Source organism: Saccopteryx leptura, chromosome 11 (genome assembly GCF_036850995.1).
Source record: "Saccopteryx leptura isolate mSacLep1 chromosome 11, mSacLep1_pri_phased_curated, whole genome shotgun sequence".
Lineage (NCBI taxonomy): Eukaryota > Metazoa > Chordata > Mammalia > Chiroptera > Emballonuridae > Saccopteryx > Saccopteryx leptura.
The window spans coordinates 60900251-61044429 of NC_089513.1; the positions used below are offsets into that span (position 1 = coordinate 60900251).

At 43.1% G+C, this 144179-nt stretch overlaps 3 protein-coding genes across 8 annotated transcripts in view; all 3 read right to left on the minus strand.

Annotated features, from left to right (window-relative positions):
- Positions 1-3824: 3824 nt before the first annotated feature.
- On the minus strand, positions 3825-70657 carry RAB43 (RAB43, member RAS oncogene family). Its single transcript, XM_066352517.1, has 3 exons — positions 70306-70657; positions 15688-15871; positions 3825-12703 (listed from the first exon to the last, which is right to left on the minus strand). Exons 1-3 carry the CDS (start codon positions 70501-70503, stop codon positions 12453-12455), a joined length of 633 nt encoding a protein of 210 aa, XP_066208614.1. The 5' UTR covers positions 70504-70657; the 3' UTR covers positions 3825-12452.
- A 7102-nt stretch (positions 70658-77759) lies between these two features.
- Positions 77760-120357, minus strand: ISY1 (ISY1 splicing factor homolog). The gene is made up of 11 exons (XM_066352507.1): positions 120096-120357; positions 116402-116424; positions 114718-114769; positions 111831-111896; positions 111611-111653; positions 100240-100352; positions 96479-96596; positions 84869-84991; positions 83794-83915; positions 79300-79386; positions 77760-78903 (listed from the first exon to the last, which is right to left on the minus strand). Exons 1-11 carry the CDS (start codon positions 120096-120098, stop codon positions 78796-78798), a joined length of 858 nt encoding a protein of 285 aa, XP_066208604.1. The 5' UTR covers positions 120099-120357; the 3' UTR covers positions 77760-78795.
- A 19044-nt stretch (positions 120358-139401) lies between these two features.
- The window catches only part of CNBP (CCHC-type zinc finger nucleic acid binding protein), a 17922-nt gene continuing 13144 nt past the window's right edge, over positions 139402-144179 (minus strand). Inside the window, exons 2-5 of one of the 6 annotated variants that reach the window (XM_066352514.1) lie at positions 141616-141732; positions 141404-141496; positions 141034-141232; positions 139402-140487 (exon numbers count right to left, since the gene is read on the minus strand). In XM_066352514.1, coding sequence (XP_066208611.1) covers positions 140370-140487; positions 141034-141232; positions 141404-141496; positions 141616-141718 — 513 coding nt within the window. In that variant the 5' untranslated portion in view covers positions 141719-141732 and the 3' untranslated portion in view covers positions 139402-140369. Of the gene's footprint in view, positions 140488-141033; positions 141236-141403; positions 141497-141594; positions 141733-144179 lie in introns of all 6 variants that reach the window. The other 5 variants (XM_066352512.1, XM_066352516.1, XM_066352515.1 and 2 more) reach the window with 5 other exon arrangements.

Sequence of the window (144179 nt, forward strand, 5' to 3'; positions counted from 1 at the left end):
TTTGTTAAAATCAGGAACAAGACAAGTCTGCCCACTCTCTCTACTCTTACTCAACATAGAGCTAGAAGTTCTAGCCAGAGCAATCAGACAAGAGAAAGAAATAAAAGGCATTCATATAAGGAAAGAAGAAGTAAAGGTTTCACTTTTTGCACATGATATGATCCTATACATTGAAAACCCCAAAGACTCCACAGAAAGACTATGAGAAACAATAAAACAATACAGTAAGGTCGCAGGATACAAAATTAATATACAGAAGCCTATTGCCTTCCTATATGCCAACAATGAAACATCAGAAAATAAACTCAAAAAAATAATCCCTTTTATGGTTGCAACAAAAAATAAAATAAAATACCTAGGAATAAACATAACAAAGAATGTAAAGAACCTATATAATGAAAACTACAAAGCATTGTTAGGGGAAATCTAAAAAGATACAATGAAATGGAAAAATATTCCTTGTTCTTGGATAGGAACTATAAATACAGTCTAAATGACTATATTACCCAAAGCAATATACAAATTTAGTGCATTTCCTATCAAAATTCCAATGTCATTTTTTAAAGAAATGGAACAAAAAATCATCAGGTTTATATGGAACTATAAAAAACCTCGAATAGCCAAAGTAATCCTAAGGAAAAAGACCGAAGCTGGGGGCATTACAATACCTGACTTCAAATTATATTATAGAGCCACAATAATCAAAACAACATGGTATTGGCAGAGAAATAGACACTCAGACCAATGGAACAGAATAGAGAGCCCAGAAGTAAAACCACATATATATGGTCAAATCATCTTTGATAAAGGAGCCAAAAACACACAATGGAGAAAAGAAAGCCTCTTCAATAAATGGTGCTGGGAAAACTAGAAAGCCACGCACAAAAGAATGAAACTTGATTACAGTTTGTTCCCCTTGTACCAAAATTAATTCAAAATAGATCAAAGATCTAAATATAAGAGCTGAAATAATAAATTACATAGAAGAAAACATAGGTACTAAACTCATGGACGTTGGCCATAAAGAACATTTTATGAATTTGACTCCAAAGGCAAGGGAAGTGAAGGCAAAGATAAATGAATGGGACTACATCAGACTAAGAAGCTTCTGCACAGCAAGAGAAACTGACAAAAAAAGAAATAGACAGCCAACTAAATGGGAGATGATATTTTCAAACAACAGCTCAGATAAGTGCCTAATATCCAAAATATACAAAGAACTCACAAAACTCAACAACAAACAAGCAAACAATCCAATAAAAAAATGGGAAGAGGACATGAACAGACACTTCTCCCAGGAAGAAATACAAATGGCCAATAGATATGTATCAAAAGATGCTCATTTTCACTAGCTATTAGAGAAATGCAAATCAAAACTACAATGAGATACCACCTCACACCTGTTAGATTAGCTATTATCAGCAAGACAGGTAACAACTAGTGTTGGAGAGGCTGTGGAGAAAAAAGAGCCCTCATTCACTGTTGGTGGGAAGGTAAAATAGTACAACCATTATAGAAGAAAGTATGGTGGTTCCTCAAAAAATTAAGAATAAAACTACAATATGACCCAACAATTCCTCTACTGGGTATGTACCCCCAAAACTCAAAAACATTGGTACATAAAGACACATGCAGCCCCATGTTCATTGCAGCATTGCTCATAATGGCCAAGACATGGAAACAATCGAATAGCCCTTCAATAGATGATTGGATAAAGAAGATGTGGTACATATACACTATGGAGTACTAGTCAGCCATAAGAAATGATGACATAGGATCATTTACAACATAGATGGACCTTGATAACATTATACTGAGTGAAATAAGTAAATTAGTAAAAACTAAGAAATGTATGATTCCATACATAAGTGGGACACAAAATTGAGACTCATGGACATGGACAAGAGTGTGACGTTTACCAGGGGGAAGGAAAGGGAGGAGAGGAAGGAGTGAGGGAGGGGAAGGAATTAAGAAAACCAAATTGAAGGTGACAGAGAACGTTTTGACTTTGGGTAATGGGTATACACCATAATCAAATGTCAAAATGATCTGGAGATGTTTTCTCTGAATCTATGTACTCTGATTGATAAATGTCACCCCATTAAAATTAATTCTCTAAATAAAATTTTTTAAAAATTAAACAACAAACAAGCAAACAATCTGATTTTAAAAATAAGGAAACCTGAACAGATCCTTCTCTCAAGAAAACATACAAATGACCAACAGATATATGAATAGATGCTCATCCTCGCTAGCTATTAGACAAATGCAAATCAAAACTACAATGAGGCCTGACTGGTGGTGGCACAGTAGATAAGCGTTGACCTAGAACACTGAGGTCACCGGTTTGAAACCCTGGGTTTGCCAGGTCAAGGCATATATGGGAGTTGATGTTTCTTGCTCCTCCTGTCTTTTCTCTCTCTCTCCTCTCTTCTTTCTCTCTAAATACAAATAAATAAAATCTAAAAATAAAAATTATTTTAAAAAACTACAATGAGATACCACCTCACACCTGTTAGACTGGCTATTATCAACAAGACAGGTAATAACAAGTGTTAGAGAGCTTGTGGAGAAAAAAAAAAACCCTCATTCACTGCTTGTGGGGATGTAAATTGGTACACCATTATGGAAGAAAGTATGGTGGTTCCTCAAAAAATTAAGAATAGAACTACCATATGACTCAGAGATCCCTCTACTGGGTATGTACCAAAATAAATTCAAAAACATGGATATTCAAAGACACATGCACTCCCATGTTCACTGCAGCATTGTTCACAGTGGCCAAGACATGGAAACAAGCAAACTGTCCTTCAATAGAGGACTGGATAAAGAGGATGTGTTACATATAACAATGGAATACTACTCAGCCATAAGGAATGATGACATAGTGACATTTACAGCATGGATGGACCTTGAGAACGTTATACTGAGTGAACTAAGTAAATCAGAAAAAGGTAAGAACTAGATGATTTCACACATAGGTGGGATATAAAACTGAGACTCGTGGACATAGATAAAAGTGAAGTGGTTACCAGGGGGAGGGGAATGTGAAAGATGGGGTGGGGGGAAAGGGAGTAAAGAGGGACAAATATAAGGTGACAAAAAATGATTTGATTTTGAGTGATGGGTATACAACATAATCAACTGTTCAAATGCTTTGGGAAAGTTTACCTGAAACCTATGTACTCTTATTGGTCAATGTCACCCCATTGAATTTAATTCCTTTTTTTCTTTAGGTGAGAGGAGAGGAGATAATGAAGTAGACACCCGCATGTATCCCAACTAGGATCCACCTGGCAACCCTATCTGGGGTCAATGCTCGAGTACCGAGCTATTTTAACCCTCTGAAGCTGACACGGTTGGGAGCTATCCTCAGCACCCGGGGCCACACTCAAACCAATTGAGCCACTAGCTGCAAGAGGGGAAGAGGGAGAGAAGAAGGAGAGGGAGGGGGGAAAGAAGCAGACGGGTGCTTCTCCTGTGTGCCCGGACCAGAATCAAACCCAGTCCATATGCCAGGCCAATGCTCTATCCCCTGAGCCACAGGTCAGGGCCTTAATTTTCTAAATAAAATTTAAAAAATAAATTAAAAAGAAAGAAGAGCTGAAATAAAGTCAGAGCCTACTATCTTAAAACAGACAGGTCCAGAATTTCAAGAAAAACTCCCCCAAGTTTACCTTATGCAAAGCAGAGAACCTGGGGAGCACAATGGGTCCCGGCTAGTACCCAGCACAGGGTCCACAAGGTGATCCTGGGTAGACTTCATTGGATGGATCCCTGCTCATTGTGCCAAGTAGATAATGATGCAAAAAAAAATCCAAATCTGTAGAGAATTTTTATGTTTATTTGAGACAAATGGATGACAATTGCTGGACAGCAAAATCTCAACATGTTGAGAAAATGTGTTTGAAGAATGGCAGTTTTGTAGATTATTTTATAATCACAATAAAAGGAGACATATGAAGGTTACATGAAACCCACTGGTAGTAAAGTAGGAGGGTGAGAGAAAGCAAAGTGGGGAAATCTCTGGGATTGGAACCAAAGTAGAGAGAGCCACTTCTTTTCCAGGATAGTTAATATACATTGACAGCACAGAGATGGGGTGTGGGAACAAGATACCAGTGAGGCTTTCTGTGTTCTCCAGCTCTGGGGCCACAGCTGTTCCCTGAGGGGACTGGAAAGGGAGAGATAGTCTGATATTTCAAAGGTATGTTTTATTTATATATATATATGGTCTACCGGAAAGTTCTGTCCGTTTCTATCACAAGTTTCAACACGTAAGCACATGTTTATTTGGCGCATGTGTGCTTCTCTATTTTTATTACTTAATGTATACATACTGATGTAGCAAATTAACTAAAAAAAAGTTGATTCACGTTAGTCTTATGTGTGAAGCCATAGTGTACCCACGGCTACTGATAAAGTTCATTTACGCCACTGTAATTTTTATGAATTTCAACAAGGAAGAAATGCTACAGAAGCATGTTTGTCGCAGCCACCATATTTCCTGGACTTAGCCCCCCCGACTATCACTTGTTTTTGTCCTTACAAAATTTTTTGAAGGGCAAAAAATTCAAAAATGAAGATATCAAACAAGCACTGGTTCAATTTTTCGCATCAAAAGATAAAACATTTTTCAAAAATGGGATATACAAATTGCCCTCACACTGGCAAGAAATCATTAATAATAATGGCAATTATATTATTTAATAAAGTTTATTGACGGTAAGAAAAATTTGTATTTTGTTTTATTCCAAAAAGGGACAGAACTTTCCGGTAGACTCCATATATATATATATATATATATATATATATATATATTTTTTTTTTTTTTAAAGGTATGTTATCTTAGATGCAAAAAGACGATAGGCTCAGTTAAGGTAAAGATTAACCTTTGTCAAGGAAGATACTGGCCTAGAATGTGACTATCTGCCACAACTCACTTTCCATTAGGAAGTTTTCTATTCAGACCATCCTATGTGGCTATTTTAGTCTCTGAGTTTGTAGGACCCACCGTGAAGGCCTCCCCTGATCTTGTCAGGTTCAGTATGAGGCCACTTTTTCTGTCCACATAAGGGTCGCCACGGATATTCCTGTGCATAGAGGTTTTATTGTTTTTACGATTTGTTCCTTGGATAGATTCCCCCAAAAGGAGTGCTATTTTAAGAAAGGTCCACTTAGAATCACGTCCATCTTTGTCAAATCTAAACCTGAGTACATGGTAGTGTTGTAGCTGCAGTCTCACCACAAAACCCAAGGTTCCCTCTCAGAATTTCAAGGAGTTAAGGCATGACCCTGGAGCCCAATGTCCGGGGCTTAGATCTTATCTCTGCCACTGGCATTTGTAAAGTAGTATAGAACCTTCTCAATAAACAGCAGACTCCATCATCTTAGATGTCTGTTACCACCATTCTGATAGAAGTCTGAAGATCCTAGACATGGACACTGGGCAACCTTCATTTTCCTGTCGACTAACCCCGATGAGGTGCCATATTTGGGTCTATATATGAATCTATATGTTTTCTTTAAAAAGAAAACAGGGGGTACACAACTTAAAGTGGTCAGGGATCCAGAAAACACCAAAACCCTATCAGGGATGACAGTTCAAATGTTGCCAGATAGGGTTAGAGTTTTAATAGAAGATTAATTAAGTGTTAGGTTGAGCAGGGAATTCCACTGACCCCCTCCAAGGGCCCTGTCTCTATCTTGGTCGGAGTCAGGGCCTGAGCCTTGTCAAGGAGCCAACCACCACCCCTTTGTCCTTGATGTCCACACATGAAGTCCATATGTATACAAAGAAAGGGAAGGAAACACACTTAACCCAGAGGTAAATAAGCAAGTGCCTTTTTTCTTTTTTAGGAAGAACCTAAAAACTTCTGAGATGTCAGGCTACCCTAGTGGGGTGGGCAGGCTGTGTTGACCAGTGTCCCTCAAACTGTAACATGCACAGAAATCCCTGGAGATTTTATTAAAACTTAGATTCTGACTCAGGAGCTCTGAGGTGCTGAGATTATCTATTTCTAACAAGCTCCTGGATGGCGCCAGCTGCTGGCCTGTGAATAGAAGGTTGGAGCACGCTAACCCCACTCACCCAACTCCCAGTAGCTAATTCATGGACTTTTTCTACCAGATCCCTGCTTCCTATGGCCACCCATCTCCTGAGTCACCTGAGCCCAGCACATAGAACCTCCAGATCACTGGTAGATAGATACTATTGTCACTGGGATGATGAGTAGCTTTGAATTGGACATAAAAAGGAAACCTCCATGTCTACAGCTTGTTGTTCCCTGGGCTCCCTGCACTGAGGTGATGGTTGCACTGGAATGTGAGGTTCAGAATCACTGCAGAGGAGAGTCCCAAAACATGCAGCCCAGGTGTGGAATGGCTGGGACCCACTCCAGGTTCTGTCTAGATGAGGTCCGTGGGCAGAACCATCCCTACTGTAGGTGGCATGTGTGACAGTACACTGTCGATGCCCAGGAAGCACCAGTTGGATCTAAACCTGCCATCCAAGCTGGGTCTTTTCTTTGCAGTGGGAAGACCCAACAGCAAGGGCTGCAGCCTCTAAGGCAGTGGCAGGGGACCTCCCCATGCTCAGAGGGGTCCTCGGAGTGTCTGGGAGTCAGTGTCAGGACCAGGAGGTTGTCCTTTGGATCAGGGCCCCAGCTCAGGCTGTTTGTGAACAGGAAGTCCTGCCTGGAGAAGCCCGTTACAGAGCAGGGGGCTTGCTTCTTCAGGTGGGTTGGGGACGGTCAGCCTGCCTGGGAGCAGCACGTTCTGGAAATGGCAGTCATGTGTGGCCAGAGGTGGGCAAGTGTCTGAGAGTGGGTGGTCCCGGCGGCCCTCTTGAAAGAGACAGGCAGCAGGGAGCCGTGCAGAGGTCTGAGGAAGGGGGTGACCCGGTGAGTGTGGGACCTGTAGTCAGGTGGAGGCAGGAGCCAGGTCAGAGGTTGGGAAGAAGCTGGGTGGGACGGGGAGTGGCTCTGTGGGTAAGGTGAAGGACAAGGGACTTCACAGCTATGAGGGGGAGAAGGGACAGAACTGGGGCAGGGGCACCCTGGGTCCTGGCTTCTCTGAAGGAAGTGCTGGTGACCCCCCCCCCAGCTGAGCCCCTGGGGATATGTGTGCAGGGTGCAGGTAGGGGTTGAGGTCAGAGTGCTGGGAGTGGAGGTCTTGCGGGCAGAGCAGGGTCAGACTGAACTCTGGGACCCAGCACCTAGCCCAGCCCCGGCCTGAGCTAGGGGCCTCAGGAGCAAATTCAGTGGGGACACTGAGCAAGTCCCTCTGGGTCCCTGGCCTCAGTTTCCCTGCTCTAAAGTCCAGGACAGGACCTGTGAGATTGCCCTGGGGTCAGGGCAAAGAAAAGAAAGAACCCTTGGAATAGCCTGGCCCACATCGGAGCCTCTAGGATGAGAGTGGGGTGCCCAGCTCAAATAGACTCAGTTATGGGTTTTTATTTCAAGGGGCACATGGGGGCTTGGGGCTGCCTTGCATTCAATGAGAGCAGAAAATTCAGATGAGAGGAGTTTCTTCTCCCTGGTAAAAGTGGTTGTTGAGAGCCCGGAGTGTGGCCCACCTGGAATTTTCAGGGTTCCAGGCCTGTTCCATTCAATGGAATTCAGCAGCTTTCTAAACCACCTGCGACAAGAGACAGAAACAGGAGCCTCCTGCTCCAGCCCTTTAGTTTACAAAAACCCTCCCCACCCAGGATCTCACTGTGGCTTCCCTGGGTGCAGACAGGACAGGAAATAGTGTCCCACATCTGAAGAAACTGAGACCCTGAGTGCAGAAAGGACCTAACCAAGGTCATACAACTAGTCAGGGCAGGCTTGGCATTTGAATGGAGATTGATCTGAGCCCCATGATGTCAGTTTGTCTCAGAACCATGCTTGGCAGGGAGGATGCAGTACCACCTGGCTGCCATGAGCAGCCACGCCATGTTCTCTTCATCCCACCATTTCAGCAGAGGCTCCTTTTGTGAGTGACCAGAGTCCTTCTGATTATCTTGGTGCTCTATGGATTCATAGGCTTCTGGGTGCCAGGAGCTGATTCCGGCACTCACTGGTCCTTTGAGTACCTATGAGCTTAGAACCCTTCTCTGTGCCAGGAATACAGCAGTGAAGAACAGTCTGGCCCTCATGGGAATTCTTAGATTTTGACTTTGAATAAGAGTTTACTTCCTTGTGGCTGCAAGGCTTAGGCAAGGAACTTCCAATCCGAGTACACTGGCTCATCTAAAAAAACAGATGCCTCCTTCACAAGGTGGTGTAGAAGTGTGAGGGATGCCTGGTGCTCCTGGCAATCACCAAAAAGTACTCCCCAACCTACCTCCCCACACAAACACAACTGAAGGTACCTGGACCCAAAAAGATACAGACTTGTCCAAGGTCACATGAGTATCCCTGGCACAGATGGGACCCAACCTAAGCTCTTTTCTGTCCCTCAGGCAGTTGACTGTTTCTCTGCCCAGGAATCCCACAATGGTCTGGGGCAGAGTTCTTGAGAGGGTTCCAGGTAACAGAGGCAGTAGGCAATGTGTGCTCATCTATCATCCCAGGTCTGAGGATGAACTGAGAAGCTAAACAGGTGGGACCACCTTTGGGGACGTGGCCACCTGGGCTGGCTTTGTGCCGAAAGGTAAAAGAACCAGTCTTGGGTACCACCGGTTCTTTAGACAAAACTTTAATGGTTTAGGAATGTGTACTCTGGCTCTGCTAAATTTCCATAGAGGCAACTTTCCATGTTTTAAAAAATAGATTTGATATAAAGATTTGTATATTCATAAATAGATAATGTGAAAATTCTCAAATGCAAATGGCATCCTTGGGCTGGCTAAGCCCCTCCCTGCCCCAAAGGGTCCCTAAGGCCGCACCCCTGGCTGCCCTCCTGGGGAAGAGCAATTGAATTCAATATGAATTAGGAACTCCCTCCAGCTCTAAGTCTGCTAGGGCCTATGCCTTTGGGGTCAAAAGCCCCTTTCTGGGAGGACATGGAACCACCTCTCTGGCATAGAAGTCAGGATCTGTGTCCCTTGTCCACCCCACTCCTACTCCTATGACTATAAAACACCAACTCCTATTGTTTCCCCTAGGGCCCAGCCTATATCACAGCCTGACCCACACCACAGACTGCCCTTCTCCAGGCCTGAGCTGACAGGACCCTTCCTGGTCCCCTTCCCCTGCCCACTCTCCCATACCCCGACCCTTCCCCACCTACTCGTGTTCTTAGGTAGTTTGTAAACAAAGAAAGAGATTAGATCATTCTCTTGCACCAGAGGCTGCTGGGAGAGGAAACAGAAGCAAGCTGTTTCCTGGCTCACATACTTCTCCCATTTGACACAGGACTCCGGCCCAGAGAAGTACAGAGGCCTTGGCCTGACTGGGCACAGCAGAGCAGGGACCCCACTGGCATGCAGACAATGCCACACCCTGGGCCAGGTCCTGAGCACTAACACCTGTCTGAGGTTGGGGGCAGGGAAACATCTCTTGGAGCCAGTAGGATATGGCCTCAATGCAGGAAGTGGGGGGAGGAAACTCACAGGCCAAAGGGTAGAGAAAGAACTCATTCTACCGAGAGGGTACTAAGAACAAGAGATTAGCTTGGGTGGGGTAGGGCCACTTCTCAGGGGCGTCCAGCTGGGTCATTTGGGGGGTGGGGGGTTATAAATCACATGAATAAAAAGGCAGGGGCAGTAGGTGGGGGGAGAACAGAAAAGGGTGGCCTGAACAGAGGTGCTCCTCAGGTACAAGCAGGTGCTAGGAAGAAGCCAGGATGGAGCTGTGAAGGCCTTGAACGGCTGGGTCAAGTTTGGCCAGCATCCAAGTGCCCTAGGGCAGCCTGGAAGGTGTTGGGGTAGGGTAAGTGGAAGGGCCGGGAGTGACCTTCCACAACTGACATCTGTCAGCAGCAGGAGGGTGGGTTGGGGCAGTGGTGGCCATTAGCCCAGGAGCCACGGTCAGTAAGATGTCCAGTGAGAGGATGGGCCTGTCTGGCAAAGGGCAGGGTACTGTGGAGATTGGCTCCCAGCACTGTGGGGGGGGGAGAAGGTGAAGACCCCAAGGTGACCCCCAATTTCTAGGCTAAACCTCTGGAGTGAGGCTGCTCCATGCATGGAAGACAGGACAGCAGTAGATCTACTAAGCCCAGTGTTTGACATCTTGGAATTGTGAAAAGGGGGGAAGCAAAGTGTTGTTTCCTTGGTTTCTCGGTAAACCAAGAGGTTACCAGTGAGAAGAAACCTCCCTGGTCCCAGGACAGGCCCACTGTTCCTTTCCCCTTCTAAGCTAAGCCTTTACAGGGTCTCAGGCCTCCTTCCTCAGGGGCAGGGAGGGATGGCTCACATTCGAGTGACAAATGAGCCTATCATCAACCACTTGTTCCTGTGCTTACCCTGGATTCTCATCCACATGAAGAAGGGGTAGAGGGGCCTCTTTCCCTAAGCCCTGTGAGGCTGGAGGTTAGGGGAATCCAGCAGGTACCTGTGCTTTCAGCTGGAAGTGGGGCTCAAGTCAATCAGGGGTGCAGGCCCACGCCTCTGTTCCAAGACCCTTTGCATGTGCCACCCCCTCAAGCAGCAGGCAGGGCTTAGCGAGACACATCTTCCAGCTGGGGTCTAAGTTCAGTGCCCGGCTCTATCCAAATATTAGACCCTAGCAGAAAGGTCATGGGCTGGAGGACCTTTGCTCTTGGCTTCAATGTAACACTCTTTAAAGACTGCTCAGTGACAGGCATTTTCTATTCTGCAGGTGGAGCCAGGCACTGCAGCGGAGGGGCAAGGCAGACACCAGCTCGTTCTGCCAACAACTGGGCCCCATCCATCAGCAAGGCCACTAAGGATAAAAGCCAGGCAGCGTTCTTGCCCCCAACTCCCACACCACCCCAACAATAGACCTATTCACCTCAGTGCAGACACCTGTTCAGATGGTCTTGGTCCAACCAGGCCAACTAACTTCCCTTCTAGAACCAGGTTCAGCCATTCCATGGCTGCCTCCCTGCTTGAAAGGAAGCCATGAGGCCCTGCATGTATCAGCCTCAGCTCAGCTGTTCATGCCCAACCTGTCTCACCAGGCTGCTGCAAAATATCTGGCTTCTTGCTCTGCATCCAGGCCTGCCGGAGAGAGGGAGCCATGCAAACCAAAGTGCTTTTAGTATAAGGCAAGGCTGTGATAGGCTCTGGGCTGCCTCTCCCTTATGTGGCCTAGCCTACGGCTCTGAGAGTAGTTTATTCCTGAGGCCCCACACTGAGGGGCCAGAGGGGCTGGACTAGGCTGACATGGACAAACTGGAATTGGCTTAGGAAGATCACCAAAGTCCAATACCTGTCTGTGATCCTCTGAGCCACACTGCAGTTTGGTGCTGCTTTGAAGACACCCCCCCTCCCGAGTGATCTCAGCCCCACCTACTTTCTAACTTCAGCACCCTGGGAATGTTGAGGCTGTTGAGGGCAGGTGGACCCAGGGGGGGTGAAATGCCCAGACCTAGAACTACCAGGGCCTCACCTCCTTTGTTTGGGAAACACTACAAGTTAGACTGGGAGCGATGGGGAGCTGATGCTCTAAACATGGCAGGAAAGATTTCTGCACATGGGGTAAGACTGGGTTCCGACAGTCACTCTCAGACCTGAGCCTCAAGTATTCAACATTTTACTTTTCCCTTAAATGTCCTCATTCCTATATCATTCCCCCTACCCCCAAGCTTCTGAGACCCCAGTGCTGAAGAATCAGCTTGTTCTGCACCCTGCATGACAAATTTTGGGGCCCCAAGCCAGCAGATAGTCCCTGCTCGGCTGTGTGACATGACCCTACACTTCTGTATTGTAGATGAAACCAAGAGCTACATGAAAAACCAGAAAACTTGAGTAGTCTTGCTAAGGCAGTAAGCTGAGCCTCACGGTGTCTGTGAGCTTGGAGCTGGCACTGAAGAAGGTCCTTCACCTGGAAGGAGTTAGGGCTTCCCTGGGGTTATGCTCACAAACCAGCCTGTTAGGCGGGTTGCTCTTGCTCTCTGCAGCTACATATGGAGGCCCTGGAATGACCTGGGCACCAGCCATATCCCTGGAAAGCGACAACCTGCTGCCACAGCTGCAGCAGACACTACGTGTGGGTCAAAGCTAGTATGTAGAGAGCAGGGAGGCACACTTCCGGCCCCTCTCCAGCTGTGGTCCACACTGGCGGGCTCAGAGCAGTCCTGGAATGTGAACAGCATGGAGGAAACAGCCGCTGACTGGAAGGATGGGCAAGCTTGTGCCAATAGGCCTCCTGCAGGAGGAATCCTGCTTCTTCCTTCCTCAGGGCAGCTTTCCCATCAAGCGTCCAGGCCATGGGATGAGTAATTCCAGGACTTGATCCAGCTGCTCTAGAATCGCTGGTGCCGAGGGCCAGCTCTAGAGGGCTGGGCTTGGCAGACCAGAGGGAGGTGACGGAGCGGCCCCTGCCTGCCTGCCGGCACCCTAGTCAGCAACCGCAGCCCCAGCTTTCTCCAATGTCCTTGCTATCCAGCTGGATATGGTCGGTGCTCTTCTCACTGAGCAGAGGACCCCCATGCCTCATGACCAGCTCGGTGGCCACCCTCAGGAAGGCCTCCTCCACGTTGCTTGAGTCCTTGGCAGACGTCTCAATGGCACACAGGATGTCGTAGTGCTCTGCCAGGCTTTGTGCCTCAGCCAGAGGGACCTCTCGGAGCTCGCCAAGATCCGACTTGTTCCCTGTAGGGAAAGGCCAGGAGCAGCTTGGTAAGGCCAACTGGTGCCAGGGAAGCCCTGCCCTACTTAGCAGAGCCAAACTGAGAAACCCAAAGCCATCCACTGCCCTCTGTCAACTCTGATGGTAATCTAAAGCTTTAAAAAATAATAAAAACCATTTTATTTTAAAGCTATTATTCTATCCTTTAGTGCCTCATTTTTAAAAATCTTTGCCAGAGGCTTGTATATTTTACTGCTTCTTTCTAAGAAATAGAAGCAGTAAAGTTTAGGGAAAAGAATATGGTACCTTAGAGCTAGAAGAAAACCTGGAAAGAAACTCCAGCTTCCTAGCACTTGTAAGTCACTTCATCTCTGAGTCTCAATTTCCCCATCTATAATGCCACCTTCAGCAGAGTAGAGGTTAAATTTTTTAAGACTTTATTTATTTTAGAAAGGACACAGAAAAAGCGAGAGAGAGAGAAAAGGGGGTAGGAGCAGGAATCATCAACTTCCATATGTGCCTTGATCGAGCAAGCCCAGGGTTTCAAACCGGCGACCTCAGTGTTCCAGGCCGACATTTTATCCACTGTGCCACCACAGGTCAGGCCAGAGTAGGGATTAAATGAAACAACAAGCACTTGGCAGGTAATTCATAAATACAGAAGTAAAGAAATCTGGCAGTGCAATTTTTTCTTTTTGCTAAAATTTTGTTATTATGTTTATTATTTACTATTTTCCTTTGGAATTATTTTTTAGTGAGAGAGACAAAGAGAGGGACAGATAGAGACAAACAGGAGGGGAGAGAGATAAGCATCAATTCTTCGTTGTGGCACCTTAATTGTTCATTGATTGCTTTCTCATATGTTCCTTGACCCGGGGCTACAGCAGAGCAAGTGACCCCTTGCTCAAGCCAACGACCTTGGGCTTCAAGTCAGCAACCATTGGGCTCAAGCCAGCGACCATGGGGTCATGTCTATGATCTCACACTCAAGCCAGCACCCCGTGCTCAAGCCGGATGAGCCTGTGTTCAAGCCAGCGACTGCAGGGTTTCGAACCTGGGTCCTCCACATCTCAGTCTGATGCTCTATCCACTGCACCATCGCCTGGTAAGGCTCCTTTGGAATTTTATAATTCTCTGTTAAGATTGTGGTTTGGGGTTATTTTGCTTTTCTACTAGTAAGAACACAGACTACCATTTCACCTGAGCATAAACCTCTGGCTCTTCCTACAAGTGTGAGATGTTTCGTTACATTCTAAATCATCTGGTAAACTGCTCCTTGACAGAATTTTTTTTTAAGTTTCAAAGTACTTGACCTTTGTAATGTGATTATAGGGATGACAAAAAATAGATGTATCTATAAATATCTAAAATTTCTTTTGTAATATTAAATGATGTAGCAACCAATTTCAATGTGAAACATCCTAATTTCAACAAACTAAAAAAAACATGTTTATGAGTAATTAAAAATCTGAACACAGATCAGCTATTTGAATTTATTCAGAAAATGTCAATACTTTTAGATGTGAAAATGGTATTGTTACATATTTTTAAGTGTTTTCACCTTTTATTGATTCGTGCTAGAATATTTGTAGAACTACTGGAGTTAGGAGTTGCCTGAAAAATAATCCGAGAGAGGGAGGGGAGGAGGGTAGAGCCAAAACGAGACATGAGTTGCTAGGTGCTAAAGCTGGTGATAGACATTTGAGGTTTATTACACTATCATATTTTTGTATTTGTGTAAAATACTCAACAATAAAGTGTTTACTTTAAATGTCCTGGACACGAGGGGAGTTTAAGGCTGAGTAAAGAGAGCTGCACTGCTGCCCAGGTAGCTGAGCCGTGAGCACTCCCTAGCCCAGTCCAGGCAGGCGTGGGAGGCAGGCTGTGTGGAACCAAGCGCCATCTTTTTCCTGCTGGAGCCACAGTCAGGTACTATTTATACAATCTCATCTGAGAAACATCAGCCTGATGGGTGAGGTCCCAGAGACCACACAGATGGTCCGAGGTTTCTTGAGTCCAGGTCTGGGAAGTTCACGTAGGAGGAAAATGGAAAATGGAGGTAACAGCATCCCTCTGCAGCTTCGGTTCTCAAAGTGGGGTCAGCAACACGGATGTCACCGGCAACACCTGGGAATCTGCTATAAATGCACATCCATGGGCCCCATCTAGACATCTTGAATTGGATGCTTTACAGGTAGTGCTCAGATTCTGTGCTTTAAAGCTTTGGAGGCATGAAAACATTTGAGGAGCCTGCTCTCCTGAATTATGATTAGTAGAACTGAACTCAAATTTCATGTGTATGTGCTCACAGGCTGTGTGAACTGGGAGAAATTATTTCACTTCTCTAAGCCTCAGCTCCATGCCCTAGTAAATAAGGAGCAACCAGGTTATAGGAACTAAATCTAACGACACATGTTAAGATTTAACCAGTGTTAACCACTGTATGTGTAAATGCATACTACAAAGCAAATTTTAGCTTGCTTGCTTTCTCTAATTCCAGTTTTGAATATAACTTTACAAGTGACTAGCAGGATCAGAATTTGCAAGATCATGATTCAAGTTCTGGCTCTGTTTCTGCTTCTCCCTCTAAAAAAATCAATCAATCAATAAATTCTTTTTTATAAAAAGGATAAGGAAAGAAAAAAGAGACAGACAGGACCTGTGGTCCCAAGGAACCCTGCTAGCTCCCACCCAATATCCCCCAGCTCAATCCCTTTCTGTGCTTGCCCTTTGCTTAAAAAGAAGAAACCGAGACACTCTGACCAGACAGTTCTGTTGGTTGGAGTATCGTCCCTAAGGCAGAGGTTGCCAGTTTGATCCCTGGTCAGGGCACATACAGGAACAGATTGATGTTCCTGTCTCTCTCTCCCTCTCCTTTTAAATAATCCATCAATAAATAAATAATTTTTTAAAAAAAAAAAAAAGGAAAAGAAAAGAAAAAAGAGACAGACGGGATCTATGGTCCCAAGGAACCCTGCTAGCCCCCACCCAATTTCCCACAGCTCACCGATCAGCAGCTGCACAATATTGGAGCCTGCATACTTCCTCACGTCCTCAATCCAATGAGGCACTGACAGGAAGGAGCTCCTTTTGGTTATGTCGTAAGCGAGGATGGCCCCGTTGGCACTACGGTAGTAGCTCTGGGTGATGGTGCGGAATCGCTCCTGGCCAGCTGTGTCCCAAATCTGCAGCTAAAGAAATAGGGAGCCTCCCTTGAATCTGGTGATGTGGCCGAGCCTGGGGGACAGGGAGGGCAATCCCACATACCCGTGCCAAAAGCGCTGGTTCTAACTGGCAACTCACCAGCCCACACCTTGACTGAAATCACACAGAAAGTCTAAAAGGTGGACACAGAAAGTGAAGGAGAAGGTCTTCTGAGCCCTTAGAAAGCAACTCAGTGGCACCACTTTGAGGAGGACGAGAACAAGCGGATGCAAAAGGAAGGTAGACAGCATCATCTCTGCCTCTAGTCCCCAGAGAAAGGTGGTGAGGAAACAAGAAAGTATTCTGAATTGCAACCGGAAGTATGCTTGACCCAGCGTCCTCTACATGCTGCCTCTTCCCTAAACACTGGGCTCACTGTGAACCAGAAGAGCTCCAGCAGGTCACAGTCTGGTGAGGTGGCTTCAGGTATGTCATGATGCTGGCTATATGGATGTCCGCTACATTCCCCTCTCTGGGATTATAAAGGCACCGCTATTCCTGGCCACGTGTAAGGCTCCCCCAGAATTAGGGTGCTCTACTTCCACCTCAGAAACACCAGGTAGATGTTCACAACCTGATGATAAGGGGACCTGGGCTGTGGCAATGAGGGCTTAGGAGAAGCAGTGGGCAGAGCCCAACCGTGGGGCCTTTACCATCAGCTGATCCATCAAAGGCAACAAGCTTGGGGTCTTTTCCTGCTCATGTCTTCACTTAACAAACACCCAGCCTTCTTGGACACTGGCCATGGAGGAGAGGAACCTGTGTGTAGCAGGAGCTCCACTGGCTTTCTGTACAAGCAGTAGTCTGGCAGGACAGACACAAAATAGAGCAGAGGGAGGGGCTGGGCCAGAGCAGACCTGGATCTAGGTTGTACCAAGACTAGGAGGCCTCCCACTCTGGGCACAAACCACCAGTTTAGGACTGGGAGAGACAGGCCTGAGACAGGCATCAGGGCAGGCATGTATAATACAAAGCTTCTCAGGAGCTCAGGGATTGTCTTCTCTACTCCAGAAATCACAGGTTCTTGGGGATCTCTGAGAATGAACATGAGCCTTTGGTCTACAGCTGCATGCAGGTCTACGCACCCTCCTTTGCTAGTGCAAGATCTGTCTGTGCTTCTCTATCTAGTCCTCAAGGTGCCAGAGGGCCCCTAGTCTATCCAGGGTAGGGACAGACCTCAGAGGCCTGAGACAGTTCCTGAGGGCAGGGACAATGACCCCTGCACTATGAAGGTGACAACCTTTTCCCTAGGCCCCACCAAGAAAAGCCTGCGAGTTAACAACATCTGGGCCACAACATGCCAAATAAACCCTCCAGTCTTGAGACTTTCTAATTACCCCTCAGCTATCAGAAGCCCCAAGGAAACCAGGCTCCACACTCTACAGCTCATGGTGTCTGCTAGCTCAGTGTTTTCAACTGCTATTGCGGACCGGTCCACCAGAAATTTTGTGTGGGTCCACAAGAGTTAACCACCTCGGTGTTTGTATAAAGATTATAGACCCAATGATCTTTGTTGAATTTGCTTATGCTCAGGGAGATTTCTGCCTTAGTCATCCTCGAAATAATTCTCCTATTTTCACAAGTTCCCAAGTGTAAAAAGGTTGAAAATCACTGTGCTAGTTCATGCATGGGGTGAAGCAAAAGGTATGAACTTTGGCTCTACACAAACCTGGGATCCAAATGACCAAGAACTCGTCTCCAGACCCTAGAGGAGAGTCTACAACACTAACGATACGTGGATAAAAGCAACTTGGAGGACACAGCAACTATGCAAAGGCAAAAACTTTGAAAACATACAACAGTTTCAGAGATAGAAAAGATCTATGAAACTACACTAAAACATATTTTTAAGTTAAGGGAGCATTCATAAAAAAAAGAACTCCTGAAAATTAAATATATAGCATAAATAAAAAATACAACATAAGGGTTGGGAGATCCCCCCAAAGTAAAGAAAAAAAAATACAAAGAGATGGAAAAAAGAGAAAATAGAAGAAGTAGTCTAGGAGGCAAAATATGTGCTAGTGAGAGGGTCAGAGAAAAAGAAGAGTAAAATCAAAGAAATACTCCAAGAAAATCCCCCCGAATTAACATCTCAGGGCCCACTAAGCACACACACAATGGGGAGAAACAGACACACAGAAAACACATGACTGAGAGAATTCCAGAACAAGAGGGAAGATTCTAAAAACTTCCAGAAAGAAAAGAACAAGTTTCAAGGTTTCACACAAAAAATCCAAAAGATAACCGATCAAACAATGACTATAATTAGGAGGCAAAATTGTTTCCAATCCAGAATTCTCATCAACTATCAGTCAACTGCAATGGTTTCATAAAGGCATTTTCAGGTATGTAGGCCTCAAAACATTTACCTTCCTGCCAACCTTTTTCAGGAAACTACTGAAGGTTCCTCCACCTAAAGAAATCGACCAAAATTAAGAAAATGTGGGCTCCAGAAAACTCAACTCAAAAGAGAAGCAAAGTGAATTCCCAAGATGGTTGTAGAGGGAGATACCAAAACAAGAGCCAAGCAGTGAGCCTGGATATTAACCATCTAGAGCAGGTTGCAGGGCTCCAGAGCAACTTCCAGCTCCACAGTAACAGCAGACAAGACTTCCCTTCCACAAGCAGGCATTACACTGAGAAAAATAGGGGAGGCTGCCATTTTCAGGATGTAAACAACAAGCAGCACAAAACTATAATCCTGAAAGAAGCAAAACTCATTAAATGTACTTCATGATCACTACAACTTTCTACCTGGGAACAGTTTCCTAATCATAGGACAGAAGGATAGAATCCAGCAGAGCATAGTGGGCCCACTGAGCCAGGGAGGCAAAGAGCAGCATCTCCAGATGTGATAGATGAAGAATTGCAGTGGGTGGGAGAGTGTTAAAATCTATGTGGGGAGTGCCCAGTGAGTCCATGCACAGGATAAGACTATCAGAGTGCCTCCTACAGGTCTGAGAATAGACCAGATATAGACACAGAGGTTGAACAGCACTAGGAAATGCCGAAGTTCCAACCCACCTAGTGAAGGGGCCTCCTAAGCACCTGGGGGTTTTATTTGTTTTTTTTGTTTGTTTTTGAGATAGAGAAAGATAGAGAGACAGGAAAGAAAAGAGATGAGAAGCATCAATTCATAGTTGCATCACTTTAGTTGTTGATTACTTCTCATATGTGCCTTGACTGGGGAGCTCAAGCCAAGCCAGTGACCCCTTGCTGAAGCCAAAGACCTTGGGCTCATGCCAGCGACCTTGGGCTTCAAGCCAGCAACCCTGTACTCAAGCTGGTGAGCCTGCACTCAAGCCAGATGAGCCCACGCTCAAGCTGGCAATCTCTGGGTTTCAAACCTGGGACCTCAGCATCCCAGGTTGATGCTCTATCCTCTATGCCACCACCTGTCAGGCCATTAGCACCTTACTGACCTAGATATTACGCTGAAACATCAGGAAGGTACCCTATGAGTGAGGACCATGGCTAGAGGAAGGCCTCCATAAACCTGCCCAACACAGTCTAAAACCAAGACCCAACATAAGTCTCATGTTTGTAGGCTGAATTCTGTCAAATTAGAGATACAAAAGAAACATCCTCAAACACTAACAAAACATAAAAATAAAACATGCACACGTTCAAGGTGATCAGGCAGTACATGAATTGACTACTAAGACATGAATTGACACTCTTCAAAAGAAGAGAACAGAATACAGGTCTCTACAAGGTTTCAACCACTATTTCCAGTATACAATAGAAAATGGCTAACCAAGCTTGACCTGTGGTGGCACAGTGGATTAAGTGTTGACCTGGAATGCTGAGGTCACCAGTTCAAAATGCCAGACTTGCCCAATCAAGGAGCATATGAGAAGCAACTACTACAAGTTGATGCTTTCTGCTCCTCCCCATACCTTTCTCTCTCTCTCTCCTCTCTCTAATATCAATAAATAAAATCTAAAAAAAGAGGCTAACCAGGAAAATTTGACCCAGACAAAAAAATCAGTCAATAAAAAATGATGCCACACACACACAAAAAAATGATGATACAGGAGAAAACGGCTGAGTAAGTGGAAAATGCATTCGTCTACTCCCAAAGCCACATCAAAATTACAACTAAATTATATAACAATCTGTGGGAGACAGGCTGCAAGCAGACAAAGTCCTTACAGCTTATGGCTTAGTTTACAACTAAGCTCTTAAGTTGTGAGTAATAAATTATGGGACAGTTAGGGTCAAAAGTACAGGACCTTTTTGTAAGAATACTTATACAGCTAGAATGCTTTTTGCAACATTTTCAAGATGTGTGCCCCTGGTTCCCAGAGGAGGGAACAGTTAGTTCTGCTACACGGGAGCAAGTAGGTCAAGTTCTGAAAAGGCGGTGGTGTGAGGCGACTATGGCAGGAGGAATGCAAGTGGCGGTCTCTCTGGCAGTTGGTGCCGTACTCTGCGGCTGGGGGGCTGGGGAACGTGGGCAGTGCAGCTGCTCCTAGTTCTCTCCAGCTGCTTGGTCTGCTGCTCAGGTAAAATTGAGGTAGGGGAGGAGTCTCAGCATAGTCAACCTGGAAATTGAGAATGAAAACTCTCCCAGTTTCATACCTATTCAGTGCAGTTCTATGTGGGCTCACGCACAGATTTTTTAGGGCTCCTTAGGTAGCTATCCCGTATAGTCTCTACAGACTCATCACTGACTGATGGCCTACCAGAACGGGGTTTCTCCACCAAACTGCCGGTTTCCTTCAACTGCTTTTCCCACCCAGTAAAGTTATTCCTATGTGGTGGCACTTCGTTATAAACGCGCCAATATTCACGTTGCACTTTGGTCACAGATCGAATTTAGCGAGCCACAGAACACACTGAACTTTCCTCTGTACCGTCCACATCTTGACTGGCATGGCCGTGGGCTGCTCCGCTGTATACACGGTGTTACATCATCATCTGCGCATGCACACATGCTGCCACATCATCCCACAGAAACTGGGAGGGTTTTCCTTTTATTTGGTGCAGATTTCATATTTCTATTGTCTTTTGTTGCTTTCCTGTGACTGGTCAAAAGTGCACCATGACTTTACGGACACACTGTATTAAAGTTACAGCTTTCCCTGCTATTGTCTCATTTTCTTTAATGTTTTAGCTACAATCTTTTGAACTATCATTTTGTTTCTTTCCCATTCTTTGCCTTGAAATTAGGCAGGGAACCCCTGGAAGATCTAACTACAAAATTTACCAAGCAGCCTCTGAGAATGTATTTTCTTGGGGAGATTTTGCTAGTTCCATCCTCCTGTGTCCCTGTCAGAAAATGCCCTAAAGATCAGATAAGCATCTTTCTGGTCTGGTTGTGCTCTGAAATCCTGGGCTTCTCTTTGGTTTGGCTGATTCTAGTTTCTGTTTAGTTTTTGTCTGATGTTGTCCAAAATGTGACTTTTTTGAGGCCTGAATTAAGTTCTTACATGCAAAAATTGGAAATGCCAGCTCTAACTAAATAAAATAGTCTCATTCCTGCATTGTTGCTTTAAAATTGAAATATGTAAGGAGCGCTCATTTAAATTTAAATAGAATGGAATTTTGCATCCTAAAGACTTGCTAATTTAGTTTGTGCTTTGTGAGGTCTTGTCATGCTAATTGCTGTGCTCTATGTTCTTTGTCTTCAAAGTTGGAGGCCAAGTAACAACTCCGATATTAGAATTAATCAAATTTAAGTATCATACTTGTGTCTCTGTACTGTAAATTGTCTTGTTTATGTGTAAAACTGTACTCAGGTCTCCAAAACAGAGGAACTGAGCAAAATTTGGCAGAGCCCTGATAAGCCATTTCAGGAATTTGTTTCACAACTGCTTCAAGCAGTGGAAAGAATAGTGGTGGATGGAGAAGCAGGAATGATTTTAGTTAAACAGTGTATGAAAATGCTAACTCTGATTGTCAGGCTGTACTCCAGCCTCACTGCAAGAAGGGAGATACAGAGGATTACATCAGAATATGCGCTGATGTTGGGCCTTCATGCATTCAAGGTCTGGCTATTGCTGCAGCACTTCAGGGAGGCCTCCAGGACAATACTTTGATAAACTGCAGAACAAACGAAGGAAGGGAGGCCAGGGAAGTACTTCTGTCAGTGGATCTCGTTTCTAATACAGGGGGGTTCAGGGCATTTTGCTAGAAATAGTGCTACTTCCTCTGGAAATCAGTCTCAGCCTCCCCCTGAGGGGCAGCCAGCTCCTAAAGCTCCTAGCCTCTGCCCATGCTGCAGGAGAGGGAGACATTGGGTGAATCTAAGTATACTGATGAAGGGCAGGTGATTCAGGGAAACAAACAGTGGGGCCCTCCCCGGCCCTGTCATACTGTAGGGACAATGTTGGCGTTTCTTCAGCAAATTCTGATTCCAAAGGCCAAACATTGCCCAATTATCCCGAGCAACAGCAGGCGGCACAGGACTGGACCTCAATCCCATCTCCCAATTCATATTAACTCCAGAGACAGGATCTCAAGCTATACCCACAGGAATTTTTGGATCGCTTCCCAATAATACAGTAGGACTCTCATCAGGCAGAAGCAGTCTAACTATGGGAGGATTTTTTTGTTCTCTCTGGAGAAATAGATTCTGATTATACAGGGGAAATTAATGTCATGGCTCACAGTCCAAGGAATACAGTCACTATCTCCCCTGACATAAAGATTGCTCAATTAATCTTTTTGCCTCTTTCAAGACAAGGCCACAACCTGCAAAAGGGGCCCCAGGGAGATCGAGGATTTGGCTCCTATGATGTTGCCTATTGGATTCAAAAGATAGGTCAGGAATGCCCTGAAATGGAGCTAACGATTGAAGGGCTAAGTTTAGAAGACTCTTGGATATAGAGGTTGATGTATCTGTTATTGCTGAGCTACACTGGCCTTCTTCCTGGCCCGCTTATGAAGCAGTCACTGAGCTATGAGGCATAGGGCAAAGTAAATCCCCCCAACAAAGCTCTAGTTTTTTACAATGGGAAGATAAGGAAGGTCATACTGGACTTTTTCAGCCTTATGTGCTCCCTGGATTGCCCGTTAATCTGTGGGGTAAAGATGTTTCAAAAGATATGGGAGCGTTACTTGTCAGTCCTAATGAGTTAGCCAGTGACATTGCTCCCGCATATGAAGGAAAAGCATTTATTACATTTTGTCAGACTTTTGGAATCGCCCTAAGAATAGGTATTCCTTGCAATCCTCAAGGTCAAGGCATTGTAGAGCATGCCCATCAAACACTTACAGGTCAATTAAAAAAATTAAAAAGGGAGAGTCATACCCCAGAACTCCTGCAAATCTTCTTTATCATGCCTTTTTACTTTAATTTTTTGAATACTGATGTACAGGGCCATTCAGCGGCCAAGAGAATCTGGAATCCAATCAGGAAGGCCTTCCCTGAAGTGTGATGGAAGAACCTGCTCACAGGAATCTGGCAAGGGCCAGACCCTATTCTCTTGTGGAGCTGAGGGTATGTGTGTTTTTCCTAGGTCTGCTAAGGTTCCTTGGTGGGTTACTGAACATCTGGTGAGACAGCATGAGCCAGGAGGAGAGACTCACTTCACAAGAGCAACTGTATAAGGCTTCTTTTACTCTGTTCTTGTCCCTCTCTCTGTCAAACCTGTTCCACCTATCAAATCCTCTTAGCACACTCCAAACCTCCTCCTCCTGCAAAGTCCAACCCTCCTTTCGATCCAGCTGATCACACAGTTCTTCTGTCTTCTCCCAATCAGGCCTCAGTATATGAAAAAAGCTTTAAAAAGTGGAGGAGTGCCCTCAAACCCCTCAACGAGATCTCCTGAGCATGACTTTTAAGGTTTGTAATGACTGAGAGGAACAGGAAAAGGTAGGCAGAGCCCAAAAAGATCAGGCAAAATACCAGCTCTTAGCAGCCACCCTTAAAGGCTCCATGCCCCTAAGAAGTCTCAGAAGACCCCATCAGGGCCCTGCTACAAATGTGAAAAAAGAGGTCATTGGGCTAAAGCCTGTCTGGTTCCTCGGCCCCCAACAGGGCCATGCCCTTGCTGTGGGAAAAAGGGACACTGGAAGGTAGACTGCCCTCTCGCTCCACCAAGGGAGGGTTCAGTCTCTTCCACCTCTACCCCAGCCACCTCTGACCTAACTTTGCCCAGCCTACTGGAATTCGCCACTGAAGACTGAAGGTGCCCAGGGCCATAGGCCCCATCTCACTTCACCAGCAAAGAGCCTAGTGACCATCCAAGTAGCAGGTAAGCTGATCACATTTCTTATAGACACAAGGGCCATTTACTCTTCCTTGCTCAAATATTCAGGTCCTGCTCAAACCTTGAAGATCTCTGTTGTGGGTGTTGATGGTCTTATTTTCCTCCTTGCCATGGATCCACTGCCTTGTCTAATACATGGTGTCTCCTTTATACTCTTTTCTCCTCCTACCTCAATGCCCCATGCCTATTTTAGGCCAGAACCTACTCTCCAAATTCAGAGCCTCTCTCTCTTTTCACCTCCCATCCTTGGAACAGACCTTGTTGCTACTTTCGGCCAGCCAGATTTTCCCACTTCTGTTACAAATTTACCTCTACTACCCATCATAGTGAATCCCAAGGTTTTCATCACAACCTCCACGGCTGCAAAACTCCAGGAAAAGGCCCCTTGGTTTCATCTCTCCAGGTTAAAGAAAACAAAAGCTCCATCTCCACACATGCCTACAGACAGCCCTTCCAGTCTACCTGACCATCACCAGAAATACAGAATTGACATTAAGCTTGAGACAAAAGCTTAATGTGCTGAAAGCAGTGGTCATTGGGACTTGGAGGCCAGCTGCAGACTGTGGAAGTGCAACAGCAGCTCCAATGCCATGCAGACTTTTCCTGGATCTGTGTGACTCCTGCTCTGTGTAACAGTTCTCAGTGGGACTGGGATAAGGTTAAGTTGCATCTGCAAGGAGTGTGGAACAATAATAATGTCAGGCCTGACCAGGCGGTGGCGCAGTGGATAGAGTGTCGGACTGGGATGCAGAGGACCCAGGTTTGAGACCCCGAGGTCACCAGCTTGAGCACAGGCTCATCTGGTTTGAGCAAAGCTCACCAACTTGGACCCAAGGTCACTGGCTCAAGCAAGGGGTTACTCGGTCTGCTGAAGGCCCGTGGTCAAGGCACATATAAGAAAGCAATCAATGACAACTAAGGTGTCGCAATGCGCAACGAAAAACTAATAATTGATGCTTCTCATCTCTCTGCTCCTGTCTGTCTGTCCCTGTCTATCCCTCTCTCTGTCTCTGTAAAAACAAAAAAATAATAATAATAATAATGTCAGCATGGACTTGGTGAAAATTGCATTAACATATTAAGGACATTCAAAATAGCAAAGATTCTAATATAGATCTTCCTATATTGGCTAAGAATTTAATAATCTGAAAAAGCTTTAATCCCTTGAATGTATTAAGACAATCATTTTGGTATCTGTCAAGCATTGGCTACATTAATTTTGTGTTTATTCTATATTTTTCCAGGCTGCCTCTGAATCAGAATCTGGGAACTCAGACAAATGTAAATCTCAGCACATGAGCTAAAATTAAAAACAATAAAAAAAGGGGGGAAACTGTGGGAGATAGGCTGTAAGCTGACAAAAGTCCGTACAGCCTAGGGCAGTGGTTCTCAAAGTGTATGCCAGGGCGCACTGGTGCACCCTAGATCTCCAGGTGCGCCCTATGGTATTCCAGAGAAATATGTGCCTGTTGGACACCAAAAAACCAACAGGGTTTTTGGAGTTTACATTTTGGGGAGACAGAGGTGTGGGGAATTGGCTATAAGCTGACAGTCTGCCCAACCCCCCATCTCACTTGCCTGAGTAGGTTGCAAAAGGCTATTAAGCTGTGGTGCTGGATTGTTTATACTACCCCCCATGTTTCCCAGAAAGACTGAAGGCAAGTTTCTTCTACCCTTTGTCTGGTGTAAAATTAAGATGATATGTATGGTGGGGGTTTTCTGCACTCAACAAAATTAAGAGTAAAAAGAGAGGAATTCTTCAATGTATTGACGAGAAAATGAGAGTTTGCCTTTCAAATATATGCCCAAACATTAAAGAAATCACTAGGAAACATCAGGCTTATGTTTCTCATAAACACAAGAATGAAAAAACACATTCGCGCCAGGACCTGCCAGATTTACTAAATCTTACTAAGAATGTATCTATATATATAAAAAGATAACTTCTATATATATAAAAAGATAACTTCATTTTATTATTTTTTAACCCCTCTTCCTTACGAATTCTAAAAAGTATAACTCAAAAAATGTAACATAAAAATGTTTTTTAGGCCCTGGCCAGTTGGCTCAGTGGTAGAGCGTCGGCCTGGTGTGCAGGAGTCCCAGGTTCGATTCCCGGCCAGGGCATACAGGAGAGGCGCTCATCTGCTTCTCCACCCCTCCCCCTCTCCTTCCTCTCTATCTCTCTCTTCCTCTCCCGCAGCCAAGGCTCCATTGGAGCAAAGTTGGCCCGGGCGCTGAGGAAGGCTCTGTGGCCTCTGCCTCAGGCGCTAGAATGGCTCTGATTGTGGCAGAGCAACGCCCCAGATGGGCAGAGCATCGCCCCCTGGTAGGCATGCTGGGCAGATCCCAGTTGGGCACATGCAGGAGTCTGTCTGACTGCCTCCCCGTTTCCAACTTCAGGAAAATAAAAAAAAAAAATGTTTTTTAATGTCAGAAGAAATTTAATTTTGTCATTTATTTTGTTTAATTACCATAAAAGCATGTTTGGACTTTATATTTTTTTCTTTAATATTTTACTTAATTATTGTAACAAATTTCTCAGAAATTTATATATAGTGTGCCTACAATTATTTGTAGGATTTTAAATGCGCCCTGACTTCAAAAAGTTTGAGAACCACTGGCCTAGGGCTTAGTTTAAGATTAAACTCTTCCCCACACCCTTGGCTGTTGCAGGGAGGAGGGGTGTACTCTTAATAGGATTCCCGTTTATACCTTAGATATGTGACTTTGTATCAGAAACTTCCTTGTTTTAAAAATGGATTTCTTCTCTGCACTACATAATAAAGCTGGCCGGGGGGTTTTCCCCTTTTGGTTCTTGCAAGTCATCAGCTTGGTAATGAAGCCTCCCGATCCCATCCTTTTTCTTTCTGTACTTACTTTTAATCTCCCAACATTCTCCCTCAGGACCTGGACAATAATGAGTTGTGCTGGTTCACGGCAACAATTGCCCTGGATAACCATCTGAAGAGCAGCTGAACAGAAATCCAATAACTAAGGATATAAATAAGAAGGCATATGGAGATTGGTAGGAGAGGCGAAGACAGGAAATGGGCTGGCCCTGCACCCACAGGCTACAGTTAAGAATCCTGAGGGATATCTCAATTGCAGAGGATACCCTGATGAGCAAGGGGTCTCACTCCCATGCAGGGCTTCCCAGCCAGTGCTCCTAGAAGAGGAAGCTCATATAACATCTGGCTGCAAAAATCAGCTGGAATTCTGTCTACCTGGGAAACGGAAGGCTGTTGGAGGAAATGCAGGCGTCATCTTAAAAAAATCAATGCATGGCTTTTCCAGTCTACCTGAATCATTACCAGCTAGAAGCAGTGGTCATTGGGACTTGGACGTGAGCTGCAAACTATAGAATTGTGACAATTCCAGTGCCATGCGGACTTTTCCTGGATGTGAACTTCTCCTTGTGACAGCTCCTAACGGACTGAACTGGGGTTGGGTTGCATTTTTCAGGGATTTGGCATGGTGTTGGGGCCAACTTGGACTTGGTGAACATGTTAAGGACACTACTCTTTTATGGATTCTTGCTGTATTGGCCAAGAGTTTGCTTAAAGGCTTTAATCACTGTAAAAAAAAAAATAGAAGATGAGATAAAGATGTGGCACATATACACCATGGTATACTATTCAGCCATAAGAAATGATGACATCGGATCACTTACAACAAAATGGTGGGATCTTGATAACATTATACGGAGTGAAATAATCAGAAAAAAACAAGAAAAAAAATCAATGCATAAACTCTCACGCTAGGTACTCACCATGGGCTCTGGTGAAGGAATGGCAGGCAGCTCAGGGAATGTCAGGGAAAGACATGGTTGTGGGTTTTGGAAGGAAGACTGGAGGGACAGCATCCAAAGTCCCTGCGGTAAGTCCTCGTAGCACCATCTCCTCTGGGTTAAGCACTCTCCCTACAGGGCAGTAGCCTGGTAAGCTATACTGGCCCCACCCCCTGACTCTTTCAGGCCTCACCCTATAACCAGCTTGTGCACAGCTAGATAACACTGGGGAACAATTTTTTTTTCATTTTCTGTTGCATGAGGTTTTAGAACCGTTTCTATATATTTCTGCATCACTGACTCAAAATCTGAAATCCGTTTTTTGGTGCATGCTCTAGTTTTTATGCAATTTTAATTTCTTTTTGTTACAGTTAATGGCATGCATTGGTTTTTAAATTGGAGTTAAAGGACAATGACTCTTGGATTGAACATAACCACAAGGCAATTAATGTTTTACAAACATCAGTTTTACATAATTGTAGTTGTTTTTAAATGTAAAAAGTTATTATCTAATAAAAACACCCTCTTATTTTTTTTAAGATTGAATCATTGCTTCTTCAAGTAGGCGTAAATGTAAGAATAGTCCTGACACCTTTTGTTATATATGTGGCTCTGTTACACACTTCAAAGTCAAAGGCACAATATTTCATCATTTGTGACACATGCATATATCGCCTATTTTTAAGTTCCCCTTGGCGAGCAAGACAAGAATTGGGCTCCTCATATTGTGTATCATTAATTGTGAGGAAATGCTTCGTGACTGGACAAAAGGAAAACGAAAAGGAATGCCTTTTGGTATTCCCATGGTTTGGCGTGAACCTAAGGACCACAGCGGTGACTTATTTCTGTCTGATCCATACAAACAGCATCGGCAAGAAAAAATGGCATATGATTACATATCCTAATATTCCTTTGATAGATACATGAATTTACCACTGCCCTTTTGCTGTTCTGCTTGGCTGCCTGACCCCACTCTTAATTACTGGACAATCGCCCCTGGGACAGAGGGGTTCCAGGAAGCTGGTCAACTGCCCCAAGGAAGAGTATTCCAGTTCCAGAAAGCTGAACATACCAGCACACCCTTGCTTGAGGCTATCCCAAACCCCTATAAAATTTTGCCTCAGTCTGTTTTTGGGGCCCTTCTTTCGGAGAAGCACCCCGGCAGGTCTTTCTCCTCTAATAAAGCCTGCACACCTGGAGTTCGAGTGCCGAATCATTCTTACATCCTTCAGCAATATGACCTATCCCACACTCTGAGACACTCCTGGTTCCAGTTTTCAATGGTTTTATTTCTTCTAAGGATGAAGAAAGTGAACATGGTGATCAAGTGTATTTTGATGAGATGCATGAGGAAATGGTTATAGAATCTGAAGGGTCTTCTTCTGATGCCAAGCAGTCATTAACCCCTCAGCAGTTGAGCCAACCCGAATTGAATGACGTAGAAAGAATGACATAAAAATGTCCTCGACTTTCTAAAGTCCTCGACTTTCTAAAGTATGAGGAGCATAACTGGATCATTTGTGTGGATCTTAAAATGGTAAATTTCCTACTAGGACAACAGAGAGGTTTCACAAAGTATCCTGCTTTCTGTGTTTGTGGGACAGCCGAGCTCAGGAGAAACACTGGACACAGAAGGAGTGGCCGAAACGTGAAGCTCTGGAAGTAAGGATGCAAAATATTGTGAATGAACCTTTAGTTAATCAAGACAGGATCATTTTTCCCCCACTTCACATCAAACTTGGCTTAATATAGCAGTTTATTCAGGCTTTGAATAGAGAAAGTGAATGCTTTCAACATATTATTTCTGCTTTTCCTGCCTTGTCTTTCAAGAAGATAAAAGCAGGTGTATTCAATGGACCTCAAATTCGAACCCTCATACATGACAAAGAATTTGTCAGGAAGATGAATAAGGAGGAGAAAGCAGCATGGCAGTCTTTTGTGGCAATTACAAAGAACTTCCTTGGCAACAAAAAAGCAGAAAGCTATGAACTTCTGGTTCAAAGGATGCTGCTGGCTTTCTGTGACATTGGATGTAACATGAGCATTAAGATTCACTTCCTGAACAGTCACCTTGATAAGTTTCCCGAAAATCTTGGAGCTGTTAGTGATGAGCAGACTACTGATGAAGCATCAAACGAGATTGTCCTCAACAAGTACACAAACGCAAGAGCTCCAAATGCAAATTTTTGCCTGAATAGAATTTAAATAAGTTTTACACAAACTTTATGATTAAAATAAGTTTTAATATGTTCTATTTCAAAATTGTAGACAAATTCTGATGCAATCATATCTTTTAGTGTCTTAGTGTATTATATAAATTATTATATTTTCACAAAGATGATGCCCAAGATAACATTCTACTTCATTATGTTAAACTAAATGTTGATGAAAATTTTACAGTAAGATGAAAACCTAAAATCTTGAATTGCAAAAAAACTGTAGCTTATAGTAAAAAACTAATGTCAGATTTGAGATCAGCACACTCGAGTTAGGAAAGAATAAGTGTTTTTGTGGATGCAACAAAAATTTTGTTCCCCAGTGTAATCTGTCAATACTACCTAGCCTGGGACTGTGATTCTTGAAAAACTCTTGAAGAATTCCAGTCAGGCTCAGGGAGCACCAGAGACAAATGTGAAGAAATTAACTGAGTTTTGTGGGTTCAGGACAAGAATTATCTTACCACAGAACCAACAGTTACCACCTTTCCTGTGTAGAGCCCTTCGTCTACCGGGCATTAGCCTGGTGAGCTATACTAGCTCCACCTTGACAACTCCCGGAGGTGCAACTCTGAATAAACTTGTGTGTGGCCAGAGGCTCTGTCAGTGGTGACTACCAGCCTGGGCCCAGCTTTCAGTCTTTCTTAAAAATCTCTTTAGGAATTCTGGTCTACCTCAGGGGGTGCCAGAAACACATAGGGAGAAACTGAGTTGTATGGCTTCAGCACAAGGGCTGTCTTCCCTCATGGCCTACAGGTACCACACTTCCTGTGTTAAGCCTTCCCTCCACAAGATTTATCTTAGTCTCCTTTAGCCTGGTGAACTCTACTGGCTCTACCCTGAAGACTGCCTGAGACCCAGCCCACATTGAAGGTCCCCCTTGGCAGGTGGCAAGTGGCTTTGGTGTGCCCTGAGACTTTTGCTGGGTGGCCTCAGACCCAGCTCTGGTGTTGAATTTGAAACTATTAACCTAGTGAACACCACTACCTGGTGACTCCACCTGACAATGACCTGCACTAGAGTTCCTCCCATGAGGACCCAGAACCAATATATCTGACGACTGATTTCAGATCACATCAGAGAAGCACCCAATTAGCTCCACAAGAAGCACACCCAAAGGGAAGTCTCAGCAGGCAGTAGACCCAGCTGGGGTGACTTCCACTACATGGGGTCAGTTTCAAAACAGCAGCTCATACTCTGTGGTCATAGCCAATCCTCATAGTTAGTCTCAAGGTCAACTCCAACCATGGATGTACCAACAGCAGTCAAGGCTCAACTCTACCAGGAGGGCACACACAACCTATACAAGGGACACCACTGGAGGACTCAGCTTAAATGACCAAGGAGACTGAACCACTGGGCCCGACAGGACATCTACTATATAAGGCCACTCTACCAAGATGGGGAGACATAGCACATCACCCTAATACATAGAAACAAACAGAGGTAGTCCACATGGGGAGAGAAACATGCCCCAAATGAAAGAACAAGAGAAATATCCAGAAAACAAGAAACTAAATGAAATAAAGGTAAGCAAATTACCTGATGCAGATTTCAAGACAATGGTTATAAGGATGCTTAAAGAATTTAAGAAAACTTCAACAATATAAAAAAAAAAAGGATATAGATGCCTGAACTGTGGTGACACAGAGGATAAAGCATTGACCTGGAATGCTGAGGCATCTGGTTCGAAACCCCAGGCTTGACTGGTCAAGGCACATATGAGAGTTGATGCTTCCTGCTCCTCCCCCTGCCTTTCTCTCTCTCCCCAACCTCTCTAAAATGAATTTTTTAAATGAGTTTAAAAAAATAAAAAAGAATATAGAAACCCTAAAAAAGAATCAGTCAGAAATAAAGAATACAATAACTAAAATGAAGAATATATTGTACTAGAAGGAGTCAACAGATTAGATGAAGCAGAGGATCAAATATGCAATTTGGAAGACAAGGCAACAGAAAACACACAATCAGAGCTGCAGAGAGAAAAACAAAATATGAGAATAGTTTAAGGAACCTCTGGATTAGCATCAAGCATAGCAACATTTGCATCATAAGGGTAACAGAATGAGAAGAGAGAAAGCAAGTGATTGAAAGGCTATCTGAAGAAATAATGATGAAAACTTCTCTATCCTGGTGAAGGAAAAAGACACACAAGTACAGTAAGCTCAGAGAGTACCAAACAAGATGAGGACAATGAGGTCCACACCAACATACATCATAATTACAATGCCAAAGGTTAAAGACAAAGATAGAATCTTAAAAGCAGCAAGAGAAAGTTATGTACAAGAGAGCTCCCCATAAGACTGGCAGTTGATTTCTCAATAGAAACTTTTCAGGACAAAAACAACTGGCACAAAGTACTCAAAATGATGAAAAGCAAAGAACTACAATCAAGACTACTCTACCCAATAAGGCTATCATTGAGAATAGGAGAGCTAAAGACCTTTTCAGACAAGAAAAACCTAAAGGAGGTCATCACCACCAAACCAGCATTACAAGAAATGTTAAAGGAACTTCTTTAACAAGAAGGGAGGAAAAGAACATAAATATGAGTGACCATGTACCTATCAATAATCACTTCAAATATGGCTTAAATGCTCCCAGTCAAAAGACATAGAGTAGCTAAATGGATAAGAAAACAAGACCCACCTGACCTGTGGTGACACAGTGGACAAAACGGTGACCTGGAATACTAAGGTTGCCGGTTCGAAATCCTGGGCATGGCCGGTCAAGGCACATACTAGAAGCAACTACTGTGAGTTGATGCTTCCTGCTTCTCTTGCCACTTACTTTCTCTCCCCCCCCCCACTCTAAAAATCAATAAGTAAAATCCAAAAAAAGGGAAGAAAACAAGACTCAACTGTGTACAAGAGACCTATTTCAGATCAAAAGACTCACACAGATGGAAAGTAAAGGGGTACAAAAAGATAATTCAGGCAAATAGAAATGGAAAAAAAGCTGAGGCAACAATACTTTCATCACACAAAATAAATTTTAACACAAAGGCTATAATAAGAGACAAAGAAGGACATTACATAATGATAAAGAGATCAATTCAACATGAAGATATATAAACCTTTGTAAACATTTATGCATCCAACACAGGAGCACTTAAATATATAAAATAACTATTGATTGGTATAAAAGAAGAAATTGACAGTAATACAGTAATAGTAGGGGACTGTAACACCCCCCTGATATCACTGGATAGGTCTTTTAGACAAAAAATCATCAAGAAAACAGCAGCCTTAAATGACACAAAACACCAGGTGAATTTAATAATTTGGGGGTATTTCACCCAAAAGCAGTAGAATATATATTTTTAATTGAATTTATTGGGGTGACAGTGGTTAACAGTTATACAAGTTTCAGGAACCCAATTTTACAACACATCTCTATACACTGTATTGTGTGTTCACCCGCCCCTTCAAGTATAGTCCTCATCCAGCACCATTTATCCCTCCATACTGTCCTCTACTTCCCTACCCTGCCAGACCAATCACCATACTGTTGTCTGGGTCCCTGAGATTTTTCTTTTTTCATCTTTTTGCTGTATCCCTCCTTCTTCCTCATCAAACACCCTGCCCCAAACAGCTGTCAGCCTACTCTCTATATATGATGTATCTATTTTGCTAACTCACTTTGTTCATTAGATTACACAGAGTGAAATCATATGATACTTGCCTTCCTCTGACTGCCTTATTTCACTTATGATCTCCAGATCCAACCATGCTGTCACAAAGGGTAGAATTTCCTTCTTTTTTATGGCTGCAAAGTTTTCCATTGTGTAAGTGCACCAAAGATTATTTATCCACTCATCTACTGATGGCATTTGGACTGTGTCCAGATCTTGGCTATTGTAAGTAATGCTGCAATAAACACAGGGGTGCATATATTCTTCTGAATTATGGTTTCAAGATTCTTAGGATATATTCCCAGAAGTAGGACTGCTGGCTCAAAAGACAATTCCACATTTAATTTTTTCTGGTAACTCCATACTGTTTTACACAGTGGCTGTACCAATCAGTATTCCCACAAACAGTACACAAGAGGTCCTTTCTCTCCATACCCTTACCAACACTTGTTGTTGGTTGATTTATTGATGAGAGCCATTCTGATAGATGTGAAGTGATATCTTGTTGTGGTTTTAATTAGCATCTCTCTGATAACTGGTGACATTGAGCATCTTTTCATATGTCTATTGGCCATTTGTATGTCCTCCTTAGAAAAGTGTCAGATGACATCAAAATAATGGTGGCGTGACAGATACCCTTGATCACTCCCATTGAAACTTCAACAAATTGAACAGCTATAACTCAGCAAGGGAACCCCAGCTGGGCTCACAGGCTTACCTGAAAGATCTGTGCATCAAATGGACTAAAAGTGGGAAAGATAAAAAAACAGGGCATTGGGGGGGGTGGAAGATCAGCCCTCATGGTTGGGCTCCAGAGAGAGGAGAAGCCCAGACTGTGTGGTCTTTCATCTACAAGGACTTTGGAGAAGGGAGAAATCCAGAATGTCTGGGTCTTCTTCTGCCAGACAGAGCAGAAAGATTGGGGAGCATTTGGAGAGGCACTGAACCAAAGCTGCAGCAGAGTATGGGGTCACTGCCAGTGTTCCCACAGTCTGCCAGCAGCCTGTACTGGGAACACAGACAGAGGAAAAACAAAGTGTGGCCCCACAGATTCCCAGATCCCACCCCCCCCCCTCATGTATGAATAGTGGCAGAAACATACCCCACAGCTAGTTCTACAGGGCCATTCTTTCCCTGAAAAAATGTAAGTGCTCTGTGTCTGGTCCCTGGTCTGTTGTGATGCAAGGAGGAGCACGTGGAGGCCTGAGACCACCATTGCTAACCTGTAAACCATGTTCCACCAATCACTGCAACTGCAGCCACACCTCCATCACTGTGAAAGGAGCTTCACAGCAGAGGCCAGCTTGGGAATCTACAGAGCTAAAACTTCTCATTCAGGGCCACCTACTGGGAAAAGATAGAGACACTTCTCAGAACTGCTTCTTTTCTGTTTGCCTAGGTTTTAGAAAATGATTTTTTATTCTTTTTCTTTCCTCTAATTTTTTGTTTTTCTTTATGTGATTTTTTTTGTTCTTGTTGTTCTAGTTTTGTTTCTTTTTGATTATTGTTATTTGGTTTCTGTTCCTTGCTTTTTGTGTTGTTTTCTTCTTTATCTTATTCTGTATTCTTATTTTTTAAATTTTTTTTTTGGATTGTCTTGTTTGATTTCTTAACAGTATCACTCTCAAATGACATCAAGGCAAAAAACAAAAAACAAAATACCCCATTATCATGGCTATCCAAGAAAGAGATGCAATTCAGCAAGAAAATGAAAATTTTCCAGAAAGCAATCTCAATCATGTGGAAATCTTGGAATCAAAAAATAGAGAATTCAAAATTGAACTTATAACAATACTCAACAAGATGCAATAAGACAGTGATAGGCAATTTAATAAGCTCAAAAAACAAAATGAGTACCCCACCAAGGAGACTGAAATTTTAAAAATAGAGATGAAGAACTCAATACATGAATTGAAAAATGAGCTAGCAAGTTTAGCTAATAGAACAGGCCATATAGAAGAGATAACCAGTGACATCAAAGACAGGCAACTAGAGATGATACAAAAGTAACAGAGAGACTCACAAACTTTTAAAAATGAGAGAACTCTATGGGAATTCTCTGACTCCATTAGAAATAGCAATATAAGAATAGATATTTGAAAAGAAGAGGTGAGGGAGAAGGGATGAAAACTTCCCAAGCCTATGGAAAGATCCAGATCTTCATATTGAAAAGGCAAACATAACATCTCATTACCTCAACCCAAACAGGCCTCCTTCAAGTCACAATGCAATAAAACTGTCAAAAATTAATGACAAAAAAAGAGTCTTCAAGGAAGCTAGGGAAAAGAAGAATGTAACATATAAAAGAAGGCCCATTTGGTTATCATCAGACATCTCAACAGAAACTCTACAAACCAGAAGAGAGTAGACCCAAACATTCAAAGTACTGAAAGAGAAGAATTACCAGCCAAGAATATTATATGCATCAAAGTTATCCTTCAAATATGAAGAAGAAACAAAAACTTTTGCAGACATACAGAAGGTGAGGAAATTTATCACCAGAAAACCCCCCCTACAGGAAATACTCAAGGGGGTTATTTTACTGGATACAAAGAACAAAACTACAAGTATAAGCTCCAATGGGGTTACAATATAAACAGGATAATCTGTGACAACCAAAACACTAAAAGGGAGAGGATAAAGGTCTGATGTAGCAAAGAAGAATAAAGGACAAAAGTACTCATAACACAAAGGATTCCCGTATATACAGAACATTTTTTTCTAAGTAACCTAACAGTAATCACCCAGGAAAACCAAAACTGAAAAAAGTAGCGTAAAAAAAGAAGAAATGGAGAAAGACAGCATGAAATATCACCAAAAAGAAAAAAGAAAAGAAAACCTGACAGAAACACTAAGGAAAAGAACCAAAGGAGACACAGAGCTACCAGAAAACATAAAGTAGCTATAAAAAATTCTCATGTATCAATAATTACCCTAAATGTATATGGACTGAACTCATCAATAAAGAAGCACAGAGTAACAAATTGTATATCAAAAAGCAAAACTCAAATATTTGCTGCCTTCAGGAGATACATCTAACCTGCAGGGATGAAAGTGGATTCAAAGTGAAAGATTAGAAAACAATTTTCCAAGCAAATAATACCCAAAGAGAAGCAGGTGTAGCTATACTTACATCTTAAAATTTGGACTAAAGTACAACAAAGGTAACTAGAGACAAATACAGACATTTTGTAATGACAAAGAGGACCCTATATCAAGAAGACATAACACTTCTTAATATATATGCACTGAATCAGGGAGCACGAAAATATGTAAGACATCTTCTAACAGAACAAAAAAGAGAAATAAAAACACAATCAGAGTTGGATACCTAAACACATTCACTATTAACAGCTTTAGATAGATCATCCAAAAATAAAAACAATGAAGAATTATACCAAGCATGTTCTCTGACCATAAGGCTTTGAAATTAAACTTCAACTGCAAAAAGGAAGTAAAGAGACCCACAAAAATGTGTAAATTAAACAACATACTTCTAAAAACTTACTGAGTCATAGAAGAAAAAAAGCACAGATCAAAAGAGATATAAAAACAAACAAGAATAAGAACACAACATATCAAAAGTTCTGGGATGCAGTGAAAGCTGTAATAAGAGGGAAGTTTTTATCATTACAGGCCTATATCAAGAAACAAGAGAGATGCCAAGTGAACAACCTAATAACACACCTTAAAAAACTAGAAAAAGAACAAAGGCAACAGAAGAAAGAAAATAACAGTGGTACCTTGAGATACAAATTTAATTCATTCTGTAACCGAGCTCGTAAGTCAGTCAACTCGTATATCAAACTGCCAATACCGGACCCATGCGCCAACGCACCAAGTAGCGGCAGCTTCCTGAATCACGACTTGTATCTCAGCATTTCGCTCGATCTCGAACAAAAAATACGCACCAAGTCGCAGCTCGTATCTTTAAAAAAAAAAAAAAAATTTGTATGTTGGTCTGTTCGTATCTCAAGGTACCACTGTAGTAAAAATTAGAGTAGAACTATTCTATTTCTATTTCACTTAATAGAAAACACAAACTATAGGAAAAATTAAGCCTGACCTGTTGTGGCACAGTGGGTAAAGTACTGACCTAGAGGCCCTGGCCGGTTAGCTCAGCGGTAGAGCGTCGGCCTGGCGTGCGGGGGACCCGGGTTCGATTCCCGGCCAGGGCACATAGGAGAAGCGCCCATTTGCTTCTCCAACACCCCCCCCTTCCTCTCTGTCTCTCTCTTCCCCTCCCGCAGCCAAGGCTCCATTGGAGCAAAGATGGCCCGGGCGCTGGGGATGGCTCCTTGGCCTCTGCCCCAGGCGCTAGAGTGGCTCTGGTCGCAGCAGAGCGATGCCCCGGAGGGGCAGAGCATCACCCCCTGGTGGGCAGAGCGTCGCCCCTGGTGGGCGTGCCGGGTGGATCCCGGTCGGGTGCATGCGGGAGTCTGTCTGACTGTCTCTCCCCGTTTCCAGCTTCAGAAAAATACAAAAAAAAAAAAAAAAAAGTACTGACCTAGAATCCTGAGGATGCCAGTTCGAAACCTAAGGCTTACCCATTCAAGACACATACGAGAAGCAACTATGACTTGATGCATCCCACTCCTCCCACCTCACCTTTCTCTTTCTCCATCCTCTCTCTAAAATCAATAAGTAAAATCAAAATAACTTAATTAAACAAAATGCTGGAAGGTGACGGAAGACAATTGGACTTTGGGCGATGGGAATGCAGCATAATCAAATGTCAAAATAACATAGAGATGTTTTCTCTGAACATATGTACCCTGATTTACCAATGTCACCCCATTAAAAATAATAAAAAATAATAATAAAAAAAAGATCCAGGATCAGAGATTTTCAAATGGAAGGGGCCTGAGATGCCACCAGGCTTTCTCTGCCCTGATCATGAACCACTTCCAGAAAAAAACCACCAGGGCCACCAGCTCTGTCTTGATTATCAAGTTCAAAATCCATTCCATGAGGTGTGCTGAAGTGAAATAAATTTTCCCCTAAGCCTTGGGAAAAAAAAAAATGCTGGTTCTTCAAAAAGATCAAAAAAATTTACAAACACCAGGCTAGGCTCACTAAGGTAAAAAAAGAAATGACTCCCCTGGCCAGTTGGCTCAGCAGTAGAGCGTCGGCCTGGCATGCAGGAGTCCCGGGTTCGATTCCCGGCCAGGGCACACAGGAGAGGCACCCATCTGCTTCTCCACCCCTCCCCCTCTCCTTCCTCTCTGTCTCTCTCTTCCCCTCCCACAGCTGAGGCTCCATTGGAGCAAAGATGGCCCAGGCGCTGAGGATGGCTCTGTAGCCTCTGCCTCAGGCGCTAGAATGGCTCTGGATGCAACAGAACGACACCCCAGAGGGGCAGAGCATCGCCCCCTGGTGGGCATGCCAGGTGGATCCCGGTTGGACGCATGCGGGAGTCTGTCTGACTGCCTCCCCATTTCTAGCTTCAGAAAAATTAAAAAAAATAATAAAAAAGAAAGAAAGAAATTACTCATATAAATTAAATCAAATGAAAAAGAAGAAATTACCACAGACTTAAAAGATACAAAAGGGATCATACTAGAATACTATGGAATGGCCCTGGCTGGTTGGCTCACTGGATAGAGCATCAGCTCAGCATATTGATGTCCCAGGTTTGATTCCCAGTCAGGGAACATAAGAGAAGCAACCATCTGCTTCTCTCCTCTTTACTCTCCTCTTTCTCTCCACCTTCCCCTCCTGCAGCCAGTGGCTCAACTGATTTGAGTATCAGCCCCAAGTGCCAAGTATAGCTCGGCTGATTCAAGCACTGGCCCAAGAAAGGGTTACTGGGTGGATCCCAGTAGGGGCACATGAAGGAATCTGTCTCACAATTTCCCCTCCTCTCACTTAAAAAAAAAAAAAGAAAAAAGGAAAAGAAAAAGCCTGACCTGTGGTGGTGCAGTGGCTAAAGCATCGACCTGGAATGCTGAGGTCACTGGTTTGAAACTCTGGGCTTGTTCAGTCAAGGCACATACAGGAAGCAACAAGTATGAGTTGGTACTTCCCACTTCTGCCCCCTTTCTCTCTTAAAAAAAAAAAAAAAGCTATGAAAGGTAACATGCCATCAAATTCAACAATGGATAAGTTCCTTGAACTACACAATCTTCCTAGACTGAGTCATGAAGAAATGGAAAACCTAAATAGAACCATAAGCAGGGAGGAAATAGAAAAAACTATCAACCCCAGCTCCCAAAAAAATGAAAGTCTGGGACCAGATGGCTACACTAGTGTATTCTACCAAAAAGTCAAAGAAGATATGGTATTCATCCTTCTCAAAGTCTTTCAAAACATATAAGAAGAAGCAATACTTTCTAATACATTTTGTGAGACCAACATAACTGATACCAAAACCTAGCAAGGACAACACAAAAAAAGAAAGATATAGACCAGTATCTCTAATGGATACAACAATATACTAAAATAATAATACATCATGATCAATTGGGATTCATTCCAAGAACACAAGAATGGTTCAACATACACAAAGTGATCAATGTAATACACCACAGCAACAAAACAAAGGACAAAAATCATATGATTCTATCAATAGATGCAGAAAAGGCATTCGATAAGATACAACATCCATTTATGTTTAAAACACTCAATAAAATGGTTCTAGAAGAAAAGTACCTCAGCATGATAAAGGTTATATATGACAAACCATCAGCCAATATCATACTAAATGGTGAACCACTAAAGGATTTTCCTCTAACATCAGGAACAAGACAATGATTCAGTCTCTCTTCACTCTTATTCAACACAGTACTGGCAGTCTCAGCCAGAGCAATCCCGCAAGAGAAAGAAAATATATCCATATTGGGAAAGTAGAAGTAAAGGTTGCCACTCTTTACACATGACATGATGCTGTATAAAAAAAAACCCAAAGACTTCACTGAAAAACTATTAGAAACAAATAAACAAATACAGTAAAGTCGGAAGATATAAAATCAACATATAAATCTACAGCTTTCCTATATGCCAACAACAAAACTTCAGAAAATAAATTGAAAAAAATAATTCCTTTTACAACTGCAACAATAAAACAATAAAATACCTAGGAATACGTCGGCCTAGCGTGCGGAGGACCCGGTTTCGATTCCTGGCCAGGGCACACAGGAGAAGCGCCCATTTGCTTCTCCACCCCTCCGCCACACTTTCCTCTCTGTCTCTCTCTTCCCCTCCCGCAGCCAGGGCTCCATTGGAGCAAAGATGGCCCGGGCGCTGGGGATGGCTCTGTGGCCTCTGCCTCAGGCGCTAGAGTGGCTCTGGTCGCAACATGGCGACGCCCAGGATGGGCAGAGCATCGCCCCCTGGTGGGCAGAGCGTCGCCCCCTGGTGGGCGTGCCGGGTGGATCCCGGTCGGGCGCATGCGGGAGTCTGTCTGACTGTCTCTCCCTGTTTCCAGCTTAAGAAAAATGAAAAGAAAAAAAAAAATACCTAGGAATAAACTTAACAAAGGATATAAAGGATAAAGGACCCATATACTGAAAACTACAAAGCATTATTAAAAGAAATTGAAAAAGGCACAATGAAGTGAAAATATATTCCATGTTCATGGATTGGTAGAATCAATATAGTTAAAATGGTCATTTACCCAAAGCAATCTACACATTTAATACAATCCACATTAAAATCCCAATCTCATTTTTTAAAAATAGTACAAAAAATCACCAGGTTTGTATGGATTCGTAAAAGACCACAAATAGCCCAAGCAATCTGAGGAGAAAAAAGAATATGGAGCCAGAGGTACCACACTATCTGCCTTCAAATTATACTATAGAGCCACGATATTCAAAACCGCATGGTATTGGCAGAAAAGTAGATATGCAGACATACAGACCAATGAAACAGAATCAACAGGCTAAAAATAAAACTACACACATATTGAGAAATTATCTTCGACAAAAGAGCCAAAAACACACAATGGAGAAAAAAAAAGTCTTTTCAATAAATGGTGCTGGAAAAATTGAAAAGCCATATGCAAAAGAATGAAGCTTGACTTCAGATTGTCCCTTTGCACAAAAATTAATTCAAAATGGATCAAAGACCTAAATATAAGAGCTGAAATAATAAATTACATAGAAGAAAACATAGGTACTAAACTCAAGGACCTTGGCCATAAAGAATAATTTATGAATTTGACCCCAAAGGCAAGGGAAATAAAGGCAAAAATAAATGAATGGGGCTATATCAAACTAAAAAGCTTCTGCACAGTAAAAGAAACTGACAACAAAACAAATAGGATGGAAATGGCTTCTAGAGGGTATGAGCTCAGAAGACAGGAGCTGTTCCACCTCCTACTCAGCAGTGGGTGGTCAGCAAAGTTTCAAATGGGTAGAGTGGGTGGGGACTTCAAGACAGCAACAGCCCTGTTTCCATCCTTTTGCCTTGGTGGCAAGAGGGCTCCAGCCCACCAACTGCCTCAGTCTGGGAAGCACAGCCTCCATGAGGTTTATTTTGTCTTCTATGTCCCCCACCTAACAATTCCCAGTGTACACTGTCCCTCTTGAGTCCCCACACCCAAGATGTGATATTATCATTCTTTTCATTATCTCCTTTTTCTAGGATAGACTGGTTCATCTTGACCTTTTGGTGAACTCCTACCTAACCTTCAGGACCCCAGTTCAAAAGTCACCTGGTGAGGAGGCCTCTCTCTGACACACAGGCCAGGACCCTAACCCTAGCAGAATTCATTCTTTCCTTCATGCTCTCTATAACAGACCATACCACAGAATATGTTATCCATTTAAGTCAAATGACCCAAAATAAGGTGTCTCTGGAGGCCAGACAGGGAACATAATATGTAGCAATATTGACAGAAAGGGATATTCTGCCTAAGCAAATATAAAAAACCAGCAAATCGCCATTCTGTAGGCTAAACAAAATGGACTTCATAGTGGGACATGCCCTAGAGTTTTCTGCACAGGGCCTCTTTAAGTCTCTCTCACCATCAGGAACCGGCCCTTGATGGAAGAGACCCCCACCTTAATCTTCTGCGCCACCAGTAATCTAGCACATAGCAGGTACGAAACAAGGAAGGAAGCCTCCTGAAGGCAGCTCCGGATAGGCCAGCGAGAGGGAGGCCACAGGCACAGTGGGGCTCAAACTACTTTCCAGTGAATCCTGGTTGCAGTTCCTAATGGAGTGAGTGCACGTGTGGGAAACCAATGCTGCTTATTAGGTTAATAGCATACATGATTAAGTGTGTCCAGAACTGTCCCTCTGAATGGAAAAAGAAGAGGATTTTATTTGAATAGTCTTTCTCCTGCGTGACGAAGCAGGCAATGGACAGTTTCTTCTTCATAGTAGAAAAGGACCTTGGAAAAATTAATTCTCATGACAAAACTCTAAAAACTGGTTAAACTGACCCAAATACAAGTTCCTGAGCTATTTTTCATGGTGTCTTGGGATGTAGTGAGTCAAAACAGGAGGCGGACTTTGCAGGTCACTCCTCTAGCCAATACCAGTCACTTTCCTGCCTCAGTTCTCCAAGGGAAGAGAAGGAAAGACCTCGGCCCAGGCTCACAAACAAGCCAACAGCCTGAGACATGAGTGCACTGTTAGGATGATATTAGATGCTGTAAAACCTCCAGTATGTTAGTGAGATAAAAATAGTTAGAAAGCTGGACAGAGACCAAGGGTGGAAGAGACAGGTGAGAATGCTGAGCTAGCAATACAGGCAAGGGCAAAAAATGTGGACCTAGCACAGTTTGTGTAGAGTGGCAAAACTGTTCCTCGGCAGTGGGCAGTAAGGCTGAGGACAGACTCAAGACCCCTACACATGGGTTACTCAAATCCCAGCAAGAGAGATTACTCTCTTTGTCCTTTTTCACAATACTGCTCTCCTTGGCAGGGCCAGCTGTAGTTTGAGGAAAAGAGAAATCAAGAATCCTGACCTACTCCAGCATCCAAATGATCAAGGATGGTCACAGAAGCTTCCTGGAGTCTGTGTTTCCTTACCAGTAACTTGGGAACAGCAATAACTAGTGACATCTTGCAGGGCCAGTGGGAGCATAGGGTGAAGCTGCGGTTATAAAACGCTTTGAGAAACTTAAGGAGCTAGCACCAGTAGAGCTTCACATCTGTTGGTCCATTTCATTCTCAAAGAACCCTAGGAGGTAAGTCTTACTACTTTCCAGATGAGGAGTCACAGGGTCTCAGGAAAATAGTGTCAAAAGACCTCTGTCTCTCCAATAAATTTAATTTTTTAAAAAAAGAAGAAGAGCCTGACCAGGATGTGGCGCAGTAGATAGAGCATCGGCCTGGGACGCAGAGGACCCAGGTTCAAAACCCCAAGGTTGCCAGCTTGAGCACAGGCTCATCCGGCTTGAGCACGGGGTCGCTGGCTTGAGCATGGGATCATAGACATGACACCATGGTCGCTGGCTAGAGCCTAGAGGTCACTGGCTTGAGCCCAAAGTCACTGGTTTAAGCAAGGGGTCACTCGCTCTGCTGAAGCCGCCGCACCCCCCCCCCCCCCGTCAAGGCACATATGAGAAAGCAATCAACGAACAACTATGATGCCACAATGAAGAACTGATGCTTCTCATCTCTCTCCTTGCCTGCCTGTCCCTATCTGTCTCTCTCTGTCTCTGAGCTCTGTGTGACCGCACGTTCTGTACTGTATGCACAACACCACAAACCATATCTGTTGTTTATTTTCCATGAAACTTCACTGATGATTTACATCTCCTGCAGGAATCAGTTAAACTCTTTCCTAAGTAGTCTAGGTGGGGAAAAGACACAATGTGGGAAAGACCCCTTACCCCTGGCCAATGAGTCTTGCCTCAGTCATCACAAAGGGCTGCCAGCTAACCAGAAACCCCCCTTCTTTGCTCTCACAGGGAAGCTGAGACCATCTATCACTAACCACTGAAGTCCTTCCTCTTCATTGTCATCACACAAACCATACGTACTTGTGACATCTTAGGACAAACGGTGCAGGCCACCAGCCATAAAAACTGAGTACATCCAGTACATGGCTGGAAGCAAAAGATAAACAACCCTTAGAAATGTAGCAATATTTTCCGCAGAACTCTATGTATCCCGCATCCAGGAGCCCTACCCTAGAGACTTAGCCAAGAATAAAGTCAGCTAATCGCACCTCTTCCGCCCTTGTAAACACTGCTTGCTTGCTCAATCTAGATAGCCACCCTATAAAAAGGAGCCATTTTAGAGGCTCGGTACTGCAGTATTCCCTTGCGTGGGTTGCCTGCAGTCTCTGCGCAGGTTTGCAATAAAACTTATAAAATTCACTTTAGGTTTGCTGTGGTCTGTCTCCTGGGATGTAACAGTACTCAAAAGGCCTCTTTGGGCACTACAGGAAAACACGGGGTGACCAAACCTAGGCAGAATACCAAAACCCTTCCACTCAAACTAGGAAGAGTCAGCAACAAACAGGGTAGACTGTAAGCTTCTCCTGGCAACAATGTATGCTGAGAGCAAGCCATGACTGCATTTGTAGACACAACTGCAAATTCGTGAAGCCTCAACTTGATTCTTTTTTCTAAAATTCCTCATAAGCAAGGACCTAGCCTACAGGGTGCTCAGATGCCATATAAACTCTGCCTTCCCTAAAATTGTCCTTCCAATGCCCTGTTAACTTGGATTAATGGAGAGTGGGCCAAACTGGGAGGCTCATTCAGACTTGATCCCTTGGCTGCCCCCAAATCACTGCTGATTATGCCTCTGATCCACTTCAACCTTCAGGGACAAACAGTAAGTCTCCCAGACAAAGCCTACCAGTGTGCCCCCTTAGGACAAGTGACACACCTTCTAGCATGATCTGAAGGCTAGCCCTGTCCCCCATCCATAGTTTCACTACCCCCACACTCCAACTACACTTCACTTGGACAGACAAACACTTCTTCTTTCACATCTCCATGGCTTTGCACATATATGATCTGGTAGCAAAGTCCTTTTTGTCAGTCCCCCATTAAGAAACTCTCATTTTTCAGGGCCCAGCTTAAAATTTACTACCTCTGTGACCATAGGAAGAGCAGATTGCTACATCCTCTGTGCCCCTGTAGCAATGGCACACATCCCTATGACAGCTATGGAAACAACAGGAAACTGCTTTGAGGGAACAGTACTAATTTTAAATATTCAGTCCTGCTGTCACCACAATAAACACATATGTACTTGTCAGGCCATGTGCTTTAATTCTTAGATCAGAAATTACAGTCACTACAGCAACATTCATAGCAATGCATGCTAGTTACAGGTTTGCACGTCTATCATACAACCAGATGTTAGCTCCTAAACAAGGACTGTCCCTTATTTACCTTTTTTATCATCAGTGCTTATAACAATGACTGGGAAAGAACAGATACTTACAGAATGAATAAATAAACCATGAACTTATTGGTCTTTAATGATCTACCTGACATGCAGTTTATGTCTCAGGGTGTCAGATGGTAACTTCTAGCCAACAAGCATAATTAAACTCAACAGAGCACCTTCTAAGTTTCAGGCACTTTTCCCTTTAAATTCTCATTTTGGGGGGAAATCCAAGATGGCGGCAGAGTAGGTGGAAGCTAAACTCACCAACTCACAGGACCAAACTGGAATTACAACTAAATTATAGAAAATCATCCTGAAAACCAACTGAATAGCTGAAGAGAAGCCTTATCACCAAGAATTTACAGAAGAAGCCACATCAAGACTCTTCCAAACAGGTTACCCCGAACCAGTTTTAGGCAGCATCTAACATTGGCCAGTACAACAAAACCAGAACCAACATACCTGTTGGAAAGCTTCAGACAATATCAGAGCAGAATCTAATAGCTTCATAAGCAACGTATCCAAAGGGACATCTCAGCAAGCACCAAACCCTTAGAAGATGATCCTGCTTTGTGTGGTTAACACCTACACAGCAGCTTGCAAGCTATGGTAGGGGTTAATCAACCAGCCTGACGATCGATCTCAGGCATGAGCAGGCCAGTAGATATCAAGACTCAATTATAACAGGAGGGCCCACACAAAACATACAAGAGACATTCCTGGAGCACCCAGCTCAGGTGATCAAGGAGAATGCTACACAGTACCCCAGAGAACACCTAATACATAAGGGCACCCATGAAGACTGGAAGTCATAGCAGATCTCCCTAATACATAAAAACAAACATAGACAGGCAGCCTAAATGGGGAGACAAAGAAACAGGCCCTAGATGAAAGAACAGGAGAAATCCCAGGGAAAAAAGCAAAATAAAATGAAGACAAGAAATTTATCAGACACAGAGGTTCAAGGTAATTGTTATAAGGATGCTCAACAGCATGATAAAGGACATAGAAACCATAAGAAATGACCAGTCAGAAGAACACAAAATCTGAAATGAAGAACACACTGGGCCTGGGCTGCAATGGTGCAGTGTATAGAGTGTAGACCTGGAACACTGAGGCCACTGGTTCAAAACCCTGGGCTTGCCCAGTCAAGGCACATATGACAAGTAATAAATGAACCACTAAAGTGAAGCAAGTATGAGTTAATGCTTTTCCTCTCTCTCCCTGCCCCCCCATCAATATAAATGAAAAAATAACCAGATTTATCAAGAAAAAAAAGAGAGAGGACACAAATAAATAAAATCAGAGATGAGCCCTGGCCGGTTGGCTCAGCGGTAGAGCATCGGCCTAGCGTGCGGAGGACCTGGGTTCAATTCCCGGCCAGGGCACACAGGAGAAGCGCCCATTTGCTTCTCCATCCCTCCGCCGCGCTTTCCTCTCTGTCTCTCTCTTCCCCTCCCGCAGCCAAGGCTCCATTGGAGCAAAGATGGCCCGGGCGCTGGGGATGGCTCTGTGGCCTCTGCCTCAGGCGCTAGAGTGGCTCTGGTCGCAACATGGCGACCCCCAGGATGGGCAGAGCATCGCCCCCTGGTGGGCAGAGCGTTGCCCCATGGTGGGCGTGCCGGGTGGATCCCGGTCGGGCGCATGCGGGAGTCTGTCTGACTGTCTCTCCCTGTTTCCAGCTTCAGAAAAATGAAAAAAAAAAAAAAAAAAAATCAGAGATGAAAGAGAAGTAACAACTAACTCCACAGAAATAAAAGAGATTAGGAAATATTATAAACAATTACATGCCAACAAATTGGACAATCTGGGAAAAATTGATAAATTCCTATAAACATACAGTCTTCCAAAACTGAATCAGGAAGAGTCAGAGAACCTGAATAGACAGATACAACTTGTGAAATTGCAGCAATCCAAAAAATCCCAACAGAGTTCTGGACTAGATGGCTTCACTGGTGAATCTTCCCAAACATTCAAAGAAAAACTAACACCTATCTTTCTCAAACTATTCCAAAAAATTCAAAAAGACTGAAGACTCCCAAGCTTGTTTTATGAGGTCAGCATTATCCTAATTTCAAAACCAGATAAAGATATTACAAAAAAAGAAAATTATAGGCCAATGTCCCTGATGACAGTGATGCAAAAATCCTCAACAAAATATTAGCAAACCCAATCCAGCAATATATTAAAACATTCATACACCATAATCAAGTGGGATTTATTCCTGGGATGCAAGGTTGGTACATCTGCAAATCAATAAATGTAATACATCACATAAACAAAATGAAGGATAAAAACTACATAATGGTATCAATAAATTCAGAAGAAACATTTGATAAGGTTCAACACCCATTTATGTCAAAAACTTTCAACAAAGTAGAAATACAGGGAACTTATCTCAACATAATAAAGGCTATATATAACAACCCCACAGCCAACATCATACTCATTGGGGAAAAACTATAAGCATTTCCCTAAAGATCAGGAACAAGACAAAGATGTCTGCTTTCACCACTCTTAATCAATATAGTTCGTAAGACCTAGCCACAGCAAGCTGACAAGAAGGAGTAATAGGCATCCAAATTGGAAAGGAAGAAATAAAACTGTCATTATTTGCAAATGTCATAATACTATATATAGGAAACTCTAAAGACTCTACCAAAAAACTACTAGATCTAATAATATGAATTTATCAAAGGAGGAGCATACAAAATTAATACTTAGAAATCAGTGGCACTTCTATACCCCAATAATGAACTATCAGAAGGAGAAACTAGCCTGACCAGGCGGTGGCGCAGTGGATAGAGTGTTGGACTGGGATGCGGAAGACCCAGGTTCAAAACCCCGAGGTCACCAGCTTGAGTACGGGCTCATCTGGTTTGAGCAAAGCTCACTAGAAAAAGCAATCAATGAACAACTAAGGTGTCACTACGAAAAACTAATGATTGATGCTTCTCATCTCTCTCCGTTCCTGTCTGTCTGTCCCTATCTATCCCTCTCTCTGACTCTCTGTCTCTGTAAAAAAAAAAAAAAAAAAAGAAGGAGAAACTAGGAAAACAACATTTGCTATTGCAATGACAACAACAGAAAATAAAGTACTAGGAATATTTCTTTTTATAATCTTATTTTAAAAATTAAATTTAATGGGTGACATTGATCAATAAGAGTACATAGGTTTCAGGTAAACATTTACATAGCATTTGAACTGTTGATTATATTGTGTACCCATCACCCAAAGTCAAATCCATTTTTCATCACCTTATATTTGTCCCTCTTTACTCCCCTCCATGTACTAGGAATAAATTTAATCAAGGAGTTAAAGGACCTATAATTGGAAAATTATAACACTCTGAAGAAAAAATTGAAGATATGAATAAGTGGAATCATACACTATGTTCACAAATAGGAAGCATTATCATCATTAAAATGTCCTTAACTACCAAAAGCAATCTATGGATTCAACGCAATTTGTATCAAGATACCTACAGCCTACTTCACAGAACTACATCAAATATCCCAAAAACGTATATGGAACTACAAAAGTCCCTGAACAGCAACAGCAATCTTTTGTGTTTTGACAGAGACAATGAGAGAGTCAGAGAGAGGGACAGATAGGCACAGACAGAAAGGGAGAGAGATGAGAAGCATCAATTTTTTGTTGCAGCACCTTAGTTGTTCATTGATTGCTTTCTCATATATGCCTTGACCAGGGGACTACAGCAAAGGGAGTGACCCCTGGCTCAAGCCAGCAACCTTGGGATTCAAGCCAGTGACCTTTGAGCTCAAGCCAGTGGCCATGGGGTCATACCTATGATCCCACATTCAAGCCGGCGACCCCCCACTCAAACTGGCAACCCCCTGCTAAAGCTGGTAATCCCGTGCTCAAGCCAGCAACCTCAGGGTTTCGAACCTGGGTCTTCTGCGTCCCCAGTCTGATGCTCTATCCGCTGCACCACCACCTGGTCAGGCAGCAATAGCAACCTTAAAGAAGAAGAACAAAGTTGGAGAAGTCATGCTACCTAATATCATACTATACTATAAGGCCACAGTAGTCAAAAATACAAGGTACTGCCCTGGCCGGTTGGCTCAGTGGTAGAGCATCGGCCTGGAGTGCAGAGGTCCCGGGTTCGATTCCCGGCCAGGGCACACAGGAGAAGCGCCCATCTGCTTCTTCACCCCTCCCCCCCTCCTTCCTCTCTGTCTCTTTCTTCCCCTCCCGCAGCCGAGGCTCCATTGGAGCAAAGATGGCCCGGGCGCTGGGGATGGCTCCTTGGCCTCTGCCCCAGGTGCTAGAGTGGCTCTGGTCGCGACAGAGCGATGCCCTGGAGGGGCAGAGCGTCGCCCCCTGGTGGGCGTGCCGGGTGGATCCCGGTCGGGTGCATGCGGGAGTCTGTCTGACTGTCTCTCCCCGTTTCTAGCTTCAGAGAAATACAAACAAACAAAAAAAAATACAAGGTACTGCCTTGGCTGGATGGCTCAGTTGATTAGACTAGAGCATTGTCCCAAAGCACAGAGGTTGCCAGTTCGATCCCTGTTCAGGGAACATACAGGAACAGATCGATGTTCCTATCTCTCTCTCACTCTCTCCATTCCTCTCTAAAATCAATATATAAACATTAAAAAAATACAAAACTACATGGTACTGGCATAAAAACAGACATATAGATCAATGGTACAGACTAGAGAGCCAGAAATAAACCTATCCCTTAACAATTAATATTTGACAAAAGAGGCAAAAACATACAAAGGGGTAAAGATAGTATATTCAATAAAGAGTATGAAGAAAATTGGACAAATATGTGCAAAAAAATGAAACTAGACTACCAACTTATACCACACACATAACTCAAGCCCTGGCCAGATAGCTAGGTTGGTTAGTCATCCTGATACACAAAGGTTGCCAGTTCGATCCCCAGTCAGTGCACATACAGGAACAGATCAATGTTTCTGTATCTCTCTCTCTTCTTATCTCTCTGTAAGTTCAATAAATAAAATTTGAGGAAAAATAATAAACTCAAAAGAATTAAAGACAATATTAGATTCAAAACCATAAAAATCCTAGAAGAAAATATAGGGAGTAAAATCTTGGACATTGCTCATAACAGTGTTATTTCTGATATATCTCCTCAGGCAAAGGAAACAAAAGAAAAAATAAACAAATGGGATTACATCAAACTAAAAAGTTTTTGCATAAAAATTAATGAATGGGACTACATCAGACTAAGAAGTTTTTGCTCAGCAAGAGAAACTGATAACAAAATAAACAGAAAGCCAACTAAATGGGAAATGATTTTTTCAAATGACAGCTCAGATCAGGGCCTAATATCCAAAATATACAAAGAACTCATAAAACTCAACAACAAACAAACAAACAATCCAATAAAAAAATGGGAAGAGGATATGAATAGACACTTCTCCCAGGAAGAAATACAAATGGCCAACAGATATATGAAAAGATGCTCATCTTCTTTAGCTATTAGAGAAATGCAAATCAAAACGGCAATGAGATACCACCTCACACCTGTTCGATTAGCTGTTATTAGCAAGTCAGGTAACAGCAAATGTTGGAGAGGCTGTGGAGAAAAAGGAACCCTCATACACTGTTGGTGGGAATGTAAAGTAGTATAACCATTATGGAAGAAAGTATGGTGGTTCCTCAAAAAACTGAAAATAGAACTACCTTATGACCCAGCAATCCCTCTACTGGGTATATATCCCAAAAACTCAGAAACATTGATACGTAAAGACACATGCAGCCCCATGTTTATTGCAGCATTGTTCACAGTGGCCAGGACATGGAAACAACCAAAAAGCCCATCAATAGATGACTGGATAAAGAAGATGTGGCACATATACACTATGGAATACTACTCAGCCATAAGAAATGATGACATCGGAACATTTACAGCAAAATGGTGGGATCTTGATAACATGATACGAAGCGAAATAAGTAAATCAGAAAAAAACAGGAACTGTATTATTCCATACGTAGGTGGGACATAATAGTGAAACTAAGAGACATTTATAAGAGTGTGGTGGTTACGGGGGGGAGGGGGGAATGGGAGAGGGATAGGGGGTGGGGAGGGGCACAAAGAAAACAAGATAGAAGGTGACAGAGGACAATCTGACTTTGGGTGGTGGGTATGCAACATAATTGAACGACAAGATAACCTGGACTTGTTATCTTTGAATATATGTATCCTGATTTATTGATGTCACCCCATTAAAAAAATAAAATTATATAAAAAATAAAAATAAAAAAATAAAAAAAGTTTTTGCATAGCAAAGAAAACCACTGACAATATGAAAAGACAACCCACTAAATGGAAAAATATATTTGCCAACAATACATCTGATAAGAGATTAATATCCAAAATTTATAAAGAACTTACAAACTCAACACCAAAAAAACAAACAATACAATTAAAAAATGGGCAAAGGACCTAAATAGACACTTTTCCAAAGAGAACAAACAGATGGCCAACAGACATATGAAAAGATGCTTGATGTCACTAATCATCATATAAATGCAAATTAAAACCACAATGCAAATTATCACCTCACACCTGTCAGAATGGCTATCTACCATCAATAAATCAACAAACAAGTGTTGGTGAGGATGTGGAGAAAAGGGAACCTTGTGCACTTCTGGGGCAGACATTGTGGAAAGTGGTATGCCATTACCCAAAATATTAAAAATGCAACTGCCTTATGACCCAGGGATTCCACTTCTGGGAATATATCTGAAGAAACCCAAAACACTAATTCAAAAGAATATATGCGTCCCTATGTTCATTGCAGCATTACTGACAATAGCCAAGATCTCATAAGGCCCAAGTACCTGTAAGTAGATAGCTGGATAGAAAAAAATTATGATAGGCCCTGGCCGGTTGGCTCAGCAGTAGAGCATCGGCCTAGCGTGAGGGGGACCCGGGTTTGATTCCCGGCCAGGGCACACAGGAGAGGCGCCCATTTGCTTCTCCACCCCCCCCCTCCTTCCTCTCTGTCTCTCTCTTCCCCTCCTGCAGCCAAGGCTCCATTGGAGCAAAGATGGCCCGGGCGCTGGGGATGGCTCCTTGGCCTCTGCCCCAGGCGCTAGAGTGGCTCTGGTTGCGGCAGAGCGACCCCCCGGAGGGGCAGAGCATCGCCCCCTGGTGGGCGTGCCGGGTGGATCCCGGTCAGGCGCATGCGGGAGTCTGTCTGACTGTCTCTCCCCGTTTCCAGCTTCAGGAAAAAAAAAAAAAAAAAAAAAAAATTATGATACATTTACACAATGAAAAAGTACTCATCCATTTACAAAAAGGAGTCGGAGGCAGTGAGATCTTTCCCTTTGCAACAGCATGGCTGGACCTGCACAGCATTATGCTAAGTGAAATAAGCCGATCAGAGAAAGACAAGTACCATAGGATTTCACTCATATGTAGAATCTAATGAACAAAATAAACTAACAAAACAGACACAGACTTATAGATAGAGAACAGCCTGACAGCTGTCAGAGGGGAGGAGGGTTTTGGGGTTGGGTGAAAGGTGATGTGATTAAGCAAAAAAAACAAACAAACAAACAAACAAAAAACCATCAAAACACAGGCCACAGTGTGGTGATTACCAGAGGAAAAGGGGGTGGAGGAGATAGAAGAGTGTAACAGAGCATAAACAGTGATGGAAGGACACTTGACTTGGGGTGGTTTACACACACTACAATATACAGATGATGGATTACAGAACTGCACAGCTGAAACCTATATCATTTTATTAGCCAATGTCACCCAATAAATTCAATGAAAAGGAAAACAAAAATAAGTAAATAAATGAAAATATACAACAGGAAAATAATTCCCATTTCAACTTACCCACTCCTCCAGACAGAAAAGGCCAGCTGAAGGCTGTGGCTCTTAAATGATACCCAATTAAACAAAGTTAACAGAGCAAAGCGGAATCATTAACAATAAATATGAATGAAGAAATCTGATAGACAGTACCCCAACAAAGTAATCAAACCTGCTATCACTACCAGTGGGTAAACCGGGATCATGTGCTGCCTACCACAGTGCCGTATGGAGTACAGAACATTACCAATGAATGTTTCTCACCAAAACCGGTCTCTAGAGGGATAAAAAAACAAGTGAGAAGTCACCACAAGGGAACCATGAAAAAATCCAGAAAGTAATTTTTTTTCTTTTTTTTTTTCTTTTTTTTTTGTATTTTTCTGAAGCTGGAAACGGGGAGAGACAGACAGACTCCCGCAAGCGCCCGACCGGGATTCACCCGGCATGCCCACCAGGGGCAGTGCTCTGCCCACCAGGGGCGATGCTCTGCCCACCAGGGGGCGATGCTCTGCCCCTCCGGGGCGTCGCTCTGCCGCGACCAGAGCCACTCTAGCGCCTGGGGCAGAGGCCAAGGAGCCATCCCCAGCGCCCGGGCCATCTTTGCTCCAATGGAGCCTTGGCTGTGGGAGAGGAAGGAGGGGGGGATGGAGAAGCAAATGGGCACTTCTCCTATGTGCCCTGGCCGGGAATCGAACCCGGGTCCCCCGCACGCCAGGCCGACGCTCTATCGCTGAGCCAACCGGCCAGGGCAGTAATTTTTTTTTTAATCAATGCCGTTAAAAAGAAAGTGAACCATTGTTCTGTACTAAACCCACTGAACTCTGGTTCAAGGAGGAAAAACACTATAGAAGACATTTTGCAGAAAATCAGGGAAACCTAAAATGGACTAGACAGGGGATGCTGTTATAGAAATACTTATTTCCTTAAGTGTTATAAGAGTATTATGCTTATTTTTAAAAATTGTATGTTGAGTTATCCAGGGGTGAAGTATCATGACATCTGAAACTTACTTTCAAATAAAGATAATTCTATTGCCTGACCAGGTGGTGATGCAGTGGAGAGAACACTGACCTGGGATGCTGAGGAACCAGGTTTGAAACTCCAAGGTTGCCGGCTTGAGTGCAGGCTCATTCGGCTTGAGTGGAGGCTTACCAGCTTGAGCACGGATCACCGACATGACCCCCATGGTCACTGGCTTCAGCCAAAAGATCACTGGCGGCCCTGGCCGGTTGGCTCAGAGGTAGAGCGTCGGCCTGGCGTGCGGGGGACCCGGGTTCGATTCCCGGCCAGGGCACATAGGAGAAGCGCCCATTTGCTTCTCCACCTTGCCCCCCTCCTTCCTCTCTGTCTCTCTCTTCCCCTCCCGCAGCCAAGGCTCCATTGGAGCAAAGATGGCCCGGGTGCTGGGGATGGCTCCTTGGCCTCTGCTCCAGGCGCTAGAGTGGCTCTGGTCGCGGCAGAGCGACGCCCCGGAGGGGCAGAGCATCGCCCCCTGGTGGGCAGAGCCGGGTGGATCCCGGTCGGGCACATGCGGGAGTCTGTCTGACTGTCTCTCCCCGTTTCCAGCTTCAGAAAAATACCAAAAAAAAAAAAAAAAAAAAAAAAGATCACTGGCTTGAAGCCCAAGGTCTCTGGCATAAGCAAGGGGTCACTGGCTCGGCTGGAGCCTCCACCCTCTGTCAAGGCACATATGAGAAGTCATCAATGAACAACTAAAATGCTGCAACTACGAGTTAGTGCTTCTCACCTCTCTTCCTACCTGTCTGTCTCGGTCTCTGTGTGTATCTCTCTCCCTCCTTCTCTCTCTAGCTCTCACTTTTAAAAAATAAATTCTATAACATATATAATATAGAAAGACAAAACAAATACAGTAAAACATGAACAACAGTTGAATCTAGGTAGAATATATATGGGATCCACTGTGATAGTCTTTCAATTTTTCTGTATAATTAAAAAATGTTTATAGTTGGCGCTGGCCAGTTGGCTCAGTGGTGGAGCGTCGGAACTCTCGAGTAGCCTGGTGTGTGGAAGTCCTAGGTTCGATTTCTGGTCAGGGCACACAGGAGAAGAGCCCATCTGCTTCTCTACCCTTCCCCCTCTCCTTCCTCTCTAACTCTCTTCCTCTCCCACAGCCAAGGCTCTGTTGAAGCAAAATTGGCCCAGCACTGAGGACGGCTCCATTGTCTCCACCTCAGGCACTAGAATAGCTCCAGCCACAGTGGAGCAGTGCCCCAGATAGGCATAGCATCGCCCCCTGGTGGGCATACCAGGTGGATCCCGGTCGGGCGCATGCGGGAGTCTGTCTGACCGCCTCCCTGCTTCTAACTTCAGAAAAATACAAAAATAAAAATAAATAAATGTTTATATTAAAAAGTTGGGAAAAATAAAGTATTAATAACATCCTCAGAATGAAAGTATTACTGATATGAAAGAGAACTACCTAGAGATCTTGGAAATGAAAAATGTAAATGTTAAAGAAATCAAAAAATAAAGTGAATATCGTAAGAGATACAAATGAAAAGTAAAATCAGTGAGCTGGAAGGTGATGCACAAGTGTTGTCCAGAACACAGCACAACAAAATAAGCTTCAAGACGGAGGAAAAGGTTAAGAGAGGTAGAAGACAGAATCTACGTTCCAGTTCCTGTCCTGTTCGAGGAGGAAAGAACCAGAAGAATGACAAAAAGAAGTTAATCAAAGATTCCTTAGAGCTTTAAAAACAGGAATTTTTGGCCCTGGTCAGTTAGCTCAGTCAATTAGAGCATCACCCCAAAAACCAAGGTTGTGGGTTCTATGAATGCCTCTTTCTTCCTGTCTCTCTAAAATCAATCAATAAATTAAAAATGAAATAGGAATTTTCATATTGATTATAACTATTAAGTTCACAGCAAGATTAATGAAAAATATCCCATAAGCTAGACCACTATGGTAAAATTTCAAAACATTAGAAATCTTTTTTTTATATAAAAACTAAATGCTTACAAAAAGACAAACTGACTACAAGCAATTACTCACCTAGATTCAGACTTCACGTGAGCAGCAGTGGGTGTTTTAAGATACTTCAGTATCTTCACGGTTCAGAGGAAATTATTTTATATGTAGATTTCTATATCTAGCCAAGCTAACATTTAAGTTGGGGGCGGAGGGGGAATAAACTTAATTTTGGATGTGTGGTTACTAAAAACTTATCACTTACAACTTTTCTGTAAGAATCACTTGAGGAACAATTCAGACAAAATGCAAATGCATCAAAGAAATAAAAAATAGTAAATCAGCTGGCCGGTGGTGGCACAGTGGATGCTGAGGTCCCTCCTGTGGAACACCAAGGTCACCAGCTTCAGCACAGTGTCATCCGGCTTGAGTGAAGGGTCTCCGGCTTGAACGTAGGATCAGAGACATGACCATGGTTGCTGGCTTGAGCACAAAGATCACCACTGGCTTGAAGCCCAAGGTCGCTGGCTTGAGCAAGAGGTCACTTGCTCTGCTGCAGCACCCCCCCCACCTCCCCAGTCAAGGCACATATGAGAAGCAATCAATGAACAACTAAAGTGCCACAACTACGAGATGATGCTTCTCATATCTCTCCCTTCCTGTCTCTCTCTCTCTCCCTCCCTCCCTCTCTCTCTCTCAATTAAAAAAATGGTAAATAAAAAATGAATAAAACTTATAATTAAGTCTAAATAAGTGTTGACAGAAAATGTCAAAAAAAATTAATAAACAATCGCCCTGCCAGATATGTTGGTTAGAGCATCATCCCAAAACTCAGAGGTTGCCAGCAAGTCCACATTCCTGTCTCTCTCTCTCTCCCTTCCTCTCTCACTAAAATCAACAAGTAAAATCTATTAAAATAACAATAATAACAATCTAAAATTCAAATCCTAGATGATTTCAATGTGGAAGTTGTGGGGGTGGATGCAGTGAAGAGGGAGAAAAAGTGTACCAGAGTTCTTTCTTTCATCAGGTCAAAGAAATAGATACTAATTCTAGTCTACAGATAAAATAATATAAGTATTTAAATGCATTTAATTAACAAGTAGAGCCCTGGCTGAATAGCTCAGATGGTCAGAGCATCATCCCGAAGCACAGAGGTTACCAGTTCAATCCCTGGTCAGGGCGCACACAGGAACAGATTGATGTTCCCCTCTTTCTCTGTCTCTCTCTCTCTCTTTCTCTCTCTCCCTTTCTCACTCTCTAAAATCAATATAATAAACATTTAAAATATTTTTAAATAATTTAAAATAAATAAAATTTAACAAGTAGAAATAGCATATATATATATATATATATAGTTATATATTACTAGAGGGTGACATAGAAGAGAAATAACTAATTCAACAAAAGGTAAACATACATTGTTATGTGGACAACGTCAGTCACTGAACACTGAGGGCAGAGACTTCACTGATTCATTAACAAACAGGGAAGGCACAGGATTAGGTGTAGGCTCACAGAGCTCACGCCGGAACAAAGAAGCAAGCGCAGCATGGCGTGACTTAGGGTACTGTGCTAGGAACAAAAAACAAAGCAGGGCAAGGAAGGGATAAAAAGTAAATTGAACCTTAAAAATATCATGCTTGGTGAAAGAAGCTAGACACAAGAAAACTTGTAATATTGTGTGGTCAGTTCATACATAATGTCCAGAACAGAGGTAACTCTACAGAAACAGAAAGTAGGTAAGTGGCTGCCAGGGACTAGGGACAGAGTAGAATGGGAGTAACTGCTAATGGGTACAGGTTCTGTTTTGGGTGATGGAAATATCCTAAAATAATTATGGTGCTGGTTGCACAACTCTGTGAACATATAAAAAAATAATAAATCACTTAACTGTATACATTAAATGGAGAAATTTATGGTATATGGATTATATCTCAATAAAGATTGATTGATTGAAGATTTTACTTACTGATTTTAAAGAGAAAGGGGAGAGGAAGAAGAGCAGAAAGCATCAACTCATAGTAGTTGCTTCTTTATGTGCCTTGACTGGGCAAGCCTGAGGTTTCAAACCAGCAACCTCAGCAATCCAGGCCAATGCTTTATCCACTGCACTACCGGAGGTCAGGCTCAATACAGATTTTTCTCTTAAGCCCTGGCCGTCTGGCTCAGTGGTAGAGCGTCGGCCCAGCATGTGGAAGTCCTGGGTTCAACTGCCAGTCAGAGCACACAGGAGAAGCACCCATTGCTTCTCCACCACTCCCCTTCTCCTTTCTCTCTCTCTCTCTCTCTCTTCTCCTCCCCTCCTGCAGCCATGGCTCAATTGGAGCAAGTTGGCACAGGGCACTGAGGATGGCTCCATGGCCTCCATCTCAGGTGCTAAAAAATGGCTCTGCCTGCAACAGAGCAAGGGCCCCAGATGGGAAGAGCATTGCCCCCTAGTGGGCTTGCCAGGTGGATCCCAGTTGGGACCCGTGCAGGAGTCTGTCTCTCCCTTTCTTCCTCTCACTGAAAAATTTTTAAAAAAAAATTTTTTTAATTTTTTTTTTTTTAAGCAAGAGAGCAGAGAGAGTCAGAGAAAGAGGAGAGACAGATCGGCAGACAGGAAGCGAAAGAAGTAAGAAGCATCAACTCGTAATTGTGACACTTTAGTTGTTCACTGATTGCTTCTCATATGTGCCTTGACAGAGAGGGGGCTCCAGCAAAGCCAGTGATCCCCTGCTCAAGACAGCAACCCTGGACCTAAACCAGCGACGTTGGGCTTCAAGCCAGTGACCTTTGGGCTCAAGCCAATGACCACAGGGTCATGTCTATAATCCCACACTCAAGCTAGCAACCCTGTGCTCAAGCTAGCGAGCCCACGCTCAAGTCAGCGACCTCAGGGTTTCAAACCTGGGTCCTCGGTGTCCCAGGTAGATGCTCTATCCACTGCACTACCTGGTCGGGTTCAATAAGGATTGTTTTTAAAGGAACTTGGTACAGTGCTACATTAGGACAATCAGGTAAGGCCAATTTATGTAAAGCAAAATAAAAATCTGTTGATGTACACATACATGTATAAACTGCCCAAAGTATCTTAATACACCAGAGCCTTCCATCCATTACCACTCTCCTCCCAGTAGCAGGGGAACTCTTGAATTCCCATGAGGTCTACCTTTTTCACCTCCATTCATTTCCCGCTCTGTGCCCAGATACCTCCATTTCTTGCATGAACCTCACTCTTTACGCTGCTTCTAAATCCACTGATACCTTTTCCTGCTCAGATGCGGCTCTTCCTCTCTTCCTTCACTCTTGCTCACTCACTTTTTTTTTTATTCACTCTAGAGAGGAGGGGAGGAGAGAGAGAGAGAGAGAGAGAGAGAAGGGGGAGGAGCAGGAAGCATCAACTCCCATATGTGCCTTGACCAAGCAAGCCAGGGTTTTGAACCGGCAACCTCAGTGTTTCCAGGTTGATGCTTTATCCACTGCGCCACCACAGGTCAGGCCTCACTCACTTTTTTATTCAGTCAATACTTCTCAAGGACTTATTCTGAAGAAAATAACCCAAAGAAGACTGCAGAGTCAGAGTTTATATTGAGGTATTTACCTTGTCATTTCAATAATTTTCCATATATTTCACCTATAATGTATATATGACAAATAGAAACACTTCACACCTAGCAAACTGAAGTTTATTCTGATAACCAGGACCCATTTTTTTCATCATGAAACCATCCACTATATGTGTACCCATTACAGAGTTAAAATCCAAGTGTAAATTTAAACCAAAAAAAAAAACAAAACAGTTTCTCATTGGAAAATATAAACAGAATACTTTAATTTTAAAACTATATGATTTTCACACTTCTTAGGCATAAAAATGGGAGGGATAGGAATTACCTGGCTTAAAATTACAAGGAATTTTTTTTCAGTGAACAATGAATCCTTCAAAAGTAGCATATTCCAGCCTGACCAGTGGTGGTGCAGTGAATAGAGGCTCAACCTAGAACACTGAGGTCTCTGGTTTGAAACCCTGAGGTTGTCAGCTTGAGCGTAGGCTCAAAGGCTTGAGTGTGGGTCACTGGCTCAGCATGAGACCTCCTAGTCAAACCACATACAAGAAGCAATCAATGAACTAAACTGAAGCAACTACAAGTTGATGCTGCTCACTCTTTCTCCCTTCCTGTCTCTCTCTAAAATCAATAAATTTTAAAAAGCAGCATACTCCAACATCATGTCACAGACAGGATAACTGATGCAGGGAGGGAAAATGACCCACTATCAGCTATGAGCTGGAGACCAATTTTTAGCCCTCTCAAATCAAAATGAACATTGTCCCCTTAAAGCAGGGGTAGTCAACCTCTTTATACCTACCGCCCACTTTTGTATCTCTGTTAGTAGTAAAATTTTCTAACCTCCCACCAGTTCCACAGTAATGGTGATTTATAAAGTAGGGAAATAACTTTACTTTATAAAATTTATAAGGCAAACTCTTTAACAGCAAGTTAAAGCATATAATAATAATTACTTACCAAGTACTTTATGTCGGATTTTCGCTGTTTGGCAGAATAAATCTTTATAAAACAACTTACTATAGTTAAATCTATCTTTTTATTTATACTTTGGTTGCTCCGCTACCGCCCACAATGAAAGCTGGGACGCCCACTAGTGGGCGGTAGGGACAAGGTTGACTACCACTGCCTTAAAGAATAGTCACCTTGGGGGTAGCACACTTACTCCAATGACCTGTCACTACCCAAAATATACAGCAATTGCCATCAGGGTCCTTGGGCATGACCCCTGGCCTAATGTGAACCAGAACTGTGATTTATATTCAGACCTCATTCTGGACCCACAAACACTGTGGTAGATTCTAGTAGTCTGTTATTAATCATCAAATCCACCCTTGAAAGACCTGCCAAAAGAAAAAACTGGGTTCTGATCATTTTGAGTAAAGATGATCACAACTCATATAATCTCTCAAGGAGACTAGTTTAAAAGGGATAGCACCTAAATGCCCATTTGAGTTCGAGGTTGTTTTATTTTTAATCAGCCCCATTACTTTTTAACCACACTTCATAGTTGGGGTGGTCTCACTTCAATCATTCATGAACATGTGTGAAAAATTCTAAAAACTGAAATGCTCACACACCTTACCCAGGATTAAGTTTGCCCTTTTCTAATCCAAGAAAGAAAGGTTTACAGGCAAAGTGTACAAGTAAGATTAGAGGAGAACATATTAGTAATGGTATAGATATAGGAGCTATCGATGACCAATGGTCCTTATTTAGTAATTCATCAAAAACTGTTAGCGAGGCCCTCTATTTAATAGCACTTACTCAATTTTTGTTATTATATGTTTATTAAAGCAGCATGTCATAGGCTGTTCTAGATAATGTACTTTTTCTTTTGTTTGCACTGGCCATATACACCATTTCTCCCAATTAATCTGAATTAATAAGGATTGTTTAAATAAGCACCTGGCATTGGGAATTTCATATGATGCCCCTAATCAAAATATAAAATGCAAGTGATATATAATGGCCTACATATTACACTGGTTCCAAACCTCTTCGTGCATGCATGTATATGGGTGCTTATACGTGTTGATAGTGGTAGAGAGCACAAAACTAGGAGCAGGAAGGCTAGGTTCTGTTTCCGATTTGCCAAACACAGCCTTCACTTACCCTTCTGTAAAATGGGGGGTCTCTCTCACAGGGCGACTGTAAAAATGAAGTGTGAGAACAATAGTGTAACCGAAAGATTCAGTACACATGGGAGGAAGAGCTGCCTTATTACTACTCAGTTTTATGATTTCCTCATGCCCAAAGCACTGAAAGAAAACCACTCAGCACCAGGCCTCAGCAAAGAGGCCTACCATAGGCCTAGCACCACACAAACACCAATGGAAGATAAAGAAAAACTGAAAGGACTTAAAGACCAAAGAGATAAAAGTGAGGGAAAGAGACGTTGACACCCTGTGCTGGCAAGGTGCTATAAAGGCCTTCTGCAACTTGTGGAATCTCTGCCCAGATCCGCCACAGGGCCCAGGCCCTTGCCTTTTCTTTTATAGAAAACCCTATATGGATAGGTGATTATTATTTTCTTCATTTCACTGATAGAGTGAGAGATCAATGAAGTAATTGAAATATAGCCAGTTGGGCAGCCAGCCCCATACTTCCTGTCCCCCACTGTCTCTCTCAGGTGATTTCCACATCAACATCAGTTCCTATCTACTGACGATCCACTGTACATCAGGTCCTTAGAACTAGGGTATTTGCAGGTGAAGCAGATTAAAAGCACTGGCATTATGTGCCCAAGGCCTATGTGGCAAAGCCAAGATTTTAATCAGCCGCTGGGCTCTAACACTGGCCCTTTCCACTGTCTTTCCACTTACATGCTGCCTCAGGACTTCCAGAAAACTTGGAAGGCAAGGCTTATTTTGCAATGTGAATGGCTGTCATTGGTACCAAGAACAGATTTCTTAGGACAACCAACATGACCTAGAACTTCTCTCTTACTTAACAGTCTTTTTGCTATCTCTGATCAAAACTGAAAAAGTCAACCCAATTTTATCCAAATAGGAACAGCCAGACCTTTGGGTGGAAGGGCTATGGATGCAAACTTTAAAAAACTGTTTCCTTTTACCCCATCCCTGTCCCCTCCTTTGGAACTGCCACAAAACAACAATAACTGTAGGGCCAAGGAAAGCTTTAGAGCCAAGGCTGAATGTACTGCAGTCTGGAGGCCCAAGCCCAACAGACTTTAGCTCTGTGAATGAGAGATCCAGCAGCATCCTCAACAAAGGGAGAATAACCTGATAGCTGAATAAATGGGGCACAATTTCTTTTAATGTTTATTTTATTGATTTTAGAAAGAGAAAAAGGAAAAGAGAGACAGGAACATCAATCTGTTCCTGTATGGGCCCTGATCAGGGATCAAACCGGCAACCTTTGCGCCTCGGGACTGCCCTAATCAACCAAACTATCTGGCCAGGACAACGAAGTACAATTTTACAAGGGTAACCGCTATGTATAACCCTGAGGCCTGTGTCCCCAGTGATCTGCAAAAACGAGTTTACATAACGGGCCTTTGTGTTGTCCCAGTTAAGAGTGAGTAGAGAAGCAATCAGAATGTTTTAAGGGTTTAGAACTGACTGAAATTTCCTGGGAACAGTGAGGTTGGGGAGAAGTAAGATGTGGGTGAGAGGCAGGTTAAGCAATAATCTGTCTAAGCATTAATGACCTAAAGGTTATTATGCTCAGTGAAATAAGTCAAACAGAGAAAGACAAATACCATAGGATTTCACTTATATGTGAAATCAAAAGAACAAAATAAATGAACACACAAAATAGAAACAGATGCACAGACACAGACTGATAGTTGCCAGAGGAGAAGAGAGGAGAGTTGGGGACTGGGTGAAAAAGGTGAAAGAACAGAAGTACCAATTCGTAGTTACAAAATAGCCAGGGGATGTAAAGGACAGCATAGGGTATATTACAGGTGAGCGGGCCAGGTGGCGGCTGGTAATACTGGGGGGACACTTTCTAAATATATGACTGTCTAACCACTATACTGTACACCTGAAACTAATACAAAATAATACTGAATATAAACTATAATTGAAAAACAAGGCCCCAGCCAGTTAGCTCAGTCAGTTAAGAGCATCATCCCAAAATGACAAGATTGTGGGTTCGATCCCCTATCAGGGCACAGACGGGAAGCAACCAAAGAATGCATGACTAAGTGGAACAACAAATGAATGCTTCCCTTCTGCCTTCCTCCCTCCTCTCTCTTCCTCTGTCTCTCTAAAAATCAGTAAAAAATTAAGCCCTGGCTGGATAGCTCAGTTGGTTGGAGCGTCATCCCAGAGCATGGAGGTTGCTGGTTCAATTCTCCAGTCAGGACACATACAGGAACAGTTTGATGTTTCTGTCCCTCTCTCTCTCTCCCCCTGCCTCTCTCAAAAAGAAAGAAAATAAAAAGAAAATTTTAATTAGCAAAAAATAAAATAATGCCCTGGCTAGTGGTGCATTAGATAGAGCATTGTCCCAGCAACCAAGGTCACTGGCTTGATCCCAAGGTTGCTGGCTAGATCCCAAGGGTGTCAGTTCAAATCCCAGTCAGGGCCCTGGCCAGTTGGCTCAGCGGTAGAGCGTCGGCCTGGCGTGCGGGGGACCCGGGTTCGATTCCCGGTCAGGGCACATAGGAGAAGCGCCCATTTGCTTCTCCACTCCCTCCCCTTCTTCCTCTCTGTCTCTCTCTTCCCCTCCCGCAGCCAAGGCTCCATTGGAGCAAAGATGGCCCGGGTGCTGGGGATGGCTCCTTGGCCTCTGCCCCAGGCGCTAGAGTGGCTCTGGTCGCGGCAGAGCAATGCCCGCAGGGTCGGAGCATCGCCCCCTGGTGGGCAGAGCATCGCCCCTGGTGGGCGTGCCAGGTGGATTCCAGTCGGGCACATGCGGGAGTCTGTCTGACTGTCTCTCCCGTTTCCAGCTTCGGAAAAATACAAAAAAAAAAAAAAAAATCCCAGTCAAGCCCCGATCCCAAAGGTGCCAGCTCAATCCCGAAAGCACCAGCTAGAACCCAAGGGCACTGGCTTGACCTCAAGACCACTGGTTCAAGCCTCCATTAGGGGACATATGAGAAACAATTAAGGGTGCACAACTAAATGGAACAACGAGTTGATACTTCTTTCTCTCTCTCAAAAAAAAATTAATTAAATAAAATTTCCAACAACCCAAGAAATAGGCTGACTGAAGATCATTATTCCCATTTCACAAATGAGGAAGCCTGGGGCCCTAAGAAGGGAAAAGGAACTGGCCACAGTTGTGGCGGAGGTAGGAATAAAACCAAGACATTCAGACTCTTAATCCAGTGTTTTCATTTGGACTCCACAATCTGAAAGACTCAACACTCAGATTCACTCTCAAAGTTCAGTCAGCATAGCTAGAGCAAAAGGAAGCCACATGGGTTAGGGCCCAGGAACCAAACACCACGTCCAGAGCCTTAGTAACCAGCACAGCAGGCTATGTGAGCTGTTTGGGTCTACCGGCATGATCTGTTAGCTGAACATGTTTACCCTAAAATTCCTTGGGGTTTCAATCCTTATAACTAAAAAACTATAAAATGCCTAAGTCCACATTCTTCTCTCAAAGTGCATGGCCACAACTGCACTTTTACTAGATTCATTAACTTGCAAGATCTCAGCATCATCATTATGAACTCAGAGGGACTTGGAAGGGTGGTCAAGTGTAAAAAAAGCACTGGGCTTACAATCCAGGCTGACTGGGTTTGAATCCTGGTTTTGCCACTGACTTGTATGTCGCCTTGGGCATGCTGGTCATTTCACTTATTTTGGCCTCAGTTTCCTCTCTATAAGTAAAAGTCAATTAACATACATGTATTAAACACCATCTGTCTAACACTGTTATAGGTGCAGGGATTCACTAAGAATGCAAGGCAGACTGGATCCCTGAGCTTTCAAGGGACTAAAATCTGTACAGGGGAGAACAGCAAACAATGTTATTTCAAGTCTTTGTAAATACTATGAACTTACCCTTGAACTTATCCCATTATGGGAAAGAGGGTCTAGGAGGCCAGGGAAGCCCTCTCTGAAGAGGTGGTATTCTCAACAAAAGTTGAGACTTTAACAGTATTAACAGAAATTATGACTTAACAGTCCCAAGCGGATCCCTTTGGGACAAAGAATGACAGGCAGGGACAAAAATACAAAGGGCCTGAAGCAAGCATGGTTGAAGGACAGAAGGAGCTATGAGCCAGGAGAGTAGTGAGCAAGGGACACAGAGATATAGATGAAGCTGGCAAGGCAAGCCGAGCCCATTTCTTCATATAAGGATTGCAGATGTTACTCTGGTTGCAATAGGAAACAACTATCGAAATAAAGAGGTTTAATTAGATCTGTGATGCTTCTAACTTTTTTTATTTCTTTTATTTTTTTTTTTTTACAGAGACAGAAAGTCAGAGAGAGAGAGAGATAGATACAGACAGACAGACAGGAATGAAGAGAGATGAGAAGCATCAATCATCAGTTTTTCGTTGCAACATCTTAGTTGTTCATTGATTGCTTTCTCATATGTGCCTTGACCGCGGGCCTTCAGCAGACAAAATAACCCCTTGCTGGAGCCAGCGACCTTGGGTCCAAGCTGGTGAGCTTTTTGCCCAAACCAGATGAGCCCACGCTCAAGCTGGCGACTTCGGGGTCTCAAACCTGGGTCCTCCACATCCCAGTCCAACGCCCTATCCACTGAGCCACTGCCCGGTCAGGCTAACTTTTTTATTTTTTAACAGCAGAACTCTTTAGTCAAATTAAAACAAGTGGACCTCAACAGAAAACTAAATAAGGAAGTATTGTTCTGGTTGTGTGAGAAGCTAGTTAAGGCTCTTCTGAACCTGTGCTGTCATGGCCTTCTCTCTTCACCTCACTACATCCCCAAGCACTAGAGTTTAGAGGAGCTGGAAAACCACTAGGTGATCTATCTCTAAGGTTCCTTATGCTCTAACAAAAGCCAGCATTACAAATGAAAGGAAGTTTAAGAGATCACACTGGATGCTTGCTGGATCCAGGACAGACCCTGGAAGGCTTTTAAATGAAATTCCTGATGTGGACATGCTTCTGCAGAAACAATAAAATATAGCTCATCAAAGATTTCAGTTAAAATCACATTGCTGAAACTATAGGGACAGAAAACAGACCAGTGGTTTCCAGAGGCTAAGGTGAAAGGAGGACAACAACACAAAAGGACTCAAGGGGACGTTCTGGGTTGCTGGAAGTATTCTATACCATGATTGTGACAGTGATTACAGAACTATATACATTTGTCAAGGTTCACAGAACTGTACACCTGAAAATGGGTGAAGTTTACTGCATGTATGTTAAACTTCAATAACCCTATGTTTTTTCATTATATTGCTGTGAGACACCTCAGTTATTTTATAGATAAGAAGACAGTCTCTGAGAAACGAAAAATGACTTGACTTGCTCCTGATGAATCAGTAGAGCCCAGAAATCCTGACTTCAGAGAATGTCCCTTACCCACTACTGCTTAGTTTTAATTCAGAGCCTCTTCAGGGCTCTCGGCTTCAGGTTTCTGTGACTGCAAAATGAGGAGGTAAATAACTGTCAAAAGCTTTCCCATTCCGGCCCTGGCCGGTTGGCTCAGCGGTAGAGCGTCGGCCGTGCGGAGGACCCGGGTTCGATTCCCGGCCAGGGCACACAGGAGAAGCGCCCATTTGCTTCTCCACCCCTCCGCCGCACCTTCCTCTCTGTCTCTCTCTTCCCCTCCCAAAGCCAAGGCTCCACTGGAGCAAAGATGGCCCGGGCGCTGGGGATGGCTCCTTAGCCTCTGCCTCAGGCGCTAGAGTGGCTCTGGTCGCAACATGGCGACGCCCAGGATGGGCAGCGCATCGCCCCCTGGTGGGCAGAGCATCGCCCCTGGTGGGCGTGCCGGGTGGATCCCAGTCGGGCGCATGCGGGAGTCTGTCTGTCTCTCCCTGTTTCCAGCTTCAGAAAAATGCAAAAAAAAAAAAAAAAAAAAAAAAAAAAGAAGCTTTCCCATTCCAAGCAATCGGATTCCAAGGAGAAGGGAAAAGCCCTCAATGCTCTGAAGTCAGAAAAACTGTAAGAAAAATTCCCATCTCTGTCACTTACTAGCTATGTGCTCCAGGACAAGCCTTTACTGAGTGAGAAGGGGCTAATAAGAACACATCTGTAAAATAGCTGGCACAAAAGACTCTCAAGAAGGACAATGATTATAATTAGTAAGGGTTTTACCACACCTATACTGTTCTCCCATTCCCAGTCCCACCCAGCTGCCTCCTAAGAACAATCTGGAGATGACCATAAGGAAAAGAAATCATGAACAGCCCACTCTGCATTGCATAACCTGTGCTCGGGTACACAGTACAAGGGGCACAGGTTGTTATCTCGCCAGGTAAACAGGAACACCCTGCACCCTCCTTGACCGCCATCAGCATGGGCCACCACAAACAGTGGAGTGGGAGCAGACTAACAGCTTGCAACACCACTGCTGATTATGCTTATATTTTAACACACCACTTTCCCTGTGGCTTCTGACATCATCACAGAGCACAAACTCACCCAGGGATATATTCCACCCATCCCACAGCCTTCCCTGCTCACCTGCTCTAAAGGAGAGATGGTCCCAAATAATGACTCAGTGCTACCTGCCATACCTTGCTCTTTTTTTTTCCCTACTTCAAGGAGACCCAAAACACACAGAAACCCAAAAGACTATTAAAAAACAAACAAACAAAAACCCCTTCAAGCAGGTAGTTTCTGCTTCCACTGGCTCACCCACACTAGATGCGCTGTGGTCGTGTAAAGGCTGTTGGCTTACTTTCTGTCCATAAAGGGGAAGGAGGGAGGCAACACTGAGAAATTATCCAACTTTTGCAGGAAAAAAAGAGCTAAGTATCTGGGCCAAAGGCAACCAAGAGCAGGCCACTGCAGACCAAGGAGGCAGAGCCCCAGAGGGCTCAACAACTCCAACTGCCCCGGCTTAACTTCTTGAAAACACGGAGATAACACTTGGCCTCTACTACCCTTGCCCGGTGCTCGTAAGAGTTATGCTGGAGATCATGTGAACTGAAAACCATGAAAAAACGAAAAAGACTTCTGTTAAGTAAAGTTACTGAGCAAGAAAGAACAAAGCTCTGTCCTGGCCTCGGTCTCCGTTAAAGAGAGAGGGGCCGAGACTCAGGTTAAGAAATTCTGATTCATTAGTCATAAATATTATTATCAAACCATTGCCAGAACACTGCGGCAACTTCATCCTGATGCTTCTATTCGGAGCCATTGCCAGAGATGGGTCCCCTCCCCTACCTTTCCGGTATCTGAAATGTTCAGTTTCTATAAAACCCCAGCTGGGGGAGGGGACCAGCGCTGGCCTCAGCCGAGTAAAGTTCCACCACCAGGTCCACAAAGAGACTACAGAGAGGCGTGGCCAGGCCGGAAATTCTGACAAGAAGTTTGGGCCCTCCGGTGCTAGGAGCAACTACTTCCTGATCCCTCCTGGTCGCGGGGCGGTTTCGTTTTCTGGCCGGGCCCCCACCCGAGGGCCGAACTTGGGACTTGGAGCGCGGTGGGGAAGGATCGGGGAGGCCAGCCGTCCGTCCGTCCCGGGCACTCTGAGGAGGAGCTCAGGGGCGAAGGGAAGGCTGCGAGCCCTCCAGGGCTCAGCCTCCTCCGCACTCCCCCCCGCGCGCGCGCGCACTCCCCAAGGCCGGAGCGTCGCGGACTGAACCCGGCTCGGACCACAAGGCCCAGGCCTGCCCCGACAGAAGAAAGGAAAAGGAAAAGCGAAAGGGATGGACCAGACACCTCAGAACCATCTTGGCCGCTAGCTAACGGAGGGACCAGGGAAATCCCTGCCCCCTCTGAGGGAGCGCCTTCCGGAGGTCCTGGCCGCCCCCACCGCCCGGGCTGCGCAGTGGGCGACGAGGGCCAGGCCACCCCGGCCCGGGGACCCCAGGCCGGGCCTCCCACCTTGACCCGCTTGCCCTGGATCTCCAGCGTCTTCATGGTGAAGTCGACGCCGATGGTACTGCTCTGGCGCTCCGAGAAGGCGCCGGTCTTGAAGCGCTGCACCACGCACGTCTTGCCCACGCTCGCGTCGCCCACCAGCACCAGCTTGAACAGGAAGTCGTACTGCTCGTCTGGGTCCCCCGGGCCCGGCCCCGCCATGGCTTCGCGTAACCGAGGCCGGTGCTCCGGACGCTGGGGGCAGCCTGGGCTCTCGGAAGCCGCCGGCGCCAGGCGACGTGGAGCTGCCCCAACACCTGAAGCAGGGACGCCTCCAACCACCGGCCTAGGCCCGCCCCGGCCGGCCCTCCGCCCCGCCCCGACCAGCCCAAAGCTCGCCGGCTCGGCTCCTCCCGGACTCCCCTAGCCCCGCCCTCCTAGGAGCTCGCCGCTGGCTCTTGGTGCCGCGCCAGACCAGACCCGCCCTCAGGTCCGCCCTCAGCACCGACGACAGCACCGCCCACAGCCCGACTCCGCCCTCAGCACCTCTTTCAGCACCGTCCACATCCCTATTGGCCCCATCCGTTGCCACGCCCCCTATTTATCCCGCCCTCTGCACCGCCCCCTGCACCGCCCCACAACTACTGACCCCCTCAGACCCTTCTTTTTTTTTTTTTTTTTTTTTATTCATTTTAGAGAGGAGAGAGAGAGAGGAGAGACAGAGAGAGAGAAGGGGGGAGGAGCTGGAAGCATCAACTCCCATATGTGCCTTGACCAGGCAAGCCCAGGGTTTCGAACCCGCAACCTCAGCTTTTCCAGGTCGACGCTTTATCCACTGCGCCACCACAGGTCAGGCCAGACCCTTCTTCAGTTAAGCTGCTCTCCCTCCCCTCGACTCCAGCGGCTCCCGTCCTGCCTCCCCTTCCCCCAGGCCTGGCCAGCCTGCCTGTGCTCGCATACATGCTGCTCCTGCAGACCCAGGCTCAGAAGCAGGCTCGTGGGAATGATAGGGTCTCAGGGCCTGCAGGCCTGGGGTCCTGTTAACCCAGCACTTGGTCCCAGAATATCCTTCTCTAGAGTGGATCACTGTGGAAGGGGACAACCATAGTGCTCACTCTTAAAAGGGCTGATGATGCAGAACCCTCTAACAGAGGATGGGATATGGTAGCATTTTCCCACACTGAAGAAGGGAAAAGGCCTGGCAGCACACTACAAGGGAAAAAGGAGGAGTCTACAGTGAGGCCAGAAATTAAGTTGACTACAAAACTGGGAAGGAGGCCAGATTACTTGTGGAAAGGAACCTGAAAGCTGTGGCTCAAGATGACCTTCCAGGAGTCTGGGGAGAGGAGAATTAAGGAGTCCCATTTGGTGGAAGGCTAAGCCAGAAAAAGGAATTGAGAGATTACAACTTCAAAAGACAGCCTAGTGGTTAAAGCAGCTTCCCAAATGTCTCAGAATAGGCTGGTTTAGTTGGTGTTGTTATGGGTCTGGTTTGGGGAACTAACCCAGCAGAAAAGCACCAAAGATTGACCTGAGCAAAGGAATAAGGGAGGTTGGTGAACAGTTCTGTAGGACAGAGCAGCCCCCAAGATGGCCCTGTGAACAGGGATCCTCAGAGAAATAATATTCAAACATCTGTAAGAAGCTTAATATAGATTAAGTAGAACCTATTTTCCAAAGTGCTTTCCAGCTTTCAGGATGGAAGGGAATTAAGAACACTCCTGCCCTCTTCATACAACAAACACCCTTAATAAAGAGGCAACAGCAGTGCAACTCTAATTTAATTCAATATGTTTAATTAATGCCTGCCATGAGTCTGGTATTGTTCTGGGGTCTTGGAATTTACCAATGAACAAAGCAGACAAAAATCCATACATTCCCCAGTAAAAAAGGGAAGAGGGCCTCCTTATAGCTTAAGGAGACCACAGACAGCAAGCCCACCAGAACCAGTACCCTGCGGACCTCTCAGCAGTTTTATTGGCCAAGTGTGGAAGAGACTAGATAAAGAGGCAAAGGTAGACCCATGGTAAAGGTGGAAGAGTTATTGCTTCTGGAAGGTTTGAATTCCACTGCCACGGGAAATATCCAGCAGTACTAGGCAACCCCAAAGTGCCATGAAAAAGCAATTCTGGGAGCACAGCTTTGGTATGTCAGACCCAAGCAGACAGCTGGAGCAGCAGGAAAAACCTTCCATTCGAAAGGAGTAGCAGATGGAACGGAATGGGGTTGGCTTTGGGAAGGTGGGGCATGTCAAAACCCATAATCCCAGAAAACAGTGTCTACCTCCAGCTCAGAGTGGCTGCCCAAAGCACAAGGTGGAGAGGAGGAAGGTGAAGATGAGTCCAGGAGCTGAGGAATGTTGAGAGTTGTTGGATGGGGTGGACAAGAGGTTGGATAGCCAAACTACTCTACATTGGCGTTGCCTGGAATTAGTTTAGGATAGGGTGGTGCATGTTGGTCTTGGCACGGATTTGCCAGAGAGCCCACCCACCACTTGCATTTGTGGGGTGATACAAATGTTCTAAAACTAGACTGTCGTGTTTTATCACTCAGGAAATTAATCAAAATACTTAAATTGTACATTTATGATAGTGTGCAAATTATACCTCAATGAAACAGTAAACAAACAAAAAAAACAACCCTGCATTTCCTCTCTTAGTGGTAAGTTCCTGCATAGCACAGTGGCATTTTATCTAAAATTGAATTATGCTTGTTTAAAATAAAGCAATTCAAAAACATATGTGATGTCTCAATGCCCCAAATTTTAAATAACATACATCTCAATTTTTTTTAAACGTATCAAGAATTTAACATTCCTAAGTGAATTTAACACACTTGAGTGAATTTTAACTGTGCCATTGCCACATGGTGGCACTATCCTAGCTGTAACAGCTGTAGCATGTGCTGTAACCCTTGTTCTGTGGATCAGAACTTCAAGTGGTTAGAGATAAGTGCCATCCTTCTCCTCCTTTCTCCCTCACTTCCCTCCTTTCCTTCCCTCTTTCTTTCTACACTCACCATTCTTACAACCTCTTACAAAAGCATTCATACATGTTTTTTTGTTTGTTTGGCAGTGCCCAGACTACTGCTGGTAATGTGCCCGCACTTAGAAATAAAGATGAAAAACACAATGAGAGGACCAGACACCAAACATGATACCCTATGTTCTTCCTACAGAAGAGTGCTTGATGCAAAATATTAGACCAAAGTAGCAAGAAAGCAAACTAGGCCACAGCAGTTGTAGATTTAGGTGCCCTGGGTTAAGGCTCATGGTCACTCCCTCCCAGGCAGCCCTCAGCTTACCTGGTGGTGAATGGAACTGCAGCCACCCCACTCTCCTCTCCCTGAAATCCAACATGTCATAAACATGAGCCAAATGATCCCAGCCCTCCCTGTTCTGTTGTTAGTACCCATCTCATATGTGAGGCTCTGATGGAAAATACGAAGTTATCTGGCTCCCTCCACTCCATTGTGCCCTGCCACACTCACTACTGCCCTCAGACACAGAGCAGTGCCATCTATCGCCCAGAGACAGCTCTAGCTTCCTCCCCTCTCAGCTTCTGGCTGGCCCTATAGCCCCCCTACCATCTCACCAAAGGGGCCTACTCTTACCTGGCTGTGCCCCTGCTCAGACTTCATTGACAAGCCCAGACCCTCCAAAACACACATATGTTCAAGGCCCACTTTACCTCATCTGGTCCCCTTCCATGAAGCCCCTCCCACTATTTCTCAGGCCCTCAAATTTGCCAGTGTGGGGGGTTCAGAACAAGCCACCTCAAGATGTCTTAGTGGTATACAATTATTTTGAGCTAAAAACAATTTTAGCATCAGGCTCAGAAGAAACTTCTGCCCTTCCCTTTAACTACCTACAGCTTGAACCAGGGGCCTTGCCCATAATAAGAGATTATTAAACATAACTTCTTTTGACCTATTTATAGGTCAGGGGAACTTGTTTACTAAATATCTGTATTTCCCATCCTGCAATGATCCACTGAAGCCCCCCAAGGCACCTTACCTCATCCCAGCTCAGGATGTCTTAAACTCGCATGTTCCCTTTCTATCGCTGAACCTCGCCTGCATGTGGGGGTCCCTCTCGTGTATGAAAGGTTCCCATACATATGTACATATTAAATTTAGATATTTTCGCCCAACTGGTGGTAGTGAAGTGCATACAGTGCCAACCTGGGATGCTGAGGTCCCAGGTTTGAAACCCGAGGTCACTGGTTCGAGTGCAGGCTCAGTAGCTTGAATGCAGGGTTGCAAGCTTGAGCGTGGGATCATTTCCGTGATCCCATGGTCACTGGCTTTAGCCCAAGGTTGTTGGCTTGAGCTCATGGTCACTGGCTCAGCTGGAGCCCTCCAGTATAGACATGTATGAAAAGCAATCAATGAACAACTAAAATGACGCAACTACAAGCGGATACTTCTCCTCTCTCTCACTCTCTTTTCCTTCTCTCTTTCTCTCTTGCAAAAAAAAATTTTTTTAATTAGTCATTTTCTTTTGCTAAGCAGTCTCAAATCTAATGATTATTAGACCACCCAGAAGAACTTTGAGGGTAAAGTTGGTTCCTTCCCCACACCAATTTTCACAGAATTCTACATGGCCCAGCCAGAAAGACCTGGGAGCTGATCTGCCCTTCTTGGAAACCCAGGCTCAGTGACTTTAGAAACTCTGTAGTACAGTGTCAACCCTACAGGATACATTACCTCTAAGGTTTTTGGGGGGAGGGTGTGGTTAAAGCCATAGGGAAGATGTGAAAATGCCTGAAGGGCCAGGGTGCCACTCCCAGTCTCCCAGTAGGCCTGTCTCTTTAGCCAGGCAGTGCCAGCTGGAAGGACTGATGACCCTAGCTGGGATCCTGATGCATGAATGTGAGCAGGGGTGAGAACCCCACCCAGTTCTCCCTTGGGGCTTTAAGGGAAGTAGTAAGATGCTACGGTTCTCTTCTCCAGGACAGCTGTGGAGGATGCGATGGGAATAGGCAGTCAATGAGGCAACACCAGCCCTTTGCTTCTCCATGGCATGCCTGTCCCTTTCACAGCAGCCTGGACTCTGGAACAAAGACAAAGCTTTTTCTCTTTTCCTTGTTTATTTTTTATTTTTTTTACACAGTCTTTTTTTTTAAAGAAAGATTTTATTTATTCATTTTAAAGAGAGTAGAGAGAGAAAGAAGGGGGGGGGGGACAGGAAGCATCAACTCCCATATGTGCCTTGACTGGGCAAGCCCAGGGTTTCGAACAGGCGACCTTAGAGTTCCAGGTCAATGCTTCATCCACTGCGCCACCACAGGTCAGGCTCTTTTCCTTGTTTATTAATTGTCCAAAGCAGGAGCATGTATAGTGAAGTCAGGGGGCAGAAAGCAGGGGGCAGAAATGCAGGGGAAGGAGAGCAGTCTGAGGTCTGGTTGGGGCCTCAGACAAGAAGATTGATGTGTTCAACTTAGAGGAGCAGTGGGGTAAGGGAAGGAAGTCCATGAAAATATATATACAGCCTGACCTGTGGTGGCGCAGTGGATAAAGTGTTGACCTGGGAATGCTGAGGTCGCCGGTTCGAAACCCTGGGCTTGCCTGGTCAAGGCACATATGGGAGTTGATGCTTTCTGCTCCTCCCCTTCCCTCTCTCTCTCTCTCTCTTGCTCTCTCTCTAAAAAAAAACTAAAGTTTTTTTAAAAATTTTAAAAAAAAGAAAATATATATACAGAAAGTTGCCATTTTGGAATCTTCAGGCAATGCCAAAGCTAATGCAAACCATGAAACAGGTTTGGTCAAAGAATGCTGGTTCTGTCACCTCTGAGCAATGAGCTGAACCAAGGTGGCCATAGCCCACCAGTGCTCACACTGACCAAGCCAACTCAGACTTTCCGGCTACTCCTGGCCTGGGGTAGGAGCCCAGCAGAGATCTGATTTCTGGGGTCTCTGGCAGACAAGTAGCAAGGGACTGTGGGGCAGGAAGAAGACTGGGATGGAGTCCCATCTCTGCCAGGGAAAAGAGCAGGATGTCAGACTAGGAGCTTCTGGACTCAGGACCTCAAATTCCTCAGACACAGGACACTAACTCCTGTCCTGTCTGCACCCAGGGAAGCCACAGTGAGATCCTGGCTGGGGAGGGGTTTTGTAAACTAAAGGGCTGGAGCAGGAGGCTCCTGTTTTTGTTTCTGTCGCAGGTGGTTTAGAAAGCTGCTGAATTCCACTGACTGAATGAGTAAGGCCTGGAGCCCTGAAAATTCCAGGCGGGCCACACTCCGGGCTCTCACCAACCACTTTTACCAGGGAGAAGAAACTCTTCGTCTGAATTTTCTGCTCTCGTTGAATGCAAGGCAGCCCCAAGCCACCATGTGCCCCTTGAAACAAAAACCCATAACTGGGTCTATTAGAGCTGGGCACCCCACACTCATTCTAGAGGCTCCGATGTGGGTCAGGCTGTCCTGAGCTTTCTTTCCTCTGTCCAGAGCCCAGGGCAATCTCACAGGTCCTGTCCTGGACTTTAGAGCAGGGAAACTGAGGCCAGGGACCCAGAGGGACTTGCTCAGTGTCCCCACTGAATTTGCTCCTGTGGCCCCTAGCTCAGGCCGGGGCTGGGCTAGGTGCTGGGTCCCAGAGCTCAGTCTGACCCTGCTCTGCCCCCAAGACCTCCACTCCCAGCACTCTGACCTCTGCCCCTACCTGCACCCTGCACACATATCCCCAGGGGCTCAGCTGGGGGGGAGGGGTCACCAGCACTTCCTTCAGAGAAGCCAGGACCCAGGGTGCCCCTGCCCCAGTTCTGTCCCTTCTCCCCCTCATAGCTGTGAAGTCCCTTGTCCTTCACCTTACCCACAGAGCCACTCCCCGTCCCACCCAGCTTCTTCCCAACCTCTGACCTGGCTCCTGCCTCCACCTGACTACAGGTCCCACACTCACCGGGTCACCCCCTTCCTCAGACCTCTGCACGGCTCCCTGCTGCCTGTCTCTTTCAAGAGGGCCGCCGGGACCACCCACTCTCCCAGACACTTGCCCACCTCTGGCCACACATGACTGCCATTTCCAGAACGTGCTGCTCCCAGGCAGGCTGACCGTCCCCAACCCACCTGAAGAAGCAAGCCCCCTGCTCTGTAACGGGCTTCTCCAGGCAGGACTTTCTGTTCACAAACAGCCTGAGCTGGGGCCCTGATCCTAAGGACAACCTCCTGGTCCTGACACTGACTCCCAGACACTCCGAGGACCCCTCTGAGCATGGGGAGGTCCCCTGCCACCTCCTTAGAGGCTGCAGCCTCTGCTGTCGGGTCTTCCAACTGCAAAGAAAAGACCCAGCTTGGATGGCAGGTTTAGATCCAACTGGTGCTTCCTGGGCATCGACTGTACTGTCACACATGCCACCTACAGTAAGGACGGTTCTGCCCACAGACCTCATCTCTCAGAGGCCAGAACGGGTCCCAGCCTCCCACACCGGGGCTGCGTTTTGGGGGTCCCAGGCCTCCCACACCTGGGCTGCATTGTGGGCCTCTCCCCTGCAGTGATTCTGAACCTCACATCCCAGTGCAACCATCACCTCAGTGCAGAAAACAATATGCTGCAGACACGAAGGTTTTCCCCTTCATATAAAAATCTTTAATAAAAATAGCTTTCTACAGAACCATTCATAAAACAGAAGGAACAATTTCTTGCCACATGGGCAGGAGAAAATGAGGCAGGCCAAGCGGGCCACAGAGAACTGTGCCAGGCCCAAAAGGTCCAACTCTGGCTGGCTATTGACACGTTTCATTTTTCAAGAGGTGTTACAAATAATGTCTTTTTAGGAAAAGCTGTATTTTTTTTTTTTTTACAAAAACAGAGAGTCAGAGAGAGGGATAGATAGGGACAGACAGACAGGAAGGGAGAGTGATGAGAAGCATCAATCATTAGTTTTTCGTCGCGACACCTTAGTTGTTCATTGATTGCTTTCTCATATGTGCCTTGACCGTGGGGCTACAACAGACAGAGAAAGCCCTTGCTCAAGCCAGAGACCTTGGGTCCAAGCTGGTGAGCTTTTTGCTCAAACCAGATGAGCCCGTGCTCAAGCTGGCTACCTCGGGATCTCGAACCTGGGTCTTCCACATCCCAGTCCGATGCTCTATCCACTGTGCCACCGCCTGGTCAGGCTAAAAACTGCATTTTTTAAATGGTGGTCACTTATTGATCACCCTCCCCACCAAATGACAGAAGGCTAAATAAAACACAGGCTGCCAGCAGCCTGTTTTACACACTCAAGATAAAAATAAGCGGTTCATAGAGTAGAAAGTAATTTGTACAAAGGTGACAGCTGAACTGTTAGTATGTAGACAGCCTGCCAGGGAGGGATGGGACAGACGTCTTCCCTGAGATAAGTAGATGAGATGAGAACAGAAGGAACAGTAAGAAGTAGCAGGAAGCCCCGCAGCACTAGCCAGCCAGTCAGTAGGCCCAGGAGAGCAGAGCACTGTGGAGTAATGCCAGGACCAGCTGAGGCTGAAGAACTCCCCACAGACTTCCAGCCCCAAAGAGAGCCCTCACTCAGCCCTAATAACCCATCAGTCTTTTGGCCTCTTCACTCTGCGCCTGCAGGGTCTCACTTGCATACTTCTGAAGGAGTTCCATCTTCTTCCTTCGCACAAGTGCCTCCTCAATCTGTGAATAAAGAGAGTAAAGGGCTCATGCAACCCTCCTTGGTAAGGTCTTCTATACGCTGCCAGAACCTAGGTAGGAGGGAGTCCCCGTGCAGGAGGCCACTAAGGAGCTCAATACCGCGAGCGGTAGCAAAGGTCTCACTCTCTCCCACTGGAAGCATGTGAACAACAGAATGTTTGTCAGTTTCTTCTACAGCAAACAAAATCCTGCCTTCTCTAGGTTCCACAGCTAATATGAGCACTGTGACCATTGCCATGTGGTCTGGACTCAAGAGCTGCCCAAATAGATGGAAAAAACCCAAAACAGTGAAGTATTCAATGGACTCTCCTTTAGAGGCAAAGCCTCTGGCACTGGGACAGCTGCACCTTCAAGGCCAGCTCGCAGCTGCCACCCTACCTCTTGCTGCGATGGCACAGGAACATGAGCGATGAACTTCTGCTGCCCATCTTCCCCTTCTTTCTCCTGGCTGCCTTCCTCATCAGACTAAAAAACAGAAAACAACCAAAAGTCAGTAAGTAGGAGACCATAAAGTAAATGCTGGTAGTGCTAGCCAGACCAGGCGGTGGTGCAGTGTATAGAGCTTCAAACTGGGATGCAGAGGATCCAGGTTTGAAACCCTGAGGTTGCCAGCTTGTGCACAAGCTCATTCGGCTTGAGAGCGGGCTCACCAGCTTGAGCGCGAGGGTTGCTGGCTTGAGCGTGGCATCATAAACATGACCCCAAGGTTGCTGGATCGAACAAAGGGTCACTCACTCTGCTGACCCCCCCCCAACCCCATCAAAGCACATATGAGAAAGCAATCAGTGAACAACTAAGGAACTGCAACTATGAGAGATGAGTTGATGCTCCTTATCTCTCTCCCTTCCTGTCTGTCTGTCCCTCTTGCTGTCTCTTCTCTCTCTGTGTCTCTGTCACCAAAAACAAACAAACAAAAAACAACGTTGGTAGTGCTATAAAACACACTACTCTGCAGCTGGTTAAAAGGGGCAGGAGAAGGAATGAAGAAGTTCGGTACTTATACAGAAACACAGCCAAGACAGCTTAAGTACAAAATCAACAAAACATTGTGTATATCATCCTAACTTTTGTATTAGGAAAGAAAATGGAAATAGAAACTAGTGACAGCAGTGAGAACTGGGTAGGTGGAGGGCAGAGTTGCAAAAGAATCTATGTCGACTAATTTTATATATTGTTCAGCTTTTCACTTTTTTTTTTTTTTTTTTTGTATTTTGTATTTTTTTCTGAAGCTGGAAACGGGGAGAGACAGTCAGACAGACTCCTGCATGCGCCCGACCGGGATCCACCCGGCATGCCCACCAGGGGGCGATGCTCTGCCCCTCCGGGGCGTCGCTCTGCCGCGACCAGAGCCACTCTAGCGCCTGGGGCAGAGGCCAAGGAGCCATCCCCAGCGCCCAGGCCATCTTTTGCTCCAATGGAGCCTTGGCTGCGGGAGGGGAAGAGAGAGACAGAGAGGAAGGCGGGGGGGGGGGGGGGGGGGGGGTGGAGAAGCAAATGGGCGCTTCTCCTATGTGCCCTGGCCTGGAATCGAACCCGGGTCCCCCGCACGCCAGGCCGACGCTCTACCACTGAGCCAACCAGCCAGGGCCTTCACTTTTTGAATATACTATTTTTTAAAAAATTAGCATGACCTGGTCCTGGCCGGTTGGCTCAGTGGATAGTGTCAGTCCAGCGTATGGATGTGCTAGGTTCAATTTCTGGTCAGGACACAACCATCTGCTTCTCTCCCCACTCACTCTCTCCTTTCTTTTCCTCTTCCCCTCCTGCAGCCAGTGGTTTGACTGGTTTGAGCATCAGCCCCAAGCACTGAGGCTCAGTCGGTCTAAGCCATGTCAGCCTCAGGTGCTAAAAATAGCTCAGCGGAGTCAAGCATCAACCCAAGATGGAGGCTGCCAGGTGGATCCCAGTCAGAGTGCATGCGTGAATCTATTTCACTATCTCCTCTCCCCTCATTTAAAAAAAGAAAAATAAAAAGCAAAAGCCGGACCTGCAGGGGCGCAGTGGATAAAGCATTGCCCTGGAATACTGAAGTCACCAGTTCAAAACCCCAGACTTGACTGGTCAGGGCACATATGAGAAGCAACTACTACAAGTTGATGCTTCTTGTTCCTCTCATCCGCCTTCTCGGCCCTGGCTGAGTGGCTCAGTCAATAAAGCATTGTCCCTACACAGTGAGGTCACTGGTTTGATCCCCAGTTAGGGCACAAATGAGAAGCAATCAATGAGTGCACAACTAAATGGAACTGAGTGAAACGAGCTGATGCTTTTCTTTCTCTCTCCCTCTTAATCTCAAATCAATAGAAAATTTTTTTTAAAAAATTAAATTTAGCCTGACCAGGAGGTGGCACAGTAGATAGAGCATCAGACTGGGATGCAGAGGACCCAAGTTCGAGACTCCAAGGTCACCAGCTTGAGCGTGGGCTCATCTGGTTTGAGCAAAAGCTCACCAGCTTGGACCCAAGGTCACTAGCTCGAGCAAGGGGTTACTCCTTCTGCTGAAGGCCCACAGTCAAGGCACATACGAGAAAGCAATCAATGAACAACTAAGGTCTTGCAATGAAAACCTGATGATTGATGCTTCTCATCTCTCTCTGTTCCTGTCTATCTGTCTCTGTCTATCCCTCTCTCTCTGTCCCTGTAAAAAATAAATAAATAAATAAATAAATTTAGCTCTGGTTGGGTGGCTCAGTGGAAAAGCATCTGAGGTCGCAGGTTCAATCCTCAGTCAGGGCACAAATGAGAAGCAACCAATGAGTACACAAATGGAGCAACTAAGTGAAACAGCAAGTTGATGTTTCTCTCTGTCTCCCTTCCCCCACCTCAAATCAATGGAAAAAATGAAAAATTACAATTAAATCCAGTCAAAACAGTGGAGTAGGTGAACGCTGGGCTGTCCTCCCACAACCATATCAAAATTACAACTAAAGAATAACTATCACAAGAACAACCTGGACACCAGCTGAACAGAAGTCCTCCAACTAAGAATTTACAAAAGAAGCCATGTTGAGACTGGTGGAAGGGGCAGCCACTCAATGGGCAGGTCTCACACTGTGGCAATTAAGAATCGGGAGGAAGCCCGACCAGCAGCTGCACAGTGGATAGAAGAGCATCAATGTGAGACACTGAGGTCCCAGGTCCAAATCCCCAAGTTCACAGGTTTGAGTGCTGGGTCATCCGGCTCGAGTGCAGGCTCACCAGCTTGAGCACAGGGTCTCCAACTTTAGCATGGGATCAACATGATCCCTTAGTGCAGGGGTCTCAAACTCGCGGCCCGCCGAACAATTTTGTGCGGCCCGCAGACTAATCCACGAAGTTCAAAATATTTTGGATAAAACTAAGTAAGCCTGTGGATTAGTCTGCGGGCCGCACAAAATTGTTTGGCAGGCCGCATGCGGCCCGCGGACCGCGAGTTTGAGACCCCTGCCTTAGTCGTTGGCTTGAGCCCAAAGGTTGCTGGCTTTAGCAAGGGGTCACTGGCTCGACAAATGTCCTGCCCCCCAGGCAAGGCATGTATGAGAAGCAGTCAATGAAGATCAGAGAAAAGCATCAAGTGATGCAACTACGAGTTGATGCTTCTCATCTCTCTCCCTTCCTGTCTGGCTGTGTCTGTCTCTCACGTTCTCTCGCATGGAAAAAAAAAAAGGAATCAGGAGGAATATTTCTGCAGCAAAGGTCCCCTCTGAGGAACAGGGGGCCCCAGCCCCAAAGTAGACTCCCCAGCCCAAAGCACCGTGCCAGGAAGAGGAGCCTACAGAACAGAACATCTGGCAGTAGAAACAAGTAGAGAATGCGACCAAGTGAGATGGAGGGCTAATGGAGACCAAAGTGCTACTCTTGAGGGGCCCAGACAGAAGTACTCACAAACTCATTTGCTCTGGGCTCCAGAACTAGGGCAGCAGCTCAAAATTGCCACATACATATGGGAGAAACTAAACTGACAAGCCTCAGGGCAAAGCACTGGAGGGGCAGAAGTTGGAGCAGCTCTCTCCAGGACAGATGTGCTGGCAGGCTGCATTGTTCCCTTGGACCCTCTTCCCTTCCAGATGGCTGAAACAGGCAGGTAACAAATCTGCAATCTCCATTAACCTGGCTAATACGGCTCTTTCCACCCTGATCCCACTCTAATCGATCACTGGCCCTGAGCCTCTTCTAGCAGCTGCTCCATACAAACAGACTTTCCTGAAATCTCTGAGAGGTGAGCAAACTCCAAAAAAGCATCAGCTGGTCTCAGCATGCCCTATACATTTTTTTCTTTTTTTTAGAGATTCTTTTTTTTTAAAGATTTTATTTATTCACTTTAGAGAGAGGGAGAAAGGGGGTAAGAAATCAACTTGTAGTTGCTTCCTATATGCGCCTTGACTGGGCAAGCCTGAGGTTTCAACCTGGTGACCTCAGTGTTCCAGATCGACACTTTACCCACTGCACCACCATAGGTCAGGTGGCCCTATACTTCTAGGTAAACAGCCCCAGGCCGGCATAGCAGCAACCAGTCTCAACAACTTCTACTTTACTTCCATCAGGTGGCCCCAAGGCTGGCATAGCAGCCAGTCATGACTTGAAACGTAGTTTGAAGTAAGTGGCCATAAGCCTAGCCCAAATGGTAGCTAGCTTCAGCTGAAATCATGATGCCCACCAAAGGGTCCAAAGCCCAATAGTAGCAGCCAGCCTCCAGTTCGCAGCACAGCTTCTCCCAAACACCTCCAAGGAGCAGCCAACCACAGATCACTGCGTGGCTCCCACCAGGACAACCTCAGCAAGACAGAAAGTGGTGGCAGAACTTGACTTGCACTAGAGCCCCTCCCAAAAGATCTGGACTTCACAACTCAGAGCAGAAGGTAGTGAGCACCAGGGTCCCTTGCTGTCCCCCAGTACCTCCTCCTCGGTGACAGCATAGATATTGATCTCTTCTTCCTCCTCCTCCTCCTCTTCCTTTTCTCCTCTTGCCAGCCGAGCTTCTCTCTCTGTTTTCCACTTTTCTACTAATTCGGCTCTGACTGTAGACAAGGGACAGCAAGTGTTACTTTGGTCTCTAAATAAGCTTCAAACACTATGCAGGGCAACGCCAAGATGTTCCCTCAGGAAAGAGACACTTTTATTCTGCCCTGGTGGGAGGGAAACAGACAGGACCTGGATGGCTCCCTGATGTGCCCGCAAGTGAACAGAGAGATGCAGTTGCACAGCATGCTGGCAAAGAGCGCCAACTCCTTACCACCTGCTTTTAAAAGCTAGCTCAATGTTAGGAGTAGGGGAGTAGCACTAACATATGCTTCACAGAGTTGTCATGAGGCTTCAAAAGAACATCCATAAAAGCTCAGCATAGTGTTCAATATGGAGGAAGCTCTCAGAAAAGAAGACCCATCTTGCTCTACACTGAAACTCATTAACTGTTTTTAGAGCTGACTTAAATCTCCTTAAGTGGACACCACTTCATGATATCAAGGAAGGTCATTCTGGTAAGGATCTACATAGCAAACCCTGATGGACAGGGACCAGGTCAGATGCCACTCTGTAGTTTCCCCAACATACTCCTTCTAGCCCAACACCATGCTAAATGCCTCATAGTTATTGAGGGTTATGTCATTAGTAAACCATTTCCTCTGAAGACCATTAGCAACAAAAAATCTCCCTTCTGGCATAAAGCACTATTTAAAAACCAGGTTTCAAAAGAAAAGCAGAGGCCCCCGCCGGGTAGCTCAGTTGGCTGGCGCACTGTCCCAGTATTCCAAGGTTGTAGATTCAATCCCCGGGAAAAAGCAACCAATGAATTGATGAATAGGTGGAACAACAAATCAGTATTTCTCTTTCTCTCTCTCCCCCTCTCCTCCTTCTCCTCTCTCTAAAATCAATCAATAAATAAATTTTTTTAAAAATTTAAAAAAACACTATTCAATACAGAGAACAGAAACTAGATGTCATCTGTATTGAAATGAAATGCCTGTATACCTACATTTCTTTTCATATTCCTGTTCCAGAGGCACAATAACACCATCATCTTCATCTAGGTAACCGTAGTATTCAAAATCGATTGCCTTCATGAGCTCAGCACGTGTCTTTCTTGGAGGAGGAAGAGCTAAAAGAAAGAGCACAAACTTAGCTAAATTTCCCATCATTATCACACTCAATCCTTCCCCCTATGCAGTGTTAGGCATATAATATGTGTGTTCATGAAAATAAGAAATAGGCACTTCTCTACAAAAGTGTTGAAACCTTTGACCTAATTAGTCCATTTAAAAGAAATCTATCCTGATTTAAAAACAAAACAAAAGCTGCCTGACCTGTGGTGGTGCAGTGGTTAAAGCGTCAACCTGGAATGCTGAGGTTGCCAGTTCGAAACCCCAGGCTTGCCTGGTCAAGGCAGTTATGGGAGTTGTTGATGCTTCCTGATCCTTCCCCCTGTTCTATCTCTTCTCTCTCTCTCTCTCTCTCTCTCTCTCTCTCTCTCTGTCTATCTCCCCTCTCTCTCTAAAAGTGAATAAATAACATCTAAAAAAAAACAACCCAGAAGCTGGCAAAGCTTTATGAACAGAGATGTGTATCACAGCATTATTTATACACAATGAAAACAAAATATCCTAGGATTGTTAACTGCAGGATGTATATGAGATGAGGGGACCTCCAACACCAATAATGCTGTTTCACAGGTGCTTTGATAACATCTGAAATGCCATAATGTTTAATAATAAAATTAAAAAAAAACATGATGAGAAAACATACGTATCTAGATAAAACAAAAGAAACTACAAACAAAACAGATAAATGAGAAAGTCCTGAAGAAAATATTTTCAGTCTAAGGATTACTACTCAGAATATTTAACTCCTGAAAATCAAAAGGGAAATGACAACCCAACAGATTGGTCAAAGAATAAAAGCTCATAATTTAAGAAGAAAAAATTTATAAGTATGAAAATTTCAATTAGTAATGATCAATTTCATTAGTAATAAATAAAAAACAAAGGTAATTTTTTTTTCAACCATCAAATCAGCAAACTTTGGAAATAACTAGAAGTCTACAAAAGCAGGAATGGTTTCAAGAAGTATGGTTAATCAATGCCATAATATTTATTCTTTAATCCTTCTCATCCACTAATAGGGTTGTAAGTAAAACTGGGAAGATCTGAATGGATATCACAACATAACAAATATGGAAGCGCCACTGTGTTTCGGCGGGCCTAAGGCACAAAATGGCAACTCTGCCCGTGGTGTGACTGGTAGACACCATGTTGGCTGCATCTAGGACAGAGTATAGGACTGAAACCTGGCCGGCTCAGGGCACTGCACATGACCACAGGGACTGGTTTAAGGACGGAATTTGATTCAATCAAAATCAACTAGACTCAATTAGGAATCTTGCTTGAACTGGGTTTTTTGGAGGGAAAATCTATTGCTGGGAGAAAATAAAATGTAAATCAGTAATGGACAATCTGCAAACACAAGCACAGAGAGGAAAGAGAAACACACACAAAATGGAAGTCAAAACTACAACGTGGAGAAATGTGACACAGAATCAGCCATTCTTGAATGCAGTCTACCCTTTTCAGTGATGTGAGCCAATACATTAGGCTTTTCTGCCTCAAGTAAATTGGGATTGAGTCAGCTGTCACTTCTACTGATGAAATTTAGCTAATGGAATAACCACAGAAGTGCATGTTAAAAGGCCTGGAAGTGAACATACCAAACAGATAATTAAAATAATGGTTACCAGTTATCTCTAGCAGGGGCACTGAGATTAGGGGGAGAGGGATCAAGAGGACTGAACTACTCTTTAAATTATACTCATCAAGACTAACTTAGGCACTTTCTTGTTAAAAAAAAACTATGACTGGAATAATTAAAATAAATTTAGAAAAATGTAAATGCAAATCAAAAAGTAAAAGCAACACATATAACCTCAATTTAGGAACTCCACCCCCTCCAACTCAACCCTTAAAAAATTGGAAGGAAATATATCGACGTGTTAATAATCATTATCTACTAGTTGTAAAAATGTAGACCAGTTTTTTGTTCTTGATTTGTTTATTGATTATAGTGAGAGAGGGGGAGAGCCAGACAGACAGGGAGACAAGAATGTCAATCTGTCCCTGTGCTCTGACTAGGGATTGAAGAGCAACCTCTGCACTTTGGGGTGATGCTCAAGCTCTCCATCCAGGGCAGGGTTTTCTTTCTGATTTTTGGTGTTTTACAACTTCTCTGTAATGCTTTCACAATAAATAACATATTTAAACTATGAACCTTTCTTAAGAGATGTTAATGATACATGCAATAGCAGTTTTAGAATAATGAATTTAAAAATAAGCAGAGTTTAATAAATGTAGAATTAGATTTTTTTTTTTTTTTTAGTATTATATTTTTAAACAAAAAAAAAAACTGGGAGGAAATAGAATAGAATGCCAACAGTGGTGAAAATATCAGTATCATTCTTCTCTTCATTTCCCACTATTTCTATAAAGTATCAATATTTAGGCTACTGTTCTACTAAATGGCAACATTAAAATAGAGGCATACCTCATTTATTGCGCTTCACTTTATTGTACTTCACAAATACTGAGTTTTTTAAAAACTGAAAGTTTGTGGCAACCCTGCTTCAAGTAAGTCTATCAGTGCCATTTATGCAATAGCATTTACTCACTTTGTGTCTCTGTAACATTTTGGTAATTCTCCAAAATATTTCAAACTTTTTCATTATTACATTTGTTATGGTGACCTGTGATCTTTGATGTTACTGTTGTAATTGTTTTGGGGAACCACACTCATGTAAGAGGATAGAATTAATGGATACATGTATATGTATTGTGGCTGCTTCACTGACTGGCCATTCCCTGACGCTCTCCCTCTCCTTGAGCCTCCCTATTCCCTGAAACACAACAATATTGAAATCAGGCCAATTAATAGCCCTAGAAGGTCTCTTAAATGTTCAAGTGAAAGGAAGAGTTCCATGTCTCTCATTTTAAATCAAAAGCTAAAAATGACTAAGCTTAGTGAAGAGGGAATGTTGAATGCCAAAATAAGTCAAAAGCTTGGCCTCTTGCCTGACCTGTGGTGGCACAGTGGATCCAGAACTCTGAGGTCCCTGGTTTGAAACCAGGAGGTCACCAAGTTGAGAGTGGGGTCACTGGCTTGAAGGCCAATGTCACTGGCTTGAGCACAAGGGCATTGGCTTGACCAAGGGGTAAGGCTCGGTTCGAGCTTCCCAGTCAAAGCACATATGAAAAACAATCAATAAACAACTAAGTGAAGAAACTACAAAGTGATGCTTCTTATCTTTCTCCTTCCTCTCTCTCTCCCTGCCTCTCACTCTAAAAAAAAAATAAATAAATAAATAAAGTAAAAACATTGGCATCTTGTAATAAATGGTTAGCCAAGTTGTAAATGCAAAGGAAAAGTTCTTGAAGGATTTTAAAAGTGCTATTCCAGGGAACAGAGGAATGATGTGGGGTAAGTTTCCGTGGTCTGGATAGAAGACCAAACCAGCCACAACATTCCCTTAAGACGAAGGCTAAGAGCGGCGAGAAAGCTGCAGAAGATCATTCTGAAGCTAGAAGTTGGTTCGTGAGGTGTTTTTTTTTTAAAGTTTATTTATTGATTTTACAGAGAGGGGAGGGTGATGGGAGCGAGGGTGATGGGAGCGAGAAGTATTTACTCATAGTTGCTTCACTTCAGTTGTTCATTTGTTCTTTGTGGTATGTGCCTTGACCAGGCAAGCCCAGGGTTTCAAACCAGCGACCTCAGTATTCCAGGTCGAGGAACTAGGCACTGCGCCTCCACAGGCCAGGCAGGTTTGTGAGGTTTAAGGAAAGAAGCCATCTCCATAAAAGTGCAAGGCGAAGCAGCAAATGCTGTTATAGAGGCTACAAAAAAAGTTATCCAGAGATCTAGCTAAGATAATTAATGAAGGTGGCTACACTGAAAAACAGATTTTCAATGTGGAGGAAAGGAAGAGTGAACCAAAGGGGCAAAGTTCACTGTTGTTTTTTTATTTTACTTACTGATTTTACAGAGAGACAGGAAAGAGAGGTGGGGGAGCAAGAGTATCAACTCATAGTTGTTTCACTTTAGTTATTGACTACTTGTTGTATGTAGCTTCACTGGGCAAGCCCGGGGTTTCAAACTAGCAAACTCAGCACTCCAGTTCAACACTTTATCCACTGTGCCACAATAGGTCAGGCATCATTGTTGTCTTACTTTTTATAATTATTATTATTATTATTAAGTGACGGAGGAGGAAGCAGACAGACTCCTGCATAGGCCCAGGCCAGAATCCACCCAGCAAGCCTCCGCAAGACCTGTACTGCTCTGTTGCTCAGCAACCAAACTATTTCAGCGCCTGAGGTGAGGCCATGGAGCCATCCTCAGCGCCCAGGGCCAACTTTGCTCAAACCATTCTCCAGGCTTCAGGAGAGGAAGAGAGAGAGATGGGGGGGTCAAATGGTAGAGAAGCAGATGGTCACTTCTCCTGTGTCCCCTGACCAGGCATCAAACCAAGGACTTCCACATGCTGGGCCAATGCCCTACCACTGAGCCAAATGGCCAGGGCTGTTGTCTTATTTTAAGAATTTCTACAACAACCACTCCAATCTCTAGCAACCAAAAACTTGATGAATCATCAGCCATCAAAATTAAGGCAAGACCCTCTATCAGCAAAAAGATTATTACTCACAAAAGGCTAAGAAGAGGACAGAATCAGTGACACTGAAGACAGGCAATAAGAGATGCTACAGAGAGGAGAGAGAAACCCATGAATTTAAAAATATGAGAGTTCTACAAGAATTGTCTGAATTGCAGAAAGAGCAATATAAGAATAATGGGTATATCAAAAGAAGAAGGGAGGGAAAAAAAATAAAAAAAAAATAAAAAAAAGAAGAAGGAAGGGAGAAGGGAATGGAGAGCCAATTCAAACAAATGATTAATGAGAACTTTACAAGCCTATGGAAAAAGTTAGATCCTTGAATCTAAGAAGCAAACAGAACACTGAGTTATATTAATCTAAACTGACCTTCTCCAAGACACATCATAATAAAACTGTCAAAATTCAATGACAAAAAAAGAATTCTCACCTGACCAGGCAGTGGCGCAGTGAATAGAGCGTCGGACTGAGATGCAGAGGACCCAGGTTCGAGACCCCAAGGTCGCCAGCTTGAGCATGGGCTCATCTGGTTTGAGCAAAGCTCACCAGCTTGGACCCAAGGTCGCTGGCTCCAGCAAGGAGTTACTCGGTCTGCTAAAGGCCCACGGTCAAGGCACATGTGAGAAAACAATCAATGAACAACTAAGGTGTCGCAAGGAAAAACTCATGATTGATGCTCCTCATCTTTCTCCGCTCCTGTCTGTCTGTCCCTATCTATCCCTCTCTCTGACTCTCTCTCTGTCTCTGTAAAAAAAAAAAAAAGAATTCTCAAGACAGCTAGAGAAAAGAAGAACATAAAGTATAAGGAAGGCCCATTAAGTTATCATCAGACTTCTACAAGCCAAAAGACAGTAGACCCAAACATTAAAAGTACAGAAACAGAGTAATTACCATCCAAGAATACTATATATATCAAAGTTATAATTCAAATATGAAAAATAAAAACTTTTCTAGACATACAGAAGCTGAGGGAATGTATCACAAGAAAAGCCACTGCAAAAAATACTCAAAGGTGTTATTCTGATACAAAGAACAAAACAATACAAAACTACAAGTAATATCCCAACAAGGTTACTATATAAAACAAAGATAATCTATGACAATAACATAAAAGAGGAGAAGATAAAAAAAAGGGGGGGGGGGAGAAGATAAAGATCTGAAGTAGCAGAGAACAGAGTGCAGAAGCACTCATAAGACAAAAGACTCTTACATATACGAAAATTTTTCTCTTAATATCCTAATGCTAACCATGCATGAAAAAAACCAATACTGAAACACATCGCATAAAAAAAAAAGAGGAAGCCTGACCAGGCAGTGGCACAGTGGATAGAGCATTGAACTAGGATGCACAGGACCCTTGTTCGAAACCCTAAGGTCACTGGATTGAGCGTGGGTGCATCATCCAGCTTAAGCGAGGGCTCACCAGCTTGAGCACAGGGTAACAGACATGACTCCAGGGTCACTGGCTTGAGCCCAAAGTCACTGGCTTGAGAAAGGGGCCACTTGCTCTGCTGTAGCCCCCAGTCAAGGCACATATGACAAAACAATCCATGAACAACTAAGGTGCTGCAACAAAGAACTGATGCTCTCATCTTTCTTCTTCATGCCTGTCTCTCTCACTCAAAAAAAAAAAAAAAGAGGAAACAGGGAAAAGAAATATGAAATACCACCAAACAAAAAATAACTGACAAAAACACAAAAGAGAAGAAACAAATAAGATACAGAGCTACCAGACAACAAAACATAAAATGGCTACAGAAAATCCTCAAGCATCAATTATTGCCCTAAATTTAAATGGTCTAAATTCACCAATAAAGAGTCACAGAGTAGCAGATGGAATCAAAAAGCAAAACCTAACCGTATGCTACTTTCAGGAGACACATCTAAGCTGCAAGGACAAAAGTAGACTCAAAGTGAAAGGATAGAAAACAATTTTCCAAGCAAACAATACCCAAAGAAAAGCAGGTGTAGCCATACTAATATCTGACGATGCTGACTTCAAGACAACAAATGTAACGAGACAAAGATGGACATTTGATAATGATAAAGGGGACACTGAATCAGGAAGATATAACACTTCTTGATATATATACACTAAGTCAGGGAGCACCAAAATATATAAGATATGTACTAACCAATCTGAAAATAGAAACAGACTAAAACACAGTAATAGTTGGAGATCTTAATACACTATTGCCAGCTTTAGATAGATCATCCAAATAGAAAATCAACAGTGTGCCTTAAATGTGCCATTTGATAAAGTATGCCTTAAATGACACACTATATCAAAAGGACATAATAGACATTTACAACACATTTCATCCCAGAACATCAGATTATGCAGTTTTCCCAGGGTGCATGGAACATTCCCAAGGATAAACCATATGTTCGGTCACAAAACTACCTCAACAAATTCAAGGGCACTGAAATTATACCAAGCATATTCTCTACCATAAGTCTTTGAAATTAGAATTCAACTGCAAAAAGGAAGTAAGGAAACCCACAAAAATATGGAAATTAAACAACATACTTCTAAAAAAAATTACTAAAAGAAGAAATAAAAGCAGAGATCAAAAGAGATATGTAAACAAACAAAAGTGACAATGCATCAAAACTTCTGGGATGCAGCAAAAGCAGTAATGAGAGGGAAGTTTATATTACAGTCCTATATCAAGAAACAAGCAAGATCCCAAGTAAACAACCTAACATTACATCTTAAAGAACAAGAAAAAGAACAACAAAGGCAACACAAAGTCAGCAGAAGAAAAAAAATATTAAAAATTAGAGCAGAATTAAATGAAATAGAGAACAAAAACATTTTGAAAAAAATTAATACAACAAAGATCTAGTTTTTTGAAAAGATCAATAAAATTGACAAACCTCTGGATACAGCAGCACAAGGATAGTTCAACATATGCAAATCAGCCAATGTAGTAATACACCACATCAACAAAACAAAGGACAAAAATCATATGACTCTACCAATACCTGAAGAAAAGGTATTCAATAATATACATCCATTAATGTTTAAGACAATCAATAAAATGGGTATAAAATGAAAGTACCTCAACATAATAAAAGCCATATATGACAAACTATCAGCTAATATCATACTAAATGGTGAAAAACTGAAAGCTTTTCCTCTAAAATCAGGAACAAGATAAGGATGCTCACTTTCTCCACCCTTATTAAACATAGTACAGGAAATTTTAGCCAGAGCAATCAAGCAAGAGAAAGTAATAAAAGGCATCCATTCCAGGAAAAAAGTAAAGGTACCACATTTTCAAATGACATGATCCTATATATAGAAATGCCAGAGACTCCACAAAAAGCTATAGAAACAATAAATCTTCAATGAAGTCTCAGGACACAAAATCAATATACAAAAAAAAGTCTACTGCTTTCCTATATGCCAACAATGAACCTCCAGAAAAAACTAAAAAAACAATTACCTTTCAGCCCTAGCCAGTGGTTCAGTGGATAGAGTGTCAGCCTGGAATATGGATGTCTGGGTTCAATTTCCAGTCAGGGCACCCAGGAGAAGGAACCATCTGCTTCTCTCCCCCTCTCTCTCCCCCTCTCTCTCCCTCTTCTCTCCCCCTTCTCTCCCTCTTCCCCTCCTGCAGCCAGTAGCTCGATTGGTTTGAGTATGGCCTCAGGCACTGAGGATAGCTTGGTTGGTTGGTCCAAGTTCTTCAGCCTCAAGCACTAAAAGTAGTTCAGTACTAGAGCCTGACGGGGTTGCTGGGTGGATTCTGGTCAGGGTGCACGCAAGAGTCTGCTTCACTATCTCCCCTCCTCTCACCTAAAACAAACAAACAAAAAATACCTTTCACAACTGCAACAACAACAAGAAAAATACATAAGGATAAACTTACATGAGATGTGCTGTAAATACTAACTTACTTCAAAGGAAGAAAGTATGATGTAATATTTTAACGAATGCATATTCAATGGATAATATATTGGGTTGAATAAAATGTATGATTAAAATTTAAAAGCAAAGAAATAATATAAGAAAAGCACCCAGCATATAGCATATCTACTGTTATGATGATTCAAGACTAGTTTTTTGGCTCTCTAAGCAGCAGCATGATAGCCAGCAAGAACAAGCACCTTATAAAAGCAGCAGAAAGGGAGTCAAGAAGAAAATGCTTGATCAGCTTTCCAACAAAGGTTGGTATGATGTGAAAGCACCAGCTATGATCAATATGAGAAATATTAGAAAAGCACTAGTTACAAGAACTCAAGGAACCCAAATTGCACCTGATGGTTGCAAGGGTTGTGTTTTTTGAAGTGAGCCTAGTTGATCTGAGAATGATGAAGTTGCATTTAGAAAATTCAAGCTAATAATTACCAAGGAGGTTCAAGGAGAAAACTGCTTGACTAATGACAAAATGTGTTCCATGTTCAAAAGCAGAAGGCTGTGATTGAAGCTCTTGTTAATCTCAAGACTACTGATAATTATTTGCTTTATCTATTCTGTTTTGGTTTCACTAAAGAAACACAGCAATCAGGTTCAGAAGACCTCATAGGCTCAGCACCAACAGTCTGCCAAATCTGGAAGATGATAAAAATCATAACCCAAGAGGTACAGACAAATGACTTGAGAAATGTGATCAATAAATCAATTCCAGCCTGGCCTGTGGTTGCACAGTGGATAAAGCATTGACCTGGAATGTGAGGTCCCCAGTTCAAAACCCCAGGCTTGCCTGGTCAAGGCACATAAAAGCAGCATACAAGTTGATACTTCCTGCTACTCCCCCAAACCCTTTTCTCTCCTTTCTTAAAAAAAAAAAACTGATTGCCAACAGCACTAGAACAGACATAGAAAAGGCGTGCCAATCTATTTATCCATTCCCTGATGTCTTTGTTAGAAGAGTAATACTTGCCCTGGCCGGTTGACTCAGTGGATAAAGCATCAGCCCAGCATGTGGATGTCCCGGGTTGATCCCCAGTCAGGGGATCCATCCTCCTCCTTATTTGTCTAGCCCAAAGGAGACTCCTGTGCCACCTTCGTCACTGGTGACTCTTCAGCAAAAATCATCAAGAAAATTTCCATATAAAACTGTTACTTAAGTGATGCAACGACTGTCACTACAGGAAGCTCTACAACCTCCCTATTATGGTCAATGGCTGGCTCACTCTACTCAAAATGTCAACCCACCAACTTGGAGCCAGTTGAAGGTGTTATCTGAAAGGGCTGATTTAATTTGTAATTAACAAAATATACATCGTAACCATACTACTATGTTTGTTGCTATGCTAGCTGTAATTTCAATTCAAATACTTACTGTTGGGACTATTGGACAAAACAAATCTTATTGGGCTTATATTCCAAATCCACCATTAATTAAGCCTGTTCTTTAGGGAGGAGATGATATACCTGTCTTTAGTAATCATACAAAATTCTTGAAAGAATCACTAATTCTTTTATTATACATAAAACAAATTCAAATTTCTCATTCCATGAAAAAACAAATAATATACCTATATGGTTTATGTTTAATAATACTCTTAAAATTTCTGGATGTTTTTCTACTACACTTAAGACTATTTTGACTGACTCTCCTAAAAGTAATAAACCTGGACACATTACAAGAGACTATGGTCTCTAACAATTTTAATGCCTGGAGGCCCTGACCCCCATGAGTATAATCCTGTTGCACTGCCCCTAGGAGATTTCACCCACGTAAACTTTATCCTCCAAGAAAGGCAGCTCAAGAGCCTTACTGGAGAAATGACCATCTGCTTCTATCCTCCTCCCTCTCCCCCTTCCCTCCTTCTTCACTTCCCGCAGCCAGGGTCTTGACTGGTTCGAGGGTCGGCTCCAGACACTGAGAATAACTTGGCTGATTCGAGCATCGGCCCCAGAGAAAAATTGCTGCGTGAATCCTCGTTGGGGCACATGCAGAAGTCTGTCTATATTCCCTCCTCTCACTTAAAAAAGAAAGAAAAAGTAAAAATTTTAAGGAAGCCAAAGTATGAACTGCGAGAACTTATAGAGCTCCATGGTGAAGACAGCAAACCTAGAAAAGCTCCTAGAAATGAGACAGGGACTAAAGTTGAACGAGCTGATGAATGTGAACCCCCAGTCCAAAGATTTGTTTAAAATTCAGAACTTTAATGGTGACAGATAAAAGCCTATTTGTAATGTTAAAAAAAAAAAAGTGGCCCTGGCCAGCTGGCTCAGTGGATATAGCATCGGCCTGGTGTATGGATGTCCCTGGTTCAATTCCTGGTCAGTGCACACAGGAGAAGCAACCATCTGCTTCTACACCTTTCCCCTTTCTCTCCCTCTTCCTCTTGTGCAGCCAGTGGCTCGACTGATTCGAGCACTGGCTCCAGATTGGGAGGGGAGGGTGCTGGGTGGATCCTGTCAGGTTTAGGTTCAGGGCTCCTTTAAATCCAAAGCCCCTCTAAAACTCAAATTTCCCTCACCCAAACTCCCACTGTAACAACTTCTTCCTTAAGCATCTCCCTCACCCAACCTCCCCCTCCCCTTAAACAACTCCCTCCTACCTAGGGAAAGTTCTGGGAAATGTCCTTGGGACAAGGCTATCATGAGGGACCTGAGATTTGGGAAAGGAAGACAGTCTGTAACCAAGGCCACCAACCAAGATATGCTAATCTGCGCATGTCCAGGCTCAGGCAACCCCATGCCAGCAAATGCTGTGGCAAACCCCTGTATCTAATGCTTCCTCCACAGCTCGGGGCTGCAACCCTTTGCTGATCTCAGCCAGCTTGCATCCAGGAGCTTTTAAAATAAACTTTCCTTGTGGAACACACCAGCCTCCTTCTCGGTTTGTCCCACAGTTTCTGCCTTTCAGATCCCAGTCGGGGTTCATGTGGGAGTCTGCCTCACTATCTCCCCTCCTCTCACCTAAAATAATAAATAAATTGAAGCTAAAACCCACCCAAATATTAATTACTTACGTTCTTTTTCAAATAGCTCTCTTACACCAGGCAAATCTTTTGCTGCGCCAAAGTATTTGTAACCTCGATTTCCAGGGACTTCTTTTCCTTCATGATCCAGCATTTTAGGGCCAACTTTCTTATTGGGAAGGAAAAAGATAAAATGGATTTGATCCTTAAAACCTCTGTTTACATGCTTACAAATGTATTTTAAGATAATAATGTTTAACATGGAAAATATTTATGTACAAATAAAAATATTTAGGTACTTTTTAATCCCTTCAAAATCAACCTAAATTTTTAAAAAATCAACCTAAATACCTAAAAGTAGTAAGATGATTTAAGTAAGTTATAGCAAATTCATGGTTGGAATTTATTCTATACCTTAACAATGATAGGGTTTTTTTTTAATATGATGGTTTTATAATGATGGTTCTTGTGTTGACTTTGCAAAATGCTTATCATGTTAAATGACAAAAGCTTTAAAAAAATTGCACACCAAAACAAGCAGAAGACAAATCAAATATCTAAAGATGGAATTCAATCCATTTAAAATGATGAAGTCGACAATTACATGCAGTATGCAATCACGGACTAGTTCCCATACTAGAAGGGGAAATGCAAGGTCATTATTGGAAAAATCGCTGAATCAGCCAAGTAGATTAAGTGATTGTATCAGAGTTAAATGTCAAACTTGGTAACTCTACCATGTATTCTCATATAATATTCTTATTCTAAGAAAATGCACGTAGAAGTATTAAGGCATAAAGGAGCATCACATAGTTAAGCTTCAAATGGGTTCAGAAAAATAAATATTATGGTATACACAGACAATGGTAAAGCTAATAAAGAAAAATGTTAACTGGTAAATCTGTATAAAGTATATATGATAATTTACTATATATTTCTGCAACATTCTGTTAGCTCAAAAATGCTTTATGCTCCTAATATACTATAGTATTATATGAACAAAGCATATAGTTAAATATGAAATAATTTCTGTAAAAATAAACATATATCCACAGAAAAAAATTCTAGAAAATGTTAATAGCAGTATTCTTGGATGGTAGAAAAATACATTATACTGTATATCCTATATCAGTGGTCCCCAACCTCCAGGCCGTGGACCAGTACCGGTCTGTGGGCCATTTGGTACCGGTCCGCAGAGAAAGAATAAATAACTTACATTATTTCCGTTTTATTTATATTTAAGTCTGAACGATGTTTTATTTTTAAAAAATGACCAGATTCCCTCTGTTACATTCGTCTAAGACTCACTCTTGACGTTTGTCTCGGTCACGTGATACATTTATCCATCCCACCCTAAAGGCCGGTCCATGAAAATATTTTCTGACATTAAACCGGTCCGTGGCCCAAAAAAGGTTTGGGACCACTGTCCTATATCACATCTAAAATATATATAATATTTTTGTATTTTGTAAATTTTATATTTTTTAAATTATATTTTTTGCATAAAAGTATATATAGTTTCTATCATCAAAATCACCATTTTGAGCCTGACCAGGAAGTGGCACAGTAGATAGAGCATCGGACTGGGATGCAGAGGACCCAGGTTCGAGATCTCGAAGTTGCCAGCTTGAGCGTGGGCTCATCTAGTTTGAGCAAAAGCTCACCAGCTTGAGCCCAAGGTCGCTGGCTCCAGCAAGGGGTTGCTCAGTCTGCTGAAGGCCCACAGTCAAGGCACATATGAGAAAGCAATCAATGAACAACTAAGGTGTTGCAACACACAATGAAAAACTAATGATTGATGCTTCTTATCTCTCCATTCCTGTCTGTCTGTCCCTGTCTATCCCTCTCTCTGACTCTCTGTCTCTGTAAAAACAAAACAAAACAAAAAAAACACACCATTTTGAAAAGAAACACAAAACCTAGAACCAAAATTATACATATAGGGAGTATGAAATCAATTATGTCATAAAAAAACAATGGAAGGAAATACTCAAGTATTGCACAGGTAATGGGATTATAATTAAATGTTCTGCTTCCTTATACTTTTCTGAATTTGATGATACTGTATGATTATTATTATTATTATTTTAGTTCACGTGCAAAAGCACAAATGAGAGACAGACAGGGACTGACAGGAAGGAAGAGAGATGAGAAGCATCAACTTGTACTTGTGAAACCTTAGTTGTTCACAGATTGCTTTCTCATACATGTCTTGACCAGGGTGCTACAGCTGAGCCAGTGACCCCTTGTTCAAGCCAGCAACCTTGGGCTGCAAGCCAGAGACCTTTGGGCTCAGGGCAGTGACCATAGGGGTCATGTCTATGATCCCACACTCAAGCTGGTAACCCGCACTCAGGCTGGTAAGCTGGCACTCAAGCTGGTGACCTTGGGGTTTCGGCCCTGAGTAGTCAACATCCCAGGTGGATACTTTATCCACTGCGCCACCACCTGGTCAGGCTATTTTTTCTTTTTTTATTGTGGTAAAATACACATATCAAAATTAACCATTCTTATGTGAACATCAAAAATAGTATTAAATATTCATGTCATGTAAACATCTATCACCATAACTCGTTTCACCTTATAAAACTGAAACTCTACATGTATTATTTTTATATATAGTATATGAAAATAAAATTCTAAGCAGTGAAAAGCTCTGGAAGGAAATATATAGAAACATTAATGTTGATTTGCAGTAGTGGAACCTAAAAATATCTTGTATATTAATTTTATAGTGCTTCTGGTTCAAATGACCTGAGGCAGATCTCTATACAAATAGATGAACAATGCAAGCTCTGGGGCAGTATTTTTCAAAGTTGAGACTTAGTTATGGGTCATAAAATCTTAAGTGGGTCACAATAATTAATTTTTAAAAATCAAAATAGAAGAGAACATAAAATACCAAAGTATATCAACACATACTATGTATTTTTTCAGCATATTTTGTGTTTACTAGGTTGTGATATAAAATGTGCGAGTGTGTTTACAATGGGTCTCAGTCCTAAAAGCTTGAAAGTATTACATTTATAAAAGCCCAAAGAAAGGAAAGAATGGAGTGTTCCAAAGCCCCTTCAGGTAAAAATCCAATAAAGGCTGCTCCAATTCCCAGGAAGTTCAAAGAAGGATGTAAGAGGGCATGGAAATTTTAAACAAGGACCAGAGAGAATAAAAGGCTTGCACAGAACATCTGACTGGTGGACGCAGTTACCCTATCTGCTTGGGATCTGAGCTGAGGAGTCTTCAAGCATTATTCAACCTATTCTTTTCATAGGTTTCCACATCAACAGGCACTATTTCAAGCATTCTTCCATTTCTTTTTTTTTTTTATTTTTTTTTATTTTTTTTTACAGAGACAGAGAGTGAGTCAGAGAGAGGGATAGACAGGGACAGACAGACAGGAATGGAGAGAGACGAGAAGCACCAATCATCAGTTTTTCATTGTGCGTTCCAACACCTTAGTTGTTTATCGATTGCTCTCTCATATGTGCCTTGACCGTGGGTCTTCAGCAGACCGAGTAACCCCTCGCTGGAGCCAGCGACCTTGGCCTCAGGCTGGTGGGATTTTGCTCAAACCAGATGAGCCCGCACCCAAACTGGTGACGTAGGGGTCTCGAACCTGGGTCCTCCGCATCCCAGTCCGATGCTCTATCCACTGCGCCACTGCCTGGTCAAGCAAGCCTCTTCCATTTCTTGAGAGCCTGCCCTCTGGTAGACACAGGCTGGGAGCTGCAGGCTCCTAGAAAGGACCTACCCAGTCTTCTTGAAAGCTCACAAACTCACCCCAACAGCCACAGGGTCTTCTGCTTACTTACTCCATAATCAGGACCGCCCAGCTCCTTTATCCGGACCTCCCAGTGTCCTTTCTCTCGTAGCAGTTTGTTAATTTCATCATTCAGATCACGAATTCGGAATTCACCTAAACCAGCTAGAAAACAAAAACATTCATATCATTTCTTCAAAATACCACTCAATCTCATACCCATAAAAATGAATGTCAACATCTAAAAGAGCATTCAACATAAAAATACTCATTTTAAATTTATTTTAAAAACCATCAACAATCCCCACTCCAAAAAATGAAAAAGGATCATTACAGAGGTCCAACCAGCATAGAAGGAGAATTCCTTGAAAAAACTTCATCCTTATTACCAACCAAAGAAATAAAAATTGACCTGACCAGACGGTACTACAGTGGCCAGAATATCAACCTGGGCTGCGGAGAACCCATGTTCAAAACCCTGAGGTCACAAGCTTGAACACAGGAACATAGACATGACCCCCCGGTCACTGGCTTGTGCCCAAAGGTCGCTGGCTTGAAGTCCAAGGTTGCTGGCTTGAGCAAGAGGTAACTGGCTTGGCTGGAGATCCCCAGTCAAGGCACATATAAGAAAGCAATAAATGAACAACTAAGATGCCGCAGGACCTGAAGATGGCAGTGGAGTAGGCAGACGCACAGACTCCCAGCTCACACTACTGAACTGGATTATAAACTAATTTATGAACAATCAGCGTGAAAAATCAAATCTGGACTACGAGAACAGCTCTCAAAAACCAAGGAGCAAAGAAGAAGCCACAACAAACCTGGTAGGGAGCGCCTGAATCTCCCCTGCTTACAGGAACAGAGGGGGTGGTGAGGCTGGGCTCTCACTCCAAGAAAAGAGCAGTAAATACTGCTCACAGCCATTTGCCTGGCGACCAGGGAACAAGGTGTGTTGAAAGGGCCCACTTGTCTTCCAAAAAGAAAGGACAGAGAGAGAGACAGATGGTGAGGGGGAGAGGAATGCAGGTGACGAAATGAAAAGCTGGCTCATTCAGTGCTGGAGGCAGCCATAACTGGGGGAGGGGTTGATCCTTCCACAAAGCAAAATACAAAAGTACTTCCAGGTCACAGATCTCCAGACATCTCTCCAGCTCCAATCCGTGCAACAAGACACAGCTGAAAACAAGAAGTGGGGAGGAGGGGCAGTAACTCAGGTCTCCATGGAGATCTGAGATACACTTGCCCCTACTGAAGCTGAGAAAGCAACCCGCCCCCAGAGAGATCAACTGGCAGAAGAGGACTTCAGAGCCTCAGGTCACACCCATTGCATTCCTGGATACAGTTTCAAATAAGCCCCCCTGCTGAGATCAGGAAACAAGACAATCACCTGTTAAGAAAACAAACAAACCAAGACTTCAAAGGCGCCCAAATACGAAAGTGGATTACAAATAATAGCTGATACCAACCCAAGAAGACCTAGAAATAACACAATTGAAAACTGGAGGCAGATAACACCAAGCCTAGACTCAACCAGCTCTACAAACAAAACACCCAAATACACAGATACAATGAGAAGACAGAGAAGTGCAATCCAAATGAAACCACAAGAGAAACATCCAGGAAATGAACTAAGTGATATGGCAATAACCAAACTTCCAGATGCGGAGTTCAAAATAATTGTAAGGATGCTTAGGGATCTTAGAACAACAATGGATGGTCATTACGAACACCTAAATAAAGAAATAGCAAGTATAAAAAGGATATTGAAATATTAAAAAAGAATCAGTCGGAGATGACAAATACAATATCAGAAATGAAGACCACAATGGAAGAAATTAAAAACAGGATGGATAGAGCTGAGGATCAAATCAGCGAGTTAGAGGACAACTGGAATGAAGGCATGAAAGCAGAGAAGAAAAAAGAAAAGAGACTCAAAAAGTCTGAGGAAACTCTTAGAGAGCTCTATGACAACATAAAAAGAAATAACATCTGCATTATAGGGGTTCCTGAAGAAGAAGAGAAAGAACAGGGGATAGAGACTCTGTTCAATCATATCATAGCTGAAAACTTCCCTAAATTAATGCAGGAGAAACTCTCACAAGTTCAAGAAGCACAGAGAACTCCATTAGAGAGAAACCCAAAGAAAGCTACACCAAGACACACCATAATTAAAATACCAAAGCTAAGTGATAAAAAGAAAATATTAAAAGCTGCTAGAGAAAAAAAGGCTATCGGCCTGACCTGTGGTGGCACAGTGGATAAAGCGTCGACCTGGAAATGCTGAGGTCGCCAGTTCAAAACCCTGGGCTTGCCTGGTCAAGGCACATATGGGAGTTGATGCTTCCAGCTTTTCCCCCCCTTCTCTCTCTCTTGCTCTCTCTCTGTCTCTCCCTCTCCTCTCTAAAGTGAATAACTAAATTTTAAAAAAAGGCTATCACCTACAAAGGAGCCCCCATAAGGATGACATCAGACTTCTCAACAGAAACACTTGAAGCCAGAAGGGAATGGCAAGAAATATTCAAAGTAATGCAGAACAAGAACCTACAACCAAGACTACTTTATCCAGCAAGGCTATCATTTAAAATTGAAGGAGAAATAAAAAGTTTCCAGACAAAAAAAATCTCAAGGAATTCATTACAACCAAACCAATGCTGCAGGAAATGTTAAGCGGCATGGTGTAAACAGATCAAAGTGGGAAAAGAATATAGCAAAAGAGGAATACAGCTTTAAAGAATAAAATGGCAATAAACAACTATATATCAATAATAACCTTAAATGTAAATGGATTAAATGATCCAATCAAAGACATAGGGTAGCTGCATGGATAAGAAAACAGGACCTGTACATATGCTGTATACAAGAAACACACCTTAGAACAAAAGATGCACATAGGGCCTGACCAGGTGGTGGCGCAGTGGATGGAGCATTGGACTGGGATGCGGAGGACCCAGGTTCGAGACCCCGAGGTCGCTGGCTTGAGCACGGGCTCATCTGGCTTGAGAAAAAAAGAAAAAAAACACTTGAAGTGTCTGGACCCAAGGTTGCTGGCTTGAGCAGGGGGTTGCTCAGTCTGCTGAAGGCCCGCGGTCAGGGCACATATGGGAAAGCAATCAATGAACAACTAGGATGTCGCAACGAAAAGCTGATGATTGATGCTTCTCATCTCTCTCAGTTCCTGTCTATACCTGTCTGTCCCTCTCTGACTCTCTGTGACTGTAAAAAAAACAAAAACAAAACAAAACAAAAAAAAGATGCACAAGGTAAAAGGATGGAAAAAAGTATTTCATGCAAATGGAAATGAAAAAAAAGCTGGGGTAGCAATACTTATATCAGACAAAATGGACTTTAAAACAAAGAATATAGTAAGAGATAAAGAAGGCCACTACATAATGATAAACGGAGCAATCTAACAGGAAGATATAACTATTATAAATATCTACACACCTAATATAGGAGCACCTAAATATATAAAGCAGACTTTGATGGATATAAAGAGAGAGATCAACAGAAATACTAAAATAGTAGGGGATTTTAATACCCCACTAACATCACTAGACAGATCCTCAAGAAAGAAAATTAACAAAGAAACAGCAGACTTAAAGGACACACTGATCAACTTGATTTAATAGATATCTTCAAAACCTTTCACCCTAAAGCAGCAGAATATACATTCTTTTCAAGTGCTCATAGTACATTCTCTAGGATAGACCACATGTTAGGGCACAAAAGTGGTCTCAACAAATTTAAGGAGATTGAAATCATATCGAGCATTTTCTCTGATCAGAATGGCATGAAATTAGAAATGAATCACAACAGAAAAGCTCAAAAATTCTCAAACACATGGAAACTAAATAGCAGGTTGTTAAATAACGAATGGATTAAGAATGAGATCAAAGAAGAAATAAAAAAATTCCTAGAAACGAATGATAACGAGCATACAACAACTCAAAATTTATGGGACACAGTGACAGCAGTACTGAGAGAGAAGTTCATAGCACTATAGGCACACTTAAAGAAGCTAGAAAAAGCTCAAATAAACAACTTAACCCTGCATCTAAAAGAACTAGAAAAAAAACAGCAAGTAAAGCCCAAATGTAGTAGAAGGAAGGAAATAATAAAGATCAGAGCAGAAATAAATGACATAGAGACTAAAGAAATAATACAGAGGATCAATGAAACTAGGAGCTGGTTCTTTGAAAAGGTAAACAAGATTGATGAACCTTGAACCAGACTCACCAAGAAAAACAGAGAGGACTCAAATAAATAAAATTAGAAATGAGAGGGGAGAAATAACAACTGACACAACAGAAATACAAAATATTGTAAGAAAATATTATGAAGAACTGTATGCCAAAAAACTAGACAATCTAGATGAAATGGACAAATTCCTTGAAACATACAATCTTCCAAAAATCAATCTGGAAGAATCAGAAAACCTAAACAGACCAATTACAACAAATGAGATCGAAACAGTTATCAAAAAACTCCCAACAAAGAAAAGTCTGGGGCCAGATGGCTTCACAAGTGAATTCTATCGAATATTCAAAGAACAACTAACTCCTATCCTCAAGCTATTTCAAAAAATTCATGAGGAAGGAAGACTTCCAAGCCCCTTTTATGAGGCGAGCATAATTCTGATTCCAAAACCAGGCAAAGACAACACAAAGAGAAAAAATTATAGGCCAATATCCCTGATGAATATAGATGCTAAAATCCTCAACAAAATATTAGCAAACCGGATCCAAAAATATATGGAAAAAAATCATACACCATGATCAAGTAGGGTTTATTCTGGGGAGGCAAGGCTGTTACAATATTCGCAAATCAATCAATGTTATTCATCACATAAACAAAAGGAAGGAGAAAAACCATATGATAACTTCAATAGATGCAGAAAAAGCATTTGATAAAATCCAGCACCCATTCATGATCAAAACTCTCAGCAAAGTGGGATTACAGGGAACATACCTCTACATGATAAAATCCATCTATGACAAACCCACAGCCAACATCATACTCAATGGGCAAAAATTAAAAGAAATCCCCTTAAGATCAGGAACAAGGCAGAGGTGCCCCCTTACACCACTCTTATTCAACATAAGAATAAGTTCTGGAAGTCCTAGCCACAGCAATCAGACAAGAAGAAGAAATAAAAGGCATTCAAGTTGGAAAAGAAGAAGTAAAGCTATCATTATTTGCAGATGATATGATATTGTATATAGAAAACCCTAAAGTCTCAGTCAAAAAACTACTGGACCTAATAAGTGAATTCAGCAAAGTGGCAGGATATAAAATTAATACTCAGAAATCAGAGGCATTTTTATACACCAACAATGAACATTCAGAAAGAGAAATTAAGGAAACAATCCCCTTCACTATTACAACCAAAAACATAAAGTACCTAGGAGTACATTTAACCAAGGAGACTAAAGACTTGTACTCGGAAAATTATAAAACATTAATAAAAGAAATCAAGGAAGATACAAACAAGTGGGAGCATATACCATGCTCATGGATAGGAAAAATAAACATCATTAAAATGTCTATATTACCCAAAGCAATTTATAAATTCAATGCAATATCAATTAAAATACCAATGACATACTTTAAAGATATAGATCACATATTCCAAAAATTTATATGGAACCAAAAGAGAACATGAATAGCCTCAGCAATCTTAAAAAAGAAGAATAAAGGGGGAGGTATTACACTTCCTGATATCAAGCTATACTACAAGGCCATTGTACTCAAAACAGCGTGGTACTGGCATAAAAACAGGCACATAGATCAATGGAACAAAACGGAGAACCCAGAAATAAACCCACAGCTCTATGGACAACTGATATTTGACAAAGGAGGTAAAGGCATAAAATGGAATAAAGACAGCCTCTTCAACAAATGGTGTTGGGAAAATTGGACAGCAACCTGCAGAAAAATGAAACTAGACCACCAACTTACACCATTCACAAAAATAAACTCAAAATGGAGAAAAGACTTAAATGTAAGGTGTGAAACCATAAGCATCTTAGAAGAAAACATAGGCAGTAAGCTCTCCGACATCTCTAGCAGCGATATATTTGCTAATTTATCTCCACAGGCAAGGGAAATAAAAGACAGGATAAACAAATGGGACTATATCAAACTAAAAAGCTTTTGCACAGCCAAAGACAGTAAGAACAGAATAAAAAGACAAACTACACAATGGGAGAACATATTTGACAGTATGTCTGATAAGGGGTTAATAACCAAAATTTAAAAAGAACTTGTAAATCTCAACACCAGAAAGACAAACAGTCCAATCAAAAAATGGGCAGCCCTGGCCGGTTGGCTCAGCGGTAGAGCGTCGGCCTAGTGTGCAGAGGACCTGGGTTCGATTCCTGGCCAGGGCACACAGGAGAAGCGCCCATTTGCTTCTCCACCCCTCCGCCGCGCTTTCCTCTCTGTCTCTCTCTTCCCCTCCCGCAGCCAAGGCTCCATTGGAGCAAAGATGGCCCTGGCGCTGGGGATGGCTCTGTGGCCTCTGCCTCAGGCGCTAGAGTGGCTCTGGTCGCAACATGGCGAACCCCAGGATGGGCAGAGCATCGCCCCCTGGTGGGCAGAGCATCGCCCCCTGGTGGGCGTGCCGGGTGGATCCCAGTAGGGCGCATGCAGGAGTCTGTCTGACTGTCTCTCCGTTTCCAGCTTCAGAAAAATGGAAAAAAAAAAAAAAAAAAAAAAAATGGGCAAAAGAGGCCCTGGCCAGTTGGCTCAGCAGTAGAGCGTCAGCCTGGCGTGCGGGAGACCCAGGTTCGATTCCTGGACAGGGCACATAGGAGAAGCACCCATTTGCTTCTCCACTCCCCCCTCCTTCCTCTCTGTCTCTCTCTTCCCCTCCCGCAGCCGGGGCTCCATTGGAGCAAAGATGGCCCGGGCGCTGGGGATGGCTCCTTGGCCTCTTCCCCAGGCGCTAGAGTGGCTCTGGTCGCGGTGGAGCGACGCCCCGGAGGGGCAGAGCATCGCCCCCTGGTGGGCAGAGCGTTGCCCCTAGTGGGCGTGCCGGGTGGATCCCGGTCGGGCGCATGCAGGAGTCTGTCTGACTGTCTCTCCCGTTTCCAGCTTCGGAAAAGTGGAAAAAAAAAAAAAATGGGCAAAATAAATGAATAGACACTTCTCCAAAGAGGACATACAGATGGCCAATAGGCATATGAAAAAATGCTCAACATCACTAATCATTAGAGAAATGCAAATTAAAACCATAATGAGATTATCACCTCACACCAGTCAGAATGGTGCTCATCAATAAACAACACAGAATAAGTGCTGGCGAGGATGTGAAGAAAAGGGAACCCTCTTACACTGCTGGTGGAAATGCAGACTGGTGCAACCACTGTGGAAAACAGTATGGAGATTCCTCAAAATATTAAAAATCTAACTGCCTTTTGACCCAGCCATCCCACTTTTAGGAATATACCCCAAGAATACCACAGAACGGTTCCAGAAGGAGAAATACACCCCCAAGTTTATAGCAGCATTGTTCACAATAGCGAAGATCTGGAAACAGCCCAAATGTCCGTCAGAGAACGAGTGGATTAAAAAGCTTTGGTACATATATACTATGGAATACTACTCAGCCTAAGAAATGATGAGATCGGATCATTTACAATAACATGGATGGACCTTGATAACATTATTCAGAGTGAAATAAGTAAATCAGAAAAAACTAAGAACTATATGAACTCATACATAGATGGGACATAAAAATGAGACTCAGAGACATGAACAAGAATGTGATGGTAACAGGGGGTGGGGTGGAGGGGTGGGGAAGGAGCAAGAAAGGAGAGGGAGGGGGTAGGGGGAGGGGAGGGGCACCAAGAAAACCAGATAGAAGGTGACAGAAGACAATTTGACTTTGGGTGAGAGGTATGCAGCATAATCAAATGTCAAAATAATCTGGAGATGTTTTCTCGGAACATATGTACCCTAATTTATCAATGTCACTGCATTAAAATTAATAAAAATAAGATGAAAAAAAAAGATGCCGCAACTGTGAGCTGATGCTTCTCATCTCTCTCCCTTCCTGTCTGTCTCTGTCACTCTCTCAGTCTCTGTCACCAAAAAAAAAAAAAGATTCATCAAGGCTGGCAACATTCTATATTGATTTAGTACTTTTAAGAAAATAACGTCTTCTGAAATGGCAACATCTTCTGGCAGACTACAGCCTGAGAATTAAGCCTAAGGGACTAATTTATTTTGGGGGTTTTTTTTGTATTTTTCTGAAGTTGGAAACAGGGAGGCAGTCAGACAGACTCCCGCATGCGCCTAACCGGGATCCACCCGGCACGCCCACCAGGGGGTGATGCTCTGCCCATCTGGGGTGTTGCTCCGTTGCAACCAGAGCCATTCTAGCTCCTGAGGCAGAGGCCATAGAGCCACCCCCAGCGCCCGGGCCAACTTTGCTCCAATGGAGCCCTGGCTGCGGGAGGGGAAGAGAAAGACAGAGAGGAAGGAGAGGGGGAGGGGCGGAGAAGCAGATGGGTGCTTCTCCTGTGTGCCCTGGCCGGGAATCGAACCCGGGACTCCTGCATGCCAGGCCAATGCTCTACCACTGAGCCAACCGGCCAGGGCCACTAAGGAACTAATTTAAAAGGATGTGCACAATGGAGTTTGCTGAGGGGGTTGTCTGTGATAACCAATAGCAGGGAGCAGCTGGAGTAACCCATAACAGAAAAGGAGGGAAAATGGTTATTGAACCATTGGAATAAAACATCTTATGTCTGTTGCAAGGGAGCATCCCTCCCTTTCTTTGTTGAATTATTTTGTACCTGGCTGGGTTGATAAGTTGGGTAGAGCATTGTCCTGATACACCACGGTTGTGGGTTTGATCCCCAATCAGTGTATGTACAAGAATCAACCAATGAATGAATACAAAGAAGAACAAATTAAGGTTTTTCTCTCTCTCTAAAATCAATTTTTAAAAAAATTAAGTATATTGATCACATATTGTGGCTCTACTTCTGGACTTATTTTGTTCCATTCAGCTATGTGTCTACCATTCATCAATATCACATTACCTTGAATACTGTGGTTTATATTAAACCTTGAAATTAGGTGGTATACATACTCCCAATTTTGTTCTTTTTCAAAATTGCTTTGTCAATTGTAGTTCTGCCTTTTGATTTAAATTTTGGAAAAAGCCTGGACTGGTGGCGCAGTAGATAAAGCATCAACCGAAATGCTGACCTGGGACACTAAGGACCCAAGTTCGAAACCCCAAGGTCACCGGCTTTAGTGCGGGCTCATCCAGCTTCAGCACAGGCTCACCGGCTTGAACATGGGGTTATGTCTATGATCACTGCCTTGAAGCCCAGGGTCACTGGCTTGAGCAAGGAGTCACTGGCTCAGCTGGAGCCCCCCCCCCCCCATCAAGGCACATATGAGAAAGCAATCAACAAACAACTAAAAGTGCCACAACTATGAGTTGGTACTTCTCATCTCTCTACTTTCCTGTCTTTGTCTCTCTCTCTCAAAAAACAAACAAAAAATCCATTCTGCACAGCAAAGGAAACCATCAACAAAAATGAAAAGACAATCTACTGTATAGACATTCAATAAGGGGTTCATATCCAAAATATTTAACTAATTCAAAAAATCCAATTAAAATATGGGCAGAGGACCAGAACAGACATTTCTCCAAAGAGGACATGCACATGGTCAATAGATATATGAAAAGATATTCAGCATATGCAAATCATATATGACCTCAAACTTGTCAGAGTGTCTATTATCAATAAATCAAACAAGTGTTGGTGAGGATATAGAGAAAAGGGAACTCTTGTGCACTACTGGTGGGGTTGTAAATGAGTGCAGTCACTATGGAAAACAGTGTAAAGGTTTCCCCAAAAATTAAAAACAGAACTACCATATCACCTAGCAGTCCCACTTCTGGGTATATATCCAAAGAAATCCAAAACACTAATTAAAAAAAATATTTGTATCCTTGTGTTCACTGCAGCGTTATTTACAATAGCCAAGCTATGGAAGCAACCTAAGTGTTCATCAACAGACAAATGGGTAAAGCTTTGGCATATACACACACACACACACACACACACACACACACACACACACACACACAATGGAATATTACTCAGCCATAAAAAGAATAAAATTTGGCCATTTGCCACAACATGGATGGACCTAGAAGGTATTACGCTAAGTCAAATAAGTCAGACAAAGAACGACAAATACCAATGATTTCACTTACATGTAGAATCTAAAGAACAACACGAACACACACAAGAGAAACAGCCTCAGAAACAGAGAACAGACTGGCGGGTGCCAGAGGAAGTTTAGGGGACTGGGTAAAACAGGGGAAGGGGTTAAGAAGTCCAAACTGGCAGTTATAAAAATATTTATGAGTATGTCAAGTAGACCATAAGGAATATAGTCAATAATACTGTAACAACTATATATATAGTTGGTACTAGATGGGTACCAGACTTATCAGGGTAATCACTTCATAAATTATATAAATGTCTAATCACTATGTTGAAACTAATATATTACTGTATGTCAACTATAATTAAAAAAACTTTTAATTATTTGAAAAATAGAAAAAATAAATATCCATGTACCTCCCCCCCAAATCTATAATCTCCCTATGGTTTCCTCTTTGACACATGGGTTATTTAGAAGTATGTTGTTTCATTTCCAAATATTTAGGAATTTTCCCAACATCTTTCTATTGTTTATTTCTACATTAATCCTATTATAATTAGAGAACATATTTTGTATGATTTTAATTATTTTAAATTTGCTAACATTTGTTTTATAGCCCAGAATATATTTTTTTTAATTATTTTTTTTATTTATTCATTTTTTTTAGAGAGGAGAGGGAGAGACAGAGAGAGAAGGGGGGAGGAGCTGGAAGCATCAACTCCCATATGTGCCTTGACCAGGCAAGCCCAGGGCTTCAAACCAGCGACCTCAGCACTTCCAGGTCGACGTTTTATCCACTGCGCCACCACAGGTCAGGCAGCCCAGAATATATTTTATTTTAATGATTGTTCCGTAAGTGTTCTATAAATGTCAACCAGGTCAAATTACTGATAGTATCATTCAATTCTTCTATGTCCTTACTGATTTTCTACTTGTCCCATTGATTACTGAAAAAAGAGTATTGCAGTCTCCAAGTCTAATTGTGGATTTGAAAATCAAGCACTTTGCCTGACCTGTCATGGCACAGTAGATAAAGCATCAACCTAGAATGTGGAGGTCACTGGTTAAAACCATGGGCTTCCCCTGTCAAGGCACATATGAGAAGTAAGTACTATGAGTTGCTCCTCTCTCCTTTCTTTCTCTCTCTCCTTTATCAAATCAACAAATAAAATAATAATTAAAAAGAAAAATAAAATCAAGCACTTTTAATAGATAGACTAACTTACCATTTTGAATCTGAGCCACTTTTTTAGAGATCTCTCCAATGATCTGGGAAAAAATAAAAGTTAACAAATTTGTGATTCCGAATATATATAAAAGCACAGGAAAATATAATTTAAAATTTAGTAATTAAAAAAATTAGAATTCTGGTTTAAGAGTCATTTAGATAATAAGAAGCAATTCGAGACATTACTCCTACTAAGACCATATTCACCCAGAATGTACCTGTCGTCTCCACTTCTCAGCTTTGGGCAACTCAGTACATTCTGAGGCGAGGAACGGTCTTCGTTCCTAAAAAGAAGCAAATGATACATGTTGACACCATACTGTATAAAATTACAAGTTTCCTGCAATGTCACTAACACTGGCCTGAAGTCTAGAATGTCTAATGGGCTAAATACATCTGAAGTTTCAGTTCCAGAAGATCTTCACTAAGCCTTAAACCTCACTCTACAATCTCTACTTAGGAAACAATTATATGGGCAAAAACATACATTGTATTATATTTAGTATAGTAAACCAATGGAAACAATATAAAAGCCCAGTAATAGAGAGAAGGCTAACTAAACTAGGCTATATCCATTTCATGGCATCTTTACATTACCTTAAGAAATGATGGGCCCTGACCAGTTGGCTAAGGGCATAGAGTGTCAGCCCAGCATACGGATGCCCGGGTTTGATCCCCAGTTAGGGCACACATGAAAAGCAATCATCTGCTTCTCTTACCCTCCCCCTCCCTCTCCCCCTTTTCTCTCTTCCCCTCTCGTAGCCAGTGGCTCGACAGGTTTGAGCATCAACCCCAGGCGCTGAGGATTGCTCAGTATATTCGAGCATCAGCCCCAGACGGGGGTTGTCAGGTGGATTCTGGTCAGGGCACACATAAGAGTTTGTATCTCCTCTCCTCTCACTTAAAAAAAAAAAAAAAAGGCCCTGGCTGGTTGGCTCAGTGGTAGAGCATCAGCCTGGTGTGTGGAAGTACTGGGTTTGAGTCAGGGCACACAGGAGAAACGCTCATCTGCTTCTCCACCCTTCCCCTCTCCTTCTTCTCTCTCTCTTCTCCCGTAGCCAAGGTTCCATTGGAACAAATGTTGACCCAAGCACTGAAGGTGGCTCCATTTCCACCTCAGGCGCTAGAATGGCTCCAGCCGCAAGGAAGCAATGCCCCAGATTGGCAGAGCATCGCCCCCTGGTGGGCATGCTGGGTGGATCCCAGTCAGGCGCATGCAGGAGTCTGTCTGACTGCCTCCTCACTTCTAACTTTGGAAAAATAAAAAAGAAGAAATGATGGCCATCAGTGTTTGGAACATAGGTGTGCATGTGTATACACATGTGTGTACAGATAGCCAATATACATATGAAAAGATGCTCAATGTCACTAATCATCAGAGAAATGCAAATTAAAACCACAATGATGGCCCTGGCCGGTTGGCTCAGCGGTAGAGCGTCAGCCTGGCATGCAGGAGTCCCGGGTTCGATTCCCGGCCAGGGCACACAGGAGAAGCGCCCATCTGCTTCTCCACCCCTCCCCCTCTCCTTCCTTTCTGTCTCTCTCTTCCCCTCCCGCAGCCGAGGCTCCATTGGAGCAAAGATGGCCTGGGCGCTGGGGATGGCTCCTTGGCCTCTGCCCCAGGCGCTGGGGTGGCTCTGGTTGCGACAGAGCGATGCCCCGGAGGGGTAGAGCATCGCCCCTGGTGGGCGTGCCGGGTGGATCCCAGTCGGGCGCATGCGGGAGTCTGTCTGACTGTCTTTCCCCGTTTCCAGCTTCAGAAAAATACAAAAAAAAAACAAAAAAAAACCCACAATGAGATATCACCTCACACCTGTCAGGTATGGCTATCATCAATAAATCAATAAACAAGTGTCAGCAAGGCTGTGGAAAAAAGGGAACATTTGTGCACTCTGCTGGGAATACAGACTGTTGAAGCCATTGTGGAAAACAGTATGAAGAGTTCACAAAAAATTAAAGTAAACTGCCTTGCCCTGGCTGAAGAGTTTGGTTAATGAGAGCATTATCCCAAAGCACAGAGGTTACTGGTTCAATCTCCAGTCTGGACACATTCAGGAACAGATGTTCCTGCCTCTTTCCTGCTCTCTCCCTTCCTCTATCTAAAATCAATAAAATAAATATTTTAAAAATGGAACTGCCTTATGACCCAGCAATTCCACTACTGGGTATATATCCAAAGAAATCTGAAACATTAATTTGAAAGAATATAGGCACCATTATGTTCACTGTAGTGTTACTACAATAGACAAGAAATAGAAGCAACCCAAGTGCCCATTAAAAGAGAAGTGAATAAAAAGGTTGTGGTACATCTATTCAATGGAATATTACTCAACCATAAAAAAGAATGAAGTTTTAGCATTTCTGACAGCATGAATGGACCTAGAGGGTATTATGCTACATGAAATAAGTCAGTCAGGGAAAGACAAATACTATATGATTTTACTTTAATGTGGAATCTAAAGAACAATAGAAACAAACAAACAAAACAGGAAACAGACTCATAGAGAACAGACTGATGGTTACCAGAGAGGAGGAAGTAGGTTGGGAAACTGGGTAAAGAGGTAAAAGGATTATGAAATACAAACTGGTAGTTACAAATAGTCACAGCATAGAGACTATAGTTAATATTGCCGTAATAATTATGCATGGGGCCAAGTAGAACTGGTGATATCAGGGTAAGTAAGATTTGTGAACCACTATGCTGTACACCTGAAATGAACAGAAAAACGAAAATGTAAAACAAAACAAAACAAAAAAATTCAAAGAATGGTACATTTTATTTTATACCTAGCCTGGCTGAGTTTCTGAGTTTAAGATCATTTACTAGTTTCAGCTTAGAGCTGCTCCCCACAGCACTTGAACCTCCTTATTCAATATGGGAACCTAATTATCATAGTACAAAAGAGACGGAAGAACAATCGGCCAAATCATCACACTGCCCCAGCTACACAGAGACACACCTGGAAATCAAGTGTATAGGCTCGTAAGTGTGTCAGCAAGTATAGACAAGAAATAGGAAGATCTGGAGTTTGAAGTATGCTCAGGAGTGAGTTTTACCACATTTGTTCAAGATACTTTCAATTCGTGTGGAAGATTTACACTAACCTTCACTTTTCCCTCTTCCAGTTGAGCTTGGCGAAATCTTGCTAAGGCCGTCCTACCAGAAAAAGAGAAGACTCCATTAGATCTTGCTCACAGACTTATCACCCAAGTTCCTGGATAGGGTAAATCTGCTCGGGACTATATTTAATGTCATTCTTGTGTGTGTCTTTGTGTGTGTGTGTGTGTTGTGTTTGAGAAACGACAGAGAAGTAATGGGTTTCCATGTTCCAAAGAGTAGAACTCTAAAGGCCGTGTGTGCTCCTGAACAATCAATCATCTATTTTATTTCCACTGCATGTAAGAACTATGGGAAACTCTACTTATCAGACCACTATAGTGAGCAAACACATCCAGATGTCAAAGACTAGTATCTTGGGATGCGTCAAATGCCATTCTCATAGCCCCTGCGCCATTCCCACATGAATAAATGTTCAGCAGATAAAAGTTCTGGGAGCTGAAATATCCATACAGCTAATTTATAGAAATTTGTAGCAGTCTGGAATGATTTTGATTTCCCTATATGAAAATGACTTTCTCTGTGATTTAATATAACATTATATAGTTTAAAATAAAAAGCATTCTGAATAATAGCTTAAAATATAAAGTAGGTATTTTAAATGGATATTATTTTTATAATAATGTTCATATGTTTTAGTAATTTGTTTTTCTTTTTTACAATTTTATTTAGAAAATAAAATTGAACAGGGTGACATTGATCAGTAATTTGTTTTTCAAAAAGAAAAAGAAAAATCTTTTACAATAAAAAAAAGTTCTGGGAGCTATCAGAAAATACTAAAGGGCAAAATAAATGGGAAAATACAGAAATACTTTTTTAAAACATGTAGAGAAGGCCCTGGCCAGTTGGCTCAGCAGTAGAGCATCAGCCCAGCGTGTGGATGTCCCAGGTTTGATTCCTGGTCAGGGAACACAGGAGAAGTGCCCATCTGCTTCTCTACCCTTCCCCCACTCCCTCTCTCTCTCTTCCCCTCCTGCAGCCAACGCTCCATTGGAACAAAGTTGGCCCGGGAGCTAAGGATGGCTCCATGGCCTCCACCTCAGGCACTAGAATGGCTCCAGTTGCAAAAGAGCAATGTCCCAGATGGGCAGAGCATCACCCCCTGGTGGGCATGCCGGGTGGATCCCAGTTGGGCACATGTGGGAGTCTATCTCTCTGCCTCCCTGCTTCAGAAACACACACACAAAAAAAAATTTAGAGAAAGGAAACATATATCAAAATGCTCATATACTAAAAGGACTGTACTGCAGGTGGCCGAGACCAGGCAGGTTCACACTGGATTCGGGCAGACGGTAGAGGAAATGCGGATCCAGAAAGCCTAGGGCCATTCCCATTTAATAAAGTCTCGCCAACAGCAAATGAGCTAACTAGCAAACGGGTACGGGAAGACCTCTTCTCATGGCAGTGGGCAAACAAACAGCAAAAAATGGCCCCTCACAGTGGCGGGCAGGCAATCACAATCCACAATCCACCATCCACCCTGAGGAAAAACACCCCTCACAGAGGCTATGCACATGTGGCTCTGTCACGTGCTCATGCACTAATCAAGCAAAGTGCAAGTGAGCAAGCCTAACACAGCTGTTTTCCCAACAAGTACCAAACTCAAAAAGGGCTCCATGGTAGTAATTAAATTACATAAAATTTACAGACAAAAACTGAATTGATACTTACATGGCCTTTTCTGCATTTCGAGCCTAAAAGGAAAGAGAAGGTAAGAAAAAGACCCATTTTTAAAATATCTTTTTTTTTTTCCCATTTGTTTTTTAGAGAAAAGTTTCAAAAGATATCCACAGCAGAACTCTTTAACTAGCATATAAACACAGTAACAACAAAGTACTAAAAAAGCACTCTCCCTTTTAGGTGCACACCCAAGCCTTTCTTCCCTCTCAAGTGTGCAACTTACAGTAAGAGGAGTAACAGGCAGCAGCAGTTCGTCCTCAGCTAACCCCTAAGCCTATCTCTACGGCCCTCTTTTCTCTGACTTTCCAGTGAGTCAAAGCAGCCTGGGATCATTTCTTTCCTATACCATTTTTAAAAAGCCAAAGCAGCCCCGCCTAGGCTCTCTCCTGATGCTTCTTCTCTCCCACATCCTTCCTTGTTTCACTTACTCCAGCTCTAATAAATGCACTCTCATTTTATCATTTTACTTATGCTGCTCTCTCTACCTAAATTCTTTCCTATTTTTATTTTCTTTTCTGTGATAGAGACAGAGAGAGACAGAGAGAGGGACAGATAGGGACAGACAGACAGGAAGGGAGATGAAAAACATCAGTTCTTCGTTGCAGCACCTTCGTTGTTCACCAATTGCTTTCTCATATGTGCCTTGACGCGGGCAGAGGGGCCTACAGCAGAGCAAGTGAGCCCTTGCTCAAGCCAGCGACCTTGGGCTTCAAGCCAGCGACCATGAGCTACAAGCCAGCCTATATGGGGTCATGTCTATGATCCCATGCTCTAGCTAGGGACCCACACTCAAGCTGGTGAGCCCGCGATCAAGCCAGCAACCTTGGGTTTTGAACCCGAGACCTCTGCATCTCAGTTCAACGCTCTATCCAGTATGCCACCGCCTGGTCAGGTATCTACCTAAAATCTTCACAACTCTGGTCCCCAACCCCTTGGATCTGGCTAACTCTTACTCATCCTTTAAAATTTACCTGTGTATGGCCCTGGCCGGTTGCCTCAGTGGTAGAGCGTTGGCCTGGCGTGCGGGGGACCCGGGTTCGATTCCCGGACAGGGCACATAGGAGAAGCGCCCATTTGCTTCGCCACCCCCCCTCCTTCCTCTCTGTCTCTCTCTTCCCCTCCCGCAGCCAAGGCTCCATTGGAGCAAAGATGGCCCGGGCACTGGGGATGGCTCCTTGGCCTCTGCCCCAGGCGCTAGAGTGGCTCTGGTTGTGGCAGAGCGACGCCCCAGAGGGGCAGAGCATCCCCCCTGGTGGGCAGAGCGTCGCCCCATGGTGGGCGTGCCGGGTGGATCCCGGTCGGACGCATGCGGGAGTCTGTCTGACTGTCTCTCCCCGTTTCCAGCTTCGGAAAAATATAAATAAATAAATAAATAAATAAATAAATAAAATTTACCTGTGTCATCACCACCCAGAAAGTTCTTCCATGATACCCTTCCCAGATAGGCTGCTACCCTTTTCCTGGGTTTATACCTACCACAGCACTTCCCATCTAGCAGCACAATTGTCTATTCCCTCGCAGTGGAATTTGAAAAAGAGTGACTTTTTACAAAGTGAGTTTCATGTAAGTACTGTCACACTAGTGTCAAATCAATTATCCCTGAAACGCAATGTCAGGCATGAAACATGTTTTCTGGGTATACGTAGAAAGAGTTCTTGCTGAGTTACAGAATTGAATTTTATTCCCAGCTCTTCCACTTACCATCCCTGAGAAGTAGTCTCTCTAAGACTACTTTACAACAGGGATCATATCTTTTATAGCGATGTAATGATGACTTGATAAGTTAAATACGTGAGACATCAGGTACGCAATTTATAGATGCTCACTAAAAGTGAGCCCATTTAATTCTCCTTTTCAATGGACACAAAAACAAACTTGGCAAATGCTTGGTGGATAAATAAATACAATATCAACTAAGGAATGAAACAGAGGCTCTCCCACAAGAAGCCACCATCTTTTTTTGTTTGTTTGTTTAATAGATTTTTAGAGAGAGGAGAAAGAAACAGAGAAAGAGCGGAGGAGAAGCAGGAAGCATCAACTCATAGTAGTTGCCTTCTGTATGTACTTTGATCATTCAGCCCAGGGTTTCGAACCTGGGACCTCAGCATTCCAGGTTGACGCTTTATCCACTGCGCCACCACAGCTGATGCCAGGAAGCCATCATTTTGAAGGCGGAAGCTGTGTCCTAGCTATTTCATTAAAGCCTACAGATCCTAAATATTTAGTTCAGTGTTTGTCAATGCTTGCTCCATGCGTAAACACCATGGTAAATGTTAGGAATTCAGACATAGTTCTTCCCATGGAAATTGTAGGAACTTCCTCAAAAACAGTCAATCAATGATAAGTGATCAGCCCGACTGGTTGTGGCACAGTGGACAGAGCGTCAATCTGGGACGCTGAGGTACCAGGTTTGAAACCCCGAGGTCCTGACTAGAGCACAGGCTCACCAGCTTGAGTGCAGAGTTGCTGACTTGAGCATGGGATCTGATCCCATGGTCGCCAACTTGAGTCCAAAGGTCACTGGAGTGAACAAGGGGTCACTAGATTGGCTGGAGTCCCCTGGTCAAGGCATGTATGAGAAAGCAATCAATGAACAACTAAGGTACCACAACAAAGAGTTGATGCTTCTCATCTCTCTCCCTGACTCTGTCTCTCTCACACACACAAAAAAGGTAATTGATCAGTGATAAGGGCATGTACTCAGAGTGATGAACCCACAGATATGAATGTGATTGTGACAGTTATATAAAATACCCAACAACTCCTGCAGCCAGAAATATCCAGGCCCAAGGATCCTTCTCTCCCTCTAGAGAACAGAGAGGAGATTCCCAATGCTTGCCAAAATTCAGAAATGTACAGCCTTGGGGCAGTACGAAACAGTAAATTTGGGGCATATCCTCCTACAGAAAGGGCTGCCTCAAAAGGCCCTTTCTGTAAACTGGTTTCTCTCATTCCTAGGTTCTTGTGCTCATCAATCGCAATGGCTTCCAATATAACCTTATGCTGGAATTATTCTATGACCTTACTGCAGCATCAAGTGCTTCTTATGGGAGCCTCACTTAATGAAAATATAGTACAACATGTATGAGCATCATTTTTGTACCAGCACTATGTGCATTCTCATATTTACTGGTGAGCGCTTCTTGAATGAATGAAGCCAACTACATCAGACCAGAGATCACATCCTCATGCAAAGACACTATTCATGCATACGTTACTGAACACCTACAATGTGTCAGACACAGTCGTATACATTAAATAAGCAATGGTGAAAAGACCCTACCCTCGGGAAGTTTGTATCTTGTGGGGGAGAACGGACACGACATAAATGAAATAATCCAGGAACACATATGGTCGCAACCGCTGTGAGACTTGGGACAACAATCCGGCCCACCGCAGGCACAGTGAATCGGAGCCCGTCCTTGTGCCTGTCGGTTCCTTAGTTTCCCTTATCGATAACGTAAAGCGCTTCGTCGAGATTAAAACACCATTGGGAGAGGGTGGCTCTCGAGATTCGTTTCCTCTTCCAACTTCTGACAGCTAAAGAGAAGGAAGAAGAGAATTCCCAAGTAACAGCCTGGGAACCTAAGGCTCGCAGTGATGCCGGCTGAGCGACTAGGATAAGGGTTCCCGTCTGGGAGCCCTTACAGCCCGCCCTTGCCCCCCTCTCCTTCACCCTACTCACCATCGCGCCAACCTCGGACCGCGGAGCCAGGAACTATCCGGCCTCGGGGGGGAGGCCAACCCCGACGGGAACTGAAGATTCTAACTGACCACACCACCGATATTTTTTTTGCCAGAAGGAGAAAGAGGAAAAAAAAAATTTTAAATAAATAAATAAATAAGGAAAAACGAAAATAAGGGACCGGAAGTGAGCTGAGAATTGGCCAGGAAAGGAGCAGAAAATCCAGTCCCGCGCCGGTACGTCGCTACGTCGCACCAACGCGTGCGTAGAAAGAATGAGAGCGTTGGCAAAATTGCGCTTGCGTACTGGGGCTGACTGGCATTTCTCCGACTCAGCCCTGGGCTATTTGTCTTACTCTCGCGATAACAACTGCGTGAGCGCAGTAACTATTGTTAGTACCGTAGTCACTGCGCGACTGCTTTTGTCTGCAAGGACGTGTGAGGTTATGGTTGCTACTGTAAATAAGCTTTCCACCTCCCCTGGAGAGCAGACATGGTCTCGCCCTCATCCCAATGAATGCACTGAATGCTCACAACCGACTGAGGCCGCTGGACAGGATCACCACCCCACCTGCGTGGGCTAGGCGGCTCGAGAACTGAAATCGACAGTCTGAAACGCCTCTCTGGGCAGATCACATTGATAGTCGGTGTTCTGGCCTTGGAGCAGGGCAGGTTTCCTGAAGGTCTTAACATTTCCTTGTGATTTTGGGGGGTTGGGGGGAGCGGTGTTTTTTCTGCGATTCTCTCCTCCGGGAATCGCGGAAACTATAAGAGTGCTTGAGGTCATCCAACTATAAAACAAAAAATTTGGGGGCCAACTTCAGAGTCAATTTCACCTTGGATTTCCTGCCTCTTCCTCCCCTGTTCTTTAGCACGTGCACGTTCACATACAAGTACTATGAATTTCATCCGTAAACATATGTGAGTGTTGGGCTGTGATAGACATTCCTAGAGGAAAGTTTTCCTCTTCAGAGCTCTACTTCAGGTACAGAAGTATCCCTGGCCGATTTGCTTAGTGGATAGAGCGTTCGCCCAGCGGGCAGACGTCCACAGTTTGATACTTGGTCAGGGCACACATAAGAAGTGACCATCTGCTTCTCTTGCCCTCCTCGCCATTCTCTCTCCATTCCAACCAGTGATCCCATTGGTTCAAACCTAGACTGGGGCGCTGAGGATAGCTAGGTAGATTCTAGCATCAGCCACAGATATGGGGTTGCTCTCTTATCTCCCCTCTTTTAACTTTAAAAAAAGATAAATTTTAGGTCTTTTCCTAGTTCACTCATTGAAAGTGTTGCCCTATGGGTGTTCACCAGCCCTATTGCTCATCCAGCTCAGTCTCTGTTACGAACTGAATTGTGTCTGTCAAAATTTGTATGGCAAAGCCCTAACTCCCCAAATGACTGCATTTGGAGATAGTGCCTTTAAGGATGGTTAAGTGAGGTCATACCTGTGGGGCCCTAATCTGATAGCTCTGGTGTCCTTATAAGAAGAAAAGGAGAGGACAGAGCACTCTACACACATTTAGGGAAAAGTCACATGACACAGCAAAAAGCTGGCCATCTGAAAACCAGGAAGAGAGGCCTCACCAAAAATGGAATTTTCTGGTACCTTGATCTTTGAACTTCTTTCCTCCAGAACTGTGAGAAAATAAATATTTGTGTGTGTGCTGTGCTATTTTACTATAGCAGTCAGAGCAGACAACCCCAGATCATGGTTCCTGTCCCACATGCAGGCCTGGCTCCATAAAAGTGGGGTCCTTGGCCTGACCTGTGGTGGCGCAGTAGATAAAGCATTGACCTGGAAGGCTGAGGTCACCAGTTCAAAACCCTGGGCTTGCCTGGTCAAGGCACATATGGGAGTGGATGCTTGCTGCTCCCCCCTTCCCTCTCTCTCTCTTTCTCTCTCTCTCTCTCCTTTACACAAAAAATGAATAAATATAAAATATTTTAAAAGTGGGGTCCTTCTGGCTGCAGGGAGAGCAACATTCCTTTAGGACAATTACAAGATCTAGAGCTAAATTACCCTTTTTCCTGATTTTTCACTTTTTCCTGATTTTTCTTTGTTTTTAATTTTTTTCTAGTCTTTTTTGAGTTCAATAGCTAGTGAGATTTCTCTGTACAGAAATGGCATATTATGGCCCTGGCCGGTTGGCTCAGTGGTAGAGCGTCGGCTTGGTGTGCAGGAGTCCCGGGTTCGATTCCTGGCCAGGGCACACAGGAGAAGCGCCCATTTGCTTCTCCACCCCTTCCCCTCTCCTTCCTCTCTGTCTCTCTCTTCTCCCGCAGCCAAGGCTCCATTGGAGCAAAGTTGGCCCGGGCGCTGAGGATGGCTCCATGGCCTCTGCCTCAGGCGCTAGAATGGCTCTGGTTGCAACAGAGCAATGCCCCAGATGGTGAGAGCATCACCCCCTGGTGGGCATGACGGGTGGATCCCGGTTGGGCGCATGCGGAGTCTGTCTGACTGCCTCCCTGTTTCCAACTTCAGGAAAAAAAAAAGAAAGAAAAAAAAAAGAAATGGTATATTAGACAAGTATATGTTGATTTTATTATATTAAAATTAACCCCAAAATAATATTACCATATTCTAGTATAAAAGATTATGCCTTTTCTTTCAAATACTGTGCCAGATAGTTTCTTGTGTGTGTATGTGTGTGTGCCAGATATTTTCTATTTGATTGTTTCTTGTTACTATCTGAACTCATTTGATTGTTTCTAGTCTGGATTCTTTTTACTACTTGTGAGCTAATAAAAGAAATTAAGAGTACTGTAGTCTTGTTCTGAAAAATAAAATTAAATTAAAATTTAAGATCCAGGGAAGAAAAGGCCACTTACTATAAGATGTGGCTCTTTGATGGCTGCATCTGGCTCGCAGACAAATCTTTAATAAAAAAAGTAATAACGTTAAAAATATAAAACATTCTCATATATTCAATCCATTCATTTCCTATCACTCATGTTCATGGTTGCGGGTGGCTGGAGCCAATAACAGCTGTCCTCCAGGACAACACCAAATTTTTATTGGATAATGTGCAATGTACGTGGGTCGTTGTATGGCTCTCACAAAATTACATTTTAAAATATGTAGCATTCATGGCTCTCTCAGCCAAAAAGGTTCTTGACCCCTGGTTAGAGCATCATCCCAATACATCAAGGTTCAACTTCAATCCTCGGTAAGGGCACATACAGGAATCACCCAATGAAGGCCCTGGCTACTTGGCTCAGTGGATAGTGTCAGTCTGGCGTGCAGACATCCCAGGTTCGATCCCTGGTGAGGGCACACATGAGAAGTGACCATTTGCTTCTCTTCCCTTCCCTCTCCCTGTTCTCTCTTTTCCCCTCTTGCAGCCAGTGGCTCAATGGTTCGAGCATCAGCCCCAGTTGCTAAGGATAGCTCAGTTGATTTGAACATCAGCCCCAAACAGGTTGCTGGGTGAATCCGGTCACCGCACATGCTGGAGTTTGTCTCTATCTCCTCTTCTCTCACTTAAAAAAAAATACTGTTCACTAAATCAATCAGAATTAAATGAAGGGATGATATGGAATCAAAAAAATGCACCCTTCCCCCATAGATATCCACATCTCAATCCCTAAAACCTATGAATATATGACTTTACATGGCAAAAGAGACTCTTCACATGTAATTCAAAATATTGTGATGGGGAAGGTTATCCTACATTATCCAATGGCCCCAATGTCATCACAAGGACCCTTAGAAGAAAGACACCAAGAGTCAAAGAAGACGTTGTATCTGGACAATGAGGAAACAAACATTTTGCCACGCAAGTAAGTAGCCAAATTAAGGCATCTTTATTTTATTTATTTTATTTATTTATTTTTTATTTTTTTTTATTTTTTTACAGAGGCAGAGATAGACAGGGACAGACAGACAGGAACGGAGAGAGATGAGAAGCATCAATCATCAGTTTCTCGTTGCGCGTTGCGACTTCTTAGTTGTTCATTGATTGCTTTCTCACATGTGCCTTGACCGCGAGCCTTCAGCAGACCGAGTAACCCCCTGCTGGAGCCAGCGACCTTAGGTCTAAGCTGGTGAGCTCTTTGCTCAAGCCAGATGAGCCCGTGCTCAAGCTGGTGACCTCGGGGTCTCGAACCTGGGTCCTTCCGCATCCCAGTCCGACGCTCTATCCACTGCGCCACCACCTGGTCAGGCTAAGGCATCTTTATTTCAAAGCCAGCAACTGCACGGGAACTATAGTTACCAAATCATGTGACCCCGAACAAACTCAGGGGTTTGCTTTTATTTTTTTAATTATTATTATTTTTTTGTATTTTTCTGAAGCTGGAAACGGGAAGGCAGTCAGACTCCCGCATGTGCCTGACCAGGATCCACTTGGCATGCCCACCAGGGGGCGATGCTCTGCCCATCTGGGGCGTCGCTCTGTTGCAACCAGAGCCATTCTAGTGCCTGAGGCAGAGGCCACAGAGCCATCCTCAGAGCCTGGGCCAACTTTGCTCCAATGGAGCCTTGGCTGCGGGAGGGGAAGAGAGAGACAGAGAGGAAGGAGAGGGGGAGGGGTGGAGATGCAGATGGGTGCTTCTACTGTGTGCCCTGCTGGGAATCGAACCCAGGACTCCTGCACATGCCAGGCCGATGCTCTACCACTGAGCCAACCGGCAAGGGCTTTAAACTAATTTTAATGGGGTGACATTGATAAATCAGGGTACATATGTTCAGAGAAAACATCTCTATGTTATTTTGACATTTGATTATGCTGCATTCCCATCACTCAAAGTCCAATTGTCTTCCGTCACCTTGTAACTGGTTTTCTTTGTGCCCCTGCCCTCCCCCAACCTCCTCTCTCTCCTCCCCCCCAACTCCGTAACCCCCACACTCTTGTCCATGTCTCTGAGTCTCATTTTTATGTCCCACCTCTGTATGGAATCATACAGTTCTTAGTTTTTCCTGATTTACTTATTTTGCTCAGTATAATGTTATCAAGGTCCATCCATGTTGTTGTAAATGATTCAATGTCATCATTTCTTATGGCTGAATAGTATTCCATAGTATATATGTACCAAAGCTTTTTAATCCACTCATCCACTGACGGACACTTGGGCTGTTTCCAGATCTTCGCTATTGTGAACAATGCTGCCATATACATGGGGGTGCATTTCTTCTTTTGTAAGTTCCGTCCTCCTTCCCTTGAAGTGTCCTCCTTTTTGATATTGTAAGACTAATCTGTAAATGTCCGTATTTGATCGATGCAGAGTCAATCCATTGTGTGTGATGTGACGTATTTGTATCTAAATGAGTACTTTTTTCTTACAATTATTATTAAATATTAATAGGCATGTAAGCATAATTACAATATAAAATATTACAAATATTTTATTATGCATTTATATTATAGTGTATTATTGTTGCAATGAATAAAATGTTTCTTTTACCTACGATAGTTTTTCTTCAATTTATTTTTGTCCTCCTTTTCATTGTAAAAAAGTTGGTCACCTTAAGATTCAGTACCTATTGTTGAACCTAAAACAAGATGAGGGACCTATTCTTACACCTCTTATTTGGGATAATGCAGGCTAGATAAGAAGGGGATTTAGAATTCATAAGTCCGGAATTGGAAGCTTTTCCTGTCACACTCACTCCATTTGGACCTAATCCACAATTCCCCCAAGGAAGTTTTTATGCTTAATATGACCAAATTCCTGTCAAAACTCTTAAAGAGCCTGACCTGTGGTGGCACAGTGGATAAAGCGTCGACCTGGAAATGCTGAGGTCGCCGGTTCGAAACCCTGGGCTTGCCTGGTCAAGGCACATATGGGAGTTGATGCTTCCAGCTCCTCCCGCCTTCTCTCTCTCTGTGTCTCTCTCTCCTCTCTCTTCCTCTGTCTCTCTCTCTCTCTCCCTTTCTCTCTCCTCTCTAAAAATGAATAAATAAAATTTAAAAAAGAACTTTAAAAAAAAAAACTCTTAAAGAGTTAAAAATGGCTTGCTCCCAGTATGGAACTAACTCTCCTTATATGCAGGGATTGCTATTCTCCTTCGCAGACTCTAAACGTTTGATCCCAAAAGATTGGGAGATGTTAGCTCAGACTGTTCTTTCAAAAGCAGAATATTTACAATTTATGGCTTGGTGGAAGATTCAGGCTAGTACTCAAGCTAATCAAACGCTAGCCCTCCTGTTAATATTACACAAGATGAGCTTTTTGGACAGGGACAGTTTGCTGATTTACAACAGCAAAATGGGATGAGTAATCATGTTGTGGAACAAATTAAATCATACTGTAAAAATGCTTAGCAGAAAATAGCTACCCCAGGGGAGGTGACACCTTCCTTTGTTAATGTTAAACAAGGAGTCTCTGAGCCTTATGTTGATTTTCTTGCAAGACGCAGTGATGTGTTAGCTAAAACAATCCCACAAGAGGGACTCAGACATGTTACTTTCAGTAGCTGCTTTTGACAATGCTAATGCTGAATGTCAGAGGGCCAATGGTGGTAACATAGCAGACTATGTTAAGGTTTGTGCTGATATTGGCACCACTTTATATAACATGAATCTTCTGGCTGCAGCAATTAAGGAAGTTAGTCCCTATGAATCAAAGACCAACCAAGTTAAGATGACTTTTGAACAAAACCTTCAATGGCAATTGGGTGTTGCTGATTTTATGGGACAAATTGACAATCGTTATCCCAAATCTAAACTCATTGATCTTCTTAAGAGAATTGTTTTTATTCTACTAAAAATTGTTAAAGATTCTCCAGTTCAAAGTGACACTTATTTCACTGATGCTAATAAGGATGGCTTTTCAGCTTATTTTGACCCACAACAGGGACGTTGTTTCTCAGGTTATAAATCTGTCCAGAAGGCTGAATTGTTTGCCATCCTTGTTATTGTCAGGTGTAGCAGATCATATTAATATAGTTTCTGGTTCTCAGTACTCCACCAATGCTGTTCCATTTCTTGAAACTGTTACCTTATCTAGATCCTCTGTTGATGATACATTTTTAAAATTTTTTCTGACTTACAAAATATTATTCACATTCGTTCTAATCCTCTATATATTGTTCATATTTGTTCTCATTCTAATTTACCAGGTTCTTTAGATGCAGGTAATCAAATTGTTATCAATTGATTATAGGTAATATCTCCTCAGCTACAGATTTCCATGCACTTACTCATCTTAATTCTGCTGGCCTCCACAAAAGGTTTTCTCTTACTAGACAACAGGCTCGGAAGATTGTGAGCCACCTGCAGTCCTCTTTCCATTATACCCTTTTCAGGAGGAGTTAATCCTCGTGGCTTGCATCCTAATCAGGTTTGGCAAACAGATGTGACCCATATTCCTTCATTTGGGAAACTCTCCTATGTTCATGTTTCCATTGACACTTTCTCAGGATATTTATCGGCCACACCTGCTACTGTGTGCTCTGAGGGGAAATCAAACCTGGAACGTCCATATGCCTGGCTGACGGTCTACCCACTGAGCCACCGGCTGGGGACCCATTGGATGATTCTTGTATATGTCCTGACCAAGGATCGAACCTACAATCTTGGCATTTTGGGACGATGCTCTAACTTAGCTAGCTGACCAAGGCCAGACTTTCTGAGCTGTTCTTTAAAAATTATCAAGATGGGTAAGGATTGAGGCAACCCAGGGAAATGGGGGAAAAAATGGGTTGCTGTCTTCAATTTTGGCTTTTTAATTGTATTGCTTACTGAGAGTCTGAACAAAATCTTTGCTGGTTGAATGAAATATGGAACTCTCTTTAGCTCTGAGAGAGAAAGGGCACTTGCTTCCTCCCTGAGCCCAGAGTGGCAGAGATGGGTGCCTAGCTGTCCAGTGCAGTAGCGCAGATGATCTCAATCCCAATGCCAGCAGGGACATGCACATAGGGCTGGTTTTTCCTAGAGGTCTGTTCAGACTCTACAGATCTCAAAATTAACATGGAAAATCATGCTTCTGATGCCAACAAGCCTCTTAACTGTCAGCCTCTCATTAATATAATACTAAGTAGGCCAAAATGAGAAACCTTGATACTTCTAATATTTGTGTGCGTGCACAATTAGAAAAACTATAACATAGGCATAACAAATGGAAAACATATTTAATGATCTCTCAGTTTTAAAGAGGATTTAGGTAAATATATCAGTCTATGATGTTGTTTAGATGTCAACCAAATTCTTTGAGATATTAAAAATGGCTGGCCTGCCTGACCTGTGGTGGCGCAGTGGATAAAGTGTCGACCTGGAATGCTGAGGTTGCCGGTTCAAAACCCTGGGCTTGCCTGGTCAAGGCACATATGGGAGTTGATGCTTCCTGCTCCTCCCCCTTCTCTCTCTCCCTCTCTCTCTCTCTCCTTTCTCTCTCTCTCCCTCCCTCTCTCCTTTCTAAAATGAATAAATAAAATTAAAAAAAAAAAGATTTAAAAAAAAAAGAAAAGGTTTATTTAAAAAAAAAATGGCTGGCCTTATTTGCAGAGGTTAGGTCATTTGGAATCTGACTTGTCAGGACATATATAAACTAAATGCTTCCAGGCAAAATTTGAATCCAATTGTTTAGTGTTATTCTCATTGCTAAAAGGTCTGGATCTGCATGTCTGTCCTTACATGTATGTTTTAAATTAGATTATTTTCTACATCCAGATGGTATTAAAATTTAAAAGCAAGCACTTGTAAGAATCGGCTATTTTCATCACCTGTGACAGAAGGTATCTTCTAGTAGTGAATAAGTAGGCTAAGGGTGCCGGGGAGTGCTTAACTCATTCTTTTCTGCGAGCAGATAGGGCAAAGCATGATGATGTTCCAAGAAACTGGGAGTAGCTTTGTATGTGGCTCAAGCCTCATGTCCTGTCTTTCAAAAGCCTTTTGGTCCTCTGCACACTAGGTGGAATCGTCTCCACAATGTAGGGCCATTTCACCACCCGGTTTCATGACACAGCCACTTGTTCCTCCACAATCAGTGTGAACAAGGGAAAGTACTCACCTCCTTAGTCACCCACAGAGCTACCAAAGATCCTGTGTCCTAGAGTTTCCTGTAGCAGACCCGAGTAGTCCTTGGCCTGAGCTCTGGCCACAGTGAAATAGAACAGGAAACAGCCAGTAAGGCAGGAGCCAGAAGAGGCTCAAGAATAAGGGAGAGAGGACCCTGCCTTTTATGGAAAGGGAACCAAGCTTTTAGCATCTAGGCTGATAGCACAGTCAGATTTTTCAGGGTTAAGCGGCCTTAGTTATGTTCATCATTGTGATGCTATGATACAAAGTAAACAGTAGTGGCTTAGTTGTATCATCTTTTCCTTCTATAACACAATTTATCTGAAATTTAAATCAAGAAAGAAATAATTCACACCTGAGTCAGGTAGCTCAGTTGGTTAGTGTTGTCCCAATACACCATGCTTAAATAAGTGGGACAAGAAATCTCTCCCACCCCTCCTTCCGTTCCTCTCTAAAAATCAATTTTAAAAAAGTCACCGAGCTAGTTTGGAGGCATGACATGGTGTAGGGATCAATAGGGGAGCTTAATTCTGAGCCCCAAGCCCCATCTAGAGTCCTGTCCTTTTCATGGCTGCACCCTGTAGGTGATTCCCTGTCTCCCTGGCACATCTCTTTCCCCTACACTGATTTTCTACCAGCACTTTCCTTAGCACTTGGTTTGGGAGTTTTAAACTGTAACATAAACACTCAACCTGTTGTGTCTCATTCCTCTATCACTGGCTTTTTTAAACCATGTAGCCCTGGCTGGTTGGTTCAGTGGTAGAGCATCAGCCTGGCGTGCAGGAGTCCCGGGTTCAATTCCCGGCCAGGGCACACAGGAGAAGCGCCCATCTGCTTCTCCACCCCTCCCCCTCTCCTCTCTGTCTCTCTTCCCCTCCCGCAGCCAAGGATCCATTGGAGCAAAGTTGGCCCAGGTGCTGAGGATGGCTCTATGGCCTCTGCCTCAGGCGCTAGAATGGCTCTGGATGCAACAGAGCAACGCCCCAGATGGGCAGAGCATCTTCCCCTGAAGGGCATGCCAGGTGGATCCCGGTCGGGTGCATGCGGGAGTCTGTCTGACTGCCTCCCCGTTTCCAACTTCAGAAAAATAAAAAATAAAAAAAGAGTAAAAAAAACCTAAAAAACAAACAAACATGTAATTTTGACTTAAGTTAAAAAAAAAAAATCCTTCAACCTAGCTAGGTTTTGCTCCTGCCCAATAAAAATGCAAGTTTCTCCTCCTTCTTTCCTAATTCTTCCCTAACACTCTACATTCATCTAGTTTCGTATACTTCAGTCGATTGGACAGAAATTCATCAGCTAACTCACTTGAATTGGCAAAAAGGTAAACTAGTGTCAGTAAAGCCTTACATGTGACTTACTGAAGGAAAGATAAAATGGTTCCTCTATGGGAAATCAGGCCTGACTTGCAGCTTTTTGAGGGATGTTTAAGAAGGAACAAGATCTAATTTGTTCAAACTTTTAAAGAACTTTTGTTAAGTTCTTTACTAAGACAATTTTAAAAGAATCAGTTACTATGAGATTGTGGGAATATTTTGTCATGCTTAGGAAACAACTTGGAAACTTGAGAATAAACATCTTTCAGGAGAGAATGTTAACAAGAGAAGTTTCCTACTGGTTGATGCTTGGTTTAACCTTATATTGTATAAGACTTTTTCTAAACAGCCTGCGAGTCCGGTATTATAGTGGAATCACGTCATTACTTCTAGGCCTTGAAGGTAAAGCAGAAGACAGTTTAAAAACTAAATAAAAAGCCTCACCAGGCAGTGGTGCAGTGGATAGAGCGTTGGACTGGGGCACGGAGGACCCAGGTTTGAAACCCCAAGGTCGCTGGTTTGAGCAAGGGCTCACTAGCTCTGCTGTAGCCCCCAGGCAAGGGACATATGAGAATGCAATCAATGAGCAACTAAGGAGCCACAATAAAGAATTGATGCTTCTCATCTCTCTTCCTGTCTGTCCCTCTCAAAAAATAAAAATAAAAAATCCATAAAATGTTGGCTCGAATTCTGGAACAAATGAAAGTGATGGAGGTAGTGTCTGATCAGATATTCAGTCAGAGAAAGGACATGTTCAGGTCCTGAAATTCTAGGTTTAGGGCTCTATCTCATAGCCTTAGGTAAATGAAAATGCTTCTCAAAGGAAATCAGCAACTTACACAGCTCACTGCCTGAGAGCTGGTGCTGGCAGAAACTACACATGGGTACAGGGGGTGAGGGGTGGTAAGGAGTCCTTGTATGTGTGGTCTAGGCCTCCAAAAGGAATCAGACCACAGGGCTATTTGGTTAAACACAGCTGAGAGGATAACTCAAGCCCTCCACAAACTCCTTTAACACTTCATTCAAAGGCACAATGGTGAACAAAATGGGTTGCTGGTCCTCTCCAGTATAACATTTCTAATGTTCTTGGAAGAGAAGGGAATCCTGGAGCTGGAAAATGGGACTTCAGCTTCAGGCTTCCTCTCCTCCCCAACCCACCACACCCTTCTGCCATCCCTCCATGAAAAGAATATGTCTAATTAGCATTGCCTGGTATATCTTTATCTTACACTTGTGCTTGGTGGAAGGCCATAGAAACAAATCTGGGCAATACCAAGGCTAACGCCTTTACCAGTCAGAACTGTCCCTCCCTCAGGAAATATGATATGGGGTCACTTGTTTCATTGAACTTTGTATAATAATGTCATACTTGTACTCAATGGGAAAAGGAAGACTTTTCTCATAATGAAGAAATGTGAACTGGTTGGTTATCCTCAGGATAAATGTAAAGGGAAAAGGAAAAACAAAAAAGGAAAAAACAGTTTGGACTTAAAATTTCTGCCTTGGAGCTCGAAGGCTCTGAACAAGAAATAACAATACCTCAAGAAAACATCTGGAGTGATGATAGATAGCATCTCTCTCTCAAAGGCTCAGCCATTGCACTTCACAATTTCAGCTGTGAAACATTTACCATAAATATGTATCATCTGTGACTCTAGATTTCCTGTTTACAAGGACATACTGGAGATATGCTTTAGTGCATAGACTGATTTAAATCTTTTAGCTGAGCTGCAAGGATGGTTATCGGTCTCAAACTGAGTTTTCAACTCACTGGAATAATTAAGCTAGTTTCTTTGACTTAAGACAGAAGGCATGGATTCTATTCTTGTGTTTAGTGCTTTTTACTGTATATTTAATCTGACCCTGATTTTGCCACGAGCCTCAATCTTTTGTATCCTTTTTCATGGTTCTAAAAGGAATGGTTCTTGTGTACATAATATACAAGGAAGAACACCACTCTTCACATACCTTATATAAAATGCTTTCATTTAAGCCGTTTACATTACATTCCCCTTAGTTCAGGAGGGTAATGGAGAGAAGGCAGTTTGAAGTATTGCTGGAGTGATATGCGAACTTTCCATTCCAAACCTAACACTAAGGGCTTGTTTTTCCCCCCTCCTTTATTTAATATATGCCTAAACTTCTAAAATCAGTTAAAAGTAACACCACAAACTAATAACCAAACACTGCTGCAGAAGCTAGCAGGATAACATCTGGTTACTTGACAACAGCAAAACCTGTGCCCTTGTGATTCACCACAGTGTTTCAAGAGACTCGTTTGATTTATTGTTTTTTTCACCTAGATCTATGGCCTCACCTACCTGCTAGATTAGGAATATTCCTGTTCACCTTTGGGTAGATGTGGATAGTCGCTATTTTTGAATGGGAATTACTTCCCCCATTTCTTAAAACAGACAAGATTAAACACAATCCTAAACTGCAAGGTTTTGCTAAGCAGACAGACTTGAAATGTGAACTTTCTCCCCTTATTAAGTTTCAGCCTTATTCAGTATCTCAAATTGCAATATAGTTCCTTTAACTGTTTAAAAATCCTGTTAAGAGCTCAGAGATCATGTTTTTTACTTTGTTCTCACTCTCGTTTGTTTTGATCAAGATGTAGCCTGAGTCTTAACAGCCTTTTTCTGTGGAATGCCCCACTGAAGTAACTTCTCCATTGGCTAAGTACATATTTAAAGCTATGATGTTAGTAAGACACTAAGTCAGATTTGCCCAACTTTTTGAATCCAAGCTCTCTCCCCAACTCAGGGTGCTAACCAGAATTGGAATCTTTACTAGGGCATGCTCAGGAAAGCTTCAAAAGAGAAGAGCTTCAAAGCCCTCCTCCCTATGACACTGAATAAGAATTCTTGGGGTGCCTGACCTACGGTGGTACAGTGGGTAAAAGCCTTGACCTGGAACAGAGGTCGCTGGTTCGAAACCCCAGGCTTCCCTGCTAAAGGCACATATGGGAGTTGATGCTTTCTGCTCCTCCCTCCCTTCTCCCTCTCTCTGTCTCTTCTCCCTAAAATGAATAAAATCTTAAAAAAAGATATTAAAAAAGAGTTCTTGGGGATTACCAATTTATACTGTAACCTTATTACTGCTAATCACCATCAATAAAAGGTCACTCCATTACCCTCTATTTGAGAAAATGAGAATGTATCTGATGAACTGGAATACTGATCAGTATTGGGAAATTCTAATGTTGCAATATCTAATCAAACCTTGAGGGTACTGATTCTGTGAGCCACCTGAAAAAATTACTTATTAAACAGTAAAAAAAAATAAATTGGCTATTCTAAGACTGAAAAATATAGAAACCAACTCAAATGCTTTCCAAGTTCACATGATTGAAGATTAATAGTAAATACAAGCTAGCTTAAGATTTTTGGTTTAAATAAAACAGACCTGTCTTTATTTTGCCTGGGTTTTACAAATAACTCCATATTAATAACCAACTTTTTGTCTATGCTGTTTCTAGAGGGTATAAAACGTCCAAGATAAAGAATGATAATTGCCAGGGTCAGTTGGTTCAGGGTATATAGAGCGTTGGTACGGCATGGCGTAAGGACATCCCAGGTTCAATCTTCAGCCAGGGCACAGGAGAAGCAACCACCAGCTTTTCTATCCCCCATCCCTGCTTGCAGCCAGTGGCTTGATTGGTTCGAGAACAGCAAATGGGAGTTGCTGGGTGGATCCCAGCCTATCTCCCCTCGGCTCACTTAAAAAAAAAAAAAAAAGGCTAATTGATTATTTCCTAGTCTCATTATACATAAAGGTTTAAAATCTCAAAATATATAGAAATAACTTTGGGGTACTTCAGGAGGGTCCCCCAAACACTTGAAGATTTGAAATTGCATGGGAAGAAAACCTTCAGGGCATATTATATGGGTCAACAATGGTTATGGCCTGACCAGGCGGTGGCGCAGTGGCTAGAGCGTCAGACTGGGATGCGGAGGATCCAGGTTTGAGACCCCGAGCTCGCCAGCTTGAGGTCAAGGTCGCTGGCTGGAGCAAGGGGTTACTCGATCTGCTGAATGCCTGTGTTCAAGGCACATATGAGGAAGCAATCCATGAACAGATAAGGTGTCTCAATGCACAACGAAATACTAATGATTGAGGCTTCTCATTTCTCTATCCCTGTCTATCCCTCTCTCTGACTCTGTCTAAACAATGGTTGTGAATTAAACAAACAGGGTAAAGGAATACCCAAAGATGGGTACTTTGTTTTTTGCTCCCTGGCTCTCCACTTTGATTTATGCATTCCTTCATGCATCACAATGCACTTATTATGATAGACTTAAAGAAACTTTGAGCTGACATTACTGAAAGGAGACATCTTACACAACTGCCAAGGTTTCAAAGAGTTAATGCAAGAAGTTGGTAACTGTTTCCTTCTACAGGTAGCTCCAAGGAGACAAAGATTTAAAGAACATTGCCACCTGGAGATGTAGCTTTTGGAAAGAACATTTATAAGACAGTCTCCAACCTTACAGTATGGGACTTGATCAGGAACCTAACCACAAACAAAAACATCTGCCCATCTGTGGAAATCGAAGATTCCTTGGAGAAGCTACACACACAAGAACTAGTCAGCAACCCGAAGACATCAAGGCCTGTATACATATAGATTGATATTAAAGTCAGAGCCCACTGCCTGCCTTATCTGTCCGCTAGTTATATAATTATATATTATAGTATCAGCTGTAAGTTACATGTGTTTTTTTCTATATAGTTCAACTGATTACTGAACAGGTATAGCCCTGGAAGGTTTGCTCAGTGATAGAGTTTAGGCCCAGTATGTGGATATCCCAAGTTGACTCCCAGTCAGGGCACACAGGAGAAACACCCATCTACTTCTCCACCCCTCCTCCTCCTGCAGCCATAGCTCGATTGAAGAGAGTTGGCCCCAGGCCATGAGGATATCTCCATGGCTTTGCCTCAGGCACTAAGACCAGCTCAGTTGCTGAGCAACTAACTGCAGCCCCAGGTGGGCAGAGCATCACCCCCTAGTGGGCTTGCCAGGTGGATCCTGGTCAGGGCACATGAAGGAGAGCCTGTCTCTCTGCCTCCCCTCCTCACTAGAAAACAACAAAAAACATGTATGATTAATACTCATCATGGCTTATGCAAATCTAACACTGCAGTGGTGGGATTCAGTCAGTTCACATCAGTTCAGCAGAACCAATAGAGTGGGCCCTTATCATGGAGGTTAGGTTCAAGTTATCCCCCCCATAGGTGAAAATCTGCAAAGTAGCAACCTTATATGTACTTATTTATATATATATTTTTAAGGTTTTATAAACCATCCCCACACTCTTATAAACCTTTTCCACGCTCTTATAAACATTTCCTATGCTCTTACACTTTACACTCTTAATTAATACCTATACCACAAAATCCTGCGATATAGCAAAAAATCCAGAATACAAAATTAGATATATACTGTACCAAATTTTTAAAGATTTTTATTCATTTTAGAGGAGAGAAGGGGAGGAGTAGTAGAAAGTATCAACTCCCATGTGCTTTGACCAGGTAAGCCCAGGGATTCAAACCAGCAACCTCAGCGCTCCAAGCAGATGCCTTTATCCACTGTGCCACCACAGGTCAGGGCTGCACCTAATTTTTTTTTTTAAGTTTATTATTATTTTTTTCTTTACAGGGACAGAGAGAGTCAGAGAGAGGGATAGATAGGGACAGACAGGAACAGAGATGAGAAGCATCAATCATCAGTTTTTCGTTGCAGTACCTTAGTTGTTCATTGATTGCTTTCTCATATGTGCCTTGACCCGCGCCTTCAGCAGACTGAATAACCCCTTGCTTGAGCCAGCGACCTTGGGTCTAAGCTGGTGAGCATTTTTTTTTAATTTTGCTCAAGCCAGATGAGCCCGCGCTCAAGCTGGCGACCTCGGGGTCTCGAACCTGGGTCCTCAGCATCCCAGTCCAACACTCTATCCACTGTGCGGCCTGGTCAGGCTACACCTAATTTTTGTTGAGTTTGGCAAACCAGTTGTTCAAATGGCACTTGTGATCAGGGTTCTAAGGTGGGCGCCTGGGCAGCTCCCGAATGTGGAACTCAAATTTACATTCCTTACCCTTTTTTAACGTTCATCTGTGCAACAGGGTATTCTAAGCACCCATGTTCATTCCATCCATAGGTGAAAAAAATTGACAGAACTATGCTTTTAATATTTATTCATTTCATAGAACTCATTATACCTTTGATGAAATACTACATTTTCATTAAATTCCCTCATGTTTGTTACTTCAGTAAACAAACATAAAACATAAAAAGTGCCCAACGACCAGAGGGTGACAACCTGTATTTTTTTTGTCAGGTGTTATTTAATATTTTTTCATTAATATTTTAGAACTCATAATATAGTTTTGTGTATGTCTTTTATTGTTCTTTTTAAAGTCTTAAATGCATGAAATAATCAACTACCTTTTGGTATATCTTTTTTTTTATAAAGTAGTCATTAGGGCAGAGAACCAGTTGTTAAATTATTTGAATCCCACCACCGACTAGATGCCAAATACAGACAGAAAAAATGAGACAGAAGGTAAAACTCAAATTAAGAGTTCACAGGACAGAAAAAGTTCACTTGTTTTTACTGCAATGAAGACCTTAAGACTTAACTGCCTTCAATTACTTACCTTTTCTGTTTGGGAAAAATCTAGCCTTACCCCAGAACCCACGGTTTCAACATTGATACTGAGACTTCCTAGGAATGAACCTTTCTATCGCTGAGGCCACACTATTCCAACCAAAAAGGTAGGTAGGTCATCAATGCATTTTTTGATTTAACCAAAAGGGGGAACTATGAATGAAAAAAGGAGATCCATGGAAAGTAACTTCACATAGTAATCTGACCATAAATTCCTAATTAGGCAGGTCATAGTGGGTAGTCAACTCCAGGCAAGTAACTCCTTAGTAAAGAGTTTATCTTTGCCTTAAGCAAGTCCTGTCCATCGTTTCTGGGGTAACTCACCTTTGAAATAATCTTAACTGTTTTATAATCCAGTTACACCTTGCTTTTTTCTACCTCCCATGTAACCTTATGCTCCTTCCTTAATTTCAAATGCATAAAAATCTGCAAAATTGTTCTCTGGAGCATCTGAAATATTGTTCCCCAGCAAATGTCATCATAGGGGCTCAAACAGAAAAATTCTTAAAAGATTACATGTACTACTCAATTAGAATATTGGTATTGAATAAGCTTTCTGCTCACTTCCTAGAGAAAAAATCTGATGCTCTGCTCTAATTAGAAAACCAAGTGTCTGGTCTCCTGACCCTAGAATTGCTTGCTACATGCTAAGGACATGTGCCATGAATAATTTAACATATTCTAAAAAAATCAAAATAACAACTGCAATAGCTATGATCTTCCCAGGCAACTCTTTCAAAGCACTATATATATAATGTTCAGTTTGGAATCTCCCTGCCTGACTTCAGCAAAAATGTGACTTCCTATTAAGAAATCCAACTTTGCCTTGTTTGTGTGTGTTTTAGCGATATTCAATATTAATAAGGAACTTCAAAACAACAGAAGTGCACTACACCAGAGTTTTTCAGCCACTGGTCTGCACACCAACACCAGTCTCATGTTATATGAAGATTATACATACAATAATAATTATTGACTATAATCTTCATACATCAGGGTGGTTAACTCTTTCATGGACTGAAATATAGGACATTCAAAAAAACTTTTCTTCAAAAATATCAAGTGGGCAACTGTTGGGGAGATTAAGAAACTCAACAAAATGCAATTTATAAAGTCTAATTGGACATGGTTTAGAAAAACTGGTTAGGCAAGACGTACTGATCTACTCATCTAAATCAGTCATGAAACTTCAAGAAGTTAAGGAGAAACTGTACAAGTAAGCAAAAAGGCAGCATAACTTGACAGGGATAAAAGATAAGGATGAAGTAGACCAGTGGTTTTCAACTTCTCCACACTTGAGGACCAGTAAAGATAGAATTCAGGGACCACTAAGGCAGAAATCACCCTGAGCATAAGCAAATTTGACAAGATCACTGGGTCTATAGTCCTCATACATCAGTTTTGTTAACTTTTTCACGGACCAGTAGTTTCTGGCAGACCTGTCTATGGACTGGCAGTTGAAAACATTGCCTTAGTGCAAAATTCATTGTATTTACTACTTATCTTGCCTTCATCCATCCCCTGAACCCATATTACAAGAGAAATCCTTTTATTTAGCTTATAGGATGGGAATTTCAGCAGAGATTAGAGAAACACAGGGGAATGGTTTCTTCTTAGTCCTTATGTCTTGGAACAATTCAAGTTCAGAATTAGGTTTCTTACCCACTGGTTCCTAGTAATTAGCTTGATTTCCCTGAAAGATACATTGCTCACTTGCTCAGTAACTCGTCAATACAAATAAATGCTCTTATCAAAGAACATGTTGTAGCTATGAATAAATCCTTAATTATGTGTATCAAAGGGTCTTAAAACAAAAGGTTACTGTGAAAAGGATACTTCAGATTCTAAGCTATAAGTATCTGTACCTCCTTCAAAGCAAATTAAACTTCAAGTAACTCATCTATAAAGTGAGCTCATTAAACTTGCCTGACCAGTGGTGGTGCAGTGGATCGAGCATCTAAACCCTGAGCTCACCAGCTCAAGTGCTGGATCATGTACATGATCCCAAGATCGCTGGTCGGAGCAAGGGGTCACTGGCTCAGCTTCACCTCCTCGCCCCCAAATGTCAAGGCACATATGAGAAGCAATTAATAAACAACTAAAGTGAAGCAACTATGAGTTGATGCTTCTCATCTCTTTCCTCCCTCTCTCCCCCTCTCCTAAACCTAGCAATAGTATTAAAACTATTCAGCATAAACACAGAACCTAAAGGGCACTGTTACAATGGAATAGAAAGAAACAAATCTTCTCTATTCCTGCAAAACGACACCTATGTAGCTAGGCCTAAGCTTCCTTATAATAGATATTTTTCACTACCAAGGACAAGACTGAGTTAATACAAAAAGAAAAGTCCAAACTGTCAGCTTTCAGCACTCCACATTCCCCTCTTTAATATGGCATTTTGCACTATATACATCAATGAAAATTTGAAGCAACAAAAAAACTAGCCAAACTCCCCTTCCTCCTCCAGCTTTATTGGATAGTTTAAAATTACATTTCTATTTTCTAGGACTTCAGTTGCTTTTTCCATCTGACTTTTAAAAACTGATTACATCAAATGAAACACAGTTGTCTAAGTGATATAGTATATAAAAATAACATCTTGATTTCTGTGAAAATGCATTTCTCTGCAATTCCTGAATAGCTCCAAATTATGCTTACTCTGAGCATAGATGTTTACTCTGGGTTTTATATTTAGTCTTTGCAAAAAAAATGTGTTCTAAACCTTTGCCATCACCACCTGCAGTCCAGTATAAATGCTGTTAAGTTTCTCCTGTTTAGGCTTATATCCCAATTTTCCTCACACAGATATTAACACACATATTTGTTTTTTTATTTTGTTTACTCCCTCTTAACTGTATGTTCTATGTAGGGCCTGATACAGATGTTACTTGATGTTATTTAATAGCTACTGAGGTCAGACAATCCAAGGCCATCATTATGCTAAAATTAGTTATTTATGGAAGCTCACAGACACTTCCAGAATTGGTTTTTACTTCCTACATGGGAACAAATTCCAAGAAACCCCGAACGGGCTTACCAGTCTGATTCAACTCTTCCCATTTATCAATCCCTATTTACCAGTGGCACGGAAAGGGGGTTCTTTAACAAAGCATTATACATAACACCTCTACCAAACTAAACATAAACTTTTTTTTGTAGTTAAATGCAGAAAGTCAATTTTTTCCCACCCCTTTCCTCCTTTTACATGGCAAGTAAAGCTCACTGGCCTGGGAATAGCCTCTATCTGCCAACCTTGGGCCAGTGAAGAGGATTCAGAGAAAATAATACAACCATCAATCAGAAAAAGGAGGGGCGACAAAGAAAAATAATTAAGCTGTGGCCTCAATAGTGCATTCCCGTGCAAGGTGCCCTGATTCGCCACAGCGGTAACAGTTGACTTCACTTGTCTTGCTGCAGTTGATGGCTACGTGACCAGTTTCACCACACCTAAAAAAAAAAAATCGAAAGTTTTCACAACAGTGTTCAGAAAGTATAACTGTACTTACTATTAACAGTCATTGCAGAACAAAATGCAATGACAAGTTAATCAACATATTTTTGTTTTCAAGAAAGTCTTATTAATCCTTAACCTAAAAGTGCAGCAAAGCCACAAAATTAAAAATGTCATCAAAATGTATAAAGCAACATCAAAACCAAAATACAGGCCAAGTTGTTATATCTTTATGCAAGGTAATCACTAAGAGTTCAGTTCAGATATTTATATAACAAAACTTCCAACATTTTTTTTATAACATTCTTATTTTTAAAACATCCCAAAGTTGTATAAGCTGTCCAGTTGCCATAAGTTATGACAGAAGAATATTGACTAATGTACAGATAAGCTGGGTACGTATGCCAAAAATCCATCTTCTCTGGGCATAGCCAACTTTCACTTGAAGGAACTGAGCCACACAGTACTTTCATTTATAGCTAATTCATCTTTTAAACAATCTCTGCAACGAACATTCCCGCAGCAATATTCTAACAACTTACCTATAGCATTTCACTTTGGTGCAGTCTTTTTGAATATGTCCAAATTCTCCACAAGAATAGCATTTCTGCTCATCTGCATGGTCACAGTCACGAGCCAGATGGCCTGGTTTGCCACAGTTGTAGCAGCATTGCTCTCGCTCTCTCTTGGGCTCCTTGCAATCCTTGGCAATGTGGCCACCTCTACCGCAATTATAGCAGGCTTCAACAATAAGAAAAAGAAGCAGACCAAGACTATAAAATCTTTACTACAAAATGTTGCTGTTTTAAACCTTACCAAAGGAAACTTCAAGGGTGGAAAATATTTTCAATGCTATGTGCAAGCTCACCTCTCCCAACTTCTAGAAGGAGATCAGAAGTGTTAAATACTTACCATCCTCCTGAAGATCACAATCCTTGGCAAGATGACCAGACTCACCACAGCGGTAACAGATGTCTGGAAGAGACGAGGAAACAAACTGGAAACCTATTTTTGGCAGAAACAAAGAGAATTTAGCTAATTAGATGAGTCTTGATACTAATGATTATTTAAGTACTTCAAAAATTTTTATTCGACAAAAATACCTCTATCCGAGGTAAAACCACCTCTGCCACGGCTTCTCATTCCACGACCACGGCCTCCACCAGTAGGGCATTCCCGAGCCCAGTGGCCAGATCGTCCACACTTGAAGCACTCATTGCTGCTCATGGCTGCAGTTAGATCTTTGAAATATTAAAAATGACAACATTTAACCACTTGAAATTACTTTTAGCTTTTATTCCCCTTTAAATGTTTTTGGTTAATTATTCTGGGGGGGGAAAGCCAGCAAATGTATTGGTTAGAAAAATAATCACACGATGATATGCTTATTAGGCATTGTACACCTAATATGAAATATATTAAAAGTGAAAAACAAATTTTAAAACATCCACTATATATTTTCATATAATTTTTTTAAAATGTGAGAGACAGAAGGACAAACAGGGACAGACAGACAGGCAGGCAGGGAGAGAAATGAGAAGTATCAACTCAGTTGCGGCACCTTAGTTGTTCATAGATTGCTTTCTCATTAGTGCCTTGCCAGGAGGCTCCAGCTGAGCCACTGACCATGGAGTAACGCCTATAATCCCACACTCAAGTCAGCAACCTTGGGGTTTTGAACCTGGGTCCTCAGCATCCTAGGCTGATGCTCTATTCACTGTGCTACTGCCTGGTCAGGCCATACAATTTTTGATTGTTAAAAAAATTAAGATTATGGCCCTGGCCGGTTGGCTCAGCGGTAGAGCGTCGGCCTAGCGTGCGGAGGACCCGGGTTCGATTCCCGGCCAGGGCACACAGGAGAAGCGCCCATTTGCTTCTCCACCCCTCCGCCGCGCTTTCCTCTCTGTCTCTCTCTTCCCCTCCTGCAGCCAAGGCTCCATTGGAGCAAAGATGGCCCGGGCGCTGGGCATGGCTCTGTGGCCTCTGCCTCAGGCGCTAGAGTGGCTCTGGTCGCAACATGGCGACGCCCAGGATGGGCAGAGCATCGCCCCCTGGTGGGCAGAGCATCGCCCCTGGTGGGCGTGCCAGGTGGATCCCGGTCGGGCGCATGCAGGAGTCTGTCTGACTGTCTCTCCCTGTTTCCAGCTTCAGAAAAATGAAAAAAAAAAAAAAAATTAAGATTATGTATATGTAGATCAATACACAAGTCAGTTAATTCAGTTATTGATGGGGTGGATGAAATTTTCAGGGTCAGTATCAATGAACACCCATTATTAAACATAATTAGTAATGTCTTATTCTAAGTCCACCTTAATAGACACATTTTCATGGTCATAAGCCAGTAAACTGGAATAACTCAAACCAATAAAGCTGCAGTCTAGATTCTGTCAGGGGTAGGTGAAGAAAATTAATTTCTCTCTGTAACCTTAGCACCTAACAACAGTGCCTAATTATACTGTAGCTCTTGCTTGCTGATTGAGTCTTCAGAGCATATATGCTAATAAAAATGTAGAATATCAATTTTATCTCTAGAGGTAACAGTATGTTAAAAATATAAGAAAAAAACCCAAAGAGGTCTGCCAACATGCTAATTCTATCTAAAGCACTGGGACTATATATATATATATTTTTCAAATATTTCTGTAATTTTACATTTATATCTAGTCAACTTGAAATTTCATAATAAGACTCCTTCCCTGGGCATTGTTTCCAAATGAAAGCAAAACTCCTACCAGAGCAAGTGGACATTATACTTTTTATATAACAATCTAAAAATAAACACACTATTCCTGGAATGGAATGTAAATGGAATGCTGCAGGACAAACTCTTAGTAAAGTGACTTTTAAAAATGGAACTAGCTAAAAATAATGTAGCCTTTACATGGCCAAACTTCGTATCTAAACATTTCTACCTTTATTTACAGTGTCAATGGTACACAAAAAAAATTTAAATGCCGGTACCCTAAGCCAAGCACAAGCATCGTGATCTAGTAACACATACTGTTTCAATTAAAATGACTGGATATTGGCCCTGGCCGGTTGGCTCAGTGGTAGAGCATTGGCCTGGCGTGCAGGAGTCCCGGGTTCAATTCCCAGCCAGGGCACACAGGAGAAGGGCCCATCTGCTTCTCCACCCTTCCCCCTCTCCTTCCTCTCTGTCTCTATTCCCCTCCTGCAGCCAAGGCTCCATTGGAGCAAAGTTGGCCCGGGCGCTGAGGATGGCTCCATGGCCTTCGCCTCAGGTGCTAGAATGGCTCTGATTGCAGCAGAGCATCGCCCCCTGGTGGGCATGCCAGGTGGATCCCAGTCGGGCACATGCGGGAGTCTGACTGCCTCCCTGTTTCCACCTTCAGAAAATACAAAGGAAAAAAAATGACTGGATATTGGAATCACTCAAACCAACCACAGCACCAAATAAGTGTACACAGTGCCTAAATGGTTGATCAAGTAGTAGAGAAATCTAGTGATCAAATATTAAGCTAAAAAAAATTTAAGCTAAAGTTGAGTCTCAAAAGTTTCCATTGTCAAACAACAACAAAAAATCAGTATCTACTTATCCTAACTCTCTGAAATCAGATTCAGGATGAATTTTCAGAGGAATCTTTCTAACAACTTGTCACTTGTCATATAAACAATCACCAGAACACACACACACGCACACATACACACAAATGGGGAAACACCTGTA

Excerpts from the sequence above, each read along its gene's own strand:
- RAB43 (XM_066352517.1), bottom strand. The coding sequence starts at position 70,503 with ATGGCGGGGCCGGGCCCGGGGGACCCAGACGAGCAGTACGACTTCCTG. Across the intron at positions 15,872-70,305 it reads TCCAGGGCAAGCGGGTCAAG|CTGCAGATTTGGGACACAGC; the intron begins GTGGGAGGCCCG and ends CTATTTCTTTAG. Across the intron at positions 12,704-15,687 it reads TATTGTGCAGCTGCTGATCG|GGAACAAGTCGGATCTTGGC; the intron begins GTGAGCTGTGGG and ends CTTTCCCTACAG.
- ISY1 (XM_066352507.1), bottom strand. Across the intron at positions 83,916-84,868 it reads ACAGGAATATGAAAAGAAAT|TCAGAGCCGAATTAGTAGAA; the intron begins GTAGGTATACAG and ends CCTTGTCTACAG. Across the intron at positions 78,904-79,299 it reads CTGTGCCATCGCAGCAAGAG|ATTGAGGAGGCACTTGTGCG; the intron begins GTAGGGTGGCAG and ends CTTTATTCACAG.